Genomic DNA, 121,896 nt, shown 5'->3' on the forward strand with positions numbered 1-121,896 from the left:
GGCCCAGAGGCACAAAAGCTTATGGATGCAGCTTTGGCATTCTCTGACCTCAGTGACTGAGACCCTGGGGGTAAGGCCCAGGGTCCTTATCTAGGCCCAGACCCTCTGAAGCGACACTCACAAGAATGCCCCAAGGTCTCTGCCATGCCTCCTCTTCCTGGTTCCTTGTTCTCTTCTTCCCACTTCCTCTCTCTGTTCCTCTTCTTTTACCAGACTCTGGGACACAGCCTTGAGGGGCCTGGGTACCTTCCTGCATCACCCCAGAAAAATGCAACAACTGCACTAAAATGAAAGTTGATCCTAGAACAATTGCTAGTTAACATACTACTGTGATTACTGAAGTAGTTCTGTTCTTTCTGAGAAGAAAACATAATTAGTTTATTAAATGGGTCTTCTTGGCATGACAGTATTCACTTTCTATTGTCTTCCTTTCCCCCAAAGACAAATGGAACTTTTCAGAACCAAGAACTTTCTGACCCCTTTGCTAGTACTTCCCTGTTCCAGCAAAGCTTCTCCATCATGTGTTCACATCATCAGGATTTCACATCGTGCTTTATCACCTACTTAATAAAGCAGTGCTTTTCAAGCTGATCTGTATAAAGATTTAATGTGAGTTCTTGCCTGTATATACAATGTTTGCATTATTTTAAAAACCAACACATTCCAATAGTTATAAATGAAATAGTGTCACTATTTTATTGCATAAATCATAGCAATATTTTTGGATTTGTCTTCTAAAGCAAAGGAAATAAAAGCAAAAATAAACAAATTAGGCCTCATAAGACTTAAAAGCATTTGTACAGCAAAGGGAAAACCATCGACAAAGCAAAAAGACAACCTACTGAATGAGAGAAAATATTTAGTACTGATATGACCAATAAAGGGTTAATATCCAAAATAAATAAACAGCTCATACAACACAACATCAAAAAAACCCAAATGATCTGATTAAAAAGTGTGTTAGAAGACCTGAATACACATTGCTCAAAAGAAGACATAGAGATGGCCAACAGGCACATGAAAAGTTCCTCACCACTGTTAATCATCAGAGAAATGCAAATTAATAACACAATGTGACATCACCTCCACCTGTCAGAATGCCTACCATCAAAAAGAACACAAATAACAAACATTGGCAGGGATGTTGCAAAAAGGGAACCCTCGTACACTGCTGGTGGGAATGTAAGCTGGTGCAGCCAATGTGGAAAAGAGTATGAAAGTTTCTCATAAAACTACAAATAGAACTACCATATGACGCAGAAATTCTGCTCCTGGGCATATATATAAAAGAAACAAAAGCACTAATTTGAAAAGATACATGCACTCCAATGTTATATCAGCATTACTTACAATTGCCAAGATATGGAGGCAACCAAAGTGTCTACCAACAGGTGAATAATAAAAAAGATGTGTGAGTGTGTATGTATGTGTGTATATACAATGGAATACTACTCAGCCATAAAAAAGAATGAAATTTTGTCATTTGCAGCAACCGGATGGACTTGAAGGGTATTATACTAAGTGAAGTAAGTCAGACAGAAAAAGACAAATACTGCACAATATCACTTATATGTGGAATCTAAAAAATAAAACAAACTACTGAATATAACAAAAAGCAAACAGACTCACAGATACGGAGAACAAACTAGTGATTACCAGTAGAGAAAGGGAGGTGGGAAGGGGCAATATAGGAGTAGGGGATTAAGAGTTACAAACTATCGGAGTTCCTGTTGTGGCTCAGTGGTTAACGGATCCAACGGGGAACCATGGGGTTGCGGGTTCAATCCCTGGCCTTGCTCAGTGGGTTAAGGATCCAGTGTTGCCGTGAGCTGTGGTACAGGTCACAGACGTGGCATGGATCTGGCGTGGCTGTGGCTGTGGCCAGTGGCTACAGCTCCAATTAGACCCCTAGCCTGGGAACGTCCATATGCCACAGGTGTAGCCCTAGAAAAGACAAAAAAAAAAAAAAAAAAAAAAAAAAAAGAAAGAGTTACAAACTATTAGTACTAAACAAGCTACAAGGATATACAATGCAACATAGGGAATACAGCCAATATTTTAAAATATCTATAACTGGAGTATAAGCTTAAAAATTGTGAATCATTTAACCAATACAAACTATTGCATTTGGAGTGGATAAGCAATGAGATCTTGCTGTATAGCACAGGGAACTATATCTAGTCACCTGTGATGGAACATGATGGAGGATAGTGTGGGGAAAAGAATGTATGTATATATGCGTGACTGGGTCACTTTGCTGTACAGTAGAAAATTAACAAACACTATAAACCAACTATAATGGAAAAAATAAAAATTGTGAATCACTGTCGTGTACACCTATAATTTATATAGCATATATCAACTAATCTCAATGTTTTAAAACTCCAACACATTCCAAAACTTATAAACAAACATTAACATGCAAGTTGAATGTATCTTTTGGCAAACTTTAGTGTCTCCATGCTGTCCCTAAGAGTATATTTGAGCTTCTTGTGAAAGAGCTCTTGATCAGAAAGTGAACACCTAGTGAAAGTCCGAAAAAATCGCCAGGCCTTCACACGCCTGCTCACATACTGCTCACGTGCCCAGGGGAACACAGAGCTGAGCCCGGGTGCTCTGACACTCAAAAGCTTATCCCAAAATTACAAGTGAATCCCAAGAAGGTGAGGTGGTGTGTTATAGGAAAAAGCGCTGAAAATGTTCTTCTTGGGGTTTTTCTTTTCTGCACTTCCTTATGGTGACTCAACTGGACAGTAAGGGGCATCCATGTTGCCTTGAAGACTATTGAAGGTGGGATGCAAAGAGAAGATGGTCAGATACTACTGTCCAAAATAAGAACTTGAGGAGTTCCCATTGTGGCTCAGTGGAAACGAACCTGACTAGTATCCATGAGGATGCAGGATCAATCCCTGGCCTCACTCAGTGGGTTAAGGAGTTGGTGTTGCCGTGAACTGTGGTGTAGGTCACAGATGCGGCTCGGATCCCACGTGGCTGTGGCTGTGGCTGTGGTGTAGGCCAGCAGCTATAGCTCCAGTTCAAGCCCTAGCCTGGGAATTTCCATGTGCTGCACCTGTGGCCCTTAAAAGCAAAAAAGCAAAATAAGAATGTGAAGCCTACAGGAAAAAGAACATCATTTTGAAGGCAAAAGCAGGATTGGTTGAGAGGAAAGTCTATTGATAGAAAGAGAAGGGCAGTTTTCAGAAAGGCAGTTTTATGATTGCAGTACAGCCTACCCTATCTTGATTAATATCTGCTGATAGAGAGCAAAGAGCCTCAGGCAAGCAGAAGGCAGATGCAAAATGTGGCCTAAAGAAAGTGTTCTCTAAAGTGATAAGGCAGCTTTTCCAAGAAAATGTCCTCACCTCAAAGCAGGCACCTCAATTCACAGAAGAACTTGACCAAGAAAAAGGAAAAAGAATATCCTTCCTTTCAGGCCTTTTCTTTTTTGTGTGTGGCTGAAGATTTAAATTTATCTGGCATTTGTCATTTTTTAAAAAATTGTTTATTGTCATTTCCCCAATACAATTTTTTTTCCTACTGTACAGCATGGTGACCCATTTGTCATTTAACATTCTTTCACACAATTTAAATAGAAGGAAGTTTCTATTCCAAAGCATAAAACCAAGAAAGGTCAAAGCGTAAAACCAACCCCTTTGTTTTTCTTGAAGAATTTCATATCAGATGGGAAGAAATTCTTAAAACCTTAGAGCTTTGTATATATCATGAGTCTATCTCTATTTTCTTCTAGAATGAATTTTCCTTGCTTTGAATCTATTCGGTCAAAACCACTGTAAGATACCACATGGTTTTCCTGATCAGATGTGCATGGATTACAGAATGTGTCAGCTAAGGAATGCACTTTGAACTTTAAACTCATTTCAGTTTCTCATTTTATTATTGTTTTTTTCCATCTAATTTGCGCAAAGTTTCTACTCGTTCAGGCAACAACTGAGAAGGTGTTAAGCAGTTAAAATTAAAACCTGCCACTTTCCACATAAAATGTAAATAGTAAAATATAGTTTGCATTTTTAAAGGCAGCAACTTCAAATTCTTTTAAGTAGTCTGAGAAAAACCATGAATTAACGTAACCCAGTGACTCCAACCCTTCACATTCCACACGATTTTTATTTTAATTAATGGGAAGGATTAAACATCTGGATATTTGGCTTCCCTCTAATATCTGCCATTCAGTTGGCTTGGTTTAATATCTGCATATGGCTGAATGAATCCCTTAATCTCATTCTTCAACTTCTGTGAAAAATAACCAAAATGGAAATTTTCTTTTAACTCCTGCCTTGGAAAAGAATGTACTGGTATTATCAGAATCAGACTGCGGGGAAACAGGGTGAGCCCCACCTTATAGTCACCTGGACTCTAAGGTGTCTAGCTGAGACACTAGAGCCTCAGGGAGACTGCAGAACTAAGGACTGCTGGAGGACTTTATCATTTTGCTGATATGGTTTTCTGAAATTAGAATTACTTATGTCATTTTAAATGAAAGGAAATAAAGGCATTTTATTAAGTTATACGCATAAACACTAATGCCTAGCCCTACATTTCTTCAAGTCTTCCAAATTTACAAAGCCATCCTATTCTTTAATATCAAATGCTCTGAGCTCCTGAATTATTCAGGTTAAACTATGCTATGCTACAGTAATGAATTAATTCCAATTCTAATAGAGATTATTTCTCATTCACACAAAATCCACTGTAGGTGTTCTAGCTGAGAGGCTCTCCCAGATGGCTTTTCTTCAAGCAGTGATTCAGGGGTCCAAGTTCTTTTTACCTTATAAGCCAGTCATCCCTGATATGCTTTGGATCCTCTGAATTTGGCTGACTGATGAATAAAGTGAAAGAATACAGGAGATCATATGGGATGGTTTAGGGGCCTAGAAATGAGGTGCGCCCCTTCTATCCCTATTCAATTAGTCACATGGCTCCACCTAGATGCAAGATGGCAGAGAAATACAGTAAACTGAGTGCCAGGAAGAAGAAATGGGTTTGGTGAGCTTTAGTCTCTCTCTGCCACAGCTCCATGCCATGCATAGTAGAAACCACAGCATTTTCTTCCACCAAAATTTCCAGCAAGTCTTATTCACCTAATTCTATTTTTTATTAAGTATATAATTACATATTATTAAATATAATTATATGTAGCATTCCACATAGTATAATAGCAATGATTCACAACTGAGGGTACTTTCGACTCCTCTCCAGAGGGCACTTGGCAATGTCCAGAGACATCTTTGGTTGTCATTAACTGGAAGGGATAATGAACTTCTGGGTTCTGGTTCAGCATGTAAGGAGCTTGGAAATCATCACTCTTAGCTCCACAATAGGAAAAAAACTGGAGAGAATGAAAATCAACAACTCTTCTTAGATTCATCAGAGAATTGAGGTCATGGGATAAACCACTGCCCCCAAATCTGTATAGACGGACAGATCCAAAGAATTATAGTTTTGGAGTTCATTGTGGCTCAGTGGTAATGAACTCAACTAGGATCCGTGAGGATGGGGGTTTCATCCCTGGCCTTGCTCAGTGGGTTAAGGATCCAGTGTTGCCATGAGCTGTGGTGTAGGTCGCAGATGCAGATCCTGCATTGCTGTAGATGTGGCATAGGTCAGCAACTGTAGCTCCAATTAGACCCCTAGCCTGGGAGCTTCCATATGGCACAGGCGCAGCCCTAAAAAACAAACAAACAAACAAATAACACCACCACCAAAGAATCATAGTTTACTATCAGTAGCAGAAATCACCACTGGAACCTGTACAGGGTAGGATAATCTAAACTTTAATTAATAAAAGCTGACAGCTCAATACAGACAAGCTTGTGAATTTAAAATGCAAGAAGGCCCCAGCTTTAAGGGAGGCCCATACTTCTCAGGGGCTCCTCTAGGAGCACTACCAGGTTCTCAGAGTTAAAATTGAAGGGTAATTTCCTCATGTTTCTAGCAAGGCCAGGGGAGACACGGCCATTCTAAATTATGCCTACAGCATTCTGTGCTTCTTCACAAAGCCTACCCTCAAGAAAAACTATTCTGCCAGGGCCTTGCCAACTGGGGTTACTAACCTGGGATAAAGGAAATAGCCAACTCCAGCCGCCTTTAGCTTTCCTATCTCACCTAAGGTGGGGAGCAGTGAAAAGCACTTATGGTGGGGCACAGACTCACTAAAAGACTAAGACCTAATCGTAGGATTATAGAATATATCCCACACCTTACCACATCAGTGAGGTCTGTGCAATAATAAACAAATACAACTGAGAGGACTGCACATCTCAGATCTTATTTAAGAAGACTGTAGGGAAACCCAAAGACAACAGGGTGTACAAAAATAAGAACATCAGAGAAAATTTTAGCCTTTGGTACCTAGAGCAACAGCAAACAGTAAATACAACTTAACTCCTAGCCAGATAAAACATAAAATCTCACCCTAGCAGCCTATTTACTTCAGCTCCTTTTATCCAAAAAGGATTAAAAAAATTACAAAAAATTACAAGGCATTCCAAAAGGCAAAAAAAAAAAAAAAAGTATGAAGAGACAAGCCAAGGATTAGAATCAGACCCAGATATGTCAGAGACTTCGTAATTATTAGACTGGGAATTTAAAGCAACTATGATTAATACACCAAGGGTTCTAATGAAAAAAAGTGGATACCATGCAAAAACAGACGGAAATGTAAACAGAGAGACAGAAATTCTAGGAATCAAAAGGAAATGCTGGAAATCTAGCATACTAACAGAAATAAAGAATGCCTTGATGGGCTTGGCAACAGATGAGATGTGACTGAGGAAGGAATCAGTGAGCAAGAAGATATGTTAATAGAAACTTCCAAAACAAATACAAAGAGAAAAAAAATGAAAAGATAAAACAACATCCAAAAATTATGGGACAATTATAAAAGTATCACATATTCATAATGGAAATACCAGATGGAATAGAAAGAGAAGAAATATGTGAAGTAATAAAGACTCAAATTTTTCCAAAACTAATTACAGACACCAAATGCACATCCAGGAAGCTCAGAGAATACCAAACTAGATAAATATTTTAAAAATCTATACCTAGGCATACTATATATAAACTGCAGAAAATCAAAGATACAGATAAAATATTGGAAGAAGACAAAGAAATAAAACCTCTAGAGGAGAAAAGCTAAAAGTTACATCAGACTTCTCTTCAGAAATCATGCAAGCAAGAAGAGAGTTGAGTGAAATATCTGAAGCATTGAAAGAAAAAACCCACCAACCTATAATTCTGTGTCCAGTAAAATTATCCTTCAAAAATGAAGGGAGAAATAATGGTGTTCTCAAAGAGAAACTGAGGAAATTTGTCGCCAGTAAATCTGCCTGATAAGAAATATTTTTAAAAGTTCTTCTTCTTCTTTTTTTTTTCTTTTTAGGGCCACACCCACAGCATATGGAAGTTCCCAGGCTGTGGTTGAATTGGAGCTGTGGCTCCCAGCCTAAACTGAAGCCACAGCAATGCCAGATCCGAACCTCATCTGCAACCCATGCCACAGCTTGCAGCAATTCCAGATCCTTAACCCACTGAGCGAGGCCAGGGATTGAACTGGATACTAGTTGGGTTCTTAACCTGCTAAGAAACAACAGGGACTCCAAAAAAGTTTTTCTAGGAGAAGAAAAAAAATGATACAGGTCAGAAAGTCAGAACTATATAAAGAAAGAAAGAGTGCTATAGAAGGAATAAATAAAATCTTTTCTTCTTCTAATTCTTAATTAACCTAACAAATAACAGTTCAAAATAACAGTAGTAGCAATGTAGTCAGCAAATATAGCTTATTAATAAATGAAACAAATGACAGCAAAGTTATAAAGGATGGGAGGGAAGAATTGTGAATACTTATTATAAAGTACTTGCACTACCTGTGAGATGGTAAGTGTTATTTGAAAGTGGATTTGGAACAGTCATAAATGTATACTGAAAACTAGAGCAACCACTAAATAAAAGTTTTTTTTAAAAAAGAAGTATAATTGATATGCTAAGGCAAGAGAGAAAATGAAAACATAAAATGCTCAATTAAAACAAGAGAAGGGGAGTTCCCGTCGTGGCTCAGTGGTTAACGAATCCGACTAAGAACCATGAGGTTGCAGGTTCGATCCCTGCCCTTGCTCAGTGGGTTGACGATCCGGCGTTGCCGTGAGCTGTGGTGTAGGTTGCAGACGCGGCTCGGATCCCGCGTTGCTGTGGCTCTGGCGTAGGCTGGTGGCTACAGCTCCAATTGGACCCCTAGCCTGGGAACCTCCATATGCTGCGGGAGCGGCCCAAGAGATAGCAAAAAGACAAAAAAATAAAAAATTAAAAAAATTAAAAAAATAAATAAAACAAGAAAAGGGAATTCCCTTGTGGTACAGTGGGTTAAGGATCTGGTATTGTCACTGCAGCAGCTCAGGTTGCTGCTGTGGCACGGGTTTGATCCCTACCCCGAGAACTCCCATGTGCCAAGGGCATGGCCAAAAAAAAAGAAAAACAAAAAACAAGAGAAGACAGAAAAAGGTGGAAGACGAAACAAACAAACAAAAGATAAGGGCAATGAATAAAAAACAGCAACAACCAGGGGGATGCTACCGGCATCTAATGAGTAGAGACTAGAGATGCTGCTAAACAACCTTAAATGTACAGGACAGGCCCCCACAACAATAAATTATTCAATCCCAAAATGTCAACAGTAATGAGGTTGAGAAACTCTGCTGCATCAACCCCATGAATTATATACCTAAAAATTTTCTTAGTGAATGCAGCAGAGATAGCTAAATGTACAATAAAATTCATGTATTTGCTTCCATGGTATACAATTATTGTTGGGAAATGGCTTTTCAGCTAGGTACTATATTTCTAGATTCTAGGTAGAGCTATATGGCTAGGTTCTTGAAAAAGGAACGTGTGAGGAAGTGATGTGTGTCCCTTATGAGCCCAGGTGATTAAGAAGCAAGTATGCCTTCTCCACTTCCTTTTCTTTCCCTTGGCTGCTAACTGAATACAAGAGATTAAGCAATGGAGTCTGATGCCCTACAGGCCAGCAGAGACACAAGATGGAAGGAGTCTGGGTCTCTGAATGAATGCATGGCATACTGTCTGCTGAACAGGAACTACCTATGGACAGTTATGAGGACAAGAAATAAATTCTATAAGCCACTAAAATTTGGGAGAATACTTGTTACAGCAGCTAGAATCTCCCTAACTAATACAGTAACAATTTTAAAAGAATTCCGAATCACCAACATTTAAAAAGTTATTACTGAGGTAACACATCTCATGAACCACCTTCTTCAATTGTTCAGGAAACACTGCAGATTCTGTCACAAGGGTTATTATGAGGACTCCATTTCTTAGTAAGTTTTCACGTGAGACTTGATCTTGAAATAATGACTACTGCATGTCATTCTCCCTAATCCTTCTCCCTCTGCCCCAGTTGAGAAAGACGTATAGTACTTTTTTCTAGTAACAGCCCCAGTTAAAGTTCCCAGTAACCCCAGGAGCTTATGGATCAGTCCCTGCAAAAGAGAGAATTTCAGGTGCCATCTCACTCATTGGTAAACCATCAATTCTGTTTCTGTTGCTATTGAGAACATGGAGTCCAGTACAATCTGGTCAGTCCCAGTTAATATTTTCAATATTAAAAGAAGAAGACCTTACCTGTAGCTAAATGTACCCTACCTAAAGCTACAGCGAACCATGCTAGACACATATACAAAAGAATCTGGTATGTGGAGTTTCTGCTGTGGTGCAGTGGTTAAGTATCTAACTGCAGCAGTTCAGATCTCAGTGGAGGCACAGGTTGAATCCCCAGCCCAATGCAGTAGATTACAGGATCTGGTATTGCTGCAGCTGTGGTGGAGGTTTCATGTGCAGCTTGGATTCCATCCCTGGACTAGGAACTTCCCTATGCCATGGAGGCAGCCATTAAAAAAAAAAAAAAAAAAAAAGAATCTGGTCTGCCACAAAGGCCCTCATACTTATCAGTGGTGAACTAATGGTCTATTAAATAAACTCTCTCAGGTCAACTAGCTGACTAAATCAGGGGGAAAAAATTGCCCAAAGTTAAATTTTTACCTCACACCATACTACAAAATAAATAAATTCTTGATGGGTTAATCATTAAAAGAGAAACACAAAATTAAAAATAAATGTTTAAGCGTTTCTGCTGTGGCACAATAGGATCTGTGTTGTCTTTGCAGGACCAGGACGCAGGTTCAATCCCCAGCATGGCACAGTGGGTTAAAAGATCTGGTATTGCTGCAGCTGCAGCATAGGTCACAACTGTGGCTCAGATCTGATCCCTGGCCTGGGAAGTCCATATGTCATGAGGCAGCCAAAATAACTAAATAAATAAATACTTAAATCATACTGACATGGTAACAAACTTCCAAAATATAAAAGCAGAGAAAAGAAATCAACATGTTCATCTAAAAACACAATAAAATTGGTGTTCCGGAGTTCCCGTCATGGCGCAGTGGTTAACGAATCCGACTAGGAACCATGAGGTTGCGGGTTCGGTCTCTGCCCTTGCTCAGTGGGTTAACGATCCGGCGTTGCCGTGAGCTGTGATGTAGGTTGCAGACGCGGCTCGGATCCCGCGTTGCTGTGGCTCTGGCGTAGGCCGGTGGCTACAGCTCCGATTCAACCCCTGGCCTGGGAACCTCCATATGCCGAGGGAGCGGCCCAAGAAATAGCAACAACAACAACAACAACAACAAAAAAACAACAACAAAAAGGACAAAAGACAAAAAAATAAATAAATAAAATTGGTGTTCCCATCGTGGCTCAGTGGTTAACAAATCTGACTAGAAACCATGAGGTTACAAGTTTGATCCCTGGCATTGCTCAGTGGGTAAGGCTCTGGCGTTGCCGTGAACTGTGGTGTAGGTTGCAGACGCTGCTCGGATCCCGTGTTGCTGTGGCTCTGGTGTAGGTTCCCTAGTCTGGGAACCTCCATATGCCACGGGAGCAGCCCCAGAAATGGCAAAAAGACAAAGAAAGAAAGAAAGAAAAAGAAGGAAGGAAGGAAGGAAGGAAGGAAGAGAAAGAAAGAAAGAAAGAAAGAAAGAAAGAAAGAAAGAAAGAAAGAAAGAAAGAAAGAAAGAAAGAAAGGGAAAAGACAGAAAGAAAGAAAAACAGAAAGACAAACACAATAAAATTAAAAGAACAAGGAAGGAAAATATTTGTATTACATTTAATATTATTGATCTAGGTATTTTAAAAATCAGTTTCTTCTAAAAGATGAGATCCTAATGGTAAAAATAAGTGAAGGTTGTGACGGATACTTCACAAAAGAAGAAATAAAAATAGCTAATGAATATGTGAGAAAGTGTTCAACTTCCAACTAATAAATGAATGTAAATTAAAACGAGACACTATTTTCACCTTTCGAACTGCTAATAATTTAGAAATGATAATTTAGAAACTGTCCTACTCTGTTTTGATAAACGAGCAGTGACATGAACAGTCATAACCTTCTGCAAATGCTGTACATTGGTGAGGCTTTCTGAAGGGCAATGTGGCAGCACAAATCAATGGCTTCAGAAAATACCATAAACTTGACCCAATAATTCTACTTCTAGGAATTATAGATACTTTGAAGATAATCAGAAAAGTGAGCAATGATCAAAGTACGAGGACTGTCCTGCCAGCTTTGTCTACAATAGAAAAAATTGGGAATCGCCTAGAAGTAAGGCTAAATAACTGATGACACACTTATTTAATAAAATCATAAACAACAAGTAAAGAACATGTTTTCAAGGAATACTTAACCACATGAGAAAATGCTCAGATTGTAATGGAAAAAGCAGGATATAAAATCATGCATTTCATATCACGTGGTTTTTTTGTTTGTTTTTGTTTTTTTTTTTACCACACTCACAGCATGTGGAAGTTCTTGGGCTGGGGATTGATCCTGCACCACAGTTTTGACCTTCACCACAGCTGCAGCAATATCGGATCCTCAATCTGCTGCACCACAGGGGGACTTCCTCACATCACAGGTTTAGATATATATATATATATCTAAAACATACATATACATACACACACACACACACATACATGTATATGTGTGTGTGTGTCCCTAAAAAGCGAAAATATATATTTTTTTCGCTTTTTAGGGCCACACCTGTGGCATAGGAAGTTCCCAGGCTAAGGGTCAAATCGGAGATGCAGCTGCCAGCCTACACCACAGCCACAGCAACATGGGATCCAAGCCTCGGATGCAACCTACACCATAGCTCATGGCAACGCCACATCCCCAACCCAGTGAGCAAGGCCAGGGATTGAACCAGAATCCTCAGGGGTACTAGCCAGGTTTGTAACTCTCTAATGAAGAAATGTTAGTAGTAGTCTCTGTAGTGAGATTATGAGTGGTTTCTAGTTTCTTCTTTATTATTTTCAGTGTTTATCCCCCACATTTTATATTTTTAAAAGTTTTTACCTTTATAATCAGGAAAAAAAGTAAATGAAATGTTACAATCCATTTTAGCTTTCCCATACTTCCAGAGGGAAATTCTGTCTTGATTATTCATAAAGTTGAACTTTTTTTCCAATTTGGTAAAGCCTGTACACACTAAGGACTGACTCTGGTCAGCTCCCTGGGTGGGCCTGCAAAACTTGCCATGTTGTTACTCAAGCAACTTCCCAGTTCAGTGTTTTCCATGCCAGACTTGTCTGTGACACAACTTGGAAGTTTTGAATTCTTCTTTTTTTTTTTTTTTTTTTTTTTTTTAAGAGCTACATCGCAGCACACGGAAGGTCCCAGGCTCGGGGTTGAATCAGAGCTACAGCTGCTGGCCTATGCCACAGCCACAGCAACTTGGGATCCAAGCCACATCTACAACCTAAACCACAGTTCATGGCAACGCCAGATCCTTAACCCACCGAGTGAGGCCAGGGATCAAACCCACGTCGTCATGGTTCCTAGTCAGGTTCGTTAACTACTGAGCCACGAAGGGAACTTGGCCAAGGAATTTTTAAAAAAAAAAAAAAAAAGCACTCATTTCACCTTATTTAGAAAGCATTGAAGGTCACCCTCTGGTTGCAGGATGCTGTATAAAAAATCACTTCAAAGCTCAGAGGCTTAATACAAGAATCATTTATTATCTCTCGTTGTGTTCTGAAGTTCAGGAATCCAGGAGCAGCTTAACTGGGTGAGTCTGGCTCAGAGTCTCTCATGAGGTTCCATTAAGATGTCAGCTCACCTGGAACAGGATCAGAACCCACTTCCAACATGGCTCACACTGATGGCAGGCAAACTGGTGCAGGCTGCTGTCTGCAGGCCTCAGGTCCTCTCTGTGTGGGCACTTGCAGAGAGCTACATGGATGTCCTCATGACATGGTGCTGGCTTCCCTCAGAGGGAGGAATCCAAGGCAAAGGCCCCAGTGCTTCTTAACACCTAGCCTCGCTGTCACTTCTGCACTATTCTAACGGTGACACAGGTCAGCCAGATTCAGTTGGGGAAGGGAGGGGAGGGGAGAGGCGAGGTGTGAATACCAGGAGGCAAGAATCGGTGGAGGCCATTACGGAGGCTGACTGCCCAGTTACCTATCCAGCATCTTGACAATGACCATTTCCTAACAAAACAACACTTTAGGTTAGGTGTCTTTCCCTGATCCCACCACAGGGAAAGGAAGCCGACCCATCCCCAAACCAGAGGTGAGACCACTTGGGCTAAATGTACCTACAGCCCCTTTGACAGGGCCTGGGTCACACTCCCAGACCTCAGCCAGTTAGCCACATGGCAACCTCCCAGTCTCCAGGATGATTCAGGGGGTGGCTTAGGACCAGATTCAGGCCAATGAGGCCTAAGAGCACACTTCTGTGGGACTTAAAAGAGAACCGCCAGAAGATATGGTTCCTGCCTTCCTCGGGAACCACATCTGAGCGCCAAGGATGCTACAGTGCCCGCTACCAGCCTAATAATCAGGCCGCCTTGTAGAGGAGGAGAGCTAAGAGATTCTCAAGAGAAAGAAAGTCCATCTTGATAGGACCAGAGCTGATCACTGCCCTGCCACAGGGCTCTTCCTTTATTGGGGGCAATAAAATGCCTTCAGAAATATGGGAAGTTTAAGATAGGTTTCCTAGTGAGTGCAGCCAAACCTGATTTTTTCCGCTTGCAAAATGGAGATATCACAAGGCTAAAAGAAATGAAGACAAATGCTCTGACGAAAAGAAATCTTGTTCCTTAACATAAGGAGGTAATTACATCTGTCTGAACCAAACCAAAATGTGGGACATCTCCCCTAATATTTGGACAAGAGTAGGACCAAAGCGGGTCTGGACCAACATGTCCAGAACCAACAATGGCCATGCTCATAAGCCAAACAGATGACTGCTTTGGGGGTACAATGGCGGGACTCTCTAAAGAGAATGTGCTGGGATCTGGGGCCCAGCTGGGGGAACTATAAGCTCAAGATCTCTGAGCTGTGGCGAGGGGCACCAGAAGGCGGCCACATGAAACGTGTCTTCAAAATGAGCACCATGTGGCCCTGGGAGGACCACCACTTCTGGCCAGTGCCTGAAATGCCACATGAGCCCCTTGATTTAAGACCTAGAGGAGGAATATGATGAAGTTTAACGGCATTTCGCCATGAACTGGGGTCTTAGCCCTGTCTGAGATTTGTGTGCAATATTTGCACAGAATAAAGGAACGTGCCATGGAGGTGAAGGGATAGAGAAAGAGGTTGAGAAATCTAGATGACACTGAAGACTAACTTGGCTGCATCATGCTTTTTTTTTTTTTTTTTGCTTTTTAGGGCCGCACCCACAGCATATGGAGGTTCCCAGACTAGGCCACAGTCACACCCACAGTCACAGCAGATCTGAGCCACAGATGCGATCTACACCACAACTCACGGCAACACCGAATCCTTAACCCATCAAGTGAGGCCAGGGATGGAAGCCGCAACCTCATGGCTCCTCGTCAGATTCGTTTCCACTGCGCCATGATAGGAATGCTGGCTGCCTCCAACTTTTGCGGGTGGCGGAAGAACTTGCTGATTCACAGCTTTGCCCAAGGCAGGTCACTTATGATATTTAAGAAGCATATACATAGACTTGCTACGTGCCGTGCCTGTTCTGAGGGCTTTATATTTACTTGCTTAATCCCTTCAACAAGCCCATGAAATCGATATTCTTATCATCCTTATTTTACAGATAAGGAAAGTATAAAATAATGCACAGAGAGGTTAAGAAACTGGCCCAAGGTCACACAACGACAAACCAAGGCCCAGAGCAGTTAAGTGACCTACCCGTAGTCACACAGCTGGTAAATGGCAGAGTCAGGATCTGAATACGGCATGTGCCGCCAGAGCCCATGCTCCTAACCACCACGCCTGCTGCCTACACGATCACGTTTCAGTTTCTCTGCAGACTTTCGGCTCCATGTCCCCCGGCGGGGAAGTTTCTTTCTGCAAGTCAGTTCACCCTAGCCTTAGGGAAGTTAGAGCATATTTAAGTACACATGGCAGCTGGAAGGGGCTTTTTTCCAGTCAGGTCTGGCCCTCAAACCTGGGATACTTGGTTGCCACAAACTCTAGTTCTGCTGTCTTCAACCAGCCTGATGAACACCCGTAACTCTGGGCTTGTTGGAAATGCAGCCAACCATGAGAGACCTGGGCCAACCATTTTCTTCTTTGCCCAAGCTTCCTGATCATTCCAGGCCTCTGCCCATCACACACCCTCCTTCTTAAATACTATCATCAGTGCCGGGGTCGTTAGGGAGAAAACCAATGAAGGGGAAATGATTATAAAAGTTACATCTGCTGTTCAGGCAGCTGTTCGCCTTCCTCATTAGGACAATCAATCATTTTTCAACATTTTTGTAACTAGGAAAAGGCTTCATTTATTCTAAGACTAAGGAACAGGAATGAGGGAATTAAATCCCACAGGTCTTTAGCTGATGGGATTTTTTTTTTAATATTCTGTCCTCGCCAATGACCTAATTAAGCTTTCAGAGAATGATAAACTCTCACCTCCTCTGTCTTGTTTCCGTCTGTGCTTTTGCAGAAGAGGAGCCCCATGCCCCTAGCAGTCCATGCCTTTTATTCCGGCTTTCTCTTTAGTCTCATCTTTGTAGATTAAGCTCAGCTTTCTCTGATTTCCTGCAAAGGGCTTCTCAGAAATGTGTCATCATCACTAAAACCTTACATCCAAGACACAGATTGTCAAAAAGACATGAAGTCAAAACAAACAAACAAACAAAAAGATATGAAGTCATATATCTGTGGAATCAGAACCGTAGGACAGGAAATTCACCCCTTGTAATGAGGATGAGCCCAAACCATGGGGGCAGACTGCCCGGGTTCAAATACCGACCTTGTCCCCTACTAGTTATTGGACCTTGGGCACATTACTTAGCTTCTCGGTGCCTTGGTGTCCTCATCTGTAGAATGGAGAATAAAAGTATATATGTATCTCCACGGGGATAAGTTAAATAACAGTAAACATAAACCACGTAAAACAGTGCCTGGCACACAGTAAACAAGCGCTTCTATTATTACTATTGCTACTGCTTCTGCTGCTGCTGCTATACTATCTAGTCTGTCTGCCTCTGATGCCATGTGCCCTCTTGAACATCTTCCTCTTCAAACCCCAACGTCTGATGAGCCCAATGATCTGCCTTCTCTGTGCCTATGTCCTGGCTACTGAGAGCTTTGGGGAAAATCAAACAAGTGGGTGGATGCAAACTCATGGTCTCCAAGCCAAGCCCATTCACCAGTTAGTCTCCATCGGTGTGCCTCCTTGCATCAGCTAGGATCCAGACAGAAAGACAAAGCACTACAGTTATTTCAGCGGAGGTAAACCAGGGATGGGAGGTGAAATTGCTGAAAACAGGCTTTGGAGATCTCAAAAGAAAGACAGGAAATGCTGAGGTAACATAGGAATCAGTGGCCACCCCGGGATATGGAGGAACAAAGGGAAGAGGTTGAAGTTATCAGAACCTAGCAGCCTGGAGGAGGAACCCTGCGTGGTTGTGACCCAGATCCCCATAGAGGAGACACCACCCATCTCTGAGGGAACACAATGAGGCTGATCATGAGAGTGTTGGGAAAACTGCAAACTGGATGAGAATGAATTAGTGGTGGTGCAATGCTCCCAGAAATAGGAAACAGACATGAAACACCCAGGAAGCAGACAGGAAGGAGCAGCCACAGGTCCTTCCAACCATAGCTACACTGATCTTTCTAAAAAGCCAATGTGGCCATGGCACAAGCCTTCTTAGAGATGGGGCTTTCTTTGCATCTCCAGTAGCGTCTGGAGTGTAGCTTGTCATACAGGTTTCCTAGAGCTGGTCCTGGCCTGCTCACCAGCACTGTCTTTTCCCACAATCCGAGCTCTCTCCCTGACTGCATCCACACCAGTCATGTTGAATTTACTGCATTCTTCCAAACACTTCATGCCTTTGTTCGGGCCTGGAAAGCTCTTCTCTATGAAATCTTTGTTGGTCACCCAAACCAGGAATAGCTAATCCTTTCTGTGTGCCTTCCTTGTAGTCCCAACAGACCGCTTTTAGCAGCTGCTGCTGGGGCTCTGCCCACATCTCCTTGGAAGAGATGCTTTTACTAAGACAAGGGAGACACAGAAGGCTGCTTGCTATGAACACCTGTGTCTCTACCTGGGGCTGTATAGTGGCCCACTGGAGCACACTTAGCCATGTGCTCAGGAGGAGTGCTACGGAGTTAATGACCCTCCAGGCAGACTTCAAACAACGATGAGGAGGGATCTGATGGATAACTGCCCCAGCTGTGTGGCCCCTTGATTGGGAAAATTAAGCACATTTACACCGGCTCCCAGAGTTCCCCAGAGATCCTGAACCCTCGCTGCCTATGATACTAACTAGTTTAAAAATACTCCCGTGACCAGCTCCCTGCCCCAATTCCCTGATCTTTTCTACCAGTGTTTCCTGGCATCACTTCCCAAATAAATTACTTGCACCCAAATCCTTATTGCACAGGTGTGCTTTGGGAGAAACCCAAATTAAGGCACTCCTCTCACGGCCCATTACATAGTGCTATACTCATCTGTTTAAACATACCTATCCCCTAAGCTTTCCCATTCAACTCTATCATTCTTCTTGAATCCTCACGTCATAACACAGTGCCGGCTACAAAATATGCCCTCCAGCCATGCTTATTGACTAAAAGATTTGAAGCCCCAAACAGCGGCATTGCAAAATGTATTGTGAGAGGAACAGGGACTATTGGAGAAGGCTACCAAGGGGCTTTGAGATTATAATTCACATTTTTGGAGGTGGGGCTGCTTGGGCAGCCAAAGAAAGGGAGTAGAATTGCTACTTTTAATCCCTCTGTTTCTTTAAAAGAGATTGAAAAAGCCGTAATAGAAGAGTACACGTACACACACACACACACACACACACACAGAAATGCGAGAGGCAGAAATTTTCCCCCCTTCACCATGCCGCATAGGTCTGGCCCCCACAGCAGCTGTCAACTCTGATTCTAACAATCATATATCCCTTTACGCTACTCTAAGAAATGTCATACCCAAATCACATCACTGTGGCAGCCCTTTCACTCTGCGAAGCTCAGAAAGCAGGCAGTCCTAACGCTGCCTGGCATGGCTGATGTCCTGCTTAAAGGCCATCTGCTCTCTCTCTAATCAGGACCAACCATGTTGGGAATATTCACTCCAATTTAATCTTCCTCTGAATGAGATTTATCATAAATAAAAGCTTTGCCATAATGCCCAAGAGTGTCCCAATTCTCTTATGATTATCAGCATTAGAAATAAAACCTCCGGGGAGTTTCCATCGTGGCTCAGCAGGTTAAGGACGCGACATTGTCTCCATGCATATGCGGGTCTGATCCCTGGCCTCTCTCAGTGGGTTAAGGATCGGGCACTGCTATAAGCTGTGGTGCAGGCCAGCAGCTGCAGCTCCAATTCAACCCCTAGCCCAGGAACTTCCATGTGCCAAGGGAAGGAAAGGGAAGGGAAAAGGGAGGGGCGGGGGAGGGGAGGAAGGGAAGGAAGGGAAGGGAGGGAAGGAAGGGCAGGGCTCCGCATACCAGAGTCACGTCAGCTTCTTACCCAGGAAGGCTTCTGTGCAGCCCAAGAGTTGCGTTCTGTTATGCAAGTTACTCTGACTTCTTTTAGCCAAGCCCTACATCAGCAGTTTTTTTTACCATATGTCCTCCTGCCTGGACAGCTGGGAGGGGGGGGGACCTCTAAATCAAAGCATCTCATGACTCCTTCCAATAATGTAACTACTGGAAAAGATTTTTAACTTATAATTATTTTATCATCCAAATTTCTGAGCACCTAGACTGTGCCAATACCACTTACAAAGCACCGTGCAAAATGTTTTACATACGGCAGCTCTCTCAATGCTCAAAACAACCGGCTGAGAAAGGGAGGTGGATTAGCTTCCTGTCACAGCAGGGGAAGCAGAGGTATGCCGATTTGCGTAAACGCCCAAGCCTGTGCACGCTACACAGTATTACTCTGGCATTACTTCAAACTTCACACAGTAGAATTTCAGTTCTGAAAAGGATCATAGAGATTAACTAGCACTGAACCTCCTTCTGAGGTGCTACTCCTTGACAATTTAACACATGATTTTGGCAATCAGATAGATCTGAGCAGGACTTCAAGACCTGCCACGTAACTAGCTGTGTGGGCACAGACAAGACATTTAATGTCTTTAAGCCTTCAGTCTCCCCATCTATAAAATGGGGATAATAACAGGTACCTCCTGAGGATAGGATTGCTGTGAAGAAGAAACAAGATCCTGTATGAAAATGACTTAGCTTGTTGCTTAGCAAGTATCTATGAAATATTAGAAAACACTTACGTAGTACTAACTACATTGCATGTACCCTTCTAAGTGCTTGCCATGTATTGAATTAATCTTCGTTCCCACAATTACCTCAGGAAACAGCTACTATCATAATCCCCACTTTACGGACGGATTAACTAAAGCACATGTCAGACACCAAACCACAGGCCCAGTAAGCTCAGAGAACACAAAGCAGGATAAATGCCAAAAAAAGAAAAAGAAAAAAAAACTACATGTAGGCCTAGAGTATTTAAACTGCAGAAAGTCAAAGAGAAAGAAAAAATTATTGAAAGAAGACAGAGGGAAAAAATATCTTACCAATACAGAAGCAAGGATAAGAACTACATCTGATTTCTCATAAACCATGCAATCAAGAATACAGTGAAATATTTGAAGTGTTAAGAGAAGAAATATACCGACCTAGAAATCTGTAACCTTTGTAATTATCCCTCAAAAGTGAGGAAAAATAAAGATTTTCTAAAATAAAAATTGGGGGAATTTGTTGCAAAAGACCTGCGGCAAGAAATGTTACAAGAAGTTCTTTAGAGAGAATGAAAATGATACAGGTCAGAAACATGGACCTACATAAGAAAGGAAGAGCATCAGAGAATGAATAAAAGAAAGCAAAATAAAAGCTTTAATTTTTCTTACGCTTAATTGCTCTAACAGATAACAGTTTGTTCAAAATAATAATAGCAATAATGTATTCAATTACTGTGTATGCTTTTATATACACACGTTTTCTTTGTATAAATGAAATGAATGACAGTAATGATACAAGGGATGGGAGGGAGGAATTAGGATTATTTTGTTGTTATAACTTACCCGTACTACCCACGAAGTGGCATGGTGTTATTTGAAAGTGGATTCAGGAGTCCCCATCGTGGCTCAGTGGTTAACGAATCCGACTAGAAACCATGAGGTTGCGGGTTTGGTCCCTGGCCTTGCTCAGTGGGTTAAGGATCCAGCATTGCCGTGAGCTGTGGTGTAGGTGGCAGACGCAGCTCGGATACCGCGTTGCTGTGGCTGTGGCACAGGCCGGCGGCTACAGCTCCGATTAGACCCCTAGCCTGGGAACCTCCATATGCCACGGGAGCAGCCCAAGAAACGGCAAAAAGAAAAAAAAAAAGAAAGGGGATTCATATTTGTTGTAAATGTATACTGCAAACTCTAGAGAAACCACCAAAAAAGTACATAAGAAGTACAAGTGATATGCTAAAAATGAGAGGAAATGGAATCATACAAAGTGCTCAGTTAAAACCACAAAAGCAGAAAAAGTATGGAAGTCAAAAATAAGAGAAAAGAATAAGGGCAACAAACAGAAAATAGTAACAAGTATGGTAGATAGTCATCCAACTATATCAATGATCACTTTTAAACATCAATGGTCTAAATACACCAATTAAAAGACCAAGATTGTCAAAGTGAGTCAGAAAACACGACTCTACTGTATGTCTACAAGTAACCCACTTTAAATATAATGACACACACAGAAAAGTAAATGAATAGAGAAAGATATACCATGCTAACACCAATAATCAAAAGAAAACAGGAGTAGCCATATTAATCTGAGACAGAGCAGACTTCAGAGCAAGAAAAGTCACTGAGGATAAAGAGAGGCATTATATAATTTAAAAAGGGTCAATTCGCCAAGAAGGTATCATATGTATGAACCTAACAATAGAGTGTCAAAATACGTGAGGCAAAAAAAGAACTGCAAGGAAAGAGAGATAAATACACTGGTGTAAGTGGAGACTTCAACACCCTTGTATCAGAAACCGATCCAGCAGGTGGAAAATATAGTAAGGACGTCGTTGAACTGAACAGCATAACCAATTAACTGGATTTCACTGACATCTATAGACGACTTCATCCAACAATATTCAGAGTACACATTCTTCTCAAGCTCACAAGGAACATTCGCCAAGACAGACCTCATTCTGGACCACAAAAAACACCTTAATAAATTTAAAAGAATGGAAATCATACAATGTGTATGCTCAAACCACAATGGAATTTATGCAGAAATCAGTAGCAGAAAGACACCTGGGACATACCAAAATTCTTGGTGATTTTAACAATACACTTCTAATTAATATAAGCCAAAGAAAAAACTGCAAGAGAAATTCTAAAATATTTTGAACTAAATAATAACAAAAATACAACTCATCAAAATCTGAAGGATACAGTGAATAATGCTTAAAGGGAAATTTATAGCAATGAATGCCTCTATTAAAAAAGAAGAAAGATATAAAATCAATAATCTAGGCTTCCACCTTAGGAAACTAAAAAAGAAATGCAAATCAAATTCAAAGTAAACAGAAGAAAAGAAATAATAAAAATTCAAGGGGTTCCCTGGTGGCCTAGCAGGTTAAGGACCTGGCATCACTGTTGAGGCTTTGGTTAACACTATGGTGCAGGTTCAATCCCTGGCCCAGGAATTTCTGCATGCTGTGGGTGTGGCCAAATAAAATTCAAGCAGAAATCATTGAAATTGAAATGAGGAAATCAATACAGAAAATCAACAAGACCAAAAGCTCTTTCTTTCTTTTTTTTTTTTTTTTAAGCGCCTCACTCACGGCATATGGAGGTTCCCAGGCTAGAGGTCAAATCAGAGCTGCAGCTGCCAGCCTATGACACAGCCACAGCAACAAGGGATCCAAGCCACATCTGCAACCTATGCACAGCTCATGGCAACACTGGATCCTTAACCCACTGAGTGAGGCCAGGGATCGAACCCACATCCTCATGGATACTAGTTGGGTTCGTTAACCGCTCAGCCATGATGGGAACTCCCAAAAGCTGCTTCTTTGAGAAGATCAATAAAATCAATAAGCCTCTAGCCAGGCTAAGAAAAAAGAGTAGATACAAGTTAGTGGTACCAGAAATGGAAGAGGGAACATCACTTAAAAGTTCATGATCATTAAAAGGAAGAAAAGGATGAAGTTCTCTGGTGGCCTAGCACGTTAAGGATCCAGCGTTGTCCCCACTGTAGCACAGGTTCAGTCTCTAACCCATGAATTTCTGCATGCCATGGGCATGGCCAAAAAAAGGAAGATAAAGAAATATTAAGGATAACTCTATGCCCACCGATCTGATCACTTAGAGGAAATGGACCAATTCCTTAAAGACACAATCTACCAAATCTCACACTTAATAAATCTATTTTTTTTAAAAATTAAACTAAAATTACTCTTACCATATGATCCAGCAACCGTGCTCCTTGGTATTTAACCACATGAACTGGAAACTTATGTCCACACAAAAACCTGTACACAGACGTTTATGGTAGTTTCATTCATAAGTGCCAAAACTTGGCAGCAGACAAGACACCCTTTAGAGAGTGAGCGTATAAATAAACTGGTACATCCAGACAACAGAATATTATTCAGTATTAAAGAAAAAATGAGCTATTAAGCCATGAAAAAACATGGAGGAAACTCAATACATATTAAAAAGTAAATGAAGGGGTTCCCACTGTGGCTCGGCAGTAACGAATCTGACTAGTATTCAGGAGGACGCGGGTTCGATCCCTGTCCTCGCTCAGTGGGTTAAAGATCTGGCGTTGCCATGAGCTGTGGTATAGGTCACAGATGTGGCTCGGATCCTGCGTTGCTTTGGCTGTGGCGTAGGCCGGCAGCTACAGCTCCGATTGGACCCCTAGCCTGGGAGCCTCCATATGCCATGGGTGTGGCCCTAAAGAGACAAAAAAAAAAAAAAAAAAAAAAAGATAAAAGCAACCAATCTGAAAAGGTTACATACTGTATAATGCCACCTATATGTCATTCTGGAAAAGGCAAAACTATGGAGACAGTAAAGAGATACGTGGTTGCCAGGGGTTGGTGGTGAGAGATGAACGAGTAGACAGAGCACAGAGAATTTTGGGGGCAGTGAAACTACTCTGTATGATACTACAGTGATGGATACACATCATTATACATTTGTCCAAACCCATGGAAGAACACAAAAAGTGAACCCTAATGTAAACTGCGGTCTTTGGGTGATTTATGATGCATCAAAGTAGGTTCACTGACTGCAACACTGATTGTTGATAGTGGGAGAGGCTGAGCAGTATGGGGCCTGGGGGTATATAGGAACTTTACACTTTCCACTCAGTTTTTCCGTGAAACTAAAATTTCCCTGTAAAAATAAAAGTTTTTCTTTGGAAAGGTTCCTTTGTGCCGTATATTAGATTCCAGATAGAAGTGATATCAAAGAAAATCATGGACTTGGAGAATAGACTTGTGGTTGCCAAGGGGGAAGGGGAGGGAGTGGGAGGGACTGGGAGCTTGGGGTAAAGAGATGCAGAATGTAGCCTTCAGGATGGATTAGCAGCGGGATCCTGCTGTGTAGCACTGGGAACTCTGTCTAGTCACTTATGACGGCACATGTAATGTGAGAAAAAAGAATGCATACATGTATGTGTAACTGGGTCACCACGCTGTACAGTAGAAAAAAATAAATATATATAAATAAATGACAAAAAAATAAAAACAAGTTTATTAATTTTTAAAAAATAAAATGGAACATTCTTCAACCAGCAATACAGTTCAAGCTTCAACTAGCTGTAAAATCAGAAATAAAACCCAACAACCTCGAGGCACAAAGGTGTTCCAGGTAACAACAGCAGAGCCAAAATTTGAACCCTGGCAATCTCTCTGGATTAAGTGTACTTATCCAATATACCACTCTGCCTCTCAATTGTTTATTATTTCGCAAATGGGAAAACGGAGACTCAGAAGGATCAGCCACTTGCTGAGGTCCTGGATTCAGTAAGATTCCAGGTTTCCTGAACCCCCTGAAACACAGTTCTTCCTCTACTCTCTCATATTGTCTTGGCATTTCCCCATGTCTCCCTCTTCACAATATCTAGAAAGATGCAGATGTATTGTCCTGAAAAGGGGGAAACTTCTGTTCCAAGCATAACCTATCAATACTCAAATTCTTTTGGAAGAAAAAAACCGTCTCCTCTTTACTAATGCAAGCAATCAGTCAATAAAATGGCGGGTCTCATCTGCCCAGGACTCCAGCAGTTTCAGCATGCTTAGTTTTGGCATCAACGTGCACGGCTTCATGAGACACACAGGATGAACAGAACACAGACGAGAATGAAATCCAAGTAGGTATGTAGCTAGGAAATAGCTGGTAGAAGGAGTTTACTTTTCAGTTTAGTTTTTTTTTTTTTTTTTTTAACGTGCCCACTGAGACGCATTAGAAAACAGGAGACTGTTTTTTCTTTCAAAGTTTGTCCAGCTGAAGGCAATATGCTTTGGTATAATTCCCTGACCCATTTTTTTCTCCTGATAAGAGATAAATAGCCAAGATACCTAGGTGTGAGGGACAGTCTATCTGCAGAAGGCCCTTATTTGATTAGACACTGCTTTTATTTTACAGCAGTTCGTATTTCCAAAGGCATCTCTTTCTCTGCTTCATTTTACATCCCAATTTATATTTCCTTCCACAAAACCCAAGGCTCAGTATTTTCGAGTTAATACCACACTGCACCAGAACGCGTGATTATGTACAGTCTAATTTCCTTTAGGTCATGTTCACATTCAGTTATTTTATACATATTGAGAATAGAGCAATCTTTGCTTTGAATTTTTAAGCTGGGAGTTCAGTCTGCTCCAAGATAAATTAGACATTATTCCTAAGGCTTAGTGTGCTCTGGTGAACTACCCTAAGGCCCTGGAGTTTCAAACAAATGGCTTTCTTTTTCTCCTTTCAGAAAACCAAGCTGGGTCTCAAAGTATGTCCCTTGCTATTGTGATTCTCATTATTTCCTTTCATTCCGATAAGAAATCTTACAGTTCGGCATGATCCAATGCCTCAGTCACAAATGGCTGAGTGATGTTTGCTTAAATAACAGCCCTTCTGAGATGGCTGGTACTGGCTTCAGGTCAAACATAATGAAACTAAAGAGTGATCAGTGTTCAGAAATCACTGGCATGTTGCTGAGTGTGTAAGCATAATGCAATCATATCAGGTCCTATGCTTCATGGCAAAGCTGAGATGAAGAAGCTGGAGGAGGGTTTTTTCTTTCTTCCTTTTTTCTTTTTAGTTTGCTTGTTTGGAGAGTTACAGGAAACAGAAGCTTCAGGCTGCTGAGCATGAAGGGCCTCAGAAAAATTAAAAAGAAGCTGTGTGTGTATGTCCATGTTTATATGTGAATAATTGGATGTCATATACAATGATCACAACAGATACCCCATTTCCAAAGGTAACCAGTCCAGGGAAGAATGTCAAAGACGACAGAACTTCCACATATTACGAAACCTATGGTACTCTTATTGTCTGGGAGGTCATCAGCATCTTAAGGATCCTGGCAAGGAATTAGGCTTGATACGGGAAAAAAGAATAGATCTATGTGTATGTATAACTGATTCACTTTGCCGTAAACCTGAAGCTAATACAACCTTGTAAACCAACTATACCACAAGAAAAATTTTTTAAATATTTTAAAAAGGAAATTAGGCTTGAATAGAGATTGGTATTTCCCCTTACTTTCGTCCTAGTAACCTTCCAGCAAGGCATTCAAATTATGAAATGCTGCTGATGGTCTCCTCTTTTTGTTTCCTCCCTGTGCTCTTCTAATAGTTACTTTCTCAAGCATCCCAGAAACAACCACATACAGTAACAGATACCAAGTTTTACTGATCTAAAAGGACTCATATGTGAAAATAACCTTTCCTGTGTTCCCTCCCTTCCTGATAGTACAGCCAAGAGTGAATAAAGCATATATTCTCTCCTACTGACATAACCTCAAATAGACTTTCTTTAGCAGGAAACTGATACATGAAGCTGCTAGGACGTGCAGAAAGCAGACAGTGACTGAAGTTCCATTAGGTATAGTCACAGACAGATTGTGTCAGGAAGTCATAGGCCAGAGAGCAAGTGCCAAGGCAAGCAGAGATAGTGCATCCTTTAGGCGAGAGACACTACCGACAGAAAGGTTCTATTAGGCTGGAGAGGGGTTCAGAACCTTGGAGAGCTCCCAGTGAGCGCCATTGCTTTGAGGTCATTCATTCTGAGACCCAACCAGGTAGTTTGCCCTGCTTTCTGAACTCTCTAGTGGAAAGGGGATCTTATCCTTTCTACAAATGTCTTAGTCTCTATGAAATAAGAGTTTCATTCTCCTTCTCTCTAAGAAGTTCAGGACCTGGGTCCAAGTAGGTAGGTTGCAGCTGTCATCTAGCCTTAGTGAAAGTCACATAAGATGCTCACACCTCAAAAAATCTTGAAAAGTGCATAATCAAGGGACCTTGCCCTCTTTATATTCGAGAAGCTCTCTCTTCTAGGTGAGAGGCTAGTGCCTGCCTGAGCTCCAAACTTTTCGCCCAACTAACTGAAACCTTTATTGCCAAATGAACCACATCATTAACTCTATAACCCTAACAGGAAGATTACCAAAATGATGGTCCCCCTTCTTCCAGAAGGCATATTCTCAAGCAACTTAATATTGCTCGATAGTCTATGAAAAAAAGATTCTATAGAAAAATAAATTTGGGAAGCCATGCATTAAAATGTGCTTTCAGGGAGTTCCCGTAGTGGCGCAGTGGTTAATGAACCTGACTAGGAACCACGAGGTTGCGAGTTCAATCCCTGCCCTTGCTCAGTGGGTTAACGATCCAGCATTGCCATGAGCTGTGGTATAGGTTGCAGACGCGGCTCGGATCCCGTGTTGCTGTGGCTCTGGCGTAGGCCAGCAGCTACAGCTCCGATTCGACCCCTAGCCTGGGAACCTCCATATGCTGCGGGAGCGGCCCAAGAAATGGCAAAAAGACAAAAAAAAAAATGTGCTTTCATATATTTTTTTTTCCTCTCTCTTTATAAAATACAATGTGATGACATCTTCAGTCATATGTTTTCTTCCCTTCTTGGGATTATTTTTTCCTTTGGAGATATGTTTCCAAATGTAGAATTCCTGACTTTAATACTATTGCCTCATAGGTATGGCCATATTCTACTGAGATGGTGTAATTTTACTTCCATCAGCAATGTGTAAAAGCATCAGTTTTGCTAGTAACAAATTAGTAATTTGATTTGTATTTTTTGATGACTAGTACCTAGAGCTGCCTCTGGCTCACAGCAGATGCTCAATAAGTATTTGTTTAAGACTGTAATAAAAAGTTTAATACTTTCCCATATCTATTTGCTTAGCATAGATCCTCATTTGGAATTGCCAGTCTTTTTCCTAATTTTAGGGATGCTAATGTTTTCCTTTGAATTTACCTAAGATATTAAACCCATGTTTTCCATATTTGTTTAAAAAATGCTTCCCCTGTTTTTCAGTTTCTTATATATAAAGTTTAAAAAAAATCTATTTACTCCCAATTTGTCCATTTTGTTTTTTTCACTTTAAAGTTTATAAAACTTATCAAGAATGGCAGAGACCTCATAAAGTTCAATGTTTTCCTTATGAATTAATGTCATGTATATTTTATTCATTTGGCATTGTGGTGTGAAGCGTGGGTCTGAACTAATTTTTCTCTAAATCAGTAGCAGACATCTGAATACAACTTATAGTCACGTTGTCTTTTTCTGCAGTGTCTTTTGACTTTTAGCAGTGCCCCTTGGTAACACATGTGTGTTGAAACGAAAGAGAGCTTTAGATCTCATTAGAGGAAATAATGAGATAAAATGGAATTATCTGAGTTCCCATTGTGGTTCAGCGGGTTACAAACCCAACTAGTATCCATAAAAATGCGGGTTTAATCCCTGGCCTCGCTCAGTGGGTTAAGGATTCGTCAATGCCATGAACTGTGGCATAGACCATAGACGCAGGTCGGATCCTTGTTGCTGTGGCTTGACCCCTAGTCTGGGAACTTTCATATGCTGCAGGTGCGGCCCTAAAAAAATAAATAAGTAAAAAATTTAAAAAAGAAAAAATGGAATTATCTAATACTTCAGTGTGTGGGTTCCACCACTTTGCTCTCAAAGGGTTTACAATCTTGTCAAAGGTCAAACTTTTGTTTAATCCATTTATGTGTTTGAATATAACAATGTAGTGGCCTTAAGGTATTTTAAAATGCGTGCTGAAATTTCACTTACACTACAATTCATATGTGCAGTGTAAATGTCGTTTCTTTATTTCTTAAAAATCTAATATGTTATTCTTCACAAACCCCGATGGTACTTATTTCCAAGCCCTAGGGTCTTCTCAAGGCTAGAACTTGAATGATGGAAATGATGCTGGTTTCACAGAAAAAACGTCCTTATGTTCTCTTATGCTTTGTCCCCTGTTGGCCTTAAGGTCAGTGTCAGCAGCTGGTAAACTTGTGATGTGTCTGGTTTTGTTTTTTGGCTCAGTCAGTGTTCTAGGAAGAATACTGGCTCTCTCCCTGTGGCTATAGAAATCCCTCTGAGTCCCTGTCACAATCTCCTCCTCACCCCTGGGAACAGAGATCACCCTTTATCTTTTGCTCCAGATCACTGAGCCCTATGACAACCAGCCTCATGCAGGTTTCTTGGCTCCAACATAAGGTCCATGCCACATGGGAACTCAGATTGACTTAGGCATGCTAAGCAAGTTCTCACTTCGGGTGCTCCACAGAGATGCCCTTTACAGACCAATTCACCCACCCCTCTAGATGCTGTGTGATAGCTGCTAACAGCTTACCTATGTCCCCTTCCTTGGAGAATTTCCCTAGCTGAGCAGGAGCCACTTTTGCTCAGGAAGCTATGCCCACCCTCACCTTTGGGGTACAGCCCACAGCAATGACTAAATGCCACAGGGGTATGAAATTCTGGCCTCCTTACCTCAAGGGGAAACAGCTCTGTGGTATAACTCACACTACAGAACTCCCTATGGGTTCTACGCTGAAACTAAGAATACATCCTTGGCTAGCACCTTCCCCTGCCCTATCCCACTTCCATCATGACACTTCTCTTGAGAGCATTCCTCCAATAATCAGCAAGCACCAGAATCTGTCTCGAGCTCTACTTCTAGTGGACATGACTAAGACACTATGTCTCACTAAGATGATGCCTCTCTTCCCTAGTTGTCAAAGGGCCTCTGTCCAGCAGATTCCTCTGAAACTTTCAAGCACCGAATGATGCAAAAGTTCCTTGGTTTAGGTTTTCCCCAAATTTGTCTGTCAGCACCACTCCCAAGCTTTTCCCCAGGCCATGTATATATGAGAGTTCTTAATACACCAAAAAAAAAAAAAAAAAAAAAAACAAGTTTCATCAGTTTTGTGAGTTGCAAATACCTTCCCTAATTCTATGGCTTATCTTTTCACTCTTTACACTGTTCTTTAATAAACAGAAGTTCTCAAAGTTATTATCTAATTTATCAATATTTTCCCTTTCCTTATGGTTAGCCATCTTTTGTGTCATATTTACACAAGTCTTCCCAAAACCCAAAGCTTATTATCTAGGAACTTTTTAATTTTTAGGTTTTTAATATATGTGGAATATATTTGGGGGTAAAGTGAGAGATAGAGGTTTAATTTAATTACAGTTACCCCTTGTCTCAGTACTATATTTATTCTAAGGACTGACATTTCTATACTGGAAAATACGTCAAATACTGACCTTATGCGTGGGTACATTTCTGAGTTATTCATTCTATTCCATCAGTCTATTTTTCCATCCCTGAAAACTGTCTTGATTACTACAGATTTGTAGCAGTCTTCTTATCCAATGGATCAAGTCTTCTCTCTTATTCTTCCGTTTCAAAAGGGTAATGGCTATACTTGGCCTTTTGTATTTCCACGTGGTTTTTATTTTTTATGATTTTTATTTTTCCATTATAGTTGTTTTACAGTGTTCTGTCAATTCCTACTGCACAGCAAAGTAACCCAGTCACACATATATACACATACATTCTTTTTCCCACATTAACTTCCATCATGTTCCATCACAAGTGACTGGATCTAGTCCCCTGTGCTATACAGCAGGATCTCATTGCTTAGTCACTCCAAATGCAATAGTTTGCATCTATTAACCTCAGACTCCCAGTCCATCGCACTCCTTTCCCCTCCCCCTCGGCAATCACAAGCCTGTTCTCCAAGTCCATGCATTTCTTTTCTGTGGAAGGGTTCATTTGTGCCTTATATTAAATTCCAGGTATGTGATATCACATGGTATTTCTCTTTCTCTTTCTGACTTACTTCACTTAGTATGAGAGCCTCTTGTTTCATCCATGCTGCTGCAAATGGCATTATTTTGTTCTTTTTTATGGCTGAGTAGTATTCCATTGTGTATATATACCACATCTTCTTAATCCATTCATCTATCAACGGACATTTAAGCTGTTTCCATGTCTTGGATATTGTGAATAGTGCTGCAACAAACACACGGGTGCATGTATCTTTTTCAATGAAAGTTCTGTCTGGACATATGCCCAAGAGTGGGATTGCTGTGCCATATGATAGTTCTATATTTAGTTTTCTGAGGTACCTCCATACTGTTTTCCATAGTGGTTGTACCGATTTACAACCCCACCAATAGAGTAGGAGGGGTCTCCATGTGAATTTTAAAATCAGATCTTGAATTTTTCAAGATCTACGAAAGAACATTAATTTAAATTTAGAAATGAATTTGGGGATGATGGGCATCTTTCTTGCTCATATTTACTACCAGATAGCTCTTCCCTTCCTTATTTTCCTTTTATGTTTGAGTAAGATTTTATCCTTTTTTCTGCAGAAGTCTTGAATGTTCTTTAATAGATTTACTTCTTGGTATTTTATATTAATTTCATCCTCTCTTTGTTGCTGGTATGGAGAAATGTATTGGATTTTGGGGTACCGAACTTTTATATCCAGGGCCTGTGCTAAAATTCTCTTATTAATTCCAACAATTTTCTGCCAAAACATTTGGATTTTCTATGAATATATCATATCACATGCAAATAATGACAGTTTTCTGTTTCTTTCTTTCCAGTTCTTATGCCTTTTTCTTGATTTGTGCACTGGCCAGAACACTCTGAACAATGTTGAATTGTAGTGGTTATCGGGGCACCCTTGTCGTGGTCCTGATCTCCAAGGGAAGTTTTTGACATTTTATCATTTAGTATGTTTGCAGTAGAACTTTTAGAGACTAAGGATGGTCTCCTTTTCTCAGACTCTCCTAAGAGTTTTTACCATGAAAGTACGTTTAATATTATCAACTGAATTTCTGCAGCTATTGAATTGATCACATGATTCTCCTCCCTTTTATGCTATTAATGTGTTGAATTCAACTGTTGAATTTTCCAATTTTAACCCAACTTTGCATTCCTGGGTCAATCTCCATTTGGTCATAATGCATTATGTTCCATGAACACTCTTACACATGTCTTTTGGTGCACTGTGCACACATTTCTTTCAGCTACATTATAGAAGTAGAATTGCTGGGGTGTAGAGTGTGGAAGTTGGTTTTAAGAAAAGAGTTTGACTTTAGGTGCACTGAGCAAGGCTTCAGAAGGACCTCTAGGAGAAAATATTCAGCAGGCAATTAAAAATGTAGAACTGGAGTCTGGGTAGAAGCCAGGGATGTGGATTTGGGAGGCATCAACAGAAAGTTTATATTTGAAGCCACTGGAATAGAGTGCTCTGTGTGAAGGAGGATCATGGAAGAGAGAAAAGGACGCCATATCAACACATGGAAATTACCTGTAGCATGGAAGGAGGAGGACAAAGAGCCAGTAGAGACAGGCATGACTTCAGACAGGTAGGAGGAAAAGTGAGAGAGTATCAAGTTTTGAACTCTACCGAGAAAACAAAGCTAACGAGGTCCTTAGATGTAGTGATTTAGGTCTTCACTATTTTCTCCTATGCTTCTCTATTCATTCACTTTTAATCTTAATAAAGTTCTTTGGTTACTTTTGGAGTCATGCCAATTTGCAGGACTGTTATCACCCTGGCAGCTGCTAAGAACATTCTCTACCATCCCACAGAAATACTCAGGACAGAGTACTTAATGAGCACTTACTAATTATAGGCCCATCAGTCAAAATTATGACCTCCAAAATAGCAGGCTTTTAAAAGTCAGCTGAAGGTGCACATGTCACAGGACAAAGCTGTCACACAAATGGAGAGAGAGAAAAAAATAGGTTCCCTTTAAAAACTATTAACTTTATAGAACTGGGTAGCTGAGGTTTCATGACTTGATACATTGAATTTTCCTTCCCGCTACCTCTTACAACTCCTGTCAACACTATTTAAGGCTCCTTTTCAAAGGTTACTGGAGAAAAATCATGAAGAAAGAGAAAGGGGAAGAAGAAGGAGGGTCAGCCAAGTTCTGTGGATATAAATGCCAAAGAAAGTTTATGAAGATTTCACTACACTCTCTGTGAGCAGGAAGTACAGCAACATATACACTCTATGTCATTAGGAACACAGCACAATTCTCAAATATGCAGTGAATGTTATTCCAGAAGATAAATATCTATCATGTTTTTACTCTATTCCAAGCAAAAGAAAAACAACCTTGCAGAAAACATCTCATCAGCAACATAAAAGGTCAAAAAGCCATGGAAAGTGACAGTATGAATGACAAAGAAATAGAAAGAATAACTTCCAAACCAGAAGAAAACAAACATGAAAAAATAAACAGGAGCAACAAGAAAGCAAAAATTAAGCCCAAATATAGCAGTAGTCTATGTTTTCTATCACTATCTTTAATAGGTAAGTAAGTTTATTTATATTTGGTGGGTGAAAAACAAAAGCTAGACATGGGCTATTTGTGCACACCTAAAACACAATGACATACATAAGCTAAAATAAAAGGAATGGGAAAATGTGTATTAGGCAAATAACAATTTAAAAAATCTATCTAGCAAAATTAATATAAGGCAAAAGAGAATTTAAAGGGGGAAGACAATAAGAATAAAGCAGCACCTCACTAGATGATAAAAAGAACAATCTACCAAGAAGCTATAATAATTTTGAACCTGCATGCACTGAATAATGAAGTTTAAAAACATATAAAGCAACATTTTTACAACAGCTCCACCATCATAAAAGGATATTTTTAGCTACTTTCTCTCAAAAAGTTATAAGGCAGGCAAAATATATACATTAAAAATAGTGAAGATTTAATCCACACCAAAAACATAGCTTGATCTAATATTTATACACAGAATATTGCATTCACCAAATAGAGGATACACATTCATCTTGAGATCATACTGCATCTTGAAACCATTTCTAAAGCTGACTATGAAGAGAATACTAACCTTGCATTCCGGCTGGTACAGATCTGCTAATACTGTTGGTTCTCTTTTGTTCAGAGACTGGGATGGTCTGAGCCTTCATGTGGCCAAGTCAGGAACAGCTGGGCAACTGTCCCAAACTGATATCATGTCAGACTCCAAGAAGGCATTCTGGTGAATCAGAAAACATTACATACAATAAATCACTTGAAAATCCACATTTGGGGGTTCAGAAGCAAAACCACTTAAAACATAATAAAATGAAAAAAAAAACTGTTTTCTTCTCCAATTTACTATTTTTCCTTGGGTCCTCTTTCTATACAGCTGCAAACAATCAAATCATTTCAACTGCCATCTTCCATTTCTGTTGACTTTCACAGACACTACTAATTCACTTGAACCTCACAATAAACCTGTGAAGTTGAAAAAAAAAATTATCATTCTTAGTTATTAAACCCAAATAAATGAAACCAGCATCTTGCCTATCACCAGAAAACAACAATTCTTTGATGGCAGAAGTGCCAGACCGTGTTGAAAAATATTGGAATATTATCCTGGATACCCAAAAGCATCTTTGTAGCACCCACCCACATCCCTAACCCGTCAGCATAAACCTCATTTTTGCCATCAGGACAGTGGGCTGAAAGTGCTAGGAAATTAAGGCTCCCCAACAGTGCTCAACCCATAACTGAGAGGATTTGGTAGATGAAGTGCTTCAGCTTCCTCACCCTCAAATGGGAGAACTCTGACAAACACCCCCTACATAACCTCCCAGAGATCCCCAGCAGGCTTGGGCTCCAGTAGCAGCCTATAGTAGTTCCTTCCCAGGCCTTTCTAATTTCCTCAGCCCACTCCAGTCTTTCCTTCAGCTCCCAATTAAATGAAGTGTACTTGAATCTACTTCTATAGGAACCCAAACTAAGATACTTTTTCATACAAAAAACAAAAACAAAACCAAAAAACACTGCACCATGTTTCTCACAGTTTCTACTTACTGCTTAATGTCAGAGATAAATGAGTCGTTAACATTTGTTTTTGATCTTCTCAAGTGGAGAGCATTTGTCTACGGCCATACCACCCTGAATGTGCCCAATCTCATCTGAAGTGCAGGGAATTCATAGTAAAATGTAACCAGTGAACACGATATTTAGTGAGCACCCCCAGCGTGCCTAACTGGGTACTAATGGCCTTATTTACAATAGAACACCACAGAGTAAGGGCTGTACTAGGCTACTGCAGAGAGAAGAGCAGAATATTTAAGGTTGGAATTTGATAAGGACATGGGGCCAGGGAGGGATTAACCATTCTTCATATTATGGGTGTCACAAATGATTTGCCTCCATGTGCTCCAAAAAGTTGCACAGATCAACTCTGCAAAGGCACCTTGAGACTGCGGAGGGGTTTCCAGGTGGGAACTGTAACACTCAACATCACTGCCACTTTCAACGGGGACTGGTGGGGTGTTTTTGTTTTGTCTTTTTGCCTTTGCTAGGGCCACTCCCGAGGCATGTGGAGCTTCCCAGGCTCGGGGTCTAATCGGAGCTGTAGCCACTGGCCTACGCCAGAGCCACAGCAACACCAGATCCTTAACCCACTGAGCGAGGCCAGCGATCGAACCTGCAACCTCATGGTTCCTAGTCGGATTCGTTAACCACTGAGCCACAACGGGAACTCCCAGACTGGTGTTTTTTGAGAGATCTTCCATGAAAGCAGCGACCTTGTCGGGGAAAACCTGCCCATTTTCTGTAAGATCAGATATCAATAAGCCTTGCTCCAGACTGCCCAACTCTATAGCCTGTACCATTTCTTGAGGAAATTATTCAGGAATATTTCTTCTGCCCTTGATTCTTGGCAAGATGATTTGCAGCCATTCATTGCTCCTTCCATACAATGGTCCTCTGAGAAAATGCAGGGGAAAGTGCAGAGATTTGTGCATGGGTTACCCAGTTCAAATTACACCTTCCAGCATCCTCACACTTTCCTTGGCCAGAGAAAGGCTCTAAAGATGATGGCAAATCTTCCTTTGAAGTGACAGGTAGGACAATGGAAAATAGTTCAAAAGGATCTTTTATTTTCTGAAAGAAGTTAAGATCTTGCTTCACTACTTTGTAGTTTAAATAGGTTTGTAGAGATTTGGGGTTATATTTACATTCCTCCTCCTGCTTTGTGTCCATGTTTTAAAAAGCCAAATCCATTCTAAGATAAATAAGGCTTTATTCCCAGGAAAAGAGACTTTGAGTTCTTTACAACATGTGGACTCTGCTTCTAGGATTATCGTTTTTCTTCTCCAGTGGGATACTACTGTCCCCTTGTCTGAATAAATGAAGTTCATATTAAAGACTGTGGCAATGAGGGAAACAAGAAAGTCAGAAGGAAACAAGTGCTTAAAATAACAACCAGAAAAGAACTTCCTTGTTCTTTCTTGTCCTTGTTCCAGAAAGTGGCTAATGCAGACAGAAAGGGCAAAGTGTTCTTGCTCAGTTATAGGCAGGATGGAGAGGTTCAGCAAAGTCAGATGCCAGTTATGCTTGGCATCACAAACCTCTTCTTTTTATCTTTTATTGTTTTCAAACTCCATATTCCATATTTGGAAATCCATCACTGTCTTGCCTTGGCTAGATACTGGAGAGAAATCGTAGGCTAATGGCTTTCAAGGGGCAAATTCCTTTTCGTGCCAAATAGATCATATTTGAATCTTCAATATATAAATCAGATTTAAAAGTGGTATTTTTTGTCTAAATATATTTTATAAATTCTAAGTCACATAAGAAGCATTCGGAGCTTACCCAAAAAGAAAGAAAGAAAGAAAAGGAACAAAGACGACGACCTAAAACCTACAGCTGTATATAATATGCTATCGACACAGTGAGAAGCATTACGAGTTCCCTTCTGTGGGGATGATGACACTGAATCGAGCGCAGCCCACATGAATGGGATGGTGTTTTTACGGGAGGACCAACCAATACAGAGGCCCAAATTCCCGAAGGAAAGAAAAAACCCAACAACAAAACAAAAACACATGACAAAGCTGTAAACTTCCAAAGTAACGACACATCTATAAGAATGTGACTCCAATGAACAAATTAACGCGCCAGAAAGAAAAGCTGCGTAGTGGATACTGCGGTGCGCCGGCCCACCTCCCCTCCAGCACGGACAGCTCATATCTCAGCTGCTGGGTCTGAGGCGAACAGCGCTCAGCTCAGGCCCTGCCCTCGGGCAAGGAGCGCCACCTCACCCCAAGTCACATCCGCAACACCAGAGAGCTCACATCCAAAGACTGGTGGGTGAGACACCATGAAGCCTTGCCCCCTTGCCATCCCAGCTGCAGGGCTCACTCGATTTGGGCTAAGGCCTTCGTTGGGACTGGCTCCTCCCCCTGCCGAATCCCACTGCCTTCATTCTCCCACAAGAGCACGCCAGCGCTCCATAAGCATCTGCACATAAACATCTGTCTCCGCATCTCAGCCCATTGAAGGTAGGACACATATCCGTGTAGCCTACACCTGGATACGAGTACCCTTATTTGGCTACATTTTAACTCTTTCTCTCTATATATACATCTTTATAACATATGTATGTGTGTGTGTACACATATACACATCTACACACATTTCTCTATACATACTTACACATATGCTATACATATATTTCCCCAAATTTCTTTGAAAATTGTCAAACTAACAGGACTGACACCACAAACATTCATCTAATCCCAATGAAATTCAATAATTCTCAGCAATTTAACATACTTTATCTTTCCCTTTTCTTTTTGCTATCCATTTGAAAGTAGGATTGAAGACATTATATCACTTATCTCCTAAATACTTATTCATTCGCCTGCCAAAAATAATGTAATCTGCACCACCATAATGCTATCATGACCCCTAAGAAAATAAACAATAATTTCATTAATTATAGCTTTAATTTTTTTTTCTTTTTTGGCTGCCCCATGGTATATGGGGTTTGGGGCCAGGGATCAGATCCAAGCCACAGTTGTGAACTATGCTGCAGCTAGCTCTGGGTCAGATCCTTTAACCCACTGTTTGGACCGGGGATCAAACCTGTGTCCTGGTGCTGGAGAGATGCCGCCAATCCCAGTGTGCCACACTCCTACAGCTTTAAATGTTTTAATGTTCTTTTCAAAGACACTCTAATCAAATATTTGTGAAACCCTTGAGGTTCCTTAGAATGAAGTTGAAAACCATTTTTCTTTTTTATCTTTTTTCTTTTTTTCCTTTGCTATTTTAGGGCCACACTTGCGGCATATGGAGGTTCCCAGGCTAGGGGTCTAATCAGAGCTGTAGCCACTGGCCTACGCCGCAGCCACAGCAACACCAGATCTGAGCCGCATCTGCAACCTACACCACAGCCCACAGCAGTGCCGGATCCTTAACCCACTGAGCGAGGCCAGGGATCGAACCTGCATCCTCATGGATCCTAGTTGGGTTCATTAACCGCTGAGCCACGAAGGGAAACCCGAAAACCATTTTTCTAGAGTACCAACCTAGAGAGAACACAGGCTCATCTGAGGAAAAGAAAGGATTAGTCTTTAAGAGTAATTAACAAAGGTGTTTGAGGTGGCCCGAGAGGTGGTCGGGTAGTAGCACCTCTCTCTGGGTCTCTGGCCGTGCCGCTTCACTCCTCACCGCGGCTGGAAGCGCCTTTTCCACAGGACATCAATGCAAGCCGGAATTTTAAAAAAAAGAATGTCTCCCTCCTAAGCCATGGCATATCAGCTGTACAGAAACACTACTTTGGGAAAGAGTCTTCAGGAGAGTCTCGATGAGCTTAAACAGTCTCAACAGATTACCCCGCAACTTGCCCTTCAAGTTCTCCTTCATTGCGAGAAAGCTATAAATTCAGCACTGGCACAGAGGGTCAGGAATAGTCAACTTCAGGGGCTGCACCTGGAGCATATGGACGTTCCCAGGCTAGATGTTGATTCGGAGCTACAGCTGCCAACCTACTCCACAGCCAGAGCAACTTGGAATCCGAGCCATGTCTGCGACCTACAGCACAGCTCACGGCAACGCCAGATCCTTAACCCATTGAGTGAGGCCAGGGATCGAACTTGCATCCTCATGGATCCTAGTCGGGTTCATTAACTGCTGAGCCACGAAGAGAACTCCCATTCTACTTTTGTATGTGGGTGAAGATTCCATGTTAAGTGTTTCTTTTTAAAATAGTTTCTATGTATCTTCATTGCTCACAGAGAAAGTCTAAACTACTTGACAGAAGCAGACCAGGTTTCCTGCAATCTGCCTACCTCCTAGGCTCACCTGCCCTCACTCCAAGATGCCTCCTCCTCAGCCAAAGGAAGCTACATTCAGTTCCCTGAACATACCGTGTATTCTCACATTTGGTAATCCACATTTGCTTGCCTGGAAACCCCTTCATTACTTTCATTATTTGCTGAACTCCGAAAAAAAAAAAAAAAGAGTAACTAACAAAGCTTGACTCCTTCTGCCCCACCACAGACCCCAAACAGACCCGAGACCCTATAACCTTGTGTATCACACTCACTGCACATTAGAATATCTACCTGCATATGCAAATACACTGCTAAGGTCTATAAATTGGTTAAAGCTTTTAAAACTGAGAAGCTGGTAAGTATGCCTATGTGACACTTCTGTTCTCAAGCCCACAGTTTGTAAATTTGGTAACAGCTTTTCTTGTTAGTATTCTTAAGGCAGATTAAAAGGGTGTTTAAACAATAATTACTCTTGGAATCCAGTAAGTAAGTATAAGTACAGGATAATGCATTGCCAGGCACCGAAAAAAACTTATCAATGCATTAGAGCTTCCTTAAATAGACATCATTCATCACTTAGGTAAACCAATTGAGTTGAAAATACAAGTGCTAATAGAGAAAAGTGATATCCACTAAAATGTACATTTTATTTCAGGAACCTCACTTTTAAGAAAGAGACTTACTTGGAAACTCACTTAAGTGGTACCATTAAAAAGTTGAAGTGTCAATATTCTTGGAAAACAATATGTTAGTGATGCAAATGTACAAGTGCCTTCTCCGGCTGGGCTTGAATGGTCCTGTCCAACTCAGATATCTCAGTTAATTGGAGCCTTTAGCTGGCCATCAAGGGATAAGAATAAGATACTGGACCATGAGCAATGCATATACCTGTTCCCCTCTCGCTTTCTCTTATACACACACACACACACACATCACTCTTCCTGTGTTTGAGTTGGGAAATGAAAAGGAACCTACCATTGCCTACATCTTGAAGGCTGGCAGATGTCATTTCCTTTAACAGACATCTAAAATAACTTTTGATTTAAAAACAACAACAACAACATGGATTTCAAGGATTACAAACCAAGTATTTCAAGGGCCACATGACAGGTAGAATGTAAGGACAAGGAAGTTCATTCCACTAAACACAACCCACCGTGGTCCAGCCCCTGCTTTCCACGCCTGATCTGATAGGCACAGGCCATTCCTGAAGGAGACAAGTGTGACTCTGCCTGAAGGGAGGTTAGTGCTCTCCTTGTAGCCCGAGGGGGAAAGTCATTGCCATTCCCATGGACTGTCCCTCAAATTTCTCCAAATTACAGGGCAAGAGATAATGAGTCACCCTGTCCTCATCAATGCAGTGAGCTAAGCAAAACAGAGCTAAAACTCCTAGAGCCAGCAGATTTCAAATATTTTTGGATTGTAAGTTGAAAACGAATACATTTTACATGGCAACCCAGTTCCTCAATAGGATATAGATGCCAAACTGAGACATTTTCCAAAATAATACTGTCCTTTGCTATTTTCTATTTAATTTTTTTTTTTAAAGTGCTAGTCCCAACTCACTAAACTGACTTCACCACCACTGACAGGAAATGACCTACAGTGTGAAAGACACAATGCTAGAGGGCCAAAACTCAACTGTGTTTTTGCATTAGACTGGATTCACAGAAGATCTTTTGCTCTGGCTTTATTTATTGCTAAAAATCCCACTATTTGCCAAAGGAAACTTTTCTCAAAGGATGTCCAATTGCAATCTCAGAGCCAGCCTGGTCCAAATGCATAAATGCCCCTTGCAGCACTCTTCTTTTAGGTCACATATTCCATTGTCTGTGAATATTATTTGAATAAAAATCAGTCTATTTTAATTACACATATACTTACATTGTAAATTATTCAACAATAATGCCTCTCCACACCTATTTTTATCCATTGCCCAGAATCACCACAGTAAATATGCAGACAAGTATCTTCCATCTTTTGTGATGCGTTCACATATTACCCATAACCACACATAAATGTTTGGGTTTTTTTTTTTCTTTTTTAGGGCCATAGGCATGGCATATGGAGGTTCCCAGGATAGGAGTCCAATCGGAGCTACAGGTGACGGCCTACACCACAGCCACAGCAACACCAGATCCGAGCTGCATCTGCGACCTACACCAGAGCCCATGGCAACACCAGATCCTTAACCCACTGAGCGAGGCCAGGGATCGAACCCACATCCTCATGGATGCTAGTCAGATTCGTTTCCACTGTGCCACAACGAAAACTCCATAAGTGGTTTTTAATAATGAAAATGGAATTGTATTACATTTACTTTTTTGTGATTTGTCTGAACTTAAGAGATATCTCTTTGTGAGTCAGGACACAAATTTCAAATCAATTTATCTAGATGGATCACATTCTTCTTTTCGATAGTACTTTGTTGAGATAGAACTTATATACAATAAATGCACATAAGCACGCTTAAGGACCTTTTACATACATACTTCCTCTTGCAACTTCCATTTAGATCAATATGCAGAACATTTCTATCAGGCCAGAAGAATTCTCATGCCTGTTCCAGTCAATACCACCCCCCACAGAGTGAACCACTGCTCAGACTTCTAACACCGAGCCTTAGTTTTGCCTGTTAACTTCACATTCATGGGCTCATATAGTAGCTATTTTTCCGTGTCTGGATTCTCTTATGCAACATAATACCTTTGAGATTTATCCATGTTTTTGCACATATTGGTAGTTTTATGGGTTTGGGGGTTTTTTGTTTTGTTTTTAGTATTTTTTTTATTAAAATATAGTTGATTTGCAATGCTTCTTCAATTTCTGTTGTACAGCAAAATGACTCAAGCATCAACAGTTCCCTGTGCTGTACAGGAGGCCCCCATTGCCCGTCCGTTCCACAAGTAACCATTGGTGGAATGGTGCTCCCACCACAACTGAGGTCATTTCCAGCCTGGGGTTCTCATGCATGAAGTTACTATGAACATTCTTTTAGAAACCTTTCTGGGGGCACGGCACTCTTTTTCCTTGAGAATATACTTTTAATTGTTGGGTGAGAGTGCATGTTTAATTTTATTAGAGGCTACCGAACATTTTTCGACAGTGACTGCCATTTTATACTCCTACCAACAGTGTATGGAGTTCCAGTGGTTGCAGTCCTCGCCAGTACTCTGTACTGTCAGTCCTTTAGATGGGTGCTACTATCGCCTTCCAATTTTAACTTGCATTTTCCTGATAACCAATGATATTGGGCACTTTTGCATGTGTTCATTGGCCATTCCTGTATCTTCTTTTACAAAGTGCCCATTCAAGAGCTTTGCCCAGGAGTTCCCACTGTGGTGAAACAGGATTGGCAGCGTTTCTGGACACAGATTCACTCACTAGCCTGGCCACCAGTTAAGGACCTGCTGTTGCCACGGCATAGGCTGCAACTGTGGCTTGGACCTGATCCCTGGCCCAGGAACTCCATATGCTGTGCGTGGGGCAGCCAAAAAGAAAAAAAAAATTTTTTTTCATTTTTAAAAAAAAATTTAAAAAGCATTTTGCCCATTTTTTTCTTTTCTTTTTATGGCCACACCTGTGACGTATGGAAGTTCCTGGGCTGGGGTCAAAGTGGAGCTGCAGCTGAAGGCCTATGCCACAGCCATGGCACCACTGGATCTGAGCTGCATAGGCAGCCTATGGCATGGCTTGTGGCAACACTGGATTCTTAACGCACTCTGCGAGCCCAGGGATCAAACCCACCTCCTCACGAACACTATGTCGGGTTCTTAACCAACTGAGCCACAACGGGAACTCCAAATTTTGCCCATTTTAAAATTGGGTTGTTCATCATTTTGTTATTGATTTATATAATTTTTAATATATAATGGATATAAGTCCTCTATCAGACCTATGTACTGTGAATATTTTCAATCTAGGTTTTGCTTTTCACTTAAATATATCTGCTACATTCTTTTTAGTGGATGCATATTTTCCCATTGTAATACCAGTTCTCTATCAATGGATATTTACACTCATGGGGGAAAAAAAATCTGTGCTTCAGTGGAAAACTATACATTGTTTAGAGCACATTGCTCTTGGTTATCTGATTCTGATTTTCCATTTGTCAACTTTAAGTAACTGACAGCAATGCAAAATGATTCTTATCTACAAACGTGCAAATAAATTGTCTGGTGAAGCTTCAAATGACTATCCTCTTCGGCTATGGCATAAGCCAATTTTGCCTCCATTTGCACTATAATTTTAGTATTCCTAATCGATAAATGTATCTATTCTTTGGATTGTCCTTTAAAATGATTGTGACATCTTACACATTTCCTCATTAGTAGTGAGTTAACTAAAATCTCTAACATGTTCCTTTTATGTCTGCAGGAGAAGCATATTTTACCTTTTTAAAAAATTATTCTTTAACACATTGTTCCTAATTGTTTATTCTATTACAGAGGATGCTGCAATCCTTATTGCGCATCTTTGTGTAGAAATCTCTCTCAAGACTCTCAAGCCAAACTAATGGTAGAATTTCAGAGCCCCTAATGCAACCTCACACTCCAAATCAAACCAACTCTGATGAATAGATTTAACAAGTTCAGTTACATGAAGGCACAGAAGATGAACAAAGAGAACTTATATTGTAACAAGGGGAAAGATCAAATTAGGCTCAAGCCAAACTAATGGTAGAATTTCAGGCATGGTCAGACAAGGTGAATGAGGAATGTCTTTGTTTATTGGGCACCTGCTACTTCCAGACCACTGTGTTGGGCGTGAATGACACAATCTTTGCCTTTAGGAAGCTCAGGAATTAGTGGTTTTACAAGGCTACTAAAAGAGGTAGGAAAGACAAGGTCAAAAACGGTGCCACCAAAGATCTAAGAAACAGACACTGGAGACCTCAGCTTGAGGGTGGTCCAAAATCCCAAGGTGGAAAATTCTCAAGAGATTATTAGGAAGTTGCTAAAGAATCTCTGAAACCCCTCTTTCCACTGTACCCCAACCTATCTGCAGCAGTGAAGTCTGTGACTCTCATGAGTTCTCTAGGAAACGTCTGTAAAGCTCAGTCGGCTCAGGTGTTTCAATTGTGGAGAAAAATGGCTTTTTCTTCTGCCTTCAAATTTCATGCAAGCTTCATTCACGGGAATCACACTGAGACAGAGGTTCTAGGAAATGTGGTTCTCAGCTTCTCTTCTGCAAAGCAGAGATTCTAGAAGGGGGAGGTGGTGATGCTGTGTTGAGACCTGGCACACAGCTGGGGCTCACTAACTGGGGACCATCATCACTGCTGTCCATGAAGTGGCGGAGACACTGAGGAAGTGCTCAATATCACAGCATTTCCTACTAGAGCTGGCCCTGAAACAACACAGGTTTGAAATGTGTGCATCCACTTATATGTGGATTTTTTCCAATAGTAAACACTACAGCACTACATAATCCATGGCTGGTTGAATCCATAGATATGGAATCTCAGATTTGGAAGAACTGTACATGCAGAGGAACCGGGTATGGAAAGAGCCAATATAAATTATACATGGATTTTCCACTTTGCAGAAGGTCAGAGCCCCTAACCCTTGTGTTGTTAAAGTGTCGACTGTACTATTTTTCTTGTAGGATTTCTGGCCATTGATCGCCCAACCTTCCCTTTCCCCCATTTGTGCAAGGGCCAAACAAGGACTCAGCAGTCACAAGCCTAGCAGGAAACTACTGAATAATTCAGTAGTATTGAAAAACACATGAAAGGCTGTACAAGTTTGTACTAACAACCCTAGCATAAAAGTGAGACTTGAGGTCTAGTCCTGGCTTTGGCACTAGCAGCTCTATGATTTAGGGCACATCGCCGAATCTTCTTGTAACTGTTGCACTGCAAAATTCAAAAGGCTGTGATACCGAGAAGAGAACATTATCTCTCATGTGTTCATCCCAAAATTGCATAGCATCAGTCCAATCATGAGAACACACTGGACAAACTTAAATTGAGGGACATTCTACAAAATGACTGACCAGTATTGATCAAAAGTGTCAAGGTCAGGAAAAAGAAGCAAAGATTGAGGACTGCCAAAGATGGGAGAAGACTAAGGAGACATGAGAATTAAAATGAAATATAGGCATCTTGGATTGACTCCTGAAAGTGAAAAGAACTTTGGCCGAAAACCTGATGAAATACAAATAAAGACTGGAGTTAATACCATTGTACCAATGTTAATTTCTGAGTTTTGATAGTTGTATCACATTTAAGAAAGCCATTAACATTAGGGGAAGCTGGGTGAAGGGTGTGTGGAAACTCTCTGTACTATTTTTCCAACTCTGTAAATCCAAAATCCTGAAATAAAATGTTAAAAAAATAAAACTGTGCTATTTAAACTGTATCAAAATTGAATTCATCAATTTGCACTGGGCCCTGCAAATTATGTAGCTGGTCCCGTACGGAAGTATTACCAATGCTGTGGCCCCAGAACCATACCACTGTCCCTCCCTTCAGGTAAACTTATAGAAACTCACAACTAACCATATCCTCTAGATGTGTTCACAGCACAGGAACAAGACTGTCTATCCACAAGAAAACCGGTGGAACCTGGTTCGGCCTCAAAAGTGGGACAGCTCACTACCATCTCATTGTAATCGTAAGATCTCTGCCTGACCTCACCATGATGGTTTGACCTGCTTCCAACCCCTATGTCAAAGGACCATACAGGGGCAGAAAAGAGGTGGCACCTCAGTTCCAGAAAGAAACCCACCTATTCCCAGAAAACCGATGTATATGACTCCCTCTCATTAACCTTGCCCTTAAAATCATGCTTTTGTCCCCCAGGTGAGAAGTCAATTTTCGAACTAAATCCCCACTTCTTCATCCTACGGCCATTGAATACAACTTGCGCTGCTAGTATCACAGCTTAGGGGTGTCTTGGCTGCCAGAACCCAAGCGGAAAAAGAATCTCCTCTGCTAGCCCCAGGCAGGGAGCCTTGGACTGTCTAGGGCCCAAGTGGGGGTCCAGGCGACCTAATTCGGTAGCAGAAATATATGGCGAACTGGATAAAACCCGTTTCCGTGATGCAAAAAAATGAAGCGGCAGCAAAACAATTCTAAGAGCTCCAGGGGGACCTGGAAGGAGCAGAGATAGAAGCTGCTCCATCTGAACGGGTCTTGTGGACAGAACTAAGAATGGCTCTGGGCCAACGATTAAAGGGCAGATGAGACAAAGAGTTATCTCGGCTGATGGCTGAAAAAAACGACCAGAACCTGATTCTGAAAACGCTCCCCCAATTCTTGGCAGTGTATAAGCCCCCTACAACTTAGGAGCCACTCCGACAAAAAAAGGGTGAAACCACCTGCCGATTGGTATCCTCCCAAGCCTATCTGCTTTCTCTTGGTTCTCTCCTTGCAGTTCCGGGCAACTCCAAAGCCTTGAATGACTAAGGCCAAGTGTCTGCTCCAGCGCACGGAGGCCCCAAGTGGAGCTTCAGGGCGACGTCAACAAGATGGCGTCATATAGGTCACCCCGACTTGGCTCACGCTCACAGGAACGGCCAGGACCAGTCAGGGGACAAGACACCCCGACACAACCCTAGAACGCGAGCGTGAGGCTGAAGCACCCCCCGCACGGCAGAGGCCCAACAAACGGCCGAGCAAGGTCCGCGAAGCGGCTCCACCCGCGACACGGCCCCTCCCGCAGGCCGGCGCCGCGCCGCACGGCGTCTCCCCCGAGCCTCCGGGTCCCGGGGGGAGCGGGGCACAGCCAGCTCCCCGGCACCGTGGGTCGCTCTGCGGCAGCCCCTACTCCAGGCTCGCCCCCCAGAGTTTGCCCGCGGGGAAGCTGCCCGTGGCTGAGAGGAGCCGAGGTGCCGGCAACAACCAGCACTGGGACCTGGGCTGACTTCATACCTGCAGCGCCCGAGTAGGCGTCCCAAGCAGCCGCTTCGCTCAGCTGCAGCACTCTGACCGGGGAACTCGGTGGGGTCGTCTAACTGGGATTTCTGCCGGCCCTAGAGCCTGCTTTGCGACCCTCTGCCCGCGCCAGGCAAGGAGGGCGTCTCCCGACCCGGTCTCACCGGAGAAGCGGACACCTAGAAGCTGCGCCGCCAGTAGCGCGGGAGCTGAGAGGTGGGTGGGCGGGGCTGACAGCCTCCTGAGAAAAGCTGGCCACGCGTGGACGGTTCCCCTCCTACCGCCCCGGCGTGGAGACTAATTCAGAACCGAAGCTAAGGGTAGCTCGAGGCCCACGCCGCCCGGAAAGCTGGAGTGACCCAGGTGAGTTAAACAGCCCGGCGGCCGCGGAGGCAGGTGAGTTAAAACACAGCCCCGCCCACTGTGACTCCCGGGGGCGGGGCGGGGCGGGGCTTGGGGTGGATTGGACCCACCTGGAAGCTATGTAATCAAAGTAGAAATTAAGTGAAAAATAGAAATTAAGTTTTTATAGAAAAACAAATATTTCTTGCCCACCTGTGTAATCCTGAGATTTGTACCTGCCACCTATTAATCTTCCAAATTACTTTTACTAATTATTTGAGAGTACCAATTTTTCCATCTCAAAGTGGATGAGCAGATTTTTCTATCACGGTGAAAAAATTCTTTGCAAATTTTAAGTATTGGGAGTGCTTTACTCCTACACAAGAGTGAATGTGGTTAGACTGCCACAATTTGCAGAATGCTGCAGAGATATTCCTTTACTAGATAGGGATATGGGCTATAAAGAAAAGTGAGAACCAGCACTGAACATGGAAGCCTTCCTGGCAAAAAATTAAATATTGCCGTATTTTTAAACAAATACTAAAGTATAAAATATTATGCTTTAGTTTACCCAGGAGAGACAAAACACTTCCAAAGTTTTCAACATCCTTACAATTATACCCATGAAAGTAAATTATTGTTACTGACTTTATTCTGTTTTGCTTATCAAGCAAGAAAACAAACATCCTAACTATATCACATTTATAAGACTCGCTGGAAAATGTTATCATTAAGTAAAAAAACAGTATAGATGACATTAATAAAAGTTCTATAAACGTATTACATTAAAAAAAACAACCTAAGCATCAGTATTAAGAATATTTAAAATGTTTATTCATTGTATTTATTTATTTGGAAAATAAAACAATATATTCAAGATAAATTTCTCAAAAACAATCTTATGAACAGACATTTAAAATGTTTTTCATTGGATTAGTACAATAACAGAATTAACCTGTGAAATTTTGTAGAAAAGGTCTAATTTAAATAAGATCTGAAACACCTTTATCAGTTTATTTGGCTCAGTGTGATTTTAAAGAAGTTATGTGTATATTATCATGACTCAAACTGTGGGGACAATTTTACAGACTTTTTTTTAAAAAGGAGTTCCTGCTGTGGCGCAACGGGATCACTGGTGTCTTTGGAGCTCTGGGATGCAGGTTCGATCCCTGCCCTGGCACAGTTGGTTAAGGATCTGGCGGTGTTGATGCAGCTGCAGAGTAGGTCAAAACTACAGCTGGGATCTGATCCCTGGCCCGGGAACTCCATATGCTGCGGGGCGGCCAAAAAAAAAAAGAAAGAAAAAAATAAAAGAAAGTGCATTCTAAACTGTGCTATCCAATACAGTTGCCACTATCTACATATAGCCATTTAAATTTTAATCTTAATTAGCTAAAATGAAATACAACTTAAAATTTAGTTCCTCCATCTAATTAGCCACATCTCAAGTGCTCAAAGGCCATGTGTGGCTAGCTACTACCATATTTGGACAATGTAAAATTATAGAATATTACCAACATAATGGAAAGTTTTATTGAACAGGGCTGGTCTAATAACTTGTATAAGTAAAAACCATATTAAAATGAAGTTAACCACATACGTCTTGAAAAACTTCTGTAAATAGGAAGTTTTTGTTTTTGTAATTTTGCTTCTAATCTGGGGAACATTTCAGGTACCACAAAATACATATCAAATTCGAAGTCTGCATACACAATTTGAAATTTAATCTTGCCTAGGATATAATTTCACTTTTCTGTATTAACGCTATTGCTAGTAGTTCTTAAAATTATTTGTGAAACGGAATGGTGAAGCCAAAGACTAAAACTTAGATGAATTAATATGCAGTTAAAAATGTGGAAGAATTTTTTTGGCTTGAATTATCTACTTTTTAAGACCATTGTAGCCATAGCCTAAACATATAAAGATATATGTAGAAATACCATGGTTTTATTAAAACTAAAGGCAACTAATAGCAAATTATTTATTTGAAGAACAGTCTTAAAAATTAAATCTCTTATCTCTATGAAACTATATTTCACTAAAATACACTGAAAGTTGAATTTAATTTTCAAAAGGTGTATGAAAACATGTATCTATTCTACCAACTGATCACATATAACCATCTACCAATTGATCACATATTCTACCAATTGATCACATGTTTCACAAGTCACAAAAATAACAAGATGTTAACTTGTACACAAATTATATTATTTGACCTACTTATTGCTTATTGAATTTCTACTTTGTCTTATTAAAAAACAGAAGTTAATTAATGTCAAATATCTAAGACAAAGCCATGGGTCACAAGCAAATGGCCGTAACTAAAGATGGAACCCTCACAAAGAAAAAATCTGCTCTTTGAACAATAACAAGGGATGCTGTAAAACGAATGTAAGTGAGGACTATTCAATAGGTTGAAAGCTAAAAGATGACATTATAACTGACAATGTTTCTTAAACACAAATGATCAAATAATGAAATTATACAATATTTCCTATGCCCGAAACATTCAGTAACTTCACAATAAAGTGCTCAAGTTAAAAATTAAATCCTAGTAAAGAGAGCGGGTATAGATGGATGACTGTGTCACTTTGCTGTACAGCAGAAATTGACTGAACAATGTAAATCAACTATAATAAAAAAGGTTTTTTAAAATAAATAAAATTCTAGTAAACGACAAGGATCTACTGTATAGCACAGGAAATTATATTCACTATATTGTTATAACCTATAATGGAAAATAATCTGAAAAAGAATATATAGACAGATATAACTGAATCACTTTGCTGTGTACTAGAGTCTAACACAACATTGTAAATCAACTATACTTCAATTAAAAAAAAATTCTATGAGGGAAATAAATAGGAAGGCTTCATGGAGGAGGTGGCATTCAGTGTGAGAATTTAGATATAATAGTAGTCAAGGGAGGCTGGTGGGGGTGGGCTAGGAAGCCAGTAGGGTGGGGGAGAGAGGGGCACTGCATTGCACCCTGAGTATAAAAAAAAATAAAATTCAGAGTTCCCACTGTGGTGCGGTGGGTTTAAGAACCCCACTGCAGCGGCCCCAGTGGTTGAGAAGGCACAGGTTCAATCTCCGGCCTAGTACAATAAGTTAAAGGATTTGACCATTGCTGCAGCTATGGCATAGGTTGCAGCTGTGGATTCAGATTCCGTCCCTGGCCTGGGAACTTTCACATGCCGCAGGTGCCACCAAAAAAAAAAAAAAATTAATTAAATTGAATTAAATTCGATTTATGAGCAAAATGGAATTTTTAAAAATTCTCCAAGAATCCTGCCAATATCCTTTAAGATCATTTTTAGTTGAACTTCTGATAAAAATTTTTACACTTAAATTTTGCACGATTTAAACTCGTATGCATTTCAATTAGTAGAATTAATCATAAAAACATAGTAAACAGTAAAAACTTTACCTAGACATTTCAGAAACAAACAAACAAAAAAAGCCTAAATCTGGTCAGATTCTTTAATTCATAATGATGTATTCTTAAATTTAAATTACTTCAATAGAACCAAAAGTCTCCTAGTATGATTTTCTATGTTGACTCTTAGCAAAATTCTGTGATAAAATATTACCAGGAGGCAATTAAAAGAATTCTTTTCTTATCAGAAGTAAATCAAAAGAACATAGGTCTCATCTTTGGAAAGCTTTATGTCAAACAATATGATGTCACTGCTATGAATCCTATATGGACGGATGTGTTAAAGAAGCCAGCATAGGAGTTCCCTGGTGGCCTAGAGGTTAAGGATCCAGTGTGGTCACTACTGTGACGAGGGTCCGATCTCTGGCACGGAAACTTCCACATGGCATGGGCACAGCCAAAAATAAAAAGCCGGCATAAGTGTTTCAGTTTTATGTAAACCATACTGCCCTTCTGAATCAGTGTAGCTTCACCTAAGCTCTGTAGCACCAATTCACTTGACAAATAGCAAGTGTTTGCTGCTTTCGAGTCCCCATGCTGGGCACTATCGTTTGCCTATCCAACTGTGGCTCTCTACCTCACTACCTATATCTGTACACCTAACACTCAGATTTCATCTATCGTTAAAGCTTAAAGTGCTATTCTTATTCTACATTAAAACAGACATAACAACAATCTTTAGCAGTTTACTACCATTTTCTTCTTCAGAGCTTCTTACTGGAATACTGCCTATAACTTTATTCATGAGAAGAAACGTTACACATCTTCCTAATGCAATTCTGCCTCCCCTGTGGGCAAAAAAGAACGTTGGCTATTTCCTTAGGTGTGAATTCAGAACTACGATGCCACGACAACATTTTGGAATTAATAACGTGAGAAACAAGATGCTGCAATGGTAAAGAAAAAAAAAATCAGATGGCTGACATTCGAGTACTTCAGTCAGCTAGGTCAGTATCTCTTGGCTCTGATTCTGTTGAAAGGGTCGCTGCTGGAGGCGGCTGTGATTTAGGTGTGGACTTCTTGAAGTCATATCTGAGACTACGAATACAACTATTGATAGCTGTCACACACAATTTCCAGTCATATCCAGTTTCTGATAGGTCACAAGTCGGGTAGATGTCTTGGAGAAACTCTGGTGGTAAAGTCCCAAAATATAACAGTTACTTAGAAATCAATCCTCAGAAAAAGTATTCAACCTCAGAACTATTGCTGTGTCTGTGAAAGGGTCCTTAAGACTTTATTTAATTAAGGACTAGTAGCTACAAACTATTATACACAGGATGGATAAACAACAAGGTCCTAGTGTAGAGCACAGGGAGCTATAGTCAATATCCTTTAATAAACCATAATGGAAAAGAAAAAAGACTTTAATTTTTTTAAAAAAGGATACAAATGTACTTATTTGCAGAACAGAAACAGACTCACAGACTTTGAAAAACTTAGCTTACCAAAGGGGACAGGTGGGGGGGCGGGAGTAATAGACTGGGGTGTGGGATTAGCATATACACACTGAGGTATATGGAACAATTGGCCAATGGGGACCAGCCGTATAGCACAGAGAACTCTACCCAGTATTCTGTGACAATCTATGTGGGAAAGGAACCTGAGAGAGAACGGATATGTGTCTGTGTATGACTGGGTCACTTTGTTGTACAGCAGAAATTATCACAGCCTTGTCAATTAACTATACTTCAATAAAACTTAAAAAAACACATCGACTATAACTATTATTAAATCAGCTGAACAAATCTTTTCATCTGAAAGGATAATACTATGAAATAGCACCATTCTTAAATCACACAAGAAAACCACAATACCCCATCATCTTGCTGCTTAAACAGAATGGAAACCCTCTGCTCTCTTTGGTACCCAACATAAACTTTTCTTATTCTCGAATTTATCCAATTTGTCCATGCATCTAGCATGTTATTCATTACATCAAATAAAGACATGCTAATAAAATTCTGTAACATGCTAGAGGCTGCAATGTCTTTCATATTTTTAGAGGGAGGTAGCTGTAAACTGCTAAATTCTTTGTACTGCTTGGTTACTCTCAGACAAAAGGAATGAGTCTTAGGATCTCGCGTTAGATGGAAACTTCTTTAACAAAAGGTGACAGAGCAACATGGCTCAAGGAGCACTCTTAGAGAAAGTAGGAGGACAAAGAGAAAGGTGGGGAAGAAAAATGTCACCTAGAAGAGAAGAACTGCCCTTGCATACTTTTTCAGGTAATTTCCTAAGTACCTTTGAGCTCTTATAAAAGGATCTGGCAATCACTACAGGCCAGCATTAGTTAGCTATATTAATATCATTTGTTTTGATAGGATAAATAGGCTAGGAAATCAGGACAATGCCATAAACACAGTTTACCTCTAAATTTTTAGCAAGACATGTGACAAAGTTGAAAAGCTTTCAAATGGGCTAGTAGATCCTGGAAGGAAGCTTTTAGTGGTATGTCACTGGATTCAGTATCAAGCTCTATCCTGCTGTACTTTTTGTAGTAACAAAACAGAAGTTGTGGATAGAAGGCCTGTCACATATCCCAGTGACGGCAAAACTGGAACAGATAACTAACAGACTGAAAGACAAATAGGTACCTGCAAAGCTTTCAATAGATTGCAATGAGGAACCTAAATTGGTTGGTGTTTCCAAAAGTGTATTTTCTGAAACACTAGTCATAAAAGAAGTTTCTGAAAAAGAAGAGTTTCAGAAAATACACTTTGGGAAACACCAACCAATTTAGGTTCCTCGTTGCAATCTGTTGAAAGCTTTGCAGGTACCTATTTGTTGCCAAGGGGAAGGGGAGGGAGTGGAGGGGACTGGGAGCTTGGGGTAAAGAGATGCAGAATGTTGCCTTCAGGATGGAGGAGCAATGGGATCCTGCTGTGTAGCACTGGGAACTCTGTCTAGTCACTTAGGATGGAACACGTAACGTGAGAAAAAAGAATGCATACATGTATGTGTAACTGGGTCACCACGCTGTAAAGTAGAAAAAAATATATATATAAATAAATAAATAAATAAATAAATTTTTAAAAAGGAAGTTTCTTGGGGTGGGGGTAGGGGAGGCGGGAAAGATACTAGCTGTGCAACCAAGAAATGCTTAACTGCAACGTCAGCCTCCACTGAAAAATCCCACAGTAAAGAGATCCGCTGATTCAAAGGTAACAAATACAAATTAGTGAGGCACATTAATGAAGGAAATGAATACATAAAGACAACAGAGGATCAAGACTGTGGAAACCTGGGCAGGCTGGAAAGCCCAAAAGCATTCAAAACATGTTTTAAAACAGAGTCAAGGAGTTCCCTGGTGGCTCAGTGGGTTAAGACTCTGGTGTTGTCACTGCTGTAGCTCTGGTTACTACTGTGGCGTGGGCTTGAGCCCTTGCCCGGGAACTTCTGCATGCCATGGTCATGGCCAAAAAAACCCCAGAGTCAAATGAAACATATCTATGGACTGAGGCCGTTGGGGTGCCAGACCAAGATCTTTCCTGGCCACCTGACTAAAAAGCACTTTATTCATGAAGCACCTACTAACATTCAGCTGTCCTTAAGAAACAGAGTTTGGGGAATGCTGCTTAGCAGTAACAGGATAAAATGCAGGAGGAATAAATATAAAATCCTACACTTACATTAAGGAAATACTAACAGTATAAATAGGTGCAGCCTAAATACTAACAATATAAGTACTGTAGAACTTAAAGAATCATTTTTTTAAAGTTTAAAAAATAAAAAGAACTGGATAAATGTGTGTATACAAAAAAAAAGATTTAGAGGTTTTAGTTGATCATAAATTTTAACTTTTTTTTTTTTTTTGTCTTTTTGCCTTTTCTTGGGCCGCTCCCGCAGCATATGGAGGTTCCCAGGCTAGGGGTCGAATCGGAGCTGTAGCCACTGGCCAATGCCAGAGCCACAGCAACGCGGGACCCGAGCCGCGTCTGCAACCTACACCACAGGTCACGGGAACGCCAGATCCTTCACCCACTGAGCAAGGCCAGGGATTGAACCCGCAACTTCATGGTTCCTAGTCGGATTCGTTAACCACTGAACTCCGACCATAAATTTTAAAATGGCAAGTGCCATTTCAGGCTAATAGGTAGTAATACTACTGTATTCATTTTAGCCTAATAGGTAATAGTACTATTATATTCTGGGTGAATTTGAATACATATGAAGTTAGTCACTGAATGAGATCATGAAAAATTAGGAAAATATTTATATGAGGAATTACCAAACAAAATGGAGATATTTAAATGGAAAAGTATAAGATGTTGTGGGAAAAAAAAAAAAAAAAACTGGGAATAGCACTTATTCTCCAGTCCCCATGCTTCCATGTAGAGGGATCTCTAAATGGGAAACACTGGAAGAACTGGGCATGTATGATTCAAAAATAAAGCTGATATATTTATCTCCACCTGGCAGATACTAGTGGCTGTCTCTCATTTGGTTTTGAACTTGAAAGTGGGAGAAGAGAGTATATCCATTATCTCCTGATGCATAGAGCAGAAAGTAATAGCTATCATTAAATACTTGAAGGCATAGCATGTGAAAAGTGATTGGCTCTACCATCTTTCGCTCTGGAAGGGACAGGTAGGACGAATGTGCATTACGCACAAGGAGGTAAATTCTGAGTCACGTGGAAGACAAACTCTCTCATGAACTAGAGCCCTTTTACAATGTAGTGGGAGCTTGGGGTTAAGAGATACAAACTATTACCTTTGGAATGGATTAGCAATGAGATCCTGCTGTGGAGCACTGGGAACTATGCCTAGTCACTTATGATGGAGCATGATAATGTGAGAAAAAAGAATGGATACATGCATGTGTAACTGGGTCACCATGCTGTACAGTAGGAAAAAATTGTATTGGGGAATAACAATAAAAAAATAAAAAACAAAAAAATGTAGTGGACGGGTAGAGCCTCCTTGCCTGCCAGCTTGCATCTCTCACCAGCGCCTATCTTAATAAATCTATTTCTTGCCTATCAAAAAATAAATTAGGAGTTCCCGTCGTGGCGCAGTGGTTAACGAATCCGACTAGGAACCATGAGGTTGCGGGTTCGGTCCCTGCCCTTGCTCAGTGGGTGAAGGATCCGGCGTTGCCGTGAGCTGTGGTGTAGGTTGCAGACGCGGCTCGGATCCCGCGTTGCTGTGGCTCTGGCGTAGGCCGGTGGCTACAGCTCCGATTCGACCCCTAGCCTGGGAATCTCCATATGCCACGGGAGCGGCCCGAGAAATGGCAAAAAGACAAAAAATAAATTAATTAATTTAAAAAAAAGATATACTCTTGATTTGTAACATAATTCATTAAGGGGTAAAACAAAATGAAATACATAGAGTAATATCTTCAGTCCACTTTTAAGGAACTAATTTATTCCAGACATTAAAGAACTATAAAAGTCACCTTTTCCCCTTCACTTAAAAAAATTTTTTTTGGAAGTTCCCTTGTGGAGCAGCGGGATGAGGATCCAGCATTACCACAGGAGAGAAAACACTGGAATTTAATTCTTATAGAAAGAGTAAAGATTATTTGTGAAACTTTTGTTTTTTAAAAATCACACACAATAGTAAGTCACAATAAAAAAAAGTTTGAAAACAACTAGATGGGGTATATACATATACAATGGCATACTACTCAGCCATAAAAAAAGGACAAAATAATGTCATTTGCAGCAACATGGATGGAACTAGGGACTCATACTAAGTGAAATAAGTCAGAAAGAGAAAGATAAATACCATATGATATCACTTATATCTGAAATCTAATATAAGGCACAAATAAACCTTTCCACAGAAAAGAAACCCGTGGACTTGCAGAACAGACTTGTGGTTGCCAAGGGAGAGGGGAAGGGAGTGGGATGGACTGGGAGTCTGGGGTTAATAGATGCAAACTGTTGCCTTTGGAATGGATAAGCAATGAGATCTTGCTGTATAGCCCTGGGAACTATATCTAGTCACCTGTGATGGAGCATGATGGAAGATAATGTGAGAAAAAAGAATGTACACATGTATGTGTGATGGGTCACTTTGTGTACAGTAGGAAACTGACAGAACACTAAACCAACTATAATGGAAAAAATAAAAAATCATTTTAAAAAACTGGATTAGATGACAGTAAATGCTTACAAAAGGTGCTATAAACCAGATTTCTTTAGTTTAATCTAAAACACAAGTGTTCTTCAAATTTGATGGATGAGAAACATCATATGAAGGCAGGAATCAGAAGAAATAGCTGAGATCAGGTCAGGGCTCAGTACTGTATCTTTGCTGGGTACCAGCGACACAAGTAAGATATATTCTGCTTGTTGCTTGTTCTAAATTTTAGACTTCACAGACTTGCTTCTGGAAGTTTTATTATCTCATCTATTGATGTCATAAAGACTACACTACGCTTATATGCCCAAGAAAAAACTAGCAAATTAATCTGCTCTGCTATTGTTGACACTTTCTACAAACTGACAAAGCCCAGCGGCTTCGACCTTGATCTTCAATAAAGGAAGACATTTGAGTTTCCATACATCTGACAGTCCATATGAGGAGCCAGAGTCAATAATGCCTTTCCTGTTCTAATAATGCCACTCAAGACAGAGCAATTAGCCCTGAGAACCCAAATGCAAAAAGAAACACATTCATGAACCTGCTCCATTATACCCTAATGAAGGAATTAGTAAAAGAGCTCCCTCGCTCCTCAGAACACATACAAACTGAATGACTTTTTCTTTCTGTCCTTCTCTAACATACACTGCTTTTATTTAGTCTCACATACTTGACATGTGACAAACCTCGGAGAGCGTTAATCTTATTGGCGCTACAGGCACACATGCCCCTCCCCAGACTGCCGAAGATGTTACTTTTTATTAGGACTTCCTCTGTGAACAGGTTTTGAATAAGATATCTGGCTGACAGCTCTGGGCGAGACTTCTTTTTTGCTGTGTTCAGGACCGATTTTGGCATCCATATATTTCTCCATGGATTTCCAAAATATTCTAGAAGCAAAAGAGAAAGACGTCAATTTTTGTGGCAAGTGAGGTCAAGTTTTTTAGAAGGCTGTAACAGAAAAGTTGAGGTTTCTGAATTTTTAGGCTCAAGAATTTTAGAGGTGAAAACAATTCAAGCTTTTAAGTTTTTAGTGTATCATGAGACGGCTTGAGAAATTTGACAGGAATCACAGCTGCTGTGATTACATGTGCTCTGATTGTTCAAGAGGACAATTCAGTATTCTGCTACCTTTTAGGATACAATCAATTTTAGCATTACATTTGGTAACAAATTATAAGTAGTTTAATGAACTGTTTTGCTACTTATAAAAAAGGCTTATTCAAAATTAAGCACCATGATTCTTAGTAAAATATTTACGCTTTTTTAAATGTAGGCTTTCTCTTTGGTATTAAACTCATCATTTAAAAATCAAACTCTTTTTTTTTTTTTTGGCATATGGAGGTTCCCAGGCTAGGAGTCCAGTCGGAGCTGTAGCCGCCGACCTATACCACAGCCACAACAATGCGGGATCTTTAACACACTGAGCAAGGCCAGGGATAGAACCAACATCCTCGAGGATACTAGTCAGGTTCATTAACCACTGAGCCACATTGGGAACTCCTCAAACTCATTTTAAAATATCATATTTTATATAACTTACCTGAACTGAAAAATAAATTTTAAGCCTATTTTTATCTTTCAGTTCTAGATCCTAAGCCCCACCATCTCTCTTCAGTTCACAGTGATTCAAATTAATCATACTTAAAAAACATTACAATGTATACATAACAAAGAATTGCTTGTTAAAGAAAATATATAATACAAATACGATTCTTACAAGTTAATAAAAATATTTTTCATCTTGGAACATCTGTCATTTAATGGGTAACAGTATAAACTGTTGAGCCTTCCAGATTTAACAAGAGAGATTAAATTAGTTTAAAAATTCACTCAGTGGGCCCAAAGACTTAACATCTTTAATCAAGCAATACTTATCGAGTCAGAAAGAGGTTAATACTCTTTAACCTGGTAATTCAAAATCTGAGATCCTAATTTAAGAAAAGAATCCAAAAATGTTCAAAGCTATACAAATGAAGATTCTTTTATTGGCAGCATGACTAATAATCCCTGAAAAATCCCCAAACAAAAACCAAAAACTTTAAAAAAACAAAATAACATTAACAAAAAGAGGGAAGTAGTTAAATAAATTGCACTATACTTATTCAATGGAATGTTATAAACATTAAATATTGAATGCAATGACTATAAAGATTGGAGATCTCCTTTTTTTTTTTTTTTTTGCTTTTTAGGGCCACGCTTGCAACACATGGAGGTTCCCTGGCTAGGTGCTGAACCGGAGCTGCAGCTGCCGGCCTACACCACAGCCACAGCAATGCGGGTCCAAGCCACATCTGCGACCTACATCACAGTTCATGGCAATGCCGGATCCCCGACCCACTGAGTGGGGTCAGGGATCAAACCCGCAACCTCATGGATACTAGTCAGATTCGTTTCCGCTACGTCACAATGGAGACGTCCCAAGACTGGAGATTTTTGAGGAAAAACATAAACATATCATGTTAAAAGGAAGGTAATTTATATGGAGGCCGTAATTCTTTAAAAGGTTCATAAGAGAAAAAACTGGGAGTTCCTGTCCTGGCTCAGTGGAAACGAATCTGACTAGCATCCATGAGGACACAGGTTTGATCCCTGGGCTTGTTCAGTGGGTTAAGGATCCAGCGTTGCCGTTAGCTCTAGTGTAGGTCACAGATGTGGCTTGGATCTGGCATCGCTGTGGCTGGGGTATAGGCCAGCAGCTGTAGCTCCAATTCAACCCGTGGCCTGGGAACCTCCATATGCCGCAGGTTTGGCCCTAAAAAGACCAAAAAAAAAAAAAAAGAAGAAGAAGAAGAAAATTTAAATGTTCCTAATAGCTTTTAAGTTATCTTGATTGTGGAAACTTTTCTTCCCTCCTAAATATTTTCCAGTTTTTCAATAAAATGATATAATAGACTACACCCAATTTGTGGTGGCTACTTGCCTACAAATTGCTTAGTTGCCCCGTCCCCTGATTCTAGCTAAATCAGGGTCAGAGACCTGTAACCCAAGATCCCTAAATCAGATTCTTTCTCCTGGGAATCTGAATAATAACAAGAGAAAACTAGAACCTGGAAATCATGGCAGCTACAAACACAGAGCCTGAAATTCTTCAATGGACCTCGGATGCCACTGTCTTGGGGCTGCTCTGACTCCTGCTTGGGGCTCCTTGGGGCTGCTTGGGGCTGTTCTTTGCTTCTTTTATTTATTTTATTTTTATTTTTATTTTTTATTTTTTGTCCTTTTAGGGCCGCACCCAAGGCATATGGAGGTTCCCAGGCTAGGAATCTAAGAGGGAGCTGCAGCCGCCTGTCTACACCACAGTCACAGCAACGCGGGATCCAAGCCACGTCTGCAACCTACACCACAGCTCGTGGCAACGCCAGATCCTTAACCCACTGAGCAAGGGCAGGGATCAAACCCAAAACCTCATGGTTCCTAGTCAGATTCATTTCCGCTGCACCACGACAGGAACTCCACTTCTTTTAATCTAGGAGCTATTCATCCAGTGATTTTTGTTGATGTGGTTTCATTTGACCAGAGTCTGTTTCTATGGTGTACAATCTGAGCAAATACCATAGTTATATGACTTTTGTAATGGAAAAAATGTACTATAAAAATACATCACTTAAATAATTTCGTTTGAACAGGTTCACAGATAATATTCTACTTAGGGTTGACGTGGTGGCAAGGGAGAGACAGAAAATAGTTTTGCTACCTTGGGTGCCAGTAAACCCTAGCATCCTGAGGAAAGACACTGGGAAGTATGAGTGGCAGATGGCACAGTCACCTATGGAACCCAATGTCACTTGACACTAATGGAACAGGGTATGCCTCTGGCAGATAGCTAGGCAGTGAGGGTACAATATTCTGAGCAATGGGATTCATTAATTCATGCAAAAACTTTCTCTTTAGAAGCATCTGCATTGTGCCTGGCACACAGAGAGCAAGACCCCTGAATTGCTTCTGGCTGATCCAGCTATAGCTCCTTCTCTTTTACCTGCAGAAAAGGTGACTAATCCGAGTTCACACTAGTCAAAGGGGTCGGCCAAGAACTGCTTTCCAAAGGGAAAAATAACAGATTTTAACTTAATGTTAAAAACTATCAGTCTCAGAACTAGGTATCTGTATTTCATTAATTCACTAATATAAGAGATTAAGTTATTTAGATTTCTTATGAAAATTTTCAAACATGCATAAAAATCAAGTAGTATGAGCCCCACAAATACATCCCCCAGATTCAACATTTATCATCAAAGGAACTTTATTTATTTATTTATTTTTGGCCGCACTTGCACATGTGGAAGTTCCTGGGCCAGGGATCGTATCTGAGCCACAGCAGTGACAATCCCGAGTCCTTAACCACTATGCCACCAGGTAACTCCCAAGAGAACCTATTTTACAACTTACCCAGTGTTTCATAAGAGACTGTTGAATTATCAGTGGAAAGTTCCTTAATTTCTTCAGGAAGAACACTGCTGTTCTGCTGAGAATTCTCATTTTCTCCTGTTTCTGAGAAGGCTGCTCGCCGAGGTAACTGGGAACCACCATCACCATCCCTTTTATCATGTGAATCTGCACACTTTGGTGCACCACGATTGGGAGGCTCTTTATTGTTGTGAACAGTTTTCTGCCGAAATACAAGATTGTATCTATAAACAAAGTCCCATAGTGGGGAAATACAGACATGCTCCATTATCCCCAGGTTGGTGGGGAAGCAATTGTTTCTAATAAGGTGGGCTGAAGACCACAAAAACTGTGTGGCATGATCCAAGTATATGGGGGATTCTTCCTCCAGCTGCCATGACTCACTGCTTCTTGGGGGACCTGGGACTGGGTAGCTAACTAATGAACTGAATAATTTCTGGCACAAAGTAAGTGCTTAATAAACATCTTATAAATAAACGAACAAATGAGTTTCTCAAAGATAACAACTTTTGGGGGTTTTATGCATGTTTTTGTTTTCTCTTTCTTCATATCTGCCTGCACATTTGAAGATTTGAATTACTTTAGCAATCCCACTCAGCAAATTCAACCAGAATCTCTGGTGGAGGCAGTGGGAGAGCTCAGGCATTAAGAACTTTTTTTAAAACGGTCTCACAGAGTTCCCATCATGGCTCAGTGGTTAACGAACCTGACTAGTATCCATGAGGACAAGGGTTCGATCCTGGGCCTCACTCAGTGGATTAAGGATCTGGCGTTGCCATGAGCTGTGGCATAGGTCACAGACACAACTCGGATCCCGTGTTGCTGTGGCTGTGGTGTAGGCCGGCAGCTACAGCTCCGATTCGACCCCTAGCCTGGGAATATCCATATGCCGCGGTGCAGCCCTAAAAAGACAAAAGACTAAATAAATAAATATAAATAAATAAAAGCGTCTCACGTTTCTAATATATATACCTAGAACTAACAACCACTGCTCTAGATTGGGGCTTATCAAACTTCGATGAGCGCACAAATCAACTAGGAGTCTGGCTAAAAGTGAGTCTGGTGTAAAACTCAAGACTGCGTTCCTCACGAGCTTCCAGTGGTGCTGCTGCTGCTGCTGCTGCTGCTGCTGCTGCTGCTGCTGCAGGTCCAGGACCCTCTTTGAGTGGTGAGGACCTATCCCTCTCCCAATCAAGTACACAGCATGCACTTGGCAGATGCTGCCTCTCTTCTGACGCCTAAGCAAATATGCAAATTACCATTTTCCAGGCAGTATCACAATTTTACATTCAAATGTTTAGGGTATAATTTTTGTAGGATATAAAAGGGAATGTGAAAAATAAGCAGATTTGGTTTCATACAGATGGTGCTTGAGCTATCACTGAAATCAAGCCGTTCACCAGGAAAACATAAGCTCAGCTACAAATATTCTTGGCAAATGGTTTCCATAAACTTACTCTAGAGATACAGGAGTGACTAGACATGGTGAGAATAAAATGGGGGCTTTAGAGAGGTGGGTGGAAATTAGGAATTGTCATCAAGTTAAATGCTTCAATAGGAGAAGGCAATAGATATGACACTTGTCCCTACTGAGCTATCCGTGTCTAAAATATAAAACAAACCAACCAAAAAAACCTCAAATTCACTCTGAAGGCAGAACAGGTGAGTGAGAAGCCAGATTCCCATTTACCATAGATGGGAATAAAGTATTATGGAAAAGAGTATAAAATATCTGGGATAACTTAACTTCATGGCATGCATTATCTTCACCAGTTTCTGTCATCACTGAAGTCAAGTAAAGAATTACTTTCCTTTTCTCCTGTGCCATCCATAACTGCCACTAGAACAGCTAAGTAGCACCACAGTCTGTTTTCTTCTGTGTTACTCTGTGGGATACTGAAAAAGATTTGCCAAATATCTTTGTAGCTGAAATTTTTTTCTAGTACAGCCATTGGCTTCAAATGTACTAGTTACAGTACTATCTGTGATTTATTTTATATTTAGGATACTTTTATGGGGCACAAATGTCAAAGAGTGAAATAAACATGCATATGCTTTTGAGTGAACATACTCTGCTCCTAAGTTAAATAACCAAGATTTTGAGCACACGGATTGAAGATCCTGTATGTCATGCTATCAGTTCTGGAACTGCCCAGCGTATGCACTAATACTTAGTGGCCATATTTAGATAAAAAATAACTTACGGGTGTTCTTTTGGCTTCAGAACATAAATGGCCGATCAGAGAATTGATATCAGAAATACAGGCTTGCCAGTCTTTTCCACATTCACGCAAATCATGGTTGGGAAAAATTGCTGCCAGATGTTCTGCAAACAGCGGAAAGAATTCGCAAAAATTAGGGGGAAAATTAACAAAGAAACTGACAAGGAATTTTTTTATTTAAAATACTGAAATTATCTATTTTTAATTGTCATTCTTTTCTCTAACTCTAAGGGTTTAGAAATTCCACCCAAAGAGGATGCTTAGCTGAATATCTCATTTCTCATAATGTGTACTTCCCTAAAACACTGACCTAGGGAGCCAATAATGAGGTTTTAGTGCTTTAAAAAAAAAAAAAAGTGTGTAACAGAAAGTGCACTATTTCAGGGTGCTAAGGCCTGCCTTTTCATAACCCTGTGGAGAAATTAGAACTCAAAATAGAAGGAAACCTGTAAATAGAAAATAGTGTTACTGCAAACATTATTAGACCATGGTCCAGTTATCTGTGCATGTCACATGCCTATCTTCCCCACAAGCTCTTCCCTCTGCCTAGAATAGCCTTCCTATTGTCTTTACCTAGCTCAAATCCCTTAGCCTTCGTAAGCCTTCCGAATGTCCTCAAGCACATCCTCTGCCCCTGGAGCTGCCACAACATTACCACTCTGGATTGGAACTCATCTGTTCCCCTCAGTGTGTCCCTTTCTAGTCTGTGAACTCCTTGCGGGCAGAACTGCATATTCATTGTGTATCCTTAGTGCCTGGAGCTCTAGCACCTCCATACACATTTCTGGAAGACAGGAAGGCAGGAGGCTAGAGTGGATTAATCATAAGATTCTATTTCTGTGTTATGAGTTACTAGCAGTGAAATGTGTTTTATTTCCCCACTTTTTTTTGGGGGGGTGCTTTTTCTTTATTTTTTAAGTACCACTTCAACACTTGAAGAATCGACTTAGTATAAACATAAGCAACTATAATTAATAAAGTTTATCTTACTTCACCAGTCTATGGACACGTTTTAGTCTTTAGAAGTTGTTACCCATTACATACTACTAAATTGTAAAATCCGAGTTAGGTTAAAAAGAAAAAGAACAGTTTTAAGATTTACACAGACTTCATGGTTATTTCTTCAACTATCAATAACATTCATCAGATGACCAAACGATGATAAAACAAGGATTCCATAGTGACTTTACATACCCCTTATGGCAGCCATTTTGTTTGGATCCAGAGGTTGGCGGCCTTGAGACGTGACACCTACAGAGCTGGACATCAGCATTTCCTTGGAGAACAAAATACTAATCAAGTAGCAAGCTGCATGCTTAGGTGTGGCCTTCTTTTGTGTGGTCATCAAATGAATATCAAGCATCCTGACATTTCTTTTGGGATCACCAAGATATCCTTTAAAAATACAGGGAAAAATTAAAACATTGGTTTTTTCCTGCAAGGCTACCTTGAAAGTACCCAAGAAAATTAAACTATTTTTTTTGTTGTTTGTTTGTTCTTGTCTTTTTGCCATTTTTCTTGGGCCGCTCCAGCGGCATATGGAGGTTCCCAGACTAGGGGTTGAATCAGAGCTGCAGCCACTGGCCTACGCCAGAGCCACAGCAACACGGGATCTGAGCCGCGTCTGCGACCTACACCACAGCTCACAGCAACGTCAGATCGTTAACCCACTGAGCAAGGGCAGGGACCGAACCCGCAACCTCATGGTTCCTAGTCGGATTCGTTAACCACTGAGCCACCACGGGAACTCCTAAACTATTTTTTTTTTTTAAAGAAAATTAAACATTGATTTTTAATTTACAAATTCCTACTTGGGGGAATTTTTTCGATACTTAGCTCTTCCTTAAATGAGTCTCCTTGTTGCCATCTGCATAACTGTTAGCATTTTTCATCTTTGCTAGTCTTGAATTTGCTGTACTTGAATAGGTTCATTGTCTTGAATAAATTTAATTCTTAGGTCACCGGTACATAAGGAAACACGTTGCTCTGAAATCTCATTGCTTCCTTTTACATTCGAAAACCACACTCAAGAGCTCTCTTGTGGCACAGTGGGTTGGGAATCCAGCATTGTCACTGTAGTGGCTCAAGTTCACTGCTGTGGTGAGAGTTCAACCCCTGGCCCAGGAACTTTTGCATGCCACAGGTGTGGCCAAAAAAAATTAAAGTAAAACGAAAGTACACTCAGAGCTCTATTACTAAGTCAGTATATGTTACCTGAAGACAATTTAGAAAGTATGGGTGGATATAATTAAGAAAATTTAAAAGTAGTTAGCATTTATAGAGTATCTACTATATATCAGGCACTGTGTTAAATATTTTATATCTAAGCTGAGTTTCATCATTCTAACAACTTATTCCCACTTAGCAGATGAAGAAATTGAGGCCCAGAGAAGGTAAGTTATTTGAACAAGATCACACTGCTAGTTATATATCCAGTTTTCAAAGCTAAGTCTGTGTGTTTATGTGCTGAGTGCCCCAAACTCTTAATCTTCTGCTAATGCTACCTATCCTTTTTTCTATGTCTTTTTTTAAAACACGAAACTAAAACCATACTTTATATATAGTCTGAATCCTGCTTCTTCAGTTATCATTATATTTTTCACTTCTCCATTTTCTTTGTTTTTTTTTAAGTCTGCATCCCTGTCATTATGATTTTCTTGACAGGTGACATTTATGTGGCATTTATGGTCCAGGCATTGTATTAAGCTTCAAATGAATTATCCTATTTGATCCTCACTAATTTTCTTCTGGTCATGCCCAGGCCAAGCATCAAACTCACCCCATAACAGTAACCCAAGCCACAGCAGTGACCATGCCAGATCTTAACCTGCTAAGCCACTAGGGAACTCCAATCTTCACAATCCTATGAAGTAGGTACTATAATTTTTGTCACTTCACAGATGAATAAACTAACATTTAGGTCAGAGAAGTAGCTGAAGGTCACTTAGTAAAATGTAGAGCCAGAATTTGAACACAGACTGACTCAGTAACCCATGCTTTTAACCAATATGCTTAATGCCTCACATACTGTGGTATACCAGGAGTCATTTAACTAATTCCCTATGGTTACTTGGTTGGCTGTTTCCAATTTTTCATGATTCTATAAAAAACAATTCTTGTATCAAAATTTTAATACAAATCTTTTCTATTATATCTTTGGATAGAAATGAGATTACTGAGCCATAAATACTTTTATGGATTTTTTACACAAACTACTCTTGAGAAATTTTTCACCAATTTATACTTCTAACAACAGCTTATCACATTGACCATTTAATACAAAGAGCACAGTTTTTGAAGTTTCTTCTAGTCTGGGTACCAAAATAATTTACAGGAAAAGGACCAGGGTCAACAAAACACAGGCCACAGGCCAATCCCACCACCAGTTTTTATAAATAAAGGTGTATTGGCACGCAGCCACACTGATTCATTTACCTCTATCTGTGGTTTCTTTCATGCTATAGCAGCAGAGTGAGGAGGTGTGACAGACACCAGATGGCCCACAAAGTCTAAAAGAGTTACTATCTAGCCCTTTACAAAGAACATCTGCAGAGCCCTATCCTAGGATATTATTAAGAAATTAGCTCCTTAGAAGTAGAGTCACAAAACTATAAAATACTAGGAATGCTTGACCTCAGAGGCTACAGAATCCAGGGTCCTCTCATCTCTGCCACTGTGGCTTGGCGGGCAACACAGGAGACTATTAAGAAACATGAGGAGTTCCCTAGTGGCTCAGTGGTTAAGGATATGGCATTGTCAGTGCTGTGGCTCAGATTCAATCACTGGACTGGGAACTTCCACATGACACAAGCAAGGCAGAAGGAAAGAAAGAAAGAAAGAAAGAAAGAAAGAAAGAAAGGGAGGAAGGGAAGAAAGAAGAAAGAAAGATGAGGATTTTTTTGGAGGGGGACCAGGGATGGAACCCAAGCTACAGCAGTGACCCAAGACACAACAGTGACAATGCCAGATCCTTAACCTGCTAGACCACAAGGGAACTCCAAGAAACACAAACTTTAAAGTCAGAGAGAACTGGGTTAGAGTTCTGGAACGGCCACTCACCAGCTCTATGACTTCAGGAATGGAGATAATAAAAGTACCTATATCATGAAGTTATTATGGATATTAATAGAGAAGAGGCATGTCAGTCGATTTTCACAGTGCCTTGCACATAATACACAGTCAATAAATGTTATCCTTTTTCACTAATATCATCTAAAACCGACCTTCGAAATAGGAAACAAAAAGGTTGTATCAAGCACGCTGAAGAATATAGGTTAAGTTGTGCTACTTGTAATATGTGTCATTTTATACTCACCAAAGTTGGAAGGGATGCAGAAGGATGATGAGGAAGAGTCTTGGCTATTGACATTTTCCAATACCTTTGAGTCGTTCATTGTTTCAGGGTCATTTTCCACACAGTTTTCTGCTTTCACCAATATTTCTATAGGTAAAAGTGCTGAAATAAAAGAACTCCCAACTGAAAATTCTATATCCAGTAAGCTATCCTTCAGGTATGAAGGGGAAAATAAACATATTCTCAGCCAAAAGAAAACTAAAAGTGTTTGTCACTAGCAGATCTACTTTTAAAGAATGGCTAAAGGAGATCTTCAAACATAAAGGTTATAACGATAGGAGTCTTGGAGCTTCAGAAAGGAAGAAAGAGGGAGTTCCCATTGTGACTCAGCCAGTTACAAACCCGAATAATATCCATGAGGATGTAGGTTCAATCCCTGGTCTCACTCAGTGGGTTAAGGATCTGGTGTTCCCGTGAACTGTGGTGTAGGCCACAGACACAGCTCAGATCCTATGCTGCTATGGATGTGGCGTAAGCTGACAGCTACAGCTGTGACTTGACCCCTAGCCTGGGAACTTCCATATGCCACAGGTGCGGCCCTAAAAAAAAAGCCAAAAAAGAAAAGAAAGAATAAATAAAGGAAGGGAGTTCCTGTCATGGCGCAGTGGAAATGAATCCGACTAGGAACCCCGAGGTTGCGGGTTTGATCCCTGGCCTCGCTCAGTGGGTTAAGGATCCGGCGTTGCCATGAGCTGTGGTGTAGGCTGGCGGCAACAGCTCCAATTTGACCCCTAGCCTGTGAACCTCCATATGCCGAGGGAACAGCCCTAAAAAGACAAAGGACAAAAAATAAAGAAAGAAAGAAAGAAAAAAGAAAGGAAGAACAGTAAAAAGGACAGAAAAGTGCATGCAGAGAAACTCAATCTTTCATACATTGCTGAAGGAAATGTAAAATGGAACAGCCAAATTAGAAAACATTTTGGAAGCTTCTTATAAAACTAAACCTGCAATTACCACATGACACAGTAGTTTCATTCTTGGGCATTTAGAGATCATGAGAAATAAAAGCTCACGATGACACAAAAATTGGCACATAAGTGTTCTTAGCAGCTTTGTTCATAATAGCCAAAAACTATAAACAACACAAACATCCTTTAACAGGCGTATGGTTAAACAAACTCTGGTATATTTGATATCACAGAATGTTATTCAACAATAAAAAGGAATAAAAGAACAGAAAGAGCAGAAATGTGGGTAAATATAATACTATCATAAGTTATGTAATTCATATGTAATGACTGAAACAAAAATGAAAATACTATCTGAAACGAAGGCAATAATAGTTAAAAGTGAGGAAGGCAAAGGAATTTAAATAGAATTACAGTTTCAACACTTCATTCTAAGTGATAAAATGTTGATACCAGTAAACTGTGACAAGTCACATACATGTAAAATAACACCCAGAGTGACCACTAGGAAAACTATACAAAGCAATACACTTAAAAACAAAAAAATCAAGATGGAATAATAGAAAATGTTCGGGTAACCCACAGGAAGGTAAAGAAAGAAAAACAGAGGAAACAAAGAAAAAATAATAAAATGGCAAACTTATGCCCTATGATATCAATAATTACTTTAAATGTAAATGACCTAACCATATCAATTAAATGACAGCAATTGTGGATAAAAAACAAGGCCCAGGAGTTCCTGCAGTGGCTCAGCGGTTAATGAACCTGACTAGTATCCATGAAGATGCAGGTTCGATCCCTGGCCTTGCTCAGTGGGTTAAGGATCCGGCTTTACCATGAGCTGTGGTGTAAGTCAAAGACAGGCTAGGATCCCACGTTGCTGGGGCTGTGGCATGGACCAGCAGCTTGAGCTCTCATTAGACCCCTAGCCTGGGAACTTCCATATGCTGCAGGTGGGGTCCTAAAAATACCAAAAAAAAAAAAAAAAAAAAAAAAAAGACCCAACTATCTACTGTATATAAGAAAATCTATAAATTCAAGGACATAAGACTGAAATTAAAAGGACAGAAAAAAATATACCATGCAAATGTTAATCCAAAAAAAAAAAAAAGTGTAGCTGGAGTTTCTGCTGTGCCACAGCGGTTAAGAATCTGACTGCAGCAGCTCAGGTCACTGCTGAGATATGGGTTCAATCACTTGCCCAGAGCAAGGCATTAAATGATCCGGCATTGCTACAGCTGCAGCATAGGTCACAGCTGCAGCTCAGATTCAATCCCTGGCCCAGGAACTTCCATATGCCGTGAGTGTGGCCATAAAAATAAAATAAAATAAAATAATTTTAATTTAATTTAATTTTAGAAGTGTAGCTATATTGATACCAGATAAAGTAGACTTCAGAGCAAAGAAAGTTGCCAAAGACAAATAAAGATGAAAGGATCAACCTGCAGAAAGATATAGTGATCCTCAACATACCAAACCACGGAGTCTCAAAATACATGAAGCAAAAACTGAAAGAGCTGCAAGGAGAAATAATCAAATCTACAATTATACTTAAGGACCTCAATGCCCACCTCTCAGCAACTGATGAAACAACCAGACCAAAAATCAGCAAAGATACAGACGACCTGAACAACACAATTAACCAAAAGGATTCTCATTACGGAACATTCCACCAAATAAAAGCAGAATACACATTTCTGTCAAATGCCTGAGCATCATTCACCAAGACAGACCACATTCGAGCAAGAGAAAAAAAAAATCTCAACAAATTTAAAAGAAATAATATAGAGTAAATTTTCTGACCATAATGGAATCAAATCACACATTAATAATAATAGAAGGAAGATCTTTTAAATACTTAGAAATTAAACAGCACATTTCTAATTAATACATGTATCAAAGAGAAAATTTCCAAGGAAATAATAAAATACACAGGACTTAATTAAAATACAACACATCAAAATATATGGGGTGTAACTGAAGCAGTACAGAAAGTGAAAATTATAGCACTAAAGGCTGACATTAGAAAAGATAAAAGGTCTCAAATCTATAATCTAAGTTCCTACATCAAAAATTAAGAGAAGACTAAAAGAAACACAAGATGAGCAAAAAGAATGAAATAACGAAAAAGTAGAAATAAATGAACCTGAAAATATGAAAAAAATTGGAAATCAGTGACGCAAAAGTCTGGTACCTCAAAAAGATCAATAAAGCTAAGCCTCTAGAAAGACTTACAAAAATAAAAAGAGATGATGCAAATAGTCAATATCATGACTGACATGGGATATCATAATATATCTAGTAGCCATTAAAAGGATAATAGGGAACACAACAATTCACTTTACATTCATAAATTTGATAGTTTAGAAGAAATGGAACTATTCTTCCAAAATTACAAATACTAAAACTCAACCAAGAAGACAGAAATAATCCAAATAGTCCTATGATCATCAATGAAATTATATTTGCAACTGAAAAGCTCCCGAAAAGGAACCAACAAGCCCAAATAATTTCACTGCAGAAAAGAATTAACGCTGATTTCTCATTTATTCCTCCATAAAAGAAGAGAAGGAAACTCATATGCATTTTATGAGGCTAGTATGCCCTGATACCAAAACCAGACAGGGACAGCACAAAAAAAGAAAGAAAAATACAAATATCTTTCATGAACTTGGACATAAAAATTCTTAATATTTGCAAACCAAATTAATAATGTATTCAAAGATTATACAATATGACCAAGTGGGATTTAATCCAGGCATGCAAGGCTGGTTCAACACTGGAAAACCTATCAATATAATCTGTCATATCAACAGGCTAAAGAAAAAAAAAAAAACATGTGACCATGTACATAGAAAAAGCATGTGCCAAAACCTAATACCCATTCATGATACAAACTCTCAGAAAGTTAGGAGAAGAGGAAAACCATCTCAACTTAATACAGATCATCTATCAGGAGTTCCCGACATGGCGCAGTGGAAACGAACCAGACTAGGAACCATGAGGTTGCAGTTTCCATCCCTGGCCTCGCTCAGTGGGTTAAGGATCTGGCGTTGCTGTGAGCTGTGGTGAAGGTCACAGATGCAGCTCGGATCCTGCGTTGCTGTGGCTGTGGTGTAGGCCGGCGGCTACAGCTCCGATTGTACCACTAGCCTGGGAACGTCCATATGCCGCAGGTGCGGCCCTAAAAAGAAAAAAAGAAAAAAAAAAGATCATCTATCAAAACCAATAGTTAACATCATCATATTAAATGGTAAAAGACTGAATGCTTTCTTCCTAAGAATAGAAACAAGGCAAGGAGGTCCCTTCTCACCATTCTTATTAATCATAACACTGGAAGTTCTACCCACTGCAATAATATAATAAAAAGGAGTAAAAGGCATACAGATTGGACAGGAAGAAATATAATGACCCCTATTCGCAGATGGCATAATACAAGAAGGATGGCTATGTAGAAAATCCCATAAAACTAATTATTAATTATTAAAACGAATGAGTTCAGCATGGTCATAGATACAAGATCAAAATTAAGTTTATTTCTACATACAGTTGACTCTTGAACAATGTGAGGTTTAGGGGCACTGATTCGCCACACAGTCAAAAATTCGCATATAACTTTATAGATGGTGGATGTATCTGCAGTTCCACATTTGCAGATTCAACCAGTCTCAGATGGTGTAGTACTATAGTAGTTACTGAAAAAAACCCACATGTTAAGTGGACCCATGCAGTTCAAAGCCTTGTCATTCAAAGGTCAACTGTACTAACAATGAACATGTGTAACCAAAATTAAAAACACATACCATTTACATCTCCAAAGTAAATAAAATACTTAAGCAAACACTTATTTTATTTTTTAGCCACACCCACAGCATGCATAAGATCCTAGGCCAGGGATCAAACCCCCACCACAGCAGCGACTCAAGCTGCTGCAGTGACACCACTGGATCCTTAACCCACTGTGCCACAGGGCAACTCCCAAAAACTTATTTTTTAATGGTATAGGATCTATGTCATGAAAATTACAAAATGATAATTTAAAAATCAAAGACCTTAATAAACACATACATACATACTATGCTCATGGATGAGAAGAGTCAATATACTAAAGATGTCAGTTCTTCCCAACTGATCTGTGGGCTTAACATGATTCCCATCAAAATCCCAGCAATTTGTTGTTTGGAAACATACGCAAGCTTATTCTAAAATTAGGATGGAAAGGCACAGGACCTAGAATACTTAAATGATCTTGGAGTTCCCGTGGTGGCAGTGGTTAACGAATCCGACTGGGAACCATGAGGTTGCAGGTTCGGTCCCTGCCCTTGCTCAGTGGGTTAAAGGATCCAGTGTTGCCGTGAGCTGTGGTGTAGGTTGCACACGCGGCTCAGATCCCACGTTGCTGTGGCTCTGGAGTAGGCTGATGGCTACAGCTCTGATTAGACCCCTAGCCTGGGAACCTCCATATGCCGCGGGAGCAGCCCAAGAAATGGCAAAAAGACAAAAAAAAAAGAAAGAAAGTAGGAGAAATCATTTTACCTGATGGCAAGACAATGTATAACAACAATAATCCCAAGATTGTGGTTTGGCAGAGACATAGAAACACAGATCAGTAGAATGCAACAGAGAACTCAGAAATAGACCTACACAAATGTGCCTAATTGCTTTTTGATTAAGGTACAAAAGCAATTCAATGGAGGAAAGATGGTACTGCAGTAATTGGATAGCCATTGGCAAAAAAAAGAACCTCAGCCTACATCTCATACCTTACATAAAATTAACTCGAATGTAAAATGTAAACTATAAGACCGAGGATTAAGAATTAAACAAAGAGGAGTTCCCGTCTTGGCTCAGTGGAAACAAATCTGACTAGCATCCATGAGGACCCAGGTTCAATTCCTGGCCTCGCTCAGTGGGTTAATGATCCGGCATTGCTGTGAGCTATGGTGTAGGTTGCAGACATGGCTCAAGATCTAGATCTGGCATTGCTGTGGCTGTGGTGTAGGCCGGCAGCTACAGCTCCTATCGGACCCTTAGCCTGGGAACCTCCGAATGCCACAGGTGCAACCCTAAAAAGACAAAAGACAAAAAAAAAAAAAAAAAAAAGAACTAAACAAAGAGCTCATAGACCTGATAACAAAAGTAGAATCCATAAACAGAAAAGCGGATAAATTGAACCTCATGAAAATTAAAAACTTTCTCTCTGCAAAACAAAACAAAAAACTTAAAGAGAGGATGAAAAGGAAAGCTACAGATAGGAAGAAAACGTTTGCAAACTACATATTCAACAAGAGACTAGTATCTACAAATATCTAAACAACTCCCAAAACTCAGCAGTAAAAATGTATATACATATATAAGCCAGAAGAGATATTTCAGAGAGAAGAACATACAGATGGAAAATTAGTACATGTAATGGCACTGTACATCATTAACCAAAGGCAAATGCATATTAAACCCACAATGAAGTTGTGGGTGTACTATACACCAGAATGGATAAAATTTTAAAAAGGTGAGAACACCAAGTGCTGGCGAGGATGCAGAGAAATTGAATCACTTATTCACTGCTGGTGGGAACATAAAATCAGACGGTCATTCTGGAAATAGCCAGTTTCTTTTTTTTTTTTTTTTTTGGTCTTTTTGTCTTTGTTGTTGTTGCTATTTCTTGGGCCGCTCCCGCGGCATATGGAGGTTCCCAGGCTAGGGGTCGAATCGGAGCTGTAGCCACCAGCCTACGCCACAGCCACAGCAACGCAGGATCCGAGCTGCGTCTGCAACCTATACCACAGCTCACGGCAACGCCGGATCGTTAACCCACTGAGCAAGGGCAGGGACCGAACCCGCAACCTCATGGTTCCTAGTCGGATTCGTTAACCACTGCGCCACAACAGGAACTCCTGGAAATAGCCAGTTTCTTATAAAACTAAACAAACGACTACCATACAATTTAGCAATTGTGCTCTTGGGCATTTATGATAAGGAAATGAAAACTATGTTCACATTAAAAACCTGCATGTGAGTGTTCACAGCACCTTCAGTCTTAATAGCTAAAATCTAGAGACAACCAAGATATCCTTCAATAGGAAACAGATAAATAAATCATGATATACCCATCCCATGGAATAGGGCTCAGCACTAAAAAGGAAGGAACTACTGATACATGCAGCAACTTGGACGAATCTCCAGAGAATTATGTTAAGTGAAAGAAAGGCAGTCCCCTGAAGTTCTCTTGTGGCACAGCAGGCTAAAAATCTAGTGTTGTCACTGCTGTGGCTTGGGTCGCTTCCAGAGCATGGTTTCGATCCCTGGCCTGGGAACTTCCACATGCTACAAGCATGTCAAAAAAAAAAAAAAAGGCAATAAGCAATCCCCAGATATGAAATAATATATGAGTCCATTAATAGAACACTGGCTTGCACTGACAAAATTATAAAGAGGGAGAAAAGATTAGTACTGGATGGGTTAGGGATGAGGCCCGGGAAAGAATGAAATGAAGGAGGTGGGTGTGGTTATAAAAAGGCAAAAGAGGGTTCCTGGACGTAATGGAGCAGTTCTGGATCACAACTGTAGTGGCGAATATCTGAACCCAAACACATCGCAAAAGGGCAGAGAACTAAATACGCATACACAAACCTACACAAATGAATGCAAGTAAAGGTGGGGCCATCTGAATATGACGTGATCTGTGGATCATATCAATGTCAAAATCTTAGTTGTGATATTTTACATTTTTCCAAAATATTTCTTTGGGAGATATTGGGTAAAGTGAAGTGTACATAAGATCTCTCTGTACTATTTCTCTACAAAAGCAGGTGATTTTGAAATATCTCAGAATTAAAAGATTAATTTTGAAAAAGCTATCACTAAGAATTAATATTAAGAATGTTGATGGATCTAGATTAGAGTGATAATCATAATAGGTATCACGTCCAACTCACCAAAACCATGAGTGAGAAAGAGAGTTTCTGAATCAATATCTTGGCCACTGTCATTTTCCATTACGGTTGGGTAATTTGTTGTCTCAGATTTCATTTCTGTGCTGGATTCTGTTTGAACAAGATTTCGATAAGTAAAACATTTTCAAGTGCAGAAAGACAAGAAATCTCAATAGCAATTTGTATTTCAGGCAAAACTATCCTTTACAAATGAAGGAGAAATAAAGACATCATCACTGGCTGACTTACCCTTAAAAAATGGCTAAAGGAAAATCTTCTGACTGAAAGGATATGATGAAGGCGGGACTCTTGGAGCGTGAGGAAGGAAGGAAGAAACACCAACAGCAAGAGCAGAAATAAACATGCAAAGAAACTAGCTCACTCACAGATTACTGCTCTGAATGTAAAATGGTACAGATACACCGGAAAACGGTTTGGCAGTATTTTACAAAACTCACCTACTACCACAGGACCCAGCAACCGTGTGTGCTCTTAGGTGTCCTCCCAGAGAAATAAAAACTGATGTTCATATATGAGCCTATACATGCGCATTCATAGTAGCTTTACTCCAAAGAGCCAAAAACTGGAAACAACCCGAAGTTCTTCCACCAGTGGAACACCCACACTGTGGAACAGCGCTCAGCAATAAAAAAAGAAAGTACTGGGAATTTCCTGGTGGCCTAATTGTTAAGGATTCGACACCGTCACTGCTGGGGCTCAACAGCAGGGTTCGATCCCTGGCTTGGGAACTTCTGCATGCTGCGGACAAAGCCAAAAAAAAAAAGTACTGATATACACAGCAACATAAGATGAATCTCCAGGGAATTATGGTGAATGAACAAAGGCAGTTCCTAAAGGTTATATACTATGTGAGTCTATAAAACTCTCGAAATGAAAAATTATAAAGAAAATAAATTAGTACTTGTCAAGGGCAGGGGCAGGGCAGGGTAAGGGTAGGAGCAAGAAAGGAGAAAGGTGGGTGTGGTTTTAAAGGGCAACAGGGGAGTTCCCATTGTGGCGCAGTGGAAACAAATCCCACCAGGAACCATGAGGTTGCAGGTTTGATCCCTGGCCCCGCTCAGGAGGTTAAGGATCCTGCATTGCCGTGGCTATAGTGTAGGCCGGCACCTGTAGCTCCGATTAGACCCCTAGTCTGGGAACCTCCATATGCCTTGGGTGTGGCCCTAAAAAGCAAAAAAATAAAAAAAATAAAAAATAAAGGGCAATAAAGATATCTTTGTGTTGACGGAAATGTTCTGAATTTTGACTGTGCTAGAGGATATGGAAATGGACATCATGAAATTATATAAAACTGAATATACATACACATGTAAACATAAACACACACAAGCACAAATAAAACTGAAGATACTTCAATAAAATCTATGGCTTTCATCAACGTCTACATCCTGGGTGGGCTTTTGTGCTATAGTTTTACAAGATGTCATCTCTGGGGGAGACTGGGTAAAGATCTCTCTGCATTATTTTTTGCAATGACATGTGCAGCTATTTTCTTTTAAAATTTTTTTAATTTTTAATCAGGAAAAGCTACCACTAGCTCACATTAAGAGTGTTAATAAATCTAGATTAAAGAGTGCTACTTGTAATATGTATCATTTCGAACTCACCAAAACCGGGAGGGATGGAGAAATATGAAGTTTCTTGAGCACGGCCATCTTCCAAGAAAGGTGGGTAATTCATCATCTGAGGATTATTTTCCATGCTGGTTTCTGCTTTGAGGAACATTTCTATAAGGAAAATGCTTTTCAAATGCTCTAAGAAAAGACCCCCAACCTAATATCTATATCTGATGAACCTATCCTCCAGTAATCAAGAAAAATATTCACCGACAAAGGAAAACCAAAAGTATTTGTCACTAACTGACTTACGCTTTAAAAATGGCTAACACGAAGGATATAATAGAATTCTGGAGCATTAAGAAGGAGATAGAACAATGAAAAGAGCAGAAATATGGATGTAGAGAAACTAGATCACTATACATTGCTGGCAGGAATGGAAAATGGTACACCTAGACTGGAAATCAGTTTAACAGTTTCTTGTAAAACTAAGGATGCAGTTACCATAGGACCCAGAAATTGCACCCTTGAGGACTCACCCAGAGAAGTGAAAACTTGTATGAAAGAGTGAAATGACTTTGTCTAGATACTCATGTTGCAACAGAAGAAAGGGTGGGGGGAAAAATGTAATTGTAATGTATACATGTAAGGATAACCTGACCCTCTTGCTGTACAGTGGGAAAATTTTTAAAAATTATATAAATAAAAAAAGAAAAAAAAAAGAGTGAAATGAATAAAATGAGGCAAATTTTTTTTTTTTTTTTTTTTTTTTTTTGCTTTTTAGGGCTGCACCTGCAGCATATGGAGGTTCCCAGGTTAGGGGTTGAATCAGAGCTACAGCTGCTGGCCTACACCACAGCCACAGCAACTCGGAATCCGAGCCGTGTCTGCGACCTACACCACAGCTCACGACGGCAACACTGGATCCTTAACCCATTGAGCGAGGCCAGGGACTGAATCTGCAACCTCATGGTTCCTAGTCAGATTTGTTTCTGCTGTGCCACAATGGGAACTCCTAAAACTCTGAATATTCATAGCAGCTTTACCTCTAATAGCCACAAACAGGAAACCCAGAGGTTTTCAACAGATGAACAGGTAAGTAAACCATGGTACATCCATACCATGAAATACTACTCAGCAATAAAAAAGAAGGAATCACTGATACAACAGCATGAATCTTCAGAAGTCCATCTCAAACACCACATGATTCCATTTATATAACTACGCTGAGGGGACAAATAATAGATCTGTAGAATAGATTCATGCTTGCATTGCAACAGGGCAGAAGGTAGGAATGGAGGACAATGTCGACTGGAGGGAGACGGATATGGTTATAAAAGAGCAATATGAGAGATCATGGTGGTGACAGAACTGTTTCACGGATTGCCTGTGGTAGAGGATATGTGAACTTGCACATATGATAAAATTGTACAGAACTAAATACAAACACCTATTAATGCAAGTGAAACTGGGAACATTTCAATATCTGTGGATGGTATCATGTCAATCTCTTGGTTGTGGTAATAGTCTATCATTTTGCAAGATGTTACCATCAGGGAAAATTGGGTAATGGGGAACACAGGATCTTTCTGGATTATTTATTATAACTGCACATGCAACTAAATTTTTCTGAAAATAAAAACTTTAATTAGAAAGCGCTACCACTATTTTGCACTAACGAGACTGATGAATCTGGATTAAATATGATATGTATCAAAGTATCATTTCCAACTCAGCAAAACTGGAAGGAATGCAGTGACATAATAAGGAAATATCTTGGCTATTACTATTTTCCAATACCAGTGGGTAATTTGTTGTCTCAGGGCTCTTTTCCAGGTTGTGTGAGCTTTTACCAACATTTCTATAAATAAAATACTTTCAAGCACTAAAAAATAAGAATTCTCAACTATGTGGAGTTCCCATTGTGGCTCAGCAGGTTAAGAATTTGACTTATATCCATGAGGATGCAGGTTTAATCCCTGGCCTCACTCAGTGGGTTAAAGGATCCAGTGGTGCTGCAACCTGAAGTATAGGTTGCAGACATGGCTCAGATCTGGCATTGCTGTGGCTGTGGTGTAGGCCGGCAGCTGCAGCTCCGATTCAACCCTTAGCCTGGGAACTTCCAAATGCTGTGGGTGTGGCCTTTAAAAAAAAAAAAAAGAATTCCCAACTATAAATTCTGTATCAAGCAAAATAATCCTTCAAGAATGAAGCAGATCTGTGACAATATGGATGAATCTAGCTTAGTCAAATAAACCAGACAGAAAAACATAAATACTGCATGGTACCACTTATATGTGGAATATAAAAAAAAATTTTTTTGAGCCCACAGAAACAGAGAGTGGAATGGTAGCTGGCAGTGGCTGGGAAGTGGGAGGAAATTAGGAAAAGGCTGGTAAAAAGTACAAACTTTCAGTAATAAGATGAATAAAGTCTGAGGATCCAATGCATAACATGATGACTATTGTTGATACACTGTGTGGTATAACCAGAATTTGCGTAGAGAGTAGAACTTAAGCGTTCTCGCAACAAAAGAATACAAAAGTAAATGTGTGAGAAGATGGAATGTGCCAACTTGATGGTGGAAATCTTTTCATAATGTACACATACATTAAATCATGATACCATATGCTTAAGATATATTATAATTTTTATTTGTCAATTATACCTCAATAAAGCTGAAAAAAGAAAAGAACATGCAAACTCAAAACAAAAAAAGGAAACAAAGACATTCTCACATGAAGGAAACCTAAAAGTAATTTATCACTAGCTGACTTACACTTGAAAATGGCTTAAGGAGGGAGTTCCTGTTGTGGCACAGTGGAAACGAATCTGATTAGCATCCATGAGGACACAGGTTCGATCCTTGGTCTCCCTCAGTGGGTTAAGGACCCAGCATTGCCATGAGCTGTGGTGTAGGTCACAGACGTGGCTCAGATCTGGCATTGCTGTGGCTGTGGTGTAGGCTGGCGGCTACAGCTCCAATTCGACCCCTAGCCTGGGAACCTCCATATGCCGCAGGTGAGGCCCTAAAAAACACAAAAGACCAAAAAAAAGAAAGAAAGAAAATGGCTAAAAGAAAATTTTCTATCAGAAAGAACAAATTTTGGAGCATCCGAAAGGAAGAAAGAACAATGAAAGCAGCAGAAATATAGATGTGGAGAAACTTCATCGCTCATTGCTGGTGGGAAAATAAAATGGTATGATTTCTCTAGAAAACTGTTTGGCAGTTTCTTACATAACTAAACATGCAATTACCATACAACCAGGGGCATTCTTGGGCACTCTGGGGCATTTATTTAAAAGAAACCGAAACTTATTTACACAAAAACCTGTACATGAACACTCATAGCCACTCGACTTGTAATACTGAAAAATGGGGGGAAAAAATCCTGATGTTCTTCAGCTATGAATGAAGACAAATGGTGGTACATCGACACCATGGAATAGTACTCAGCAACAAAGAAGAAGGAACCACCGACACAAGTCAGATGACTCTCGAGGGAAGCATGCTGCGGTGGGTAGGGTTACAAAAGGGCACGATGAGGCATCCGTATGGTAATGGAAATGTTATATATCTTGACTGGGTGGTGGGTAGCAAACCTACTCATGTGATAAAATCCAACAGAAGTAAACATATATACACAAATCATACAATTAAACTGGGGGAGTCTCAATAAGATCTATAGATTGTATCGGGGTCAGATATTCTGGTTGTCATGTTCTGTTATCGTTTCGCAAAATGTTACTGTTGGAAGAAATGGGTAAAGGATAAAAAGGATCATTCTGTATTACTTCTTAAAATTAGGAGCTCCTGTCGTGGCTCAGTCATTAACGAACCTGACTAGGAACCATGGCCTTGCTCAGTGGGTGAAGGATCCCGCGTTGTGAGCTGTGATGTAGGTCACAGACACGGCTCAGATCCTGTGTTCCTGCGACTGTGGTGTCGACTGGCACCTACAGCTCCAATTCACCCCCTAGCCTAGGAACCTCCATATGCTGCGGGTGTGGCCCCAAAAAGACAAAAATTAAATAAATAAATAAATAAATAAAATAAAACTATGACTCTCAAATCACCACAAGATTGAAAGTTTAATTTAAAAAAGAGCTATCGCTAGCTTCCATGAAGGACGTTGATGGGTGTAGACGAAGCAGTGCTACTTGAAATAGGTATCATTTCAGACTCACCAAAATTGGGAGGAATGGAGAGACGTGAAGAGGCAGCATCTGGGCCACTGCCATTTCCCACCAAAGCTGGGTAATACATTGTCTGAGAGCTGTTTTCCATGCTGGTGTCCGCTTTTCCTGGCATTTCTATAAGTATAACTTTTTCAAGTGCTGAAAGACAAGTACTCTCAACTGTGAATTCTGTACTGGGCGAGACTATACTTCAGGAAAGAAGTGGAAATAAAGACATTGTGACACAACAGAAAAAAGAGTTTTTAACTGCCCCTAGCAGATTTTCCCTTTAAAATAGCTAAAGTAAAAACCTTCAAACGGAAAGGATATTATGAAAGAAGGAATCCTGGAGCATCAGGAAGGAAGAAATAACAATGGAAAGATGAGAAATATGGATGGAGAGAAATGATCACCCATACGTTGCTGTTGGGAATGTAAAATGGTACAGTCTCTCCGGAAAATTGTTTGGCCCTTTCTTATAAAACTAAACATGCTATTACTATAAGATCTAGGAACTGCACTTTTGACATTCATGACAGAGAAATGCAAGGTTATGTTTACGCAAAAATCAGTACATGGATGTTCACAGCAGCTTTATGTGTAGTATCCAAAAACCCAAAAAGGAAAAAACAAAAAAAGATATCCTTCAATGTGAGAATATTAGAAAAAAAAAACTGTTGCATTTCTACACCATGGAAAACTTCATCAATAGAAATGAACACTGATTTACACAAAAGTGGGTACATGAATATTCAAGGCTGCTTTACTTCTAACAGCCAAAAACTGGAAAAAAAAATTCGAATGTCCTTGAACAGGTAAATAAACAAAATGCTGTATATCTATAGCATGAAATATACTTCAGCAGTAATAGTAATAAACTACTGATAGATGCCACAAACTGGATGAGTCCATAGCAAATTAGGCTGAGTGAAAAAAGCCAATCCCAAAGGTTACACAGTGTATTATTCCACTTACATAACAACCCGAGACAAAACTGTAGAAATGGAGAAGAGATCAATGCAGCCATGTGTTAGGGAGGGGTCCTGGAGAAAGGGAAGGCTAGTGTGGTCCTTGATGAAAATTATCTCTACCTTGACTGTGATGGACTCACTCATGTGATAAAATCACATAGTGATAAACACATACATGAAATTGTACACACACACACACATACAGGTAAAACTGGAGGCACCTCAATAACTTCTGTGGGTTGTGTCAATATCTTGGTTGTGACACTGTAACATAGTTTTGTAAGGTGTGGTCATTGGGGAAAACAAGCAAAGCATAAATAGGATCTCTGACCTATTTTCTACAACTCCATGTGGCTCTTAATACACCCAAAAGTTTTAAAAAGAGCTACAGCTGGCTTGTATTCAGGATATGGATAGATCTATTTTTCTTTCTTTCTTTTTAGGGCCGCACCTGTGGCATCTGGAAGCTCCCAGGCTAGGGGTTGAATCAGGAGCTGCAGCTGCTGACCATGGCCACAACCATAGCAATGCCAGATCCGAACCACATCTGCAAACCACACTGCAGCTCACAGCAACACCAGATCCTTAACCCACTGAGTGAGACCAGGGATGGAACCCGCATCCTCATGGACACTAGTCAGGTTCTTAACCCGCCGAGCCACAATGGGAATTCCAGAATATGATAGATCTGGTTCAGACACTGCTACCTGAAACATATCTATCATTTCAAACTCACCAAACTTGGGAGAGAGGGAGTGAAATGAAGAGTCAGTTTCTGGGCCATTGTTATTTCCCAGTAAAGATGGGCAATACATTGTCTGAGAGCTGTTATCCAGGCTGGTTTCTGCTTTTCCTGGCATTTCTGTAAGGATGAATTTTTCAGCTGCTGTGAAAGAAAAGAACTCTCAACCGTGAATTCCACATGAAGTGAAACTATCATTCAAGTAAAAAGTGATATAAAAACATTCCAGGAGTTCCCGTGGTGGCACAGTGGTTAACGAATCCGACTAGGAACCATGAGGTTGCGGGTTCGGTCCCTGGCCTTGCTCAGTGGGTTAACGATCCGGCGTTGCCGTGCACTGTGGTGTAGGTCACAGATGCGGCTGGGATCCCGAGTTGCTGTGGCTGTGGTGTAAGCAGCAGCTGCAGCTCCAATTAGACCCCTAGCCTGGGAACCTCCATATGCCACGGGAGCGGCCCAAGAAATAGCTAAAAAAGACCAAAAAAAAAAAAAAAATTCCAAAACAAAGGAAAACTAAAAGAATCTGTCCCTAGCAGACTTACCCATACCAAAAGGCTAAAGGAAAATCTTCAAACAGAAAGGACATGATGAAAGAAGGCAATGTGGGAGTTCCCGTCATGGCACAGTGGTTAACGAATCCGACTAGGAACCATGAGGTTGCGGGTTGGGTCCCTGGCCTTGCTCAGTGGGCTAACGATCCGGCGTTGCCGTGAGCTGTGGTGTAGGTTGCAGATGCGGCTCGGATCCTGAGTTGCTGTGGCTCTGGCGTAGGCCGGTGGCTACAGCTCCGATTCAACCCCTAGCCTGGGAACCTCCATATGCCGCGGGAGTGGCCCAAAGAAATAGCAAAAAGACAAAAAAAAAAAAAAAAAAAAAAAAAAAAGGCAATGTGGAACATCAGGAAGACAGAAAGAATAATGAGAAGAAAAGGAACATGAATGTGAAGAAACTGGATCACTGCTGGTGAGAATGAAAAATGGTACAGCCTCTCTAGAAAACTGGCATTTTCTTATGAAACTAAACATGCAATTACCATAAGAATAAAAATTGCACTCCTGGCATTCATGACAGGGAAATAAAAATTTATATTTATACAAAACCCAGTACATGGATATTCATAACGGCTTTACTCCTACTACCAAAAATTAAGGGGAAAAAAACTAATGTCTGTTCAATGGATGAATAGTTAAAAACAACTACTACATATTGAAATCTTATAAAACTATTTAACGATAAAAAGGAAGAAAGAATTGATATGTGCAACAACCTGGATAAATCTTCAAGGAATTATGCTGATGGAAAAAAATCCTCAAAGGTTCTGTACCATAAGATTTCCTTTTATATAACACTCTTGAAGTGACAAAATTAGAGAGACCAGTGTTTGGGGGGAAGTAGGGGGTGAGCAGTGGGGAAGGAAGGGGTGACCTGGGACAGGTGGCGTAGCTATAAAAGGGCAAGAAGAGGCATCTTTATGGTGATGGAAATATTCTGTATCTTGACCATGATAGTGGTTATCACACCTACTCATGTGATGAAATTAGAAATAAATACCAACACACATAAACTACAAGTAAAACTGGGGGCAACTCCATAACATCTGTGTCTTGTCTACCAATGTTAATACCCCAGTTATGATATTTTACTAGTTTTGCAAGACATTATCATTGGGAGAAAAAGGTAAAGTGTAAAAGGGAGCTCTTTATATTATTTCTTACAAATACATGTGAATGTGGAGTTTCCGCCATGGCGCAGCGGAAAGGAATCTGACTAGGATCCATGAGGACACAGGTTCGATCCCTGGCCTTGCTCAGGGCTAAGGACTCAGCGTTGCCACAAGCTGTGGTGTAAGTCAAAGACAGGCTAAGATCTGGCATTGCTATGGCTGTGGTGTAGGCCGGCAGCTAGAGCTCCGATTTGACCCCTAGCCTGGGAACTTCCATATGCCACAGGTGTGGCTGTAAAAAATATATATATGCAAAATTATTTCGAAATAAAAACTTGAATTTAAAAAAAAAAATGGGGAGTTCCCGTCGTGGCACAGTGGTTAACGAATCCGACTAGGAACCATAAGGTTGCAGGTTCGGTCCCTGCCCTTGCTCAGTGGGTTAAGGATCCAGCGTTGCCGTGAGCTGTGGTGTAGGTTGCAGACGCTGCTCGGATCCCGAGTTGCTGTGGCTCTGGCGTAGGCCACTGGCTACAGCTCTGATTAGACCCCTAGCCTGGGAACCTCCATATGCTGCGCGAGCGGCCCAAGAAATAGCAAAAAGACAAAATAAATAAATAAATAAATAAAATTTAAAAACAAATAAAATAAAAATAGGTTACCACTAGCTTGCATTAAAGACATTGATGCATCTAGATTAAATAGTCTACTTATAAGAGTACCCTGGTGGCTTAGTGGTTAAAGATATGGCATTGTGACTGCTTTGGTGTGGGTTCTATCCTCAGCCCGGGAACTTCCACATGCTCCTGGTGCGGCCAAAAAAAAATTTTAAAGGAATAAAAAAGAAAATAAATTTTTAAAAATAGTGCTACTTATAGTAATGTATCATTTGAAACTCACCAAAATTAGGTGGGAGGCTGACAGATGAAGAAGAATATTGGCCACTGTCACTTCCCGATAAAGTTGGATAACACATTGTCTCAGGGCTGTTTTCCAGGCTGGTTTCTGCTATTTTTGGCAAAGCTACAGGAAAAACATTTTTCAAGCGCTTAAGAAAATAACTCTTAATCCTTAATCCTATACATAGTGAAGCTATCCTTTATTAATGTAAGGGAAATAAAGACATTTTCACATGAAGGAAAACTAAAAAACCTGTCTCTTGTAGGCTAAAGGAAGGCTACAGGAAAATCATCAAACAGAAAGGATATAATGAAAGAACAGAGAAACAGAGAAACTATCGCATATATTGGGGTGGAAGGTTAAAAACTGAACAGCTCCTCCATGGAATTCTGGAGTTCCCGTCCTGGCACAGTGGAAACAAATCCGACTAGGAACCATGAGGCTGCGGGTTCGATCCCTGGCCTCGCTCAGTGGGTTAAGGATCCGGCATGGCCTTGAGCTGTGGTGTAGGTCACAGACGTGGCTCGGATGTGGCACTGCTGTGGCTCTGGCCTAGGCCGGTGGCAACAGCTCCGATTAGACCCCTAACCTGGGAACCTCCATATGCTGTGGGTGTGGCCCTAAAAAGACCAAAAAAAAAAAAAAAAAAAAAGAAAAAGAAGAAGAAAAAAAAAAACATGGAATTCACATGACCCAGAATTGCCCTCTTGGGTATTCATCTCAAAGTAATACTTAGGTTTACACAAAAACTGGTATAGGACTGCTCATAGAGCTAAACTTGTAGCAGCCAAAAACGGGAAATATTCCAGATGTACTTCAGTGAGTGAACAGATAAACAGTTATATACCCATACCATGGAATAGTGGTCAACAATAAAAAGAAAAGAACTTTTTTTTTTTTTTTTTTTTTTTTTTTTTTGCTTTTTAGGGCTGTACCTGTGGCATATGTAAGTTCCCAGGCTAGGGATCAAATCAGAGCTGCAGCTGCTAATGTGACAGGAACTCCTAAAAGGGAAAAACCCTTGATACATGCAACAATTGGTAGAAATTGCCTTCAGTAAAAAACAAAGAAGAGTTCCCGTTGTGGCTCAGTGGGTTAAGAACCCGAGATGGTGTCCACGAGGATGTGGGTTCGATCCCTGGCCTCGGTCAGTGGGTTAGGATCCAACATTGCCGTGAGGTGTGGTGTAAGTAGCAGACGCGGCTCAGATCCCGTGTTGCTGTGGCTGTGGTGTAGGCCGGCAGTTACAGCTCCAATTCGACCCCTAGCCTGGGAACCTCCATATGCCGAAGAGCGCAGCCCTAAAATGACCAAAAATAACATAATAATAAAAAATTTTAAATTTTAATTTTAAAAAGCTACTACTGACTTGCATTAAGGAAGTTAGTGAATCTAGATCAAACAGTGCTACTTGTAATAATGTATCACTTCGAACTCACCAAAATTGGGAGGGCTGAAGACAGATGAAGAGGTAGTATCTCGGCCACTGTCACTTCCCAAGAAAGTCGGGTAATGCATTGATTTAGTACTGTTTCCAAGGCCGGTTTCTGCTTTTCCTGGCATTTCTATAAATAAAAAGTTTTCAAGGGCTGTAACACAAGAACTCTCATCCACGAATTTCATGCTGGGTAAAACGATCTTCCAGGAAAGAAGGGGAAATAAAGACTTTCTCACACGAAGGAAAACTAAAGGATTTTGTCGCCAGTAGACTTACTCTTAAAGAAAAAAGAAAATCTTCTATCACATAGGGACATGATGAAAGCAGTAATCATGAAGCATCAGAAGGTAAAAAGAACAACAGAAAGAGCAGAAATATGGATGCAGAGAAACTGGATTACATATACATTGCTGATAGGAAAGGAAAATGGTACAGCTGCAATGGAAAATAAGTAGTTTCTCATAAAACGAAAACATGCAGTTAACATATAACCAGCAACTGCACTCTTGGGTATTCATGTCAGAGAAGTGAAGACTTCTATTTACACAAAAACCTGTGCATGAATATTTATAGCAGCCTTAGTCCTAACAGTCGAAGACAGGAAAAAAAATCAAAATGTTCAACAGATGAATGGTTAAACTATGACACAGCTATACCATGTAACAGTCCTCAGCAATAAAAAGGAAGAAACTAGTGAATAACTTGGTTTAATCTCCAGGGACTTAGGCTGAGTAAAAAAAGCCAGTATCAAAGTGTTACATGATATATGCATCCAAATATACAACAAATTGGAAGTGACAAAATTCTAGAGAAGGAGAATAGATCAGCGGTTGCCAAGAGTCGGGGACAGGAGAATGGGGAGGGCAGGGTCACCCGAGGGTGATGGGCGTGGTTTTAAAAAAGGCAACACAAGTGATCCTTGTGATGAAAACGTTCTGTATCTTGACTAGGGTGGCGGACACACAAACCTTCTCATGTGATAAAACTGCATAGAACTAAATGTATGGACACACAAATGAATACAAGTCAAACTGGGAACAGGTAAATGAGATCTGTGGAGTATATCAACATCAATATCCTAGTAGTGATATTTTACTGTAGTTTTACAAGATGTTACCACTGGAGGAAATTGGGTAAAGGGTATCATTCTGTATTACTTCTTATAACTACATGTGAATCTACAACTGTCTCAATATAAAACCTTTAATTAGGAGTTCTCTTGTGGCCCAGTAGGTTAAGGACCTGGTGTTGTCACTGCAGTGGCCAGGGTGGCTTCTGTGGCATGGGTTCGATCCCTGGCCTGGGAACTTCCACATCCTGTGAATGAGGCCAAAAAAAAAAAAATTAAACAAACAAAATTAACATTTAATTTAAAAAATCTATATTAGGGGCTTCCCTGGTGGACTAGTAGTTAGGACTCTGTGCTTTCACTGCTGCAACCTGGCTTCATTTCCTGGTCTGGGAACTGAGATCCCACATCAAGCTGCCACATGGCACAGTGATTGATAGATAGATAGATAGATAGATAGATAGATAGATAGATAGATAGATGGATGATAGATACATAGATAAATTTAAAGGCTATATTAAAGAGTAAGAACCAGAGTTCACATCGTGGCTCAGCAGTTAGCGAACCCGACTAGCATCCATGAGGACGCAGGTTCGATCCCTGGCCTCGCTCAGTGGGTTAAGAATCCTGCATTGCTGTGGCTGTGGTGTAGACCAGCAACTACAGCTCCGATTGGACCCCTAGCCTGGGAACCTCCATATGCTGCAGATGCGGCCCTAAAAAGACAAAAAGACCAAAAAAAAAAAAAAAAAAGGAGCAAGAACCTACTGTATAGCACAGAGAACTATATTCAATATCTTGTAATAACGTATAATGGGAAAGAATCTGAAAAAGAATCACTTTGCTGTAGTGAAACTAAAACATGGTAAATTAAGTACAATTTTTTTAAAATCACAATATTGCTGTGATTTGTGTCTGAGAGTATTTAGCCTATGTTTTCTTCTAGGAGCTTTGTGGTATCATGTCTTATATTTGGGTCTTTAAACCATTTTGAGTTTATTCTGTAAAGAAAAAAAAGCTATCATTAGTTTGCATTAAGGATGTTTCTTAATCTAAATTAAAGGATGGTATCTGTGTGTGCCATTTCAAACTCACCAAAATTGGGAGGGATACAGAGTGATGGCAAGGCAGTGTCTGCACCCACGCTGTTATTTTCCATTATAGTTGAATAGTTCATCGTCCCAGCAGTGTCTGCTAGACTGGGTTCTCCTTGCGGCAGAACTGCTGCAGGTACAGCTGGGGCAGCCTCGGCAGATGAGATAACACCGTTGGTACTTTCAGTACCTTCACTGAAAAAGTAGGATGGGAGAGCAAGAACAGGAAAGGGGCTGCTTGGTGTGGTGCACGGCTGTAATGAATATGTGGAGACAATTCTGGGAAGCGGTGGACTCTCCACGAGGACTGGCTGCTGCAGTTCAGGGAGTGCTGCTGACTGAAGAGATGTTCCTACAGGGTTGGTCCCGTCACCGCTTTCCTGCCTTTGTTCTGGCAAAGATGGGCTACAATCTCCCTGCCAGGGTAAGAGAACAGAATGGGTTAAGCTCCTTTCTTTGACTTCTAGACTTTAATTTCTCCATGAGGTATATAATCAAAATTTTTTTGTAGGAGTTCCCATCGTGGCTCAGTGGTTAACGAACCCGATTAGTATCCATGAGGACGCAGGTTTGATCCCTCCTGGCCTTGCTCACTGGGTTAAGGATCCAGCATTGCCATGAGCTTCGGTGTAGGCTCGGATCCGTGTTGCTGTGGCTGTGGTGTAGGCCAGCAGCTATAGCTCTGATTCGACCCCGAGCCGGGGAACCTCCATGTGCTTCGGGTGCAGCCCTAAAAAGTCAAAAGACAAAAAAAAAAAAAGCCTTTTTTCTATAAATCCAGAGGACCTCTAAAATGACACAAAGCCAGTATAAATCATCTGTGAGTAAAAATAAGAATTAAACAGTTGGTAGAAGCATTAATTTTAATTAATAATACCTCTTTTCCTAGCAACATCGTTTTCCACAATCAATCATAAACACTGAATTTGGTGATATGATTTTATTCCTCTTCAATCCTACATTTTGATTCCATTTTATACATTATTGTTGCAAACATTAAAATATTCAATTTCACAATATCTCAAGCCTAACCTTTAGCATCTTCCAACAGAGGTTTAGTCTCCAACCTGCTGCTAAGGTAAAAACAGCCTTGCTAACCTCACACAGTTATCAGTTCTCTCTCACTTCTAACTGATTGTTATCTGTAGGAACTAGAGGTTTATCAAAGAGGTAAAAATGTTCTTATAAAACTTACACAGTTTAGCAACAATGATTTCTCCAAAGAATGTTGCATTTGTGAAACTATGCCACAGAGGTGATTAACCTGCCTTTTCATATTTTCAGTAAGTTCTTGCAAACTCTGTTACAAAAAAAAAATACATTTTAGTTGTTCCTATTTTGAAAGAAAAGTAACATGTAAGAAAATACCATTAAGCCAAACTTTGACTGCTGCAAACACAGAAAGCTCTCAAGCCGTCAGAAATTTGTTTTCCACTGGATGCCTGGCTGTTGGTGACCCAGAGCCCAGCTGGCTGAGAAGAGGTGCCCCAACCTCCCACTCAGTGACTCCATGATATACAGGCATTTTAAGAAGCTTGAATACTGGAATGTAAATGTACCACAACTCCTATAAGCCGTCACATTTATGATGGAGTCATTTTACATCAAAGAAATGTAAGAAACTTATGAAAGAAACTTTCAAATCGGCTAAAGTGCCAAAGAGCCTCTTTCTATATAAAGACGTATAAACTAATAGACAATGACCAGTCCACTCCAGAAAGAACAGTGAATCAAATATAACAGATGTGACTTTTGGCTTCAAAGTATTTTAAAATCATGCAATTAACAATTAGCCTTCCGGAGTTCCCATCGTGGTGCAGTGGTTAACGAATCCGACTAGGAACCATGAGGTTGCAGGTTCGGTCCCTGCCCTTGCTCAGTGGGTTAAGGATCCGGCGTTGCCGTGAGCTGTGGTGTAGGTTGCAGACGCGGCTCGGATCCCGCGTTGCTGTGGCTCTGGTGTAGGCCAGTGGCTACAGCTCCAATTGGACCCCTAGCCTGGGAATCTCCATATGCCACGGGAGCAGCCCAAGAAATAGCAAAGAAAAGACAAAAAAAAAAACCAAAAAACAATTAGCCTTCCAAAACCTTTGACTGCATGGCTTCTTTATGCCAATCAGGTATGTGATTGATGAAACCTGAGATATTTCTTGAACTACAGAGATTTCATTCAGGTGAAAATACACCTAAATAAAGAAGCCAGAACCAATAGCTCATCCACTCATTCAAATAAACATTTATCGAGGGCCTACCACCTGTCAACACTACTTTGCTAGATGCCAGAAATGTGGATATTAAAAAAAGGGGGAGAGATGAAGTGATTTCATGGCTAAGGATTAAGAATCTGGCGTTGGCACTGCTGTGCCTCTGGTTAGAGCTGTGGCACAGGTTCAGTCTCTGGCCCAGACACTTTCACATGATTCCAATGCAACCAAAAAGAGAGAGAGATAAACCAACTAATTACACTAACTCCTGCCCTAAAGAACTCCCATTTTAGGAGTTCCCATTGTGGCTCAGCAGGTTCTGAACCCGACTAGTATCCATGAGGATGCAGGTCCAATCCCTGGCCTCACTCAGTGGGTTAAGGATCCAGCATTGCCGTGAGCTGTGGTGTAGGTCACAGATGCAGCTCGGATCTGGCATTACTTTGGCTGTGGTGTAGGCCAGCAGCTGTTGCTCTGATTCGACCCCTAGCGTGGGAACTTCATATGCCACAGGTGTAGCCCTAAGAAAGAGAGAGAGAGAGAGAGAGAGAAACTCCCATTTTAGCTGGAGAGAAAGACAACCAAAGAGACAATTTCAATAAAGAAATTGCTTAGTAACCTGGAGCAGTGGTTCTCAAAGTGTGGTTTGTGGCCCAACAGCATCAAGTATCAACTACAGCTTGTTAGAAATGGAGAATCTAACTATTGCCTTTGGAATGGATTAGCAATGAGAGCCTGCTGTATAGCACTGGGAACCATATCTAGTCACTTATGACAGAGCATGACAATGTGAGAAAAAGTAATATATATGTGCGACTGGGTCACCTTGCTGTACAGTAGAAAATTGACAGAACACTGTAAACCAGCTATAATGGAAAAAATAAAAATCATTAAATTTTTAAAAATTTAAAAATAAAAATAAAAATGAGGAGATTTCCAATAATAAAAAAAAAAGGAGAATATGCCACCTTAGACCTACGGATGCAGAAATTCTGAAAGTGAGGGCAGTGAGCTGTGGTTTCACAAGCCCTCCAGGTGACTCTAATGCATGATCAAGTGTGAGACTCACTGGCGTACAGCACTGGGGTAAATAGCACAGGCTCTAAGGGAATAAGACGAGCTTGAAATACTAGAGTTCTGCCACTTAGTACCACTGTGACCTTGGGCAAGTTACTTAATTTCTCTGTGCTTCGATCTCCTCATGTATAGAGTTGGGGATGAAAATCTCTCTCAAAGTTATCTTGAGGACAAAATGAGGTGCTATATATTATGTTAATACTAATATGATAATAACAATACTACATAATACTGGTTCAATCCCAATGCCATGACAGAAGTAAGACTAGGAGGCACAGGACTAGGTACACAGAAAAAAATGAGACCCAATCCAGGCTGGCGGTCACAGTAGCCTTTTCAAAGAAGGAAATGTCTATGTTGAGAATTAAAAGATAAGAAATAGTTCACCAAGTGAAGATGCATGGAAGGCACAGAGGGCAGAAGGATCAGCAAATTCAAAAATACGAGAACACGAATTCGCATAATATATTTAGGGTACTATATATAGTTTAAAAAGTTTAGGGTACTATTTATAGTTTAAAAAGTGTTGGAGAAGAAGGCTAGGGAGGCAAGAAGCGTCATGTTTAGATTTTTACCCTGAAGGCAAAAGAAATTCAAGCATGGGAAGATGTGAGGCAGGATCATTTTTAGAAAAGGTCAAAATGCAAAATGATAAGGGTCTGGATCAAGATGGTCGTGGTTAGAATGTCAAAGACACTTTTTGAGTGAGATTAAGGAAAGACAGCCATCAGGACTTGGTGAATGGGGAAGAGGGGAAGGAATTAGTCAAGGACAATGTCTGGATTTCTGGCTTAAACAATTAAGGAGATGATGGTAGTTAACCTGAGAGAGGGAACATAAAAAAGATGATTTTGTACACATTATATAGAGTTCTCCAAGAGGCAATGGCTAGATACATACACAATTCTGGGGCCATGGAGAGCAGCATATGCTGAAGGCATAGATTTGACAGTCAGAACTGTACCATATCCAAACCTTTGGTTAAGAGAGAATCATTCAGGTAGACTTAGACCGAGCTGAGAGGGACCAACGGATAGTACAAATGAAGTCAGAAGAGAAAAATGTGGAGTTCCCATCATGGCTCAGTGGTTAACGAATCCGACTAAGAACCATGAGGTTGCGGCTTTGATCCCTGGCCTTGCTCAGTGGGTTAAGGATCTGGCGTTGCCATGAGCTGTGGTGTAGGTCGCAGACGAGGCTCGGATCCCATGTTGCTGTGGCTCTGGCGTAGGTTGGCACTATAGCTCCGATTGGACTCCTAGCCTGGGAACCTCCATATGCCACAGGAGCGGCCCCAGAAAGGCAAAAAGACAAAAAAAAAAAAAAAAAAAATAGAAGAGAAGAGAAAGATCTAATTTCAACAAAAGAAGAACACTTTTAATAACCCAAATAATATGCCTGAAGACATTCAGGATATCATACAAAACAAAAATGTAATGCTATAAAATAGTGGCAATCAGAAAATAAGATCAAATTACTAGAAATTATGATTGTGTCAAAAATATATCAATATAATATCAAATATCTCAACATAATAAAAGCTGTTTATGACAAACCCACAACCAATTTAATACTCAGTGGAAAAAAAGATGAAAGCCTCCCCAATAAAATCTGGAACAAGACAAGGATGCTCACTCTCATCACTTTTACCCAGCATAGTATTAGAAGTCCTAGCCACAGCAATCATACAAACAAAAGAAATAAAAGGTATCAAAACTGGAAGAGAAGAGATAAAATTGTCATTCTATGCAGATGACATGATACTACATACAAAAAACCCTAAGGACTCCACATAAAAACTACTCGAACTGAGAAATTCGGCAAAGTAGCAGGATACAAGACTAACATTTGGAAATCAGTTGCATTTCTGTATACTAACAATGAAATGTTAGAAAATGAATATAAAAAATACCTTTTAAAATCATACCCCCAAAAATAAAATACCTAGGAATAAACCTGACCAAGGAGGTGAAAGATTTATACATTGAGAACTATAAAACATTACTCAAGGAAATTAAAGAGGATTCAAAGAAATAGAAAGATATCCCATGCTCCTGGATTGGAAGAATTAATACTGTTAAGATAGTCATACTACCTAAAGCAATCTACAGATTTAATGCAATCCCTATCAAATGACCCAAGATGTTTTTCACAGAACTAGAACAAATAATCCAAAACTTTATATGGGGGAGTTCCCGTCGTGGCGCAGTGGTTAACGAATCCGACTAGGAACCATGAGGTCGCGGGTTCGGTCCCTGCCCTTGCTCAGTGGGTTAATGATCCGGCGTTGCCGTGAGCTGTGGTGTAGGTCGCAGACGCGGCTCGGATCCCGCGTTGCTGTGGCTCTGGCGTAGGCCGGTGGCTACAGCTCCAATTCAACCCCTAGCCTGGGAACCTCCATATGCCGCGGGAGCGGCCCAAGAAATAGCAACAACAGACAAAAAGACAAAAGACAAAAAAAAAAAATAAAAAAAATAAAAAAATAAAAAAATAAAACTTTATATGGAACCATAAAAGACCCAGAATTGCCAAAGCTATCCTGAGGGGGAAAAAAAAAAAAACAAAAGACAAAGGAGGTGTAACTCTCCCAGACTTCAGACAATATTACAAAGCTACAGTAATCTAGACAGTCTGTTACTGATACAAAAACAGACATACAGGCCAATGGAACAGAATAGAGAACTCAGAAATAAACCCAGACACCTACGGTCAATTAATATTCAACAAAAAAGGCAAGAATATAAAATGGAAAATAGTCTCTTCAGCAGGTGCTGCTGGGAAAACTGGACAACTGCATGTAAGTTCAATGAAACTAGAACACACCCTCACATCATGCACTAAAATAAAATAAAATGGCTTAAAGACTTAAACGTAAGACCTGGTACCATAAAACCCCTGGAAGATAACATAGGCAAAACATTTTCTGACATAAACCATACAAATGTTTTCTTAGGTCAGTCTCTGAAGGCAATAGAAAGAAAAACAAAAATAAACAAATGGGACCTAATCAAACTTACAAGCACAGCAAAGGCAACAAGAAAAATGAAAAGACAACCTTCTGAATGAGAGAAAATAGTTGCAAACCATTCAACTGACAAGGGCTTAATCTCCAAAATACATAAAAACAACTCATGCAATTCAACAAAAGAAAAACAAACAACCCAATCAAAAAATGGGCAAAAGACCTAAATAGACATTTCTCCAAAGAAGACATATAGATGGCCAGTAAGCACATAAAAACAATGTTCAACATCACTGATTATTAGAGAAATGCATATTAAAACTACAATGAGGTACCACCTCACACCACTCAGAATGGCTATCATTAATAAGTCTACAAATAACAAATGCCAGAGAGGATGTGGAGAATGTAAATTGGTACAACCACTATAGAAAACATTTTGGAGGTTCCTCAGAAAACTATAGATCCAGCAATCCCACTCTTGGGCATATATCCAGAAAAACTTGCATTCAAAAAGATACATGCGGAGTTCCCGTCGTGGCGCAGTGGTTAACGAATCCGACTAGGAATCATGAGGTTGCGGGTTCGGTCCCTGCCCTTGCTCAGTGGGTTAACGATCCGGCGTTGCCGTGAGCTGTGGTGTAGGTTGCAGACGCGACTCGGATCCCGCGTTGCTGTGGCTCTGGTGTAGGCCGGTGGCTACGGCTCCGATTCAACCCCTATCCTGGGAACCTCCATATGCCGCGGAAGCGGCCCAAGAAATAGCAACAACAACAACAACAAAAAAAAAAAAGACAAAAGACAAAAAAAAAAAAAAAGATACATGCACCACTGTCCATAGCAGCACTATTCATAATAGACAAGACATGAGAACAACATAAATGTCCACTGACAGATGAATGGATTAAGAAGATGTGATATATATACATAGTGGAATACTACTCAGCCATAAAAAAGAACAAAACAATGCCATTTGCAGCAACATGGATGCAACTAGAGATTCTCATACCAAGTGAAGTAAGTCATTAAGAGAAGACAAATACCATATGATATCACTTTTATGTGGAACCTAAAATACGGCACAAATGAACCTATCTACAAAACAGAGACAAACTCACAGACATAGAGAACAGATGTGTGGTTGCCAAGGGGGAGAAGGGAGGCAGAGGGATGGACTGGGAGTTTAGGCTTAAGAGATGCAAACTATTACATTTAGAATGGATAAGCAATGATGTCCTACTGTACAGCACAGGGAACTATATTCAATCTCTTGGGATAGACCATGATGGAAAATAATATAAGAAAAGGAATGTGGGGAGTTCCCGTCGTGGCTCAGTGGTTAACGAATCCGACTAGGAACCATGAGGTTGCAGGTTCGATCCCTGCCCTTGCTCAGTGGGTTAAGGATCCGGAATTGCCATGAGCTGTGGTGTAGGTTGCAGATGTGGCTCGGATCCTGCGTTGCTGTGGCTCTGGCGTAGGCCAGCAGCTACAGCTCCGATTCGACCCCTAGCCTGGGGACCTCTATGTGCCACAGGAGTGGCCCTAGAAAAAGGCAAAAAGACAAAAAAAAGAAAAAAGAAAAGAAAAGGAATGTGTGTGTGTGTGTGTGTAATTGGGCCACTTTTCTATACACCGGAAATGGTCACAACATTGTAAATCATCTATAATTTAATAAAAATAAATAAAAATAGAACATCAGGAAAACAAAGTGAAGGATATCTCTCAGAACAATGTACATAAGCCAAGGAGAGAAAACAAGATAAACATTAAGCAACATGGATTTTGGAGTTGTCACAACCAACTAAAAATCATTCCAGATAGAGGAAACTGTATATGAAAAGAAAGAAATGGAGAAAAAACTCTACCATAGCTAAAGAATGGCACCAAACTTCAAATTGAAAGGACCCATGTAGTGCTAAGCTGGATACAGGGAAAAGAGATTCTAAAAGTTTCCAAAGACAGAGAAAAAAATTAACCTATAAAAAGTCAATACTAACAGACTTCTGAAGAGTCCTGGATGCTAGAATAGAATTTCTATGGGAAAGTAATTTTGAACCTAGAATTACATAGTCAACAAAAGGGACAAATATGGGACATAAGAAACATAAAGGGACATGAAGAAATTTTCAGATAGGCAAAGAATCAGGAAATTTAACTCCTATGCACCCTTTTGAGGACCAAAAAAAAAAAAAAAAAAAAAAAAAAAAGCTATCTTTAAGGAGAAGTTACTAAGGAAAATTAAGAAGAAAACAATAGGGGAATCCAGGATGAGGAAGCCATGGGATCCATGAAACAGCAGGCAATCGAAAAAAGTACTGAGATGACAGTTGTGCCTATAAAGTAATTGGTTCAAATTAGAATAGGAGGGGTTTATGAAAAAAGAAATTTACGAAGAAAACAGATTGCATTCAACATAAAGAAAGACTCTGAAGCTCAAAATTCCTAGCAAAGAGATGAAAAAGGCACCTTTCTTCTTTCAACATACAAACATACATAAATAAATAGTCAGCAAAAACTCCAAAAGAAAAAAAAAAAACTTCTGGAGTTCCCACTGTGGCTCAGCAGAAACAAACCTGACTAGTATCCATGAGGATGCAGGTCCCATCCCTGGCCTCGCTCAGTGGGTTAAGGATGCGGCGTTGCCATGAGCTGTGATGTAGGTCACAGGCACCGCTTGGATCCCGTGTTGCTGTGGCTGTGGCCAGCAGCTGCAGCTCCAATTCGACCCCTAGCCTGGGAACTTCCATATGCCGCAGTGCAGCCCTACAAAAAAAGAAAAAAGAGAAAAGAAGAAAAAAAGCTTCTAAATAAGAAAAAATTTAGACAAATGAAGTCATAGTATAAAGAGAAAGCCAACTAGATTATGCCATGATTTTGAGTGCTGGCAGAATACAGGAGAGAATCCACTGACGTTGACACTTAGGACACTGAATAGGAGAGAATTCGCAACAGAAGATTATATTTCTTAATCATAGGATTATATTTCTTAATTAATTCAAAATGGATTAGACACTTGAATGTAAAACCAGAAATCATAAAACTCCTAGAAGAAAACACAGAAAGTTCTTTGAGGTCAGTCTCAGCAATGCATTTTTGGATCTGACTCCAAAGGCAACGGCGACAAAAGCAAAACTAAGCAAATGAGACTACACTAAACGAAACAGCTTCTTCACAATGGAGGAAACCATCAACAAAATAAAAGGGAACCTAGTGAATGGAAAAAGATCCTTGAAAATTATATATCTGATAAAAGGTTAATATCCAAAATATATGAAGAACTCATGCAACACAATAACAAAAATCAAGCAAGCCAATTAAAAAATGGGCAGAGGACTTAATAGGCATTTTCCCAAAGAAGACATGCAGATGACCAACAGGCACATGAAAAGATGCTCAACATACCCAATCATCAGGGAAATGCAAATCAAAACCACAATTAGATATCACCTTACAACTGCCAGAATTCCTACTACCAAAAGGACAAGAAGTAACAAGAGTTGGTGAAGATGCAGAGAAGAGAACCCTCCTGCACTGTGGGTGGGAATAGAAACTGGCATAGCCACTACTGAAAACAGTGTGGGGGTTCCTCAAAAAACTAAAACTAGAACTACGACATGATCCAGCAATTCCACTTCTGGATATTTGTCTGAAGAAAACAAAAACACTAATTCGAAAAAATGCATGCATCCCCCACTATGGTACACTGCAGCATTATTTGCAACAGCCAAGATATGGAAACACCATAATTGTTCATCAATGAATGAATGAATAAAGAAGATGTGGGATAGATAGACAGATGTAAAAAAGAATGAAATCTTGCCATTTGTGACAACATGAACTGCTAAGTAAAATAAGCCAGAGAAAGACAAATACCATATGATTTCACTCCTATGTGGACTCTAATAAACAAAATGAATAAACAAAACAAAACTCGCAGATACAAAAAACAGGTTGGTGGTTGCCAAAGAGGAGTGGTATTAGATGGTAGGCAAAATGGATAGAGGGGATCAAGAGATACAAACTATTAGTAATAAAATAAATAAGTTATGGAGATGGAATGTACATCATGGGGACTATAGTCAATAACATTGTATCGCAAATGTGAAAGTTACCAAGACAGTAAATCTTAAAAGTTGTCATTACAAGAAAAAAATGTATAACTCTGTATGGTGACAGATAACTAGACTTATTGTACTAATCATTCTGCAATGTATAAAATGGTGAATCATTATGTTGTACACCTGAAATCAACATCATGTTGTATGTCAATTATTGCTTCAGTTTTTAAAAAAATTATATTTGTTATCCTCCAAGGTCAATGACATTATTTAGTTTTATAGAAAATAATGTTAACAAATACTAGTATTCTAAGCACTGATTGTTTTTGATTTTTAGAAATAACATATCTAAAACATGGAAGGCTTACTGATAGTCTATGGAACAGAGTTCATAAACTTTGACAGTGTTAGGAATGTGAGAAGTGGGTGTTAAAAGGAAGATAAATAGGGGATAGTGTATGGAATGCTAATTTCTACTTCTTATATGATGGGACATGATTACTGTTAAAGGACTGCCTTCTAAATCTGCCAGAAGAGGTAATGGAAGCTTATTAGTGAAAATTAACAGTAAGCATTAAAAGAAGTACAAATAACAGTATAACTAATTTCAGAGTGGGGAAAATGAAAGAGCTAAAGTTCTTACCTTTCACAGTGGTAAGTTAATAGTTAACACCAAAAGTTAACACAAAATGAAATAGAGTATATTATTTGTATAATGGTAGAAACCACAATAATTTAAAATGGAGACTACTGGAGTTTCCTGGTAGCACAGTGGGTTAAGGATCTGCTGTGGTGTGGGTCTGAACCCTGGCCTGGGAACTTGAGCATGCCTAGGATGTGGCCAAAAAGCAGAAGAAGATCAAGACTATTAAAAGTGGTTACCATACAACTACTATGGAGAACAACATGGAGGTACCTTAGAAAACCATACATAGAACTACCACATGACCCAGCAATCCCACTCTTGGGCATATATCTGGACAAAGCATTCATTGAAAAATATGCATGCACCCCTATGTTCATTGCAGCATTATTCACAATAGCCAAGACAAGGAAATAACCCAAATGTCCATCGACAGATGACTGGATTAGGAAAATGTGGTATATATATACACATGGAATACTACTCAGCCATAAAAAAGAACAATTTGCAGCAACATGGATGGAACTAGAGACTCTCATCCTGAGTGAAATAAGTCAGAAAGAGAAAGACAAATACCATATGGCATTACTTATATCTGAAATCTCATATATGGCACAAATGAACCTTTCCACAGAAAAGAAACTTATGGACTTGGAGAATAGACTTGTGGCTGCCTGGGGGGGGGGAGTGGAATGGATGGGGTGCGTGGGGTTAATAGATGCAGACTATTGCCTTTGGAATGGATTAGGAATGAGATCCTGCTGTGGAGCACTGGGAACTATGTCTGGTCACTTATGATGGAGCATGATAATATGAGAAAAAAGAATGTATACATGCATGTGTAACTGGGTCACCTTGCTGTACAGTAGAAAATTGACAGAACACTGTAAACCAGCTATAATGGAAAAAAATAAAAATCATAAAAAAAAATACATAAAATAAAAGTGGTTACCTCCAAGGTATAGGGCTGAGGGTGAAGAGGAAAAGACTTTCATGTTTTGTCACTCTCTACTGTTTAACTTTTCTTTGAAACAAGTGCATGTCTTATTTTCATGATTTAGAAAAAGAGATAGATAAAAACAGGAAGTCAGGGAGTTCCCATCGTGGCTCAGTAGTTAACGAATCCAACTAGGAACCATGAGGTTGTGGGTTCGATCCCTGCCCTTGCTCGGTGGGTGAAGGATCCGGCATTGCCGTGAGCTATAGTGTAGGTCGCAGACGCGGCTCAGATCCTGCGTTGCTGTGGCTATGGCGAAGGCCAGCAGCCACAGCTCTGATTAGACCCCTAGCCTGGGAACCTCCATATGCCGAGGGTACAGCCCTAGAAAAGGCAAAAAGACAAAAAAACAAAAACAAAATCAGGAAGTCAGATGTTTAGATAGTAAATACAAATGACATTCAAAGAGCTGGGTTATGAAAGGAAGGAGAGAGGGAGGATGACAGCTAAAGAGGGATGGGAAGCCAAAATAAGTGATTTAAAAAAAAAAAACTGTAGGAGAATGAATATGCTGAGAGTGATAGAGACAGAGGCTGAAGCTACAGGAGAGAGAGAGAGAGACGGCTAACAAAGGGAGGTGGGTCAGATGCAGAAACCAGAGGCGGTGTTGGCCTGACCGAGGAAAACACCTTTCCCATTCAAAGGGTCGGGAGAGAGGTCGGCAGAGAGCTGGATCCAGGCACGTTTGTTGGCCCCAGTGGGGAGAGGAGTCGGGACTTGGAGGGCATTTCTTCTCCAGGCCCTCCTCTTCCCCCACGAAGTGAGAGGCAAGGATGGGGGCTGTCGGAGGATCACCAGGCAGGGGCCCGCTCCCCAGTACAGGCCGTCCCCTCTGCTTCCCAGCTGCGGAGGGCTGGGGCTTTGCTAAAGGGGATGCCGGGCAAGAACACAAAAGGGCAAGACGCAAGCGCTGCACCCTGGGGTCTGGACCGGCGAGGGAAGGCGCTGAAGAAAGGAGGGCGGCGGCTGGCACATCACGACAAAGGGAGAGGATCCTTTATGGCCCATCCCTTGGGGCTGTGACTTTGGAACCTGGGCACCTCTTAGCACAGACGCTCCATCCCACCATGCGCACGGAAGTTCCTAGCGGAGCAGCGTCAGCCTGGCTGGTCGTGGGTGCTGATGGAAAGCAGGCTGGGGAGCCCTGCTCCAAACCGCAGCGCCCTCGGTCGCCCCTGCGTTCCCAGCCTCTGCACCTCCTTCCCCAGGAGATGGATCCCTTCCCGTCCAAGTGTTTCCCCTTCTCCTCCCGAAAATAATGATTCTTTTTTACTTTTCAAAGTATGTTAGTTGGTTGTATTCAAGAAACTTTAAGTGTTAAGAAACATGTATCTTTTCACGAACGTTCATTACTTCTAGGGTATGCAGCTCACACACTCCTTGATAAGGACCTACTTCTATCAATCTCTACCAACATGTCCATTGTACAAAATCCCCTCAAAACTATGCAAGGTGTACTCTTTAAGAAACACTGCTGGGTGGCCATTTCGTTTTAATTGCAATATCTTGATAATGCATTTAGGTGTAATAAATGTCATGCAAATCAGTCAATTTCCTTAAAAGAAATGTCAGAAAAATTCAATATTGAAAAGTCTAGATGAAAGAGACTTGACTGTATGTGACCAGTAATGGGCTATTTTTTTATAAACTACAAAAGCCATATTTTTATTTCAAGTTTTTCACCTAAGGAAGTTGTTTCAAGTAGCGATTTTTTTTTAAATGTATCACAATAGAATGATAATCATACAGAACTTGGCATAGGAAAATTTCTGTTAATAGTACAACGACATTAAATGAGGTAATGAAAATTTTAGCTCAATATTTTGGAAAACTACTTTTAAGTGACAACTTTGATACCTGGCAATGGTGTTGGAATTCCACAAGCTGGTTTCGATGATTTTCATTAAAGAAAACTTCAGATGCATTGCTCTCCTATTAATATAAAAATAAGTAAGTCAATGCTTAATATCTCTAGGAGCCAAATAAAATACTAGAAAAAAATAACACTTTCTATATTTATTTATTTTGTTGTTGTTGTTTGGCTGCCCTGTGGTGTATGGAGCCACTCTGCGGCATACGGAATTGCTGGGCCAGGGATCAGATCTGAGCCACAGTTGTGACTCAATGCCGCAGCTGCAGCAACACCAGATCCTTAACCCACTGTGCCAGGCCAGGGATCAAACCTGCGCCCCAGTGCTCCAGAGACACTGCAGATCTCACTGTGCCTCAGCAGGAACACCTACATATTTATTTTAATTACTTTTCTTTTTTACCTGCATTCCAAAAGGTTTTCAGAATCTAACAAGACAAAGCAGAGATAAAATAAAACCAAAACCTACATTCAAGAGAATGAAAAAGATAAGAGCTGATTAAAAAGGGAGCTAAAGGAAGAAAGTTACTATATAAAAACCTAAGTTTAAGAAAAGCTCCTAGGGGGAGGGCTGGACTGGGAGTTTGGGATTGGCATATGCACACTGTGGTACATGGAATGTTTGGCCAATGGAGAACTGCTATAGAGCACAGGAAACTCTACCCAATATTCTGTGAGAGTCTATATGGGTAAAGAATCTGAAAAAGAATGGATGTGTTTACATGTCTAACTTAATCACTTTGTTGTACAGCAGAAATTATCACAACATTGTAATTCAACTGTACTTCAATAAAATGTAAAAAAGAAAACTCCTGAATATCAGTGTGAATGCATACTTTATAATACATACTAAAACATATAGAAATATACATGTATATGTATGCATAGATTATTAAACATTTATTTCCTAGCTCTGTCCACTGAGAGGGCCTAAGAGCAATAACACAAGAGTAGAAATGAACACACCTAGTGTCCACATCTTGGTTTCTAAATACCACTCTTCAATAAAAGGAACCAAAGCTCCTTGAAGAAAGGTGAATTCCAGGGCTGAAAGAGGGACAGTATAAATGAGGCTAAAACACATTATGCTGTCAGGAAATAAGGAATTGCTCCAAAATAAAAAAAGTAAGGGCATGTCAAAAGGTCACAGGAGCCAACTGGAAGGAGCTCATAATAGCCAAGGCTGGAAAATTTGATCAACAAAATAATGATAATGTTGGATTATAATTTATATAATACAATAAATGTCCATGAGCCCATATTGATATAAAATATATAATTGAAGCAATAAATAAATGAGGAAGAAGGGACAGTTATTCCTTGTAAATCAATTCCAATTAAGAAATACAAAGGAGGAGTTCCCGTCGTGGCGCAGTGGTTAACGAATCCGACTAGGAACCATGAGGTTGCGGGTTCGGTCCCTGCCCTTGCTCAGTGGATTAACGATCCGGCGTTGCCGTGAGCTGTGGTGTAGGTTGCAGACACGGCTCGGATCCTGCGTTGCTGTGGCTCTGGTGTAGGCCAGTGGCTACAGCTCCGATTCGACCCCTAGCCTGGGAACCTCCATATGCCGCGGGAGCGGCCCAAAGAAATAGCAAAAAGACAAATAAATAAATAAATAAATAAATAAATACAAAGGAGGAGTTCCCATCATGGCTCAGTGGTTAACGAATCCGACTAGGAACCATGAGGTTGCAGGTTCGATCCCTGCCCTTGCTCAGCGGGTTAACGATCCGGCGTTGCTGTGAGCTGTGGTGTAGGTCTCGGACATGGCTCAGATCCCGCGTTGCTGTGGCTCTGGCATAGGCTGGCAGCTACAGCTTCGATTTGACCCCTAGCCTGGGAACCTCCATATGCCACAGGAGTGGCCCAAGAAATGGCAAAAAGACCAAAAATAAATAAATAAAAGTTAAAAAAAAAAAAAAGAAATACAAAGGGGAAAAAAATACAAAGGAAAAGGGGAAATAAAAAGTCACCATTAGGAGTTCCCTTGTGGTTCAGGGGGTGAAGGATTCAGCATTGTCACTGCAGTGGCTCAGGTTGCTGCTGTGGCACGGGTTTGATCCCTGGCCCAGGAGATACCAACATGTGGTGAGTATGGCCAAAAAAAAAGTCACCATTAGGCAAACACCACAGTACCGAACGCTGCTGGTAAAAATCCGTGAGCTAACTCAAACCAAGGCAAAAAGTTTAGGAAAGGATATTTGCATAGTCTCAAAGTACACTCTCACCCAAGATATTTATTACAAAGGAAAAATAGTAACTTACAGTGAAAGAAATCCAGAAGACACCATGTTAACCAGGTAATGGATGTTAACATCACCAATAAAAAGATATATAGACAAGACACCTTGCACTCCTAATATGATTCAATGAGGAGACAACATGCTTCGTGTGGGGTTCTTGCAAAAATGCATAATCTCAATCAAGAGAAAATATCAGACACACCAAAATCAGGAGACATTTTACAAATAACCGATCAGTACACTCGTTGAAAATGCCAAGGGCGGAGTTCCTGTTGTGGCTCAGCAGGTTGCAAATCCAACTAGTGTCCAGTATTCCACCCCGGCCTCATTCAGTGGGTTAAGGATCCAGCTGTGGTGTAGGCTGCAGATACGGCTCGGATCCTGCATTGCTGCATTGCTGTGGTCATGGCGTAGGCCAGCAGCTGCAGCTGCAATTCCACCCCTAGCATGGGAACTTCCACATGCCGCAGGTGTGGCCCTAAAAAGAAAAAAAAAATCCAAGGTCATGAAAGACAAGGAAAGAATGAGGAGTTGTCACAGATCAGACAAAACTAAGGAGACAAAACCAAATTCAACGTGCGATACTAAATTGTACCCTGGAACAGGGAAATGAGGTAGGGGAGAGTGGATGGTGACATTCAAACAAGGATGCAATTTAGCTAATAGCACTGTACCAGTGTTAATATCCTGGTTTTGAAAACTGTACGGTGGTTATATAATTACCATAACTTTGTTATACAAGTAAGTTAACAGTAAGGGAAGTTGTGTGAAGTTATACACAAGAACTCTGTAATACTTCTGCAACTCTTCCATAAATCTAAAACTATTTCAAAAATTACAAAGCTACTAAAACAGGATATAAAACTGTTATGAACTTTTTTAGATGAGGAAAAGAAAGAAAGAAAATGGTTAAGTGCTCGTGAGAGAAATATTCCTTGGGCTCACAAGTTCAGAGTAACTCCACAGTTACACGAAGGCTGGAAAACAATTTTCATTGTTTTCTTTATGATAGTAAATGTGAGTATATTTGCAATTACCAATTAATATTATATAAATATTCAGACTGATGTAGATTCTTAATGACGCTATTACTTTCTTCACAATTAGGTATTCACGTCCTTGTATAGGAAGGATATATTAATAAACCAAAAGAAAATATGAAAGAAAGAACTGAAAGAAAACTTTGAGGACTTCAATTTCACCTTTAAGAAATTCCAAAGGCCTAAAGGATCTCTGCCCATTGTGATCACTACAATAATATGGAAAGACACTGGCAGAACTGTTTTCTCATTAACCCAACTGCTTTTAAGACAATATTTTCCATCAAGCTTAACCCGTATGCACTTCAGGGTAGAAAGACTAGTCTTCTAATAATCTGGCACCAGATCTGCTTTAAAAGCAAGTATTTCTAACCACAAAGAACCAAATGGTATGTGGCTTGTAATTTTCAAATAATCTAACAGTGACACTCTGTGGACAAAACAGGAAACACTTATTTTTCTTTAAGCACCTATTTTTTTATCTCTAAGACAATGAATGAAACAGAATATAAATAAGTAAACAGGCAGCACATAACCATTGGATTTAATTACAGTAGCTATCCTAAGGATGAATTATAGAGTATAAGGATGACTTTAATAGAAATATACCAAGTAGTTATCAACATCTTTGCTTTTTAAGTTATCTGAATTCGCCCTACTTACAAACTTACTTGGCACTAAAAATTACATGGAATTATAATATAGATTTGTAATTATAAAAGACAATATTGTCATCTTACCCTTCTATAATGCTTTATGATTTTCAAAATGCTTTTGCATAATTATGTCAGAAATCATGACTCTTGGGAGGCAAATAACATCCCCAAGGATTAAAATAATGGGGCTGAAAGAAGTTAAGAGAATTGCCTGTACTAATTAGGTGGTGTTACTATCCTCATCCTTGTATAAGTAAATAAATGCACTTTTTGTTAAGCTTAATAATATATAGTTTAATAATCTATTGTATTCAGCTTCAGAGATTTAGAAGCATAGCAGAATATGATAGAAATGTAAAACAGTACAATCACTTTGGAAAACTGTTTGGCAGTTTCTTGTAAACATTAATCTAGAATGTGACCCAGTATTTCCACTCCGAGTATTCACCCAAATTAAATGTAAACATATGTTCATAAAGAGACTGCTATAATAACGTTCATAGCCACTTTACTCATAATAGCTCAAAACTGGAAACAGGAGTTCCCGTCGTGGCTCAGTGGTTAACGAATCTGACTAGGAACCATGAGAATGCGGTTTCAATCCCTGGCCTTGCTCAGTGGGTTAAGGATCTGGTGTTGGGTGTTGCCGTGAGCTCTGGTGTAGGTTGCAGACGCAGCTCAGACCCCATGTTGCTGTGGCTCTGGTGTAGGCTGGCAGCTACAGCTCTGATTAGACCCCTAGCCTGGGAACCTCCATATGCCGTGAGTGCGGCCCTAAAAAGCAAAAAAAAAAAAAAAAAAAAACACCTGGAAACAACCCTAACGTCCATCTAAAGTAGAACAGATAAACAAATTATAGGTATTCATTCAGTGGACTATTATTACTTATCAATAAAAGGGAGTGAAATCTTGCTCCAATCAGATGGATTTCCGAACTTTAAGGAAGAGAGACTTTGATATTAAAGAGTGCACAGGAGTTCCCGTCGTGGCGCAGTGGTGAACGAATGCGACTAGGAACCATGAGGTTGCGGGTTCGGTCCCTGCCCTTGCACAGTGGGTTAAGGATCCGGCGTTGCCGTGAGCTGTGGTGTAGGTTGCAGACGAGGCTCGGATCCCGCGTTGCTGTGGCTCTGGCGTAGGCTGGTGGCTGCAACTCTGATTCAACCCCTAGCCTGGGAACCTCCATATGCTGCGGGAGCGACCCAAGAAATAGCAAAAAAAGACCAAAAAAAAAAAAAAAAGTGCACATTGTATTTATATAAAGTTCTAGAACAGGTAAAATTAATCTGTAATGAGCAAAACATCAGAATGGTATTTCTCCAAGGTTCAGGGGGATGGGAGCTTACTGAGGAAAGGCCCAAGGGAACTTGGGGGATGATGGAAAAGTTCTTTATCTTGATGAGGGCTGGGCACACACATTTGTCAAAACTTACTGAACTGTATACAATTTAGATAAGTACATTTCACGATATGAAATTAAACTCAATCTACTGAAAAGAAATAAGACAATGAAAAAAAAGAAAGATTTTCACTTTACTATACAAACCATGTTATCCTCTCCAGGAACAGACAATCGCCCTTTTTTAGGCAATGGGATAAACTCCATTTCTGCTGAGTTGGGGCTATATCTTTTTAAAGTTGCCAGACGGTTCATTTGTGAAACTGCTTGGTCACCTAGGACTGCTAAATCTTCAACTTCTGAAAAGCAATGCATAAAAAAGTTACTTTGCACACTCACTGCCTTAAGAAACTTAATACGGATATGTTCTCAAAATGCCAACTCAAGTTGAATTGGAGTCTTGGCTGAACTTTTTTTTTTTTTTTTTTTTTTACGGCAGCATACCCCCCTCCCCGCCCCTGGCATATGGAAATTCCCTGGCCAGGGAATGAATCCAAGCCACAGGTGCAACCTATGCCACAGCTGTGGCAACACCAGATCCTTAACCCACTGCAACACATCAGGAGCTCCTACCATGAATTTTAGAGAGCAGCAAAACAAGAATTTTTCCATTAGTGGCTTAGAATAAACCTTTAAAAATTAAAGGGCTGGGAGTTCCCATCATGGCTCAGAGGTTAACGAATCCGACTAGGAACCATGAGGTTGCGGGTTCGATCCCAGCCCTTGCTCAGTGGGTGAAGGATCCGGTGTTGCCGTGAGCTGTGGTGTAGGTCGCAGACGAGGCTCGGATCCCACGTTGCTGTGGCTATGGCGTAGGCTGGCAGCTGCAGCTCCGATTGGACCCCTAGCCTGGGAACCTCCATATGCTGCGGAAGCAGCCCCAGAAATGGCAAAAAGACAAAAAAAAAAAAAAAAAAATGAAAGGGCTTTATTGCCCACATGGAGGAATAAGAATCAAGATCAAACAGTTCGCAATTGTGAAGTGAATGCCTCACAAGGTAAAGGCTCCAGAGGAAATGCTGGAAGCAAATCTACAAGAGAGCAGGAGTCCTAACTGCTTTTGTAAAGGAGCTCAGAGTCTCTTCACTCAGGGAGGCTGCGGGCCACCAAATGGGAGTCACAAGTCCATTCCGGTGTAGACCCCCCCTCCCCCGCACAGTGCAGCCAGGGCAGACCACCCAGGACCTCGCCTCTCCTGCCAGGTGAAAACTGGTTGTGATTAGGTGTAAGGTCATTTCAGCGCTAAGATTATGACTGTTTCTGCAGTGAATTATAATAAACCTAAACAAATGTAGGTGAAATAGAGGCCAAAAACTCTTCTAGAATTATGTAGGCTCAGTTATGGTTCTGCATCATTCTACTATGCAACCAGAACGAGACACTGAGTGCAATGCTATCATGTCACATCTTGTAAATTTGAACACTGGCGTCGCTGAACCAGGAGGGGCATTAAGGAGAGAGCTAATTCCCTTCATCTACCCTAGGCCAGAGCAGTGATGAGAGGCAGAATAAAGAGATTGAGCTTCATCTCCTTTGCTGTTTTCCTTTAATGCTATGGTGGAGATACAAATAGGAATGAACAAACGCTCAGAAACAAGAAATCAAAGGAGATACAGTTTCTCAAGTTAGATAAATGCAAACTAATATTGTGAGGAAAATTCAATTCCGAAATGCCTCCAATTTAAGCCCTAACTTCAATTTTTACTTCTTAAACTGTTTTTTTCTAATACAAGCTACGAAGAATAAACTGTCGTGTTATCATACAAGAAAGACTACAGAGCAATGAGGATAAACCAACTAATGGCACCCACCACGAGGACAAATATCACAACCCTAACATTAAGTAAAAGCTAGATACAAAAGAGAATATAGCTATGATATCGTGATTTATAATAAGAAATACATCTTTGGTCTCTATCCCGGTTTCAGGCACTGAGCTCCTAAAATCTTTTAAAAATTCTAAGTGCCGAGAGAGTGATTAAGGTATCTTGTTATGTTAATGAAGTTACTTTTGGAATGCCTGTGGATCACCTAAGGACAGGGGCTGGTTACCAGAGGAACCAACCACGTGACTAAGTGGATAGACCCTTCAGTCCCAGGCCCCTTGCCCTCCAAGAGGGGAGAAGCGCTGGAGGTTGAATCGATCACATTGGCCAATGATGTAATCAATCATGACTTCCGTAAAAACCCAAAAGCACAAAGTTCGGTGAGCTTCGGGGTTGGTGAACACTGAACACGTGGAGATTGAGGAGCGGGAAGCTAGAGGAGGCTTGGAAGCTCCGTGCCCTTCCCCATACCCCTGCCCTCGGCATCTCTTTCATCTGGCTGTTCCAGAGGTACATCCTTTTACACTAAACCATTATTCTAGTAAGTAAAATGTTTCTCAATTCTATGAGCCGCTCTAGCACATTCATGAAACCAGAGAAAGAGGTTGCGGGAACCTCTGATGTACAGCAAGTTGGTCAGAAGCACAGGTAAAATGAACGGCCTGGCCTTGGGACTGGAGTATAGGGTATGGGGGAGGTAAGGTAAGACTGAGCCCTCGGCCTGTGCAGCCCTCAGCCTGCTGGTGTCCAGGAATTGCTTGATGTGTGGGAAGCCCCAGCACATACAGTGGAACTGGATCCAGGAACCTAAATGAAGGGCGTATGATTGAATTAATCTAAAGCTCAAAGACAGGCCAAAGGCATCAGTGGCGGGAGATGGCAGGACGGTACTACCTTGGAAGAGAGTAGTGACTGGAAGAGAGGTGAGAGCTGGTTCTAGAGAGCTCATACATAACCTTCTCCTTTTTGGTGTGGGTGTTGATTATATGTGTGTGTTAACTGGAAAATCATGTAAGCTGCATATTTATGACTTGTGCATATTTTTGTATGTGTATAGATTTCTATAAAGTCTACCTAAAATTAAGCTCTTCATAAAAAACATTTAGAACCTAAGTAATCCATCACTAACAAATACCATAACCCTTAGATTTATTTCCTTCTCTTCTTGGTCCAAATATATTTTATATAGTAGTTTGAATCATACTGGACATATATTCTGAGCAATTTTGTATGTCATTTATAATTTTAAAAATATTTTAAATGCCTGCATAATATTCCATCATGTGGATATCCACAGGATATGTTATCTGTCTTCTGCTGTCAGACATTTATACAACTTTCAATTGCTCACTATTTTACCATAATGATGTGTACACATTCAAATGAGAATATTTGTGTACATCTCTGAATAGTTCCTTATAATGGAAATGCAGAAAAATCCACTGATAGGTGCTGCCAAAATGTCCAAAAAGGTTCTACTAATTTACATCCACAGAAAACCGAATAGTTTTTCTTCATTATCATTAAATCCACAGAAGTGCAATAGTTTTTCTTCATTATCATTAAAATGAATCATCAAAATTGCTAATTTGGTCGAGGAAAGCTTATCTATCCTCTCTTTGTATCCTACTTTAATTTGAATTTCTCTTGTTACTGATGCAGTTGACTGTTTTTCAGATGTTCTCTATTAAGATTTCTTGTTCTGTGACCTGTTATTTTTTTTGTGTCCTCTGCTCATTGCCCTATTGGGAGTTTCAGTGTTTGTTGTTTGATTTGGATGAGGTCTTGCTACCTTAAGGATAATAACTCTGGAAAATGTATATTTTCAGCAAATACTTTTCCCAGATGGTGATGTGATTTTGCAGTCTGATGTTTGAGGTAGAGAGGGGTTTTTGTTTTTAATTTCATCATTCACTAACATTTCTGTGATTTCTCAAAGGCTTCTATACTCAATCTTTCACTAGGGTTAGAAAAAACATTCAACTATATTTTCTTCTAGTTTTCCATACTTCCATTTACTAGATATTCGACTCTTTAATCCACTTGAAATTACTGAAATGTGATGTGAGGCAAAATTCAGGCTCCCTCCTCAAACAGTTAACCATTTGTACCAACATAATTGACTATGTGATATGTTTCTCATATTAATATACTATAGTATATTAACTTTAAATTCTTTGTTCTGTTTATGAGCTTCTATTGCATTCAACCTGGCTCCCTATTTCAAAACTAGTATCATAATATTTCAGTAATTGTACTTTTAAATTTGTTAGGGTTTGATATGGTAATTACCACCTGTCAAACAGATTTTCCCAAGGTTTTTTTTAAAGGTACACTAGCATATTTTTTCTCATCCAGGAACAATCTGTGTCTCTCCACTTACTCGAGCCTTCTTTTATAACCTTTAGTAAAGTATTTGCTTTCCTTTTGTATAGGTTCTGCTATTTTTTAATTTGTTGATTCCTTATAATTTTAAATATTTATTTGTAGCCATTATCAATTGGGGTTTTTCCTGTATATTTTCTAATTGCTTAATACTGGTATATGAGAAGATAATTTGTCCTTATAATTTAAAAAATTAATTAGCTACACTGACTCAAGAAAAAAAACAGAAAATCTCAACAGACCTATAACAAGTAGAGATTGAATCAATCATCACAAACCTCCCAGTAAAGAAAGGCCTGGACCTGAGGGCTTCATTGCTGGATTCTACCATACATTTAAAGAAGAATTCTTAACACATCAATCCTTCTCAAACTCTTCAAAAAAACTGAAAAGGGAACACTTCCTAACTCGTTCTACAAGGCCAGAATTACCTGGACGCCAAAGCCAGGTAAAAATATTACGAGAAAAGAAAAACAGACCAATATTCCTTATGAATATAGATGCAAAAATCCTCAACAAAATGACAAAATATTAGCAAATCTAGGAGTACCCTGGTGGTCTAGCACCTAAGGACTTGGTGTTGTCACTGCTGTGACCTGAGTTGGATTCCTGGCTTGGAACTGCTGGAGGCATGGCTGAAAAAAAAACAATATTAGCAAATCTAATCCAATAACATTTTAAAAGGATTATTCACCATGACCAAGAGGGATTCATCCCAGGAATACAAGGGTAGTTCAACATAAGACAACCAATCAATGTAACACATCACATTAATAGAATAAAGGAGAAAAAAAAAACATAATCATCTTAATTGATGGCAAAAAGGCATATGACAAAATCCAACACTATTTCATTATAAAAATTGTCAGAAAACTAGGAGCAGAGGTAGAATTCCACAACTAGATAAAGGATATTTATGAAAACCCATAGCTAACATCACATTCAATGGTGAATGACAAAATCTTTCCCTCTAAGATAAGGAGCAAGACAAGAATGCTTGCCCTTACCACCGCTATCAACACTGTACTGAAAATTTTAGCCAGAGCTATTAGGCTGTTTAATGCTGCTAACTGGATCCTTACAAATGATTAGCCACCTTTTCTGAAATCTCCTATTTTGAATTTTTCTGTTAGATAAAATGGTATCAGACTATAAATACTACTGCAATCTTCTTTTTCCGCTAAACACATATTGGTCTTTCCAAACTAATACTTTAGGTATACTTCAATCACTTTAACAGCTTCTTAGTTTCCTATCATGCAGTTAGACCATGCATGCTTTATTTAACCAGTGCCTGATTCAGGGATATTCAAGTTACTTCTAAAGTTTTGCTCTTGCAGAGAATGCTGCTCAACAGTCTTGCCCTTACTCAAGTAGTTCTATGGGATAAAGTCCTAGAAGTAGAAACGATAGGTCAAAGGGTATCCACATTTGAAAATCGTCTAGTTCTTTTCTCACTAAGGAGGGCTGCTGGAGTCAGTCAGATGCTCGATAATACACTAAGAATATATCCTGCTGGCCTTGAATATAGTTTTTTTTAAAAACTGATAACAAGTGGTATCAAATGACTTTTGGCATCGGTTAGATCTGGGGTTGGCAAACTACAGCCTGCAGACCAAAGCCACCTTGCCTCCTGTTTTTTTGTTGTTGTTGTTTTTTGTTTTTTTTTTTGTCTTTTTGCCATTTCTTGGGCTGCTCCCATGGCATATGGAGGTTCCCAGGCTAGGGATCAAACCGGAGCTGTAGCCGCCGGCCTACACCACAGCTCACGGCAACGCTGGATCCTTAACCCACTGAGCAAGTCCAGGGATCGAACCCGCAACCTCATGGTTCTTAGTTGGATTCGTTAACCACTGCGCCACGACGGGAACTCCGCCTCCTGTTTTTGTATAGCCCAAGAGCTAAGACCGATCTTGTTTTTTTTGATGTTTCTTATTCCAAATTTTTAAGTTTCAAATTAAAAAAAAAAAGAATATTTCATGAAATGGAAAAATTATAGCAAATTCAAATTTCAGTGTCCATAAAGTTTTACTGAAACACAGATATACCCATCTGTTAATATAATGCTGTTTTCATGTTTCAACAGCAGAGCTGAGTTGTTGCAACAGAGCCTTTACAGCTGCAAATCCTAAAATATTTACTATCTGGCCCTTTATAGAGAAAGTTTGCTGACCTCCAATCTAAGCAACAACATTTCAGGGTTTTAAAGAGTAGGAAACTCAATTCTCTAAGCAAAGGGCATATTGTCCTGTAGCTACTGAAAGAATGTTCCAAGGGGTTAATGTCTCTTAGCTCCCTGTATAAGTGAGGAAGTGAATAGCCTCGCATTTTCTTTGTTATTATGGTGGAGAATCAACCTTTGGAAGGACAAGTAGCTAGAGTTCTGGTTGCAGGACTCTAATTTCCATGGACTCTTTTTTTGGTGCTAATGTAAATGATGCTATGTTTTTGATTGATTGATTGACTGATGGTCTTTTTAGGGCCGCACCCGTGACATATGGAGGTTCCCAGGCTAAGGATTGAATCGGAGCTGTAGCCACTGGCCTACACCACAGCTCACGGCAATGCTGGATCTTTAACCCACTGAGCGAAGGGCCAGGGATTAAACCCACATCCTCATGGATACTAGTCAGATTCTTTAGCACTGAGCCATGATAAGAACTCCAATTCAGTTTGTGCTTTGTCACCGAATAGTTAAAATTTTAGTTACCCGTTATAAATAATTTTTAAGACAGAGAATATATTCTCTCCAATGCTTTCCAAGGCTACCTTCCCACTCCCCACAGAACAGAAATAGAAAAGGAGACATGACAAAGCTTGAATGAAGGGAAAATGCAAGCACAAAAAAATACGGTGTTATTATCATGAAGCTCAATAATAACTAACTAATGTAAAAGGTATATGAATATTTAAGCAATTTACTGAAAATGGGGACCAGGGAGCGAAATTTCACAACAGGAGAAAATTTAAGAAAATTACCATATGACAAGTGGGATGGTTGCTGAGAGTTATCACTGTCATCTTGAAAATCTGTTTCTACAGTCAGTATCTCATCAGTGGAAAATGTGTTCTCAGTATCTTCTGTATCAGACTCTTCTATTATCACAATATCAACGTCATCATCGGCATCACTGTCATCTTCAATAGTTATCATGATATAATCTAAGAATAAGCAAAGAGAAAGCCTAGATTAGGTGCCACATTAAATGAACAGTTTCTAGAGCAAACTACCTTATAAAGTTATGGAGTATTTAAAAGCATTTAGCTGAAAAACTGCATTAAATATTTTCATATCTCTAATCACTGCAAATTAGCTACGAAATCAATTGCTTAGTGTGAAGTTTTGCAATACATACGTATGTATACACAAATAGTATTATTTCTAGAATTTCCAATTCTATAGAGCAATAAATTTCTTCTCATTTAAGAAACTGGACCACCTGGTCCAGGTACTATGTGTTTAATAATATGCTTTTAATTTTTAAGTGACACAACTGATGTTACACAACCACACTTTGTGGTGACCATGAATTTCCAAACTTGTTCTCTAAAAATTAATATTAAACTTTATGATAATAAACAATGTAGAAATAACGTACAAAAGTATATGTTGTTATCAAGTTAAACTCAAATTGAAACTCACAGATGTGAAACAGACAAAATAAACTAAATGTGAAATATCAACTCACTAAATCATTTTAATCAATATGAAAAAATAACACACTATATTAATGGGCTTTCTTATTTCTTAAAGTTGGTCTGAAAAAGAACATGTTTAAGATTGAAGTATTGGAGTTCCCAGTGTGGTGCAGTGGGTTAAGGATCCGGCATTGCCACAGCTGTGACATAGGGCGAAGCTGTGGCTCAGATTCCATCTTTGGCCTCGGAACCTCCACATGCTGAGGATGCAGGTGAAAAAGAAGGGGGACAAAAGACTGAAGGATTAACTTGCGGATCACATCTACACTGCATAATTTGGATTCGTTACATTAATTTGAAATAGACCAAAGTATTAGGCTAAAGTAATTAGCTAGTATAGGTGATGTGAAAATGGCACTAAATTAGGAATCACATGGAGTAGGTTCCAATTCAGGCTCTCAAGCTATCCAGAATCATGGACTTTGGGCCAGACACAGCTGCTCTTTTGCCTGTTTTCTCATCCATAAAACTTTGGGGTTGGGTTTAAAGAGTTGCAGTTAACTCTACTTAATAGTCTTGATAAAATAAAATAATTTATTTTATTGATGAAATAATAATTATTTATTTATAGCTTTTATCCTAAAAGCTACAAAATTATCCAAACGAAAAGAAAATTGGTTAAATCAATTATGGTATTCCTGTATGAGAGAATGACATATTGCCAAGAAGCACAATCTCAAAAGAATGTCTATGGACTTCCCGTGTGCCTTGCAGCATAACTACTCAGTGTTACTTCTACAGTGGCTGTGGCTTGACCCCCAGCTCAAAAGAATGTTTATTAATATCAGAAATGCTTATGAAATAATGTGAAAGGGGGGAAAGAGAGCAGAAAAATACAATATAATCCTAACTGAGAGCAGAAGGGACTAAACCAATGGTTATCTCTAGCAGAAGGAAGTATACCAGTGGTTATCTCTATGTCACGATCTCTGGATGGCAAAATTATCTTCATTAGAGTTCTCTGTATTTAAGATTCTCTGGACTTGCCGTCCTGGTGCAGTGGTTAACAAATCCGACTAGGAACCATGAGGTTGCGGGTTTGGTCCCTTTTGGTCCCTGGACTTGCTCAGTGGGTTAAGGATCCGGCGTTGCCGTGAGCTGTGGTGTAGGTCGCAGATGCGGCTCGGATCCTGCGTTGCTGTGGCACTGGCGTAGGCAGGTGGCTACAGCTCCGACGCGACCCCTAGCCTGGGAACCTCCATATGCCTTGGGAGCGGCTCAAGAAAAAGACAAAAAGACCAAAAAAAAAAAAAAAAGATTCTCTACAACGAAGTTTAGACTTTATAATCTAAATAAAGAAGAAAATAACAAAGGCAACTAAAATTTTATTTTTAAGACAAGTTTTCGTCTATCAATAGCTCTTACAAACTATTACTAGTAAAGTTATTGACAACTCCACTAAGGTTTCTCAGTTAATTTGCAAAATACCAACTAACTCCTTTAGGTATATATATAATATAGCCTTCACAGGAAATTTTTAAGACATTATGACATTTGTAAGTTTTTGAAGATTATGCTCCCAAGGTGCAAGGAACTAAGCTGCCCTGATTTTTATCAGAGAAGGCATAGTTCACAATGGTCAGGGCTGACACCTGCATTTCACTTGCCTACTGCACAGAATACACACAGCAAAATAGGGCAGATTGCAATGGCCAGGCTGCTCTGTTTTTGGGGGGAGGTTGTTTTGTTTTTTGTTTGTTTGTTTTTTTAAGTGAACAGTACGTTATTACACGGAACAATCATTTTCTAACTTTACTGTCAGGGCTCTTAAAAAGCAGCCCTTGCGGAGTTCCCGTCGTGGCGCAGTGGTTAATGAATCCGACTAGGAACCATGAGGTTGCGGGTTCGGTCCCTGCCCTTGCTCAGTGGGTTAAGGGTCTGGCGTTGCCGTGAGCTGTGGTGTAGGTCGCAGACGCGGCTCGGATCCCGCGTTGCTGTGGGTCTGGCGTAGGCCGGTGGCTACAGCTCCGATTCGACCCCTAGCCTGGGAACCTCCATATGCCGCGGGAGCGGCCCAAGAAATAGCAAAAAGACAAAAAAAAAAAAAAAAAAGCAGCCCTTGCAATCTCCCTATCGAACTTTAGAGACGACAAAGCCAGCCAGATGCGGGATAATACCACCAAAACTGTGTCCCATCAGCCAGCATTCCCTGCAGCCAGGCTCGGAACTGAATCGAGGCTATGCACTGCTTTATAAAACAATGTGTAGAAAAATTGCTTATAAAATCTTTACTTGTAAACATTAAAGCAGCTGACCACTTGGTATTATAAAACCCCAGAGCAGTCCTAATTTGGGGAAAGCTGGGTAGCAGAGGGAGGGAAGGAAGCGATCTCCGACAGACTTAATTATTGGTCTTTTCTATTGACTGACCGTGCTAACCGTACAGTAGGCTGGAGCACCCACAAAAGGGGTCCCCTTTTTTACAGAGGTCCTCACCTTTTACAGCGTTCTCTGACTCCTGCATCTGCCCTCTTAATGCAAAGAAGAGGCTCTATGTGCAAGGATTTCTCCACACATAAATCTTTATTTTCTTTATCCTTATTTGCATATTTATCATAAAACGGCAAGGCTGCCCTGTCTTTGATCAAACGCAGTTACAAACAAAGCCTCAAAAGCAACGTCTTAATCTCAAAAGATGTTATAATGAATCAACTCGCTCTTTTGTCAATTCTTTAAACTCAAAATTTATATAAAATTGTGGTGGTGAGCCTGCTGTAGGATATACAAAAGTAGAACTATAATATTGTACACATGAAACATGTTATAAACCAATGTTACTTCGATTAAAAGAAAACAAACCTAAAAAAATTTAAAAGTTGTAAAGTTAAAAAAAATTCTATATAACATCTAAGAGGCTTCATCCTTCCTGGACCCGTACCTCCTCCAACGGGGAAAGAAAAAAAAGAATCAACTTGTCCCAGGAAGCACCAAGAACTTAAAAAAATAAGTGGCCAAGAGTTCCCTGGTGGCCTAGCGGATTAAGGATTCCGTGTTGTCACTGTTGTCGATCAGGTTTGATCCCTGACCAGTAAACTTCCACATGCCCCGGGCACAGCCGAAAAAAAAAAAAAAAAAAAAAAAAAAAAGGTGGCCAAATTTCAAAAGCTCACACAAGCTGGCATTCCCCCACCCCCATGAGGTGGTGGGAACGCCCCCTAACGTCTCCACGCGGCGCTGCTGAAATCTGAGGTTGCCAAGTGCAGACTCGCTCTTCCAGCAAAGCAAACCCTCTCCTCCCGAAAAGCGCCCCAGCCACCAAGCCAAATCGTCTTCCTGGCACAACATGCGGTGCTCAGCAGCTGATTGTGGCGTGTGCTCACACGAGGCCTTGGGGAAAAAAAGTTCAAGTAAAAAGCGCGGGCGCACACACCGGCTCTGGCGCCAAAGCCTGCCACGCTGCCTCCTGGCGCGCGAGTGAAAAGAGCCGCGGTGGCGCCCCCTGCCGCATGGTGACCGCTGAAACTCTTCTGCGGCCGCTAGAGGTCCCAGAAAGAACCGCCGCCCTCCCACCGGAAACTTGGTCAGGCCATCAACCCCGGGGACACCATCAACCCCCAGGAAGCTGCCAGCTCTGGGGTCACCTCAAGTTCCTGGAACACCATGAACCCCGGGGACCCGAGAGCCCCAAGATCCGCTCGAGCCCCTAGACGCCACAAACCCTGGGGATGCCTCGAGCCCCAAGACACTCTCAAGCCCCTGAGACACCATGAACCCTGCGTCCCCCTGCAGGTTCCAGATCACTTCAAGCCTCGGGGACGCCGTGAACCCCAGGAACTCCAAAAGTCCCAGATCACCTCCAGCCTCCAGGACACCACAGACCCAGAGGACTTGAAAGCCCCAGATCGCCTCCGGCCTCAGGGATGCCATGAACCTCAGGGACTCCCAAAAGCCCCAGATCGTCTCCAGCCCCTAGTACACCAGGAACCCCAGGACCCCGAAAGCTCCGGGATCACCTCAAGCCTCTGGAACGCCATGAACCATGGAGACACACTGAGGGCCTCGAGCCCCAGGGACGCCCTGGAACTGAGGCCAGACTCTGCCCACCCGGGTTCCCACACGCACACTGACCAATCTGAGTCTGTGGCCAAGAGGCCACCAACAGACATGCCGTGACACTGATCAGCCGGGTCCCGCGGTCTCCTGTGTAGTGTGCCGGGTGGGACCCTGTCAGAGCCTTTCCTCAGGCTGGACAAGGAGAGGCAGAAGCTAGCGGGGCAGCTTTAGGGAGGGGCCCTTACCCTGCTCCTCAGACATTGTGAGGCGGGGAGCCCAGCTCTGAGCGCCTCAGGATCGGCGTCAGCGCTGCGGCCGGACCCGCGCTGCACACACCGTGCAACTGCAGCCGACTGAGGCGACAAATGTAAGGCCCGCGAAACTCCCAGGTTTCTGCAGCTGCGCAGTAGCGCCGGGCGTGTGAGCGTGACTGCAGGGGAGGGGGAGGGCGAGGGCGACGCCAAGTGTCGTGCCTTGCTCCCTCGCTTTCTACTTGTATGTATATATTGTTTGCTTCTTTCCATACACACACACACACACACACACACACACACACACACACACACACACACACACACACACACACACAAAATGAACTGGTAGCCACCAGGGTAATTCGGCCCCTCCATAAGTATTCTTCACACATAAGACATCATAGAAAAAGTATAAAATATGAGAGGTTTGAGTTCAGACTTTTTCTAAAGTTTTCCAGTTTTTGCACTCATGTCCAACATCAGCTTTGGGAACGAACCCGGAAATAAACCACCTTTCAAAATGTGGCCTTAATAAGGCCCATTAAATCTATGCCACCCTGTCCTTCGGCTGCACCGCTCTCTACTTGCCGTTTTCCAACAGCAATGTGCTTCGTTCCTCCACTAAGTAGTAATAGCTGCGATTGACCGAGTGCTCAGCACGAGCCAGCCACTTAACATGTCTGATCTTATGTGTTCCTCGACACTGTAAAGAAGTCAGTATTACTGTCCCATTTTAAAGATGAGAAAACTGAGGCTTGGAGCGTTTGCTTAATTTGCTAAAAGCCACAAAGCTAGTGGCACAGTTATGATTTGAACACACGTATTACCGCAGCCCCAGAGCACATGCTCGCATCCCTTATGTTATTCTACTTCCTGCTAAATGGCTTCTGGAAATTTTTTACATCCCTTGAAGCTTGTTCTATTAGGACATCTGTTCTAATAATATCTGCGTCAAGACACTTTCCTACAGCACACCCCCCTCCCACCCCCGTAATCCTTCTCTAGGATTCCACAGGGGGTTACTGTCACCTTTTAGCACTTAAGACATTTTGCCTGATATTAGACGTATGTGTAGACATTTCTCTTTCCTTCTAAGTTCCTGGAGAGAAGCACTACATCTTATTTATATTTAAGTAGTACTTCCCTCACAAGGTTCTAAGAATTAAATGCTATAAAA

The 121,896-nt window shown here is 40.4% G+C and overlaps 2 protein-coding genes across 9 annotated transcripts in view; both read right to left on the reverse strand.

The window, feature by feature from the left end:
• Positions 1-34,000, reverse strand: part of RAI2 (retinoic acid induced 2) — a 385,424-nt gene extending 351,424 nt beyond the window's left edge. For all 7 annotated transcript variants that reach the window (XM_021080591.2, XM_085008668.1, XM_085008671.1 and 4 more), the window contains exon 1: positions 33,967-34,000. The gene's annotated coding sequence lies outside the window, so the exon portion shown is untranslated. The remainder of the gene's footprint in view (positions 1-33,966) is intronic.
• Positions 34,001-48,051: 14,051 nt separating this feature from the next.
• BEND2 (BEN domain containing 2) lies at positions 48,052-120,862 on the reverse strand. 2 transcript variants are annotated; one of them, XM_085008651.1, is made up of 17 exons: positions 120,711-120,862; positions 115,753-115,935; positions 108,710-108,861; positions 103,209-103,283; positions 90,603-90,707; positions 89,409-89,823; positions 87,246-87,371; positions 85,807-85,929; positions 81,540-81,689; positions 77,403-77,504; positions 75,778-75,885; positions 67,896-68,036; positions 64,775-64,975; positions 63,563-63,684; positions 61,341-61,560; positions 57,638-57,841; positions 48,052-51,988 (listed from the first exon to the last, which is right to left on the reverse strand). In XM_085008651.1, exons 1-17 carry the CDS (start codon positions 120,724-120,726, stop codon positions 51,792-51,794), a joined length of 2,640 nt encoding a protein of 879 aa, XP_084864777.1. In that variant the 5' UTR covers positions 120,727-120,862; the 3' UTR covers positions 48,052-51,791. The 2 variants fall into 2 exon arrangements, with proteins under 2 accessions (XP_084864777.1, XP_084864778.1); XM_085008652.1 differs by lacking the exon at positions 120,711-120,862 and adding an exon at positions 119,272-119,558 and having other exon boundaries at positions 49,382-51,988.
• Positions 120,863-121,896: the final 1,034 nt, after the last annotated feature.

This window comes from Sus scrofa, chromosome X (assembly GCF_054392235.1).
Source record: "Sus scrofa isolate SSC_HxYL_T2T_F1_AM1 chromosome X, Sscrofa_HxYL_maternal_Yorkshire_Landrace_v2.0, whole genome shotgun sequence".
Classification (NCBI taxonomy): Eukaryota; Metazoa; Chordata; class Mammalia; order Artiodactyla; family Suidae; genus Sus; species Sus scrofa.

Coding starts and splice junctions, on each gene's coding strand:
- BEND2 (XM_085008651.1), bottom strand. Junction 108,862..115,752: donor ACCATCCCACTTGTCATATG/GTAATTTTCTTA, acceptor ATTGCTTTTCAG/AAGTTGAAGATTTAGCAGTC. Junction 61,561..63,562: donor CTGAAGCCAAAAGAACACCC/GTAAGTTATTTT, acceptor GTATTTCGGCAG/AAAACTGTTCACAACAATAA.